The 144,179-nt window shown below is 38.1% G+C and overlaps 8 protein-coding genes, 1 long non-coding RNA gene and 1 other non-coding gene across 14 annotated transcripts; 3 read left to right on the plus strand and 7 right to left on the minus strand.

Moving 5' to 3' along the window:
* Nucleotides 1–11,374: 11,374 nt before the first annotated feature.
* On the minus strand, nt 11,375–18,419 carry LOC131333514 (UDP-glucose 4-epimerase GEPI48-like). The gene is made up of 9 exons (XM_058368077.1): nt 17,937–18,419; nt 16,865–16,914; nt 15,946–16,081; nt 15,394–15,495; nt 14,758–14,985; nt 14,196–14,274; nt 12,899–12,981; nt 12,086–12,177; nt 11,375–11,753 (listed from the first exon to the last, which is right to left on the minus strand). The coding sequence occupies exons 1-9, from the start codon at nt 18,117–18,119 to the stop codon at nt 11,660–11,662; spliced, it is 1,047 nt and encodes a 348-aa protein (XP_058224060.1). The 5' UTR covers nt 18,120–18,419; the 3' UTR covers nt 11,375–11,659.
* Nucleotides 18,420–18,459: 40 nt separating this feature from the next.
* On the minus strand, nt 18,460–18,532 carry TRNAA-CGC (transfer RNA alanine (anticodon CGC)). Its single transcript has one exon. It is a non-coding gene; the product is annotated as a tRNA-Ala (tRNA).
* Nucleotides 18,533–19,427: 895 nt separating this feature from the next.
* On the minus strand, nt 19,428–23,959 carry LOC131333496 (nucleoside diphosphate kinase 3-like). Its single transcript, XM_058368045.1, has 7 exons — nt 23,766–23,959; nt 23,003–23,137; nt 21,502–21,539; nt 21,340–21,390; nt 20,393–20,560; nt 20,208–20,320; nt 19,428–19,890 (listed from the first exon to the last, which is right to left on the minus strand). The coding sequence occupies exons 1-7, from the start codon at nt 23,848–23,850 to the stop codon at nt 19,767–19,769; spliced, it is 714 nt and encodes a 237-aa protein (XP_058224028.1). The 5' UTR covers nt 23,851–23,959; the 3' UTR covers nt 19,428–19,766.
* Nucleotides 23,960–41,069: 17,110 nt separating this feature from the next.
* Nucleotides 41,070–46,368, plus strand: LOC131333633 (putative RING-H2 finger protein ATL21A). Its single transcript, XM_058368256.1, has 2 exons — nt 41,070–41,885; nt 44,882–46,368. The coding sequence occupies exons 1-2, from the start codon at nt 41,162–41,164 to the stop codon at nt 45,349–45,351; spliced, it is 1,194 nt and encodes a 397-aa protein (XP_058224239.1). The 5' UTR covers nt 41,070–41,161; the 3' UTR covers nt 45,352–46,368.
* Nucleotides 46,369–46,753: 385 nt separating this feature from the next.
* LOC131333634 (protein TRIGALACTOSYLDIACYLGLYCEROL 2, chloroplastic) lies at nt 46,754–50,085 on the minus strand. Of its 2 annotated transcripts, XM_058368257.1 has the most exons (6): nt 49,919–50,085; nt 49,043–49,650; nt 48,621–48,950; nt 47,737–47,852; nt 47,417–47,507; nt 46,754–47,299 (listed from the first exon to the last, which is right to left on the minus strand). In XM_058368257.1, exons 2-6 carry the CDS (start codon nt 49,568–49,570, stop codon nt 47,207–47,209), a joined length of 1,158 nt encoding a protein of 385 aa, XP_058224240.1. In that variant the 5' UTR covers nt 49,571–49,650; nt 49,919–50,085; the 3' UTR covers nt 46,754–47,206. The 2 variants fall into 2 exon arrangements, 1 of the variants encoding a protein (XP_058224240.1); XR_009201850.1 differs by lacking the exon at nt 46,754–47,299 and having other exon boundaries at nt 47,472–47,507; nt 47,737–47,863; nt 49,919–50,080.
* Nucleotides 50,086–52,534: 2,449 nt separating this feature from the next.
* LOC131333632 (mitochondrial inner membrane protein OXA1-like) lies at nt 52,535–62,550 on the plus strand. Of its 2 annotated transcripts, XM_058368253.1 has the most exons (11): nt 52,535–52,553; nt 52,596–52,657; nt 52,840–53,332; nt 54,150–54,240; nt 55,756–55,803; nt 56,772–56,830; nt 58,994–59,069; nt 59,184–59,315; nt 60,619–60,726; nt 61,703–61,757; nt 61,937–62,550. In XM_058368253.1, the coding sequence occupies exons 3-11, from the start codon at nt 52,863–52,865 to the stop codon at nt 62,221–62,223; spliced, it is 1,326 nt and encodes a 441-aa protein (XP_058224236.1). In that variant the 5' UTR covers nt 52,535–52,553; nt 52,596–52,657; nt 52,840–52,862; the 3' UTR covers nt 62,224–62,550. The 2 variants fall into 2 exon arrangements, with proteins under 2 accessions (XP_058224236.1, XP_058224237.1); XM_058368254.1 differs by lacking the exons at nt 52,535–52,553; nt 52,596–52,657 and having other exon boundaries at nt 52,664–53,332.
* Nucleotides 62,551–68,430: 5,880 nt separating this feature from the next.
* LOC131333630 (long chain acyl-CoA synthetase 4-like) lies at nt 68,431–82,805 on the plus strand. Its single transcript, XM_058368251.1, has 19 exons — nt 68,431–68,809; nt 70,736–70,799; nt 70,903–70,992; nt 71,380–71,436; nt 72,431–72,479; nt 72,637–72,713; nt 73,220–73,259; nt 73,348–73,442; nt 74,378–74,545; nt 74,719–74,829; nt 74,904–74,991; nt 75,484–75,550; nt 77,152–77,227; nt 77,340–77,457; nt 80,159–80,404; nt 80,503–80,642; nt 81,410–81,592; nt 81,747–81,866; nt 82,520–82,805. Exons 1-19 carry the CDS (start codon nt 68,658–68,660, stop codon nt 82,553–82,555), a joined length of 1,977 nt encoding a protein of 658 aa, XP_058224234.1. The 5' UTR covers nt 68,431–68,657; the 3' UTR covers nt 82,556–82,805.
* A 627-nt stretch (nt 82,806–83,432) lies between these two features.
* Nucleotides 83,433–83,867, minus strand: LOC131333636 (uncharacterized). The gene is made up of 2 exons (XR_009201853.1): nt 83,650–83,867; nt 83,433–83,521 (listed from the first exon to the last, which is right to left on the minus strand). It is a non-coding gene; the product is annotated as an uncharacterized LOC131333636 (long non-coding RNA).
* A 3,173-nt stretch (nt 83,868–87,040) lies between these two features.
* LOC131333635 (uncharacterized) lies at nt 87,041–91,016 on the minus strand. Of its 3 annotated transcripts, none has more exons than XR_009201851.1 (4): nt 90,554–91,016; nt 89,397–89,588; nt 88,184–88,307; nt 87,041–88,043 (listed from the first exon to the last, which is right to left on the minus strand). XR_009201851.1 is itself a non-coding variant. In XM_058368258.1 (4 exons), the coding sequence occupies exons 2-4, from the start codon at nt 89,570–89,572 to the stop codon at nt 88,001–88,003; spliced, it is 351 nt and encodes a 116-aa protein (XP_058224241.1). In that variant the 5' UTR covers nt 89,573–89,588; nt 90,554–91,016; the 3' UTR covers nt 87,041–88,000. The 3 variants fall into 3 exon arrangements, 1 of the variants encoding a protein (XP_058224241.1); XM_058368258.1 differs by having other exon boundaries at nt 89,389–89,588; XR_009201852.1 differs by lacking the exon at nt 89,397–89,588.
* A 707-nt stretch (nt 91,017–91,723) lies between these two features.
* On the minus strand, nt 91,724–99,344 carry LOC131333631 (endoglucanase 6-like). The gene is made up of 9 exons (XM_058368252.1): nt 98,696–99,344; nt 98,329–98,541; nt 97,627–97,827; nt 95,538–95,627; nt 94,816–94,980; nt 94,145–94,429; nt 92,890–93,238; nt 92,616–92,681; nt 91,724–92,514 (listed from the first exon to the last, which is right to left on the minus strand). Exons 1-9 carry the CDS (start codon nt 98,900–98,902, stop codon nt 92,216–92,218), a joined length of 1,875 nt encoding a protein of 624 aa, XP_058224235.1. The 5' UTR covers nt 98,903–99,344; the 3' UTR covers nt 91,724–92,215.
* Nucleotides 99,345–144,179: the final 44,835 nt, after the last annotated feature.

Here is a 144,179-nt window from a genome sequence, read left to right on the forward strand (position 1 = left end):
TTGTCTTGGTCAATGTCGATGATAAGCCCTTCATATATATTCCAAGGGCAAATTATAGTTTACCCCCTCTAACTATGTCTCGCGTACACTTACCCCCCTCTAACTTTTTTTTTGGCACTTAACCCCCTCAAACTAACCAAAATTCAAACGGTCATAACTTTTTCGTCCAAAGTCGAAAATGTGCAAATTATATATCGATTTTGAGATCTTGAAGTCAGCTTTCTAATGACACTAAAATCACATCACGATTCAAAGCACACAGAAAGTTATGATCAAAAGAGTAAGGGTTGGTAGACAGAAAGACCGTTTTGATCATAACTTTCTGTGTGCTTTGAATCGTGATGTGATTTTGATGTCATTAGAAAGCTGACTTCAAGACTTCGAAATCGATATATAATTTGCATATTTTCGATTTTGGATGAAGAAGTTATGACCGTTTGAATTTTCGTTAGTTTGAGGGGGTTAGTGCCAAAAACAAAAGTTAGAGGAAGGTAAGTGTATGCGAGGCATAGTTAGAGGGGGGTAACTATAATTTGCCCATATTCTAATGACTTCAGATTTGGGGCATGCAAGACTTTGATTCTTCCAAAGACTCCAAACTTACTTTATTGAAATTGTCTTTTCTGCCTTTTTTCTTTTCTTTTTTGTCCTCCTAGCCTAATGAAAGTGTACGAGATCACTTTGCCCATCTATTTTTGTCCCCATTTATTTGTTGTTTTTGAAAGTGTACGAGATCACTTTGTCTCTCATCTGCAGTGTCGTTATTATGAAAAGTTTTCCTAATAAGCCTAGTGAGACACAACGATATTTCATCAAATTAAGAATCCTACCCAATTCTCACCTCGGGAAATGTTGAAAAGCCCAGCCTACCGTGGACACTTGTTAAACCCCATTTTGTAGACTGGTCTTGTGGTGAGAGTCGCCGGTGGTGGTGGATGTCGCCGGTTTAGCGGCGAAATTAAATTGGAAAACAGAACTGCAAGTTGTACACGAAGAGGAGAGAGAGAATGCAGAATGAGGGCCTGGCCCAAGAATAAAACAAAAAAAGATTTAATGAGTTTGGTTGGATAGGTGGATCCCACAATGACATCATGTTTTAAGGGTATTTTAAAGGTCTTTTTTCTTTGTATGTAGCATTATTGATTCAAGATTTGTTTGTTTCGGGTTTTGATAGAGATTTTGGGTCCATTTCGTCCACACAACAATTATCGAAATTCTTTTTTTTTTTAACCAAGAAAATTCTTAATCTACACTATCCCTAGGAGTAGCCTATTAGCTGATCTACTTGACTGATATATGAGGCATTTCGATCGAAATGCTATTCTCACCGTCTTAATTTGACAATACCGACTCCAAATTTATTTTTGGCTCATAAATACCAAACTGACCCTTCTTTTCGTCAATACTCTGTTGGAAAATATTAAATGATATAATATTTTATTTTAAGTGTAAATGAAAATTGATTTATTTTGGAGTTACATCTTTTCATTAGTACTTGTTCGCCGTTGACGGACGCGTGCTTTACGAACAGATGTGCCTCTTTCCTTGGTGGCTTTTCGTAGAGTTACGAACTGGCCTATAAATATTATTTCCCTCATTCATTTTTAAAGGTAAAGGTTGATTTTTTCTTCATTCAAGTTCATTCATATGAGAGAGTTACAAACACAAGATGGTTCGCCAGACCCTCAAATTGGAGTGTTGTCTTGGGGGGATTCCGATCAAGTAGTGTTGGGATACAGTCGTCTAATGCAAACCGTGAGCACCGTAGCGGGGGCGAAATTTGTCTTAAGTATAGAGTGTCACTCACGAACACTCGCCTTGATCACCAATTTATTTCCATCAATTTTCAGGTTTTGAATTCCAATTTTATTGCACTCATATAATTGGTTTCATCACAAATAGTAAACACATTTTTTCCAACAATCTTCTCACGGTTATGCCCATTTTGGCCATGGAACACCGACTGGTTTCAGAGAGTGCTTTAGAGAATTCAGCCTTGGAAAATTCTCACAGAAGTAGCCCTTTCACATTCACATAGGTGATCTCTTATTAAGAATATCCTGCTATACCCCACTTGGATTTACCAAGGTATAAAAATCATTAAAAGTTAAACTTATTCTAAATCGGTGCAGGCATCACAGTTTCACCATAGGAATGAGTTGGAGAGATTTGTTCTCAGTGATACTCCTAAGTCTCATACAACTCGGTTGTCCCGTTGAACCTAGATCTTGGGATCTCCAGTCAGTTAGGTTGGATTGCTGTCATAGAGACTTTTAAATAATAGGCTTTAATCTCATTCCCCTCAATGATCATTTGTTCTCTATTCAAAACTCAACTCAACGAATCCGTTATAAATTCTTTTGATGTTTCATTCTTTAGTGAAAATCGAGACTTACCGTTACACGTGGTCTTCTATGCCCTTTTCAATTGTTGATGGCCATCACATTATAACTCCTGACATAGAATTGGACCACATTGGAACATCCTATAAGAGATGGCACAACCATCCACTTATTAGCCTTTTTGTCTAATGCAATGAGTTGATCAGACTTCATTGTAGACCTTGCTATACACGCATTTTCCAAATCACCATTGCACTCCAATTGTAAAATTAAATCCACCTTTGGATTCTAAAATTTTATATTGGATATTCGGATCACAACACTATTGTGTTAGGAATTTAATTGGACATCTCCAATAGTGCAACAAATATTTCAACTTTGTGGAAATTATAAATATTGCTTCCCCCATAATTCTAAAATTAATTCAAAATTCAACCAAAAAAAAATTCTGTAGTTTATGACATGGCACAAACGATGTCTAAACTTTCTCTTCATATCTTGTGTTTCAAGACACATCAGCAAGAAACAACCCCCACATTGGGTAACAAACCCAATATCAAGTAACTCTTATACTCGAATTCAGACGATTTCATGCTAAGTGCAACTGCAACATGCATTTTATGTATCCGTCCATATTCACTGTATAATCTCTATAGCATATAAATCGATTCTACTTCATTTAAAAAGTATCATGTGGGGCATAGTTATTTGATAACTATCAAACACTCAAGATTGTGGAAATTTTAATATTCCAAATATTTTCATGCATGCCAAATCAAACGTAGCGACCCAATTTGTTGGTCTATTGAAACTAAATTTCAAAAAATCCAAAACATAAATTTATACGTTTGGTATTTTCAATAGATTTGGCCCAAGTGACTACTCATAAAGTCAAAAAATATGTGACTTACTCACCAATAGTCACGAGACTTATTCACCAAGGGTCATGTCTCTTGGTGTACGATCATATCTCTTGATTTAAATCTCACACTCATGTCTCTTGACGTAAACCCGAAGGTCACACCTTTTACTTTAAACCCAAGGATCACACACCTTCACATATAAAGTAATGTGACATATTAGAGAGTCACACCCCTTTCAAATTTGATGACAGAAACCCATTGAATAGTCACAACCACTGTCGCCTTTTCCGCTCGCAGCAAAAATATGCGGCTCCATTTTTTTTTCCCTTTTTTTTTTCTTCCCATAATCGAACCACATACGATCATGTGCTGTCAATACCCACAAGGGTTAAAACCGTTTGCCAATAGAACGTATTGTTCTCAACGGTCCATAATAATCAGTCACAACCGTTCACCAAGTCTCATATACAACAAACATGTCGAAACTCCAAAAGTCTAATCTGCACATGTCCAAGCTGAACCAACGTGTCCCTCACCAAAGAACACTTGCCAAATGTCAAATGCGGACACACTATTCCACTTAGAACTTACCAGACATGTAAGTTCAAACTCCAATATCAATTCCAAACTAGAATTTCAATTGCTTCTGAACCGTCACTGTTTCCAACTAGCACGTACGGTTGAGAGTTTTCTGAACTCTCTCACATAGTAAGGGTACCGTGGTGACTAATTGAGATTATGCCAACAGTTAAAACAAAACCATTACTGCAAACAAAAGGACCAATTTTGAATTCTCGTCACAATTCGAGATCCTGGCCATGTGAATTTGGCCATACACGAGTATATCATTCGAAGCCTTAGCCACTTGTCACGTTCATATATATATATATAATCTCACATCAGTAATAGATTATGAATTGAGTGGAAATGACAATACAAATGACAAAGTGATCTCAGTATATAATAGTATCAAGATATTGGGTATGCAATTGTTGCACGATACTCAAAGCAAACACTCCGCAATAGTAGTAATCTTGCCGACTGACCCTATTCATTTATTAATAATATATGGGTGTCTATGTGCATGAAATAATACTCCAGAACTTGAATTGTTATCATTACCCACTGGTAATTTTACAACCGACAAGCTGTATAACTATTTCTTACACTTTTGAAAGGTCGCATCTGTTCAAATGGTTCCATCTAATCCTTAAAAAAACATTATTATTACTTACAATAATAAGAAATCCCGTTTGCAACGAGCAACTCATGGCAGTCGATCGGCAACAAACATATCATAATTAAACCAAACCCAAAGTATTATGCCAAAAACTTCATAATTGCCACAAACGTGAGCAATGCTAAGCCATATCTTTACACCATGCAAACATGGGTAAGAGAACCTTCACCGGGAAAAAGTTCATACAATTAAATGCCGTGAAAAAAGAATTTGACACTAATGGCCGGGAGACAAATCATGTATGAGCGGAATTTTAATACAAACATGCGATTTGCTCTGAATTATATGTTTCTGTTGAAGATGAAACATAATATTTTATTTTAAGTGTGAATGAAAATTGATATATTTTGGAGTTGCATCTTTTAATTCATTGGCACTTGTTCGCCGTGGACGAACGCGTCCTTCACGAACAGATGTGCCTCTTTCCTTGGTGGCTTTTCGTAGAGTTACGAGTTGGTCTATAAATATTATTTCCCTCGTTTATTTTTAAAGGTTGATTTTTCCTTCATTCAAGTTCATTCATATGAGAGAGTTACAAATACAAGATGGTTCACCAAACCCTCAAATTGAAGTGCTGCCTTGGGGGGATTTCGATCAAGTAGTGCTAGGATACAGTCGTCCAATGCAAACTGTGAGCACCGTAGTGGGGGCGAAATCTGTCTTAAGTACAGAGTGTCACTCATGAACACTCGTCTTGATCACCAATTTATTTCCATCAATTTCAGGTTTTGAGTTTCAATTTTATTGCACTCATATAATTGGTTTCGTCACAAATAGTAAACACATTTTTTCCAACATACTCACCCTCTTCCCTCCGTCTTTCAACAACCACCACCACCACTAGTCTCCACCCTAAAAATGAAACCGTCACAACCACCCTTTCCTCGCCGCCATACCACCCACCTTGAAGCACCAACTCCTCCTCCTGCCACTGCACCCCTTGCCTCCCGAGATTCCTTCTCCACCAATTCTCACCGACCCAACTTACCAACAAGAAGTCTTTTCCCTATCTACCACGGTAACAATAATCCTAAGTCCGCACATGATGACGTGAATCAAAATAAAGCAACAATCAAAAAATTCTAAATCTCGATCTTCTAAAACACAAACACAATCCTGAAAATTTGACAATCCCCAAAGCCAAAAATCAGAGCCTAACTAAATCCACAGTCAAACTACAATGATTTCTCCTTCGATTGACTTTGTTTGGCTAACCAGGGATGACGAACCATCAATAACTGAAGCTTAAACTTTTGGGACATATCACTTCCGATAGAATCTTAAATGCAAACATATGTGATACCGCTTTTGTTCGGGAAGGTGGCTGCCGAATTCGATCTCCCACCGCTGTGGGTTTTCGCGGGCAAGAAATAAAACAAGAGAATAATAAGAAGAGTGAGATTGAAAGAGAAAATTCAGTTCCCAAACTAATTGCGTTGTCTGAATTTTTGAGTCACACGATTCAGTCCCAGAGAATTACCAATTTTTTAGTCCTACTTGATCCCAAAAATCATTATCAATTACTCATATAAGGAACTTGCATTATGTATTTTTATCAGATCCGGCTCCTCTCCGGTTCATGTTTTGAACCGGAGGAGATAGTCGTGATCGTAACTGTTCATTGGTGGATTCAATGATTAGGATGCAGTTTTAAACTTTAACCTCTTACTGATCAAAGTTTTAAAATACATCCGAACCATTAATTGCAACAAATGGACGGTCACGATCACGAATGTTTATTCCGGTCCAAAACATTGATCCGTTTTTATCTTTGGAAAACACAAAAGTGCGGAAAGCAATAGTAATAAGTAGTCTTGTACTTCAAATTATTTGCAGGATCCAATGCGGGCTGCCTTAAAAGGTAAATTAAAAAGCAACTAGATCCTCTCCATCCCTGGGACATGATTTGAGGAAAAGCGAAGATTCTCACGTGATCAAATAGCAGAAAACCCATTGAAACACCAGGCATTTCTGGTAGAAAGCATTTGGACTGTTTGTGTTCTGTTTTGAACTGAAGAATGTAAAAACGTTTTCGAGCTGAACCGCAAGTGTAAGGTCGATCACATAAAATCATAGGACGCAAAATGAGTAACAGAAACGACGACAGTTGCACCTACAACTGGAATATCGCTGCATATCAGTCACAATCATTGTGCTCACAAGTAACAGTCAATACTACAAGGCTACAACCAAGTACCTGATAATAAGAATAGTTTAGGATTAACTGCGAAACACCACCCAGAAACTTAAAGCAGCAGTTTAGTTTGGACAGTATAAGTAAAGCTAGCGATCCACTTCACCAAAATACCGTCGACAGATTGACTTTGAAACTACGTAAGCATATTACTGTTGCCCAGATGGCTCCTCGGGACCTGAAATAGGCCACAAGATAATGGCGTTATCAACAAACCGTACAACCTAAGAAAACCATCAAGAATGTGAAACAATTATACAATGTTCTCCGCAATAGGCCGCAATCCACCACATAAAACCTTCTAACCACTCAATTTCCAAGTACAACATTTAACAAGGTTCAATGCACTATTGCAAGTACAACGTTACTGTTCAACTCCCTAACAAACAATTGCCTCTAAACAGCCATAGCTTTACATATGATTGCTTCTAGTCCAGTCAAAGAAATATATTCTCAACCACCTTGGAAAAGGTTGGTAAGGAAGTTCTACACCGCAACAGTCACAAAACAATTATGTAACAAAAGGTAATGTGTCCATGTCCGTGTTTATGTACTCATAGCTGCAAGAACATGGCTACACCATCCAACGCCATTTTCTCCTGAACCGAAAGTAAAAAAATGTGGTTATGTTCATGCCTATGTATAAGCACCCCATGTCTTTTTTCATAAGTCATGTACAAGTACCCCATGTCAATAAACTGACGGAGGCTTTTCCAATCGAAGAGCGACTTTACTAAGTTCTAAATTCTAAATTCAATGGCTTCTTCGAATCACTACCTACGTAGCACGGATATGGACATAGACACGGGAACAACTCGGAATACGGGATACGACAATTCTAAAATAATGGGGACACAGACAAGGAGGGGACAGGAAATTTTTTAATAATCATACTGATAAGTAAGCCTATATTGTGACTGTGCCTTGTTCTTTTTGCTCTTTGAAAAGAATTTTTCAAAAAATTCCCTCTAGATTCCCCCTACTTTCAACATTTCTCTCTCTATCTCTCTCCACTTATTACCCCTACTATTTTTCAAAAAACTTTTCAAAACACAAACCAAACACAGATATGTTAGGATGCCTATCGAATGCATTATCAACTAATTGTGTATACCTATGTACATACACTAAAAGTTTATATTACACTTTGGCTAATTGTTATGAAGTTGTAACAATTAATTTTAAAATTTACAAAAGCCACCTTGTCTCTCAGGCGTGTCCTAGCATAAGATATATGACAATCTAACGGACACGTCATACGCTTTTTGGCATATCCCTCGCATACCATGCGTCCCCGGTGAGTCCGGCATGTATACGGCGACCTATAATGTGTCAATGCTTCATAGATCACTAAAGTTCCTCAGCTTGCACCAGATTCAACAACAACAGAACCACAACCACATCAAAGGTCCAGAATTTTGTTTTAACTGCATTTGATTGACATCAAAGGTCCAGAATTTTGTTTTAACTGCATTTGATTGTGAATTTTATTGAAGTGAACTACGACTCCAGAATTGCAGACTCAAATACGAGGACAAGTCACACATCAAACTTGTATCATGCCAAGAGTGAATAGGCAAATGAATTTCCTATATGTAGAACATCTAATCTTTTTGCCAGAGTTGGCACTTATACATTTTCTTCTTTGTGACCACCGGAATGTAGCACAACATATGTAGCGGTTTTCAGGGAAACAAATGGTATTAAGTCGTCAAACAAAACAGAAGAATTTCGCAGGGAGTATTTGGATGGTTTAGAATATTATATCTAGTCAATTCAGAAGAGAAGCAACACGGTTACGCAAGCATTGTTCTTGTTGTCTAATATCACTGTCTAAATCATCTAGCAAAGGACACCACCAAACAAATTGCCAAGGAAGACTTGGAGAAATTACGACAATCAGGGCATACGAAATGATTTCTTCTTTCATTTTTCCCACGACAAACAAATATTTTTCGCAAAACATATACATAAAAATGGCAACGGAATACAGAACAATCACTAAAAAAGGCAACTGTTGACAATAACATTGAAAGGAAAAGTAAGTTTTCTATTAGCGCAGTAACCTTCTACCCAAAAATCAAATGTCGGTAGTAGACAAGGAGTCGTCTCAGATAGATAAAACCTATGAAACAGAGCAGATAACCACAATCTTCTGTAGCACAATGACGGGAGCTTGTACAATCATAGAGGAGGGACGCAGAACCTTGAAGTTAGGGGCAGAAAGAGCATGCCTTTCCGACAACCACGTAGGAGAATACCTTCAAGCCATTAATTTTTCAAGAACCACTTACTTTTCCAGAATAAAAGAGAAATCTATAAGACGCATACGCCTGAAGTCCTTTTAGGGAAACTACTTCCCTTCACCTATTCCTAAGGCTTACTGTAAAAAGGAATTCTATGGGCAAGCAACAAATCTCATTAGAACTTTTATTGAGCCTCCTCAGTCTTCTTACCTTGCTATGCCAAAACACTGTACTCGAGACTTCTTCAAACGAGTTCATGGCATCTATCCACTTGCAGAAAAATGACGTCCCAAATTTAGAAGTATTGGCCATGTTTTACCATAACTAACTCTGAAGCATATAGTCTCTTGCAACCCTAAAATTCTACTTCATACCAATCAACCGTGGTCAAGCCTAAAGTCATCCACCAAACATAGATTGAGAAAGCACCAATGATTGCCAAAAATCAAAATAGCAAAGCTAAAAATTCTTGAATAAGTAGCCACATTCCCTTGCCGAAACAAGGCACAGAGCATCTTCCATGTTCGCTTCATATCATAAAAATCTTAACCAATCATTTTTATCTTGTTTGAGCAAAAAGCCAAAAGAAATGCCATTAGAAAAGTAAATGGCATGAGATGCTTGCAATGTTATTCAACAGCATTTCTAGGTCATGAAGGTAAACCCGTTACTCCTTTCAGACATCGGAAAATCGTATAACTGATTTATTCATCAAGAAAGGTGCACTCAGTGATCCGAAGCAAATAACAAACCAACAAGACAACATATAAATTACCAATAATATCATTAGGGGAATTCCAAGGGGAAGGGTGCCCAAGAGCTTATATGCACATGGCTAATTCCACACTTAGCCAATGTGAGACATTAGGATTGTAATAGAGAGATAAGATCAGGCAGCAAAAAAAAAAAAACGCGGAATAGGGTTCTGGGCGTGGTACTTGTTCAGTGGTCTTTGTGCAAACGTCCACCACTCTTTTAACACCGCACGCTTTTTAGAGCATGTACGAGAGGAAAAATCATCGGAAATTGGATTTCGAGAAGGCAATGTTTGATCGTCACCGGAAAATGTAGACGGAGAAGTGGGAGAGAAGACCAATATTTGCTCATGACTCACGGTCAGAAGGGATGGTGACTTGTGTATTCTCCGAGCAGGAAATTCGGAATGCAACCGAAGGTTTCTCAGTGCCGGGTGATAGCACGTGGTGCCCGCTCACGCATCCGAGCTGTTCATTGTATTTTTTGGCGGCTCAAATTTGAAGATAAAAAATGAAAAAAAAAGTGTTTGAGTGAAAGAAGAGCCATGGAAGAGGGAAAAGAGAGAACTCTGCTCTTGTCACTAAGTTAAGTGCGTAAAAGTTCTATATTATGTTAGGGTTAAAGTGTTAAAGAATTCTTTCTTTTTTTGTTTTTCAAGCGGTATACATCAACGGGAGCAGGGATAGTAAAATTAATAGGTACAAAATTCATTCATAATCCTGAACCACTAACCCCCTGACGAATTCAAACCCTGGGCTCTCACAAAATAAGGACCGGAAACTAGCCCTTTGGCCTGATTAAAGAATTCACTTTCAACAAAGTGTGAGATTTCTGCTTTTTATACGTGGCATCGATGCTAATTACTAGTATCCCATTTTCCAAAGCAAATCCATTTCGATTTCAATCATTCTACAGCTACAAACACTTACATAAATTTACTCACATTAACATTGCACACTACACCTCCAATGTGAGTGACCCCACCAAAAGATGTGATTGTGTGTGTTTGTGGTTGAATAATAATTGTTTCAATTTACTTCACAATTCTTCGGGTTCTTTGCTTTAATCGGAATCAAAAAAGATTTTTCATGTGGGTCATTGTGCTTTCAAAATCTGATTATGCTAGTGTAATTGCTATTATCACCATTAAAAAATGCAAAAAAAAAAAAAGAAGAAAAAGAAAAGTGATATTTAAGTGATACCTGTAAGTTCTTGCAATGATTATTACTACTTCGAGAATTCGATCTACTTAAGTTTTTTTAAAAATTCTTAGAATAATTTGTGTTATTGTTTTGCTAGTAGAAATACGCAAGGAGTCAAGATTTTGAAGTTCATCTCGGAATCTCGGACTCCCGAAATATCATGGACATCCTTGTGTAACATGCCTTGGTAATAGTACCCAATTGATATTTTGTAACTTTGCCCATTATAGACAAAAACAACAAAAGAAACATAATTGAAAAAGTGGAGAACGAAAATCCACCAAAAAAGAAAGTAAAAGGCTTTTCACACAATAGACCATGGATTATATTCATCCCTAGCCCCTAGTTAGAAGTACTCACGTTGAATATCAGTTCAAGGCATATCATCTGGGAACTAAACTTTTCCTCCATCCCAAAAAAAAAAAAAAAATTTGTCCATTTTCACCATTCACGCCCATCAAAAAAATTATCTATATTTGTGATTTATAATATTTTTTTATAACTTTAAAAATGTTGTGGAACAAAGTTAAATGAATCTATCAAACAAAATTCATATTACATATAAAAAAAATATTATACATTAACAAATACATATAATTTTACGAAATGTGTGAATGGTCAAAATGAAAGTCCCATAAGGGACGAACGGAGGGAATACAAAACTATGCTTCAAGATCTTTTCTCAGGACTAGCTAGAGGATTTGAACAAGGAAAAATCATATTAACCCTCACTAGAATCCTAACAAAATTAATAAACTTGTGAACTTGAAACTTTACTTCTGGTAAGAAGTCTACAGACACAAGCTTGGCTTCCAGTCAAGAAGTGGAGTCTGGAGCTTCAAATCCGTAAGGGTTCTTGCTTGCCCAATTCCACTGATCGCGACACATATCTTCAATTCCGTATTTAGCCCTGCAAAGACATGCCAAACCAAACCGAGTCCTAAGTCCCAATCACCTCAAAAGATGTCCAAATTGTCATTGTCCAAGAATTTAAACCACACCCCCCCCCCCCCGTTTTTCCTTTTTCTTTGGTATGAAAGAGGCACGAAGGCCAAAAGGAAGACAAAAGAACGATCTTGAAGGGCTGTTATTCAAGCATTAAATTCCTTTGAGAAGTATGTTTAACTTAGGCAAGTTTACTCCTTCTGATAGACATCATCAAGCACGAAATGGAAAAATATTCTCAAAGCCATTCTCAGAATGTTTATTTGCAGAGTGATTGGCAAGGGGCTTCACACTTACTTCCAGTTCAACTCATGTTCTGCTTTCTCAGTGGATGCATATACAGTTTCAGCGTCACCAGGCCGCCGCCCGGAGAAAACTAGAGGAATTTCCTGAAGAAAGAAAAAAAAAAAAAAAAAAGAGGAGACAAAAATCATGGCAAAATACGAAAAGTGACAATTAAATCATAAAGCCACTTCTTTGGGGGCAGAAACCCCTCTTAATATGTTAGGAGCAAACTTCTGTTACTATCTTTTCCTCTTTTCCCAATTAAGGGGGGCAGTAACACCATCAACTCAGGTTGACATCCAGGAGGAGTCCAATGTATGTGTTACTACATTTCTTTTCTAAAGAAAAACGAGAGGGGGGCACCCCGGGCTCGAACCCCGGTACATGAGCGGGACAACATTTAAGTGCTCCGCTTGCATCATTGTTCAATTGTCCCAGTGCATTATTTATTAGAAGGGTTTAGACAGCACCAGAATTGGCAATAGGCACTTCTAAAAAGAAGTTATTAAGTTTAAAATGGCATCCACATATACCTCATAGTTTAATTTGTAAAATAGTAACGAGGAACTCTATCTCTTTGTCCCAGCACTTGCTTAATTGTGAACCATAAGAAAATTTTCATTGTTGGAAAAAGAACATATGAAGAAGGATCAAAGAAAATGAACAGAAATTTCCGATTTACCAGAAAAAAAAATGAAAATGAACAGAACTAGAACATAAATCTTGCATGAACAAAACAAGATGTTCCATCGAGGAGAAGTTTGTTCATTTCTATGATTTTTGCAGAAAGGGTATATCTCAATTCTCAAATACAGGGGCAGGTACCTTTCCAGATGCCTTCTCAAATGCTGATACCATTTCCAAAACCGATGTTCCTTTTCCAGTACCCAAGTTGTACACTTCACAACCTGCAGGACAAATAAAACAATTCATACACTCAATCATTCAATAATTTTCCTGCCAAGCTGGCAGTTTTTAAGTTCATGTAATACTTGCAACTTTTTCACTTAAAGCCTTAGACTAACATGACCGAGTTCTTATAAATTGCCAATCTAGAGCTCAAAGCCTTGCACTCACTAATCACTATCCCTATGCTGCCTGGTCACCTCAAGTCCTATGTGAGACAAATCCTGTTTATGAAATGACACCCGTGCAATGTAAGATACCAACATTCCTTCAAGAATTTCTGTGTAAATAGTACTATATGCAATGCCATAGGTCATGCTTTTCACATAAACTTTTACCCTAACTTGCTTTAAAAAAGAAAAAAAGTGCTGCATTGAGGGAAAGCCAAAAAGCCAATTGAGGACATTTGGTCTGTGAAGATTCTTGCCCACCCCCGTGCAAGAGCTAGATCCAGGCCTCAAGCCCGTTAGTCCGATCATTATAATCCTGCCAGTATGCGGGTAACACTCTTGGGCTTGTGATCTGGGCTGGCTCCCACATCGGGAGTTTGGGTTAAGTGTGTGTGTGTGTTTGAAAGGGTCCTCATACCTCTCCCTAGTCGGGGATTGCCTAGTGGAGGTGGTAAGTGGAATTACTCTCTTACCCTTCCGTGTTAAAAAAAAAAAGTGTGAAGATTCTGAAGACATGGATGAACACAATGCAATCAAAAAATACAAACTTCTTGCGCACAATATTGATAGATTGATGCCATTCAAAAGTATATATATTGATAGATTCACCTTTATGAAAGGATACACACCCCAAATATTTGGGTGAAGTATAAATTTCAAGGATTTTCTTTTGAGAATTTATGTGCTCCTTATCCTGTATAACGTACAGGCTTTTTTTTGGTAACCATATAACACATACGCTGCTATAACAGTCCAATAACGTTTAAGATACGTCTCTCATGTGTTCTAAACATCCAAACAACTCCCAGAATTGTTTTAACGATTTGTCAGAAGTTTTTTCTCAGCTTTCCACTACACCAAATGGTTATAAATTTTCTACGCAATTAACCTTTTAACAATCATGTGGCAGCATACCTTAAACTAACACAACTCCTGTTGCATGTACCTACTCCATCTTTCATTTAATCTGAAGAATAGTGGCAACAAAAGAAATTCATAGACTGAAACACACATTTCCCATTACAACCAACGAGAATATGACTGACCTATGGAAGGATCCGATAACTTGTTCAAGGCAGCAATATGGCCATCGGCTAAATCCACAACATGAATGTAATCACGGACCTACACCGTTGTACAAAATAAGCACCATCATAATCCAATCATGATTAGCTGTAGAAAAACAGAAAGAAAAGGAGAATACAATAACAAACTACTTAGATCCGAAAACTTCCATTGATGCCAGGGGATCGATACATACTAGGAACTCAAGTTCACAAAAACACTTCATGCAATTCCATGAAGTTTCATTGCTCAACAAATGTACCAGAAACCACATACGCCCAACCATATGAGAAATTGAGATGCATTTCATCCCAAGCATGATGCAGCTAACTAAACCAGTCTTTGCAGATAATTTCAATCAGGTATTTGGGCAAGCAGTTGGCACTATCAAAGTCCAAATTGTGGGGGCGGCTCAAAAACTAGAGCACAACATGTTTTTTAAGTGTAGCCAACTTATCAAAGCAACTAAAGATTGGGGAAGTCTAACACTAAGCTCACTTTGGAAAAACCCAAAATAAAATGATGTGAATCAAGGATGCATACCCCAGTACCATCTTTTGTAGAGTAGTCAGTTCCAAATACTGTAAGTGCAGGTCGCCTACCAACAGCTACTTGTTGTACAAAAGGCATGAGATTGTTTGGGATTCCACGAGGATCTTCACCAATATAGCCACTAGTATGTGCACCAACCGGATTGAAGTAACGCAACAGGATGATTTTCCACTCTGAGTCCGATCGGTGAATATCTTGGCATATTTCCTCAATGGCTAGCTGAAATAACAAACACATTAGTAGAATTCGTGCAAATTCTATAAAAGAAGGAAAATGCTTAGTGTTGAGAGAGAGAGAGAGAGAGAGAGAGACCAGAAATTCAAGTTAATTCGCTTGTGACCCACCAAGTGAAGCAACAGAAACAAAAATTATGCTAAAGCTTGAACTAATTTATAGGAAATGATTTTGGCACTCCATATTTTCACAACCACACACCAATACTTGTCTTCTAGTGCTCATGCTATGTGTATTTTGAACACTAAAAGACAAATAATGGAGTATTATTATCAATAAGTGGAGTGCCAAAATCAATAAATGCGCTTGAAGTTTGCTATTTTATCGTGTGTTCATCCATCAACCAGCCTTAAGCACCAAAAATGTTGTCACGATATCATTGCCAAAATGTACCTTGGTTCGTCCATACGGGTTTGCAGCAGATAGGGGAAACTCCTCCGTACACGGTACCATCTCCGGCCAACCATAAACAGTAGCTGATGATGAAAACACGAGCTGGATTTTTTCCAAAAGAAAGTTGAACCAGCCAAGAAGATCAAAATATAACACTAAAAATAGAAGAAATGACAAGACTGAAAACTGTTGTGTAAATTCATTAATCAGAAATAACACCTAAAGCATATAGTTTCAACAGATTTATCGGATAATGCCTAGAAAGCTACAAGATTCCTGCCCTAGAACTTAGATGAAATCCTAAGCAACCTGGTAATGAAGGTTCCAGGAATCGGGATTAGAACTTTAGAATGTAAAGCAAAACAAAATGGTCAAGTCCATAAGCCATAAACCGGAGTGGCCCGGACACCTAAGTTATCAAAAAATAAGCCATAAACTGGAGCTGACTTTCTGGCATGATGTTCCTAAAATTTAGTCCAATTTGAGCTTTACTATGGGACTAGAAGCTAAGCAATGCGAACTCCACTGAGAAAATAATAACAAGTGAAATACCTTTTTGCATCCATGGGCAGCCATGACTTCCAATAGAGTGATCGTACCGATAAGGTTATTGTTGTAATACATCAAGGGTTTCTGCACACTTTCACCAACAGCTTTTAATCCAGCAAAATGGATGACAGCATCAAACCTGCAGTGGAAACAGGATTAAGAGGAAGGAAAAAGGGAAAATGTTCATTTAGTTGGGCAATGGGAATAACCCTCATTTACCAAAACCGTGGGTTAGTAAAAAGCCAAAACAATTAGAATCCTGTTGAACACTTCATGTGTTTTCACTTTTCATGCACTTTCACAAATTTCTACATGTTATTCACAAGTTTCTATACACTTTTTACCCACACATAGAGCCTATCCACTGCCCTAGGGACGGTGATTAGTATTTTCCTAAAACCTCTTAATGTGAACAAACATTGTGTCCGTAGAAGACATTTCCTGTCACGACAAACATATTGACAGTGGTGAATGGTTTACAGGGTATAACTATGCCCCTTAATGAATCGAATGATCCTTCGACCTTCGTTTGATTCCAATGGCCGGCATAGATCTCATGACACCTGCCCACTATATTACACATGTCCACGATAAAATATCACACATCTCACAATCCTAACTGATGGTTGAAACAATGCGATGTACTACACAGCATAAGCAAGGCATTTCATACAGGTTGTAAAGCACGCAAAAACAACAAGCTTCTTGATACAGGTTCCTATGTGACTGATGAAGAAAATTCTGCAAATACTCGTATTTATGCCAGACCTATGATGCTTAAGAACAATAAAGGTTAAGGCAACCCAAGTGTGATGTTAGTCTGCACCTGTTAGAAGACTAGACATCTTTGGTTTCTTTCCTTGCACAGCTTGAAAGTGACAAAGTGCTAAATATAAGATTGTACGAAATATGGTGAACTTACATTGTGGAAGCAAAAAACTTCTCTAGTGCAGGCTTATCTCTAAGGTCCATCTGCAGGTGAAAGCAACATAATAGACATCAGGGCCACCGATTACAAAAACGAAGGCTATGAGCAATAGAATTACAACAACCCAGAAAATTTCAGGTGCTTAATATTGGGTTATCAGCTGCAGAAGGTCAGTAACTCAAACTGCACGCATGTCTTTGTTGCAAATTACAATAGTTGCCTGCAATGGCGTAATTTAATAGCTAAATTGAAAACAGCTTTATCCGATCCCTCTAACATAGATTATTAACCGGTTCCACTTTCCTCTCATGTCTTTGTCACACGGATATTCGCCGCCCAGGGCATAGTTTTTCATAGCTTAAGAGAGCAAAAGCTCATAAAATTTATGTCCTTCCCTTTCAGTTGCCGTGAATCAGAACATCTGTAAAAGGGTTTCGCAACTTGCATCTAAACTAGGGATGTTGAATGGTACAGTCTGCGAATGTGCTTACAGCAAACACAATCCTTGATTTGGTACCGTTGCCTCTCTTAATACAATTTTGAACATAGATTGTAATCGGTTTCCTAAACAGTTTGTGAAATGTGTTCTTTAAAAACCTAACCCTAAGCCACATTTCCTCAGTTCAAAAAACTAAACAAAAACCACAAAGACCATATTTCCTTGTTGGTAGGTACACATACCCCTCATACTCTCGTGCAAACAGAAGTTCGCTGAGCATAACATGGCCAAGCAATAAATTAAGGCAATGTAAAGAGAAATTCCCCTAAGATACACACTAACAGTGTATTTTTTAAAGGGGGGGAAAAAAAAAAAGCAATTCCAAAGTGGTAAATTGACAAAAACAATCTGAGATCAAGCACTAAAACTGTGCAAATCAAGACGGACATTTTTAACTGCTAAAAGTAAATAATTCGCCAAACACCTAATCATCAATAACCAAAAAAGGAGGACAGAAACTTTGGGCGCAAAAACCTGGACTCTTAAAGGCAAAAAAGTAACACGGACATAGTGACAAACACCTCAGGTACATTCTCAATTGAGATACAAATAGGATGAGAGACGAACCTTATGGAAGGTAAGGTTGGGGCCATATTCAGCGGCGAGTTCCTGAACGCGGTCGATTGCGACGGCGGAGGAGTTGTCGAGATTGTCGATCACCACCACGTTGTAACCGCCCAAGAGGAGCTGAAGCACCGTGTGGCTTCCTATGTAACCGGCGCCCCCCGTCACCAGTATCTTCTCCCCCATCTACCTATTCGCGTGAATGTATGTACATACACACACGCACGCACGCAGAGAGAGAGAGAGCGAGCTTGGATCTAGGGAGGAAAGAGGAATCAAATCAGGAATGGGATTTGAAGAATTGGGACTTGGAATCGGACTTGTGAAAAAGTAGTAAATGCGTGAGAGTGAGTCCGAAAAGGAAGGGCAGTAAAGTGGGAGTAATCTGAGATTTTAATGGAGCAAATCTGGAAGTCTCTCCTTTTATACTCCTGCCATTTTCAAGGAAAAAGGGAACGAACGAACGATCAAAACTGCAAAAGTCTTTTTATGATCTGCTACTACTAAAAAAGAATTAAAAAGGCCGTGGAGGTGCGGGGAATCGAACCCCGTGCCTCTCGCATGCGAAGCGAGCGCTCTACCATATGAGCTACACCCCCGTTTTCTTGGTTCTTTTCTAAATGTTCCATTTAGTACTGTACATTTATTCCCAATGAAATAGTACTAGTGATTTTTATCAAGGAAACCTTGTCTGTCTATTTTTTTCCTTTCTAATAATTTGCATTGTGCAGTGAGTAACGCTGAACTAGATAATTTATTATTTGAGAAAGTTTACGCACGCACACCTTCAAAAAAAACACAATTGTATTAGGAATCGTCCGATGCGCGTGGACCCATATGCATCGAACGGTTTCGAAAAATTTGTGTTTGTAGCGTTGTTCTTATTATTTTTAAAATTCTATTAAAACCTGACTATGAATTGGACAAAGGGAGTACATTAGTCGAGTTAAGTAGAGATGATGTTTTAGACAACTTACCCCACTAAACTTTCGACGTACAAAAAGTTTGAAAAATATAAAGGGATTCGAATTATGAGCTGCGAGACTCTAGATTCAATTCTTATGGAGAAGAGGTTGATTGGCGTGTTGTGAGCTGGTTTGCGGTGGGAGTAACGTAATTCTTCTACCATCTAAATTTATTTTTACGAATACTACTAGTAAAAATATATAACAAATACTGTAGAAAACAATACTTTGCACGTTTAGAGAATCACCAATGAGTGTTTTGGGAAGTGCTTTAGTGGCATAAAATATTAGTAGCAAATATGTGTATTTTTGGGTGCTCTAATGAGTGTAATAGTACGTCCTTAAACTCGAAAATTATCATTACCAGGGGGGTTTTTGCCGTCTCCCATAAATATTTGTCTTCTTTTCAAACTTTCACTATTTTCTTATTTCTCAAGCCTTTTAATCTGCTAAGCAAACCATAATCCAGGTGGGCTGCTGCGTCCTTACGAATGCCAGACTTCAAACTAAATCATAACCGTAAAAAAACTGGATCAAAAGACTCAAAACATTGCATTTAGACCACTTTAACGAACATCGAAAACAAATTCAAGCTTAGTTTTTCATGTAAAACACTTCCTCTCGCAACATTCAGTCGCTGTGAAAGCTTGATCGGAATGGTACTAAAGATCCATTGTAACAAGAAAAAGACTCTTTCCCCAAAACTTGGTAGAAATACAGCAGGAAAATTGGAACCGTAAACAAAGAGATACAATGGCTCATTGTGGCGATTTATTTCAGTGGGAGTCCGAGAGTCTGCTTTGCCCGAAGTAAAATCGCTTTATTCTGTTAATAGTATCCTACGCCGTGAAGAAAAAGAACCAAAAACTCAGTTGTCTCCATAGATCCACTTCTCCGCATTGCTCATGTAACTAACCAACTCTTCGGGTTTAAACCACAGCTTGATTTCATCCTTGGCTGTCTCAGGGCCATCACTTCCGTGGATGATGTTTCTGCAGAAACAAAACAGCATTCAGATTGCAGTATAAGATCTCCAGTCCATGTTGTGCTATACTGCTATTTAGAACAAACTTACAAACATTATGAATCCAAAAACCAGATTGTCACCTTCATAAATTTAAAGGCCATTTGGCGTGAGATTTACGAAAGGAAAAGGACGACCGAGGGAAAAGGGAAAGAGAACAAAAACTGAGGTGGGGCGGAGTTTATTTCCTTCACAAATCTAGCACCTCTGGAACTGGAAATGGAAGACCACTTGGAAAGAGTAAGAATAAAGATAACGAATGGCTGCACTGGTTCAAAACAATACCTTCCAACAACAACAGCTAGATCCCCTCTGATGGTTCCAGGTTCTGATTTCTGTGGGTCCGTGGCTCCAATGAGCTTCCTCCCATATTTTATCACTCCTTCACCTTCCCAGACCTGTAGAAGTGAAAATTTTGAGTTCACTAGAATTCAAAAGTACAAAGAAATAGGAATCAAAGTTATACCAACCATAGCAATAACTGGGCCAGAGCTAAGGAAGTCGCATAGGCCATTGAAGAAAGGTCTTTCACTGAGATCATGATAATGCTTTTGGGCAAAGTCCTTCGAAGGAACTACTATTTTGATGGCTACAAGCTTAAAACCTTTCCGCTCAAAACGCGATATGATTTCAGCAATCTGAAATACAAAGCAGAAAGGAAAAGATTCAAGGTTGAATTTAAAAACTTCATCAGATAGCAATAGAGAAAATAATTTTAAATCCCCAATTGGATTCAGGTCTAAAGGGTGCACAACTCAAAGTCTTTTATTTTCCGCAAATTTTAATTGAGGGATAGGAACCAGAGAAAAGAGATCTTTATTTTCTACTGGCAACTTCTTTTCCAGGTAATGATTAGATGCTCTGCTGTACACCAGGCCATGTGTCTCACGTAAGGTGAGTGTTCCACAGTGTAACCCCGAGGCGAACCTTCTTAAATGTGCTTTGGTGTTTTTCCAGAAACGTGATTCGCTTGAACCCAAACTATGTATATACATACACACAACCATTCTGTAGTGACAGGGCAACACCAATGTTTTCTTCATTATCTTTAATCACAACGATGATGTTGGAGCACCAGTGCACTTAGCTCCCATATGGTGAACCACATAAATTTGATGTTCATTTTTACTTTTTATGCATTTATATCCTTAGATCTGGTGTTACAGTGTTGGAATCCACCAATTCCTAACATGGGGTCCAAAGGTAATACACATATCTCTCTTGGACTGTGCCCAGTTATAGTTGTCCAGGAAGGATAGGTAGAGATAACCATTGAGCAAAGTAGCAAACACAATAACAACAAAAAAAATCACATCGAAAGCACCTAAATATACTAACGGAGCAAAAATTCAATAACACACTGAATTAAAATTCCCGTGCAAATGGCCTAATATATTGAAATGTCAAGGGTACTTACCAGCCCTCTCTGCACTCCATCAGGCTTGATAGCAATGAAAGTGCGCTCCATCTGAATGGGAAAGAAAAGGGTGTGGAAAATATAATCAACAGGTGAAAATAGTTAACGAAACCTTTCTTGAAAAATCAGAAAGAGTATATAATCAAGTGCTAGATAGCATACCTCTGCAGCATGTGCCTCCTGCTCCTGAAGCATGTATGCTGCGTCGTAAAAAACAAAAAAGACGACCAAATGAGGATTCGTAGATAATCCAACAGAAATCCAGTTTGCCTGGCTATCATACAGTTAATCTCCTAACTGTATGTAGATATCCAAACCTTCTAAACAAGTACAGAAGAAATTGCTCTTCTTCTTAAGTCTTAAGCATGCATAGGTAATTTCGAAAGGAATTTGGTCAGTACTAAAAATGGGTATTCGAAACAAAAAGTATGTGAGCCTGGGGCGGTCCTAAGGGGGCACCCAGGCCTCTGCATGACTTCAAATATTCTAGCCTACTAATTTTAATTTAATTACGAAAAATTCTATGGGATTGGCCCCTGCAAGTCCCTTGAAAACAATTTCTTGAAATTTCGGTGTGTGGAGTAAAAATCCCTCAAGTTTCAAGTTATCAAACATTTTTTAGGTTGCACGTATAAAATTAAATGGTGGCTACGCACATACACGCAATATCTTGTCTCTTCTTCGGACCTTGCATGTAGCAATATATACTTATAAAAAAAATTATGAATATGAAAATACACGTGATTCTGGCTCTTGCGAGACACAAATCCCGCATCCGCCACTGTTTGAGGTACAAATCATGTGTGAACATCATAGCATTGATGATTGATCAACAACTATTGGAGTTTCTTCTTTGTAACAAAATAGGAAATGAAATCAAAGGTCATCAACTTTGATCAAACTACCAAATATAAACTGTTGAAGGATCAGCACAGGAAGCTTGCTCCCAAACAGTTAGTCTTCTAACTGGGGATTTCGGGAGAAACAAGTGAAAGAGTTCAGTTCAAAACTAGAAAGACCCCCATCATATTGTTTCAACCCGTTACCATGCTTAAGCACTTAAGCATTGGGTAATGAATGTAGAAGAGGTCCCGGATGCCACGATGCTAAATCTCCAACAAGGGACATGGCTCCTCTTCCTTCTAATCCAACTTACAAAAAGCACCGTTTTTACCTTCCCAGACAGAAATTTGGTCAACTTAAGAGAGGTACATACAACTAGTTATCACAACAATGGAAAGTCGTAAACATAATGTAGCAAATTATAAAACAGAGGAAGACACTAAAAGGCTGACACCTTTGAAACCATGTTAATCTATAGAAACAGTGCTTCTTATGCTAGAAGCCTAGAACTATTGCCGATTCAATTTCAACAAATGAAGCTGGATCTCCAACAGGCAACAGCCAAGCGCACATATTTATTTCAAGCTCCAAAGCATAGTTAGAATCTCATAATAGGAGGACATTAAGGACTGGACCACACATGGCTCAATATCAAAGATATGGGATTGTGCACAATTCACAAACATGTTCAATAGTAATCCAGTACAGATTTTGGTGAAAAAAAATAAAGTTCCACTTCTTTCTTGGCTACCTAGAAGCATGTTTTCAAGTATGAACACTTGCACAGAGATACATAAGTATAATAAGTCTTTGCACAAACCTGCTGCAGGAAGGGCAAGGGCCCCAGAAATCCATCCTCCGGATGCATTTCCAGAATGTGTCCTCCCATATGAAGCTAGAAATGGCACCTTTCCTCTGAATACAACTGCTGCAGCTGAAGCTACAGCTCGACCTTCTATAGTTGTAGACAATTCCATTAGTATGCAAAATTAAACATTTATCGTGTTATCCAAGCAAATCTCAATTTCATCTACATCCATTGCATGAACTTATGGAACAACATTCAGTGCAACATATTTACCAACCCCCCCCCCCCCCCCCAAAAAAAAAAAAAAACATTCAGTGGAACATATGATAAGTAACTACATCAACAGAATCAACAGATTGACTTTATAGTTCTTGAATTGAGAATTATTGTGGGTGGAAAACCGAGAACACGAGAAGTGAAAAATTCCAGATAAATGCACTATACAAAAGCTAGAGGTGGCACTAGTAACTAGACCAACAACGGTACCATCATCAACAGTTTAGGGAGGTGGGACTATCGTTCCAAAATCACTCCCCTGTAACTTATTGATGGATGATAACACACGAACTCCAACTGTAAGCAGTAAGCATCAGAAAGATTCTCCAAACAACTATGATATGGACATCTTATCGCCAAGATCTAACAGTTAGTGAATCAGCACATAAAGCACGCGAATTAAACATAACATTGAAGGCAACAACATTTACAAAAGGATCAAATCAAAACCAAGTCCAAAAGAAAGGAATTGAAATGTGAGAGAGAGTCGAAAATTTACCAGCCACAACGTGAGAATTCTGCTTTGGAGCGGAGAGGAGAGTCCTCGCAGCTCGATAAGCAGATCTGCGTGCCTGAGAGCTCATCTTCGATGGTTATGGAGAGAGAGAGAGAGAGAGAGAGAGAGAGAGAGGACTGAGAAGAAGATACTGCGTAGTGTATCGAATGGAAATGGTCAACCGCGGAGAGATGGAAACGTGATTTGATTAGTCAAAAGCATCATTGTAGGGGTCTCACACCTGCTTAGCAACGACGCCGTTTCCCCACCGACATGGCTTTTTTTATATTTTTTTGGCGGCCTCGTTCTCTCTCCGTTCCGGAATAAAAAATAAGTCCTTAATTTTTAAGAAGGCAATTTCAAGCTCATGAATTTATTGAAATCTAAAAATATGCAATATGGATCTTGTTTGGAAGATCTCGATGAGATCTTTTATACGATGCAAAAAAATTTGAAAAATTATTTTTCATTTACTATATTTTTTAATTTGAAAATGTGAAATAAGCTGCTTATTTTTTAAGAAGAATTCTGAAACGGGGCCTAAGTATTACTTTTTAAATGATGCCAATTTCGGTCACATTCTCATAATCTGTTTTGCAAAAAATTGAGAACTTTTGAATTATGAAAAAGTTTAGGAAGAAACCTATTTTTTGAAGGCCCGGGAAATAATCTTTCAAATCATCAAAAAAATGGTTGGATTGGGAAGCTCACCACGAGACTTAAGCGGATTTCGATGAGTTTAAAGTGATGTGTGGATACTCCAAAATGGATTGGGCATAAGCACATATACGAAGAGCCTTTGTGGATCAAATCTCGAACAATTGGTATCAAGGCAGATGGCTGACGATTTTTGGGTGTACTCTCCCAAACGCATCAGTGGTCGTGGCTAGCACGGAGACTCTCGAAGGAGCAGGAAAATCCATAGCGCCACTCGATGGAGTAGAAGAATTCATGGTGCACGCAATAGGTGGTCAACAACAAGGTGGCCCTCGTGGAGTATGATAGCTCGATGGAGTATCATAGGAGGCTTCGGACATAGTGAGGGGGAGATTGTTGGAACATGTGTGAAGAATTTTAGTCTCATGTTGGATAAATAGAAAAATTATTAGACCCTATTATACAATTGAGTAGCTTGCCACTACGAGATTTTAAGCTTTTAAATGAATTTGAGTCATTCAATGTATATTGTACCCAAGTGATATAATGTGTATTGCATGGATACTCTTCAACGAATTGGACCTACGCACACGTACGAATAACCTTGTTAGATCAAACCCCGAACACATGGTTATACAAGTATTTTATTGCATACGATCTTCCTGTAAGAACAAATCAAGAGTTTACTTTATCTATTGGAGGTTTACTTGGTACCTAACTTCGCTGTTTTGAGTTAGCCGAGATGTACATAAGTTGGTCCGGACATACGATTATCAAAAGATGACACTAATTATCTTATATATTTTAAATTTGCATAACGAAGGTTGAATTACATAACTCAGTTATGCTGATGGACAGGCAATTGAGGTGAATTGAGCTATGGGCCATTATTCAACAAATTTTGATATTTCAAAGGCCGAAGACACTTTTTTAGTCGTGCAAATCCAGAACCGAATTAGAAAATTACTATAGGACAATCGGCCCACGGACCTAGTACAGAAAGTTAGATATCTTTGTACTCGGCCCAATTAATTCATATAAAGTCGGTCAATACGTAGCTTTAATCCAGCTTTTAAATGGCCTCATGTAAGTAGACGGTAAAATTAGTCCTCTTGAAATTTAGTTAAAGTATGCGTAAAATGGCCTGAACACCCTAAAATATCTAAAACAATAAATGTTGAGAGTCTGATCTACCTTAGGTCTTCCCGTGTGCGCACAGGCCCAATCCGTTGGGGAGTATTCACGGAGTCCACACCATATCACATGGACCCAATATACATTGAATGACCCAATATACACTTAAAAAGTTAAGCCTTGTGGTGAGCCATCCAATTGTATATTAAGGTCCAACCCTTTTTTTATTTATCGATGTGGTTCTCAATCTTTCACACATATTCCTAACAATAAAGTTGATAGTTCTGGCCTAGGCATCCAAGTTGATCAAAAATAAAAACTAGTTACAACTGGATTCTTAGGAAAAAGAATTTACCACGACCAACAAATTAGACACTTCTTTGATTTTGGTTCACGTTCGGTTCATTTATCAAGCAATGAGTTGCTTGCTGGGAGTTCAAATCACCCGTGGCAGACATGTCTCTATATTTTTCGTCTCGTGCAATTTTAACCGTAGATTATCTAGGCTCTAACGGACAGGAGCTTTTTGTGTGATCGCGTGGCTCAAATCGCACGGGGATCAAAAGTACAAAGGCAAAAATGCAGATGACCTGGTGAAACTGCTGCTTGACTATTTAGTTGGGAGATAGCTGACTAGAGAAACGAAGACTTCATTTGCACAGTTGCGAAAAGATGTGTTCATTCTTGATTCAAGTCTAAGATGTGTTCATTCTTGATTCAAGTCTTCGTCACTGCTGGTATTTTAAAGCTTTAATGGTCTATTTGGTTTGGTAAACGTTGCTATTTTTTCAAAGAAAGGAAAAAAAGTAAATTGACTGATCAATTTCTTTATTTTCTTTCTCTGTATTCCTTTTCTTTTCTTTTTATTTGGTATCTCTGAATTTTCTATTGATAGACATTTTAACAATCTGCTGCCTCAATATTCCATTTTCTACCCATATATCTGACATCTAACTTGACAATATATTATAAAGAGAAACTTCGGAAAACAATTTTTTTCCCCAAGTCTAAATTGTAGTAGTTGGCCCCAGGCTGGTGATCGAGGCCGTGTTTGGTCCGTATATGCCTTCGTCATTGCGCGTGCATAAATCAAACTAAACAAAAGCAAAGTGTGAATGATAATCATTCTTTCTAGAGAGAAACTTATTCACGGCTCTGCCGAGAACAAGTTCTTTACAACAGCAACTAGTGCTGTACAACAAATCAACTAAACCGCCGAAACCGATCCGTCTGTGAACCAAACCTAGGTATGTGGCGGATGGATGCGGATATATGGAGAAAACAACAATCCGCCACGAGCGGATCAAATCCGCCCAAAGGAAAAAATAAAAAAAATGTGAGAAAAAGCTAAGCCGTTCACAATAAACTATTAGCCCAGCCAAAATAGTACCGGTAAATTCGACAGTACTTCATATACCATGCTGCTTGCTATTGACATAGAAATTTCAACGTTATGTTAATAAGAAAAATTATTGGCTAGTTTTGGGGCAGTAGGGAGTGATATGATATTTTATTGTGCTACTATACTTTTTAAATTTTTGGTATTTATAAAAAATAAATTACAAGCTTAAATCCGTCCTGTTGAAAAATGTATGCATTATAATTTGTGAAAATTTATATGCATCTCTATTAATTATTTTGATGATTAATTCAATGATATTTTTATTCGGCAAATACAAAATTATCGAAAAGTCGATTCCCGAATTAAATATTTTCGTGACCTTGAAATATAGCATAAAGTCTCTTGGATTCATGATTTATATTTACAAAGACTTTATTGAGCTCAATACATGCTTTAACGGTTTATTTAGATGAAATTGTGAGCCACAGGTTGACGAACCGGCTGACAAGCCGGCTGTCTGAACAGAAAGCTGTGACAACCGGACGACCACCCGGATGACCACTCTATCAAACGGCTAGTTTCCAACGGCTAGTTTCAAACGGCTAGTTTCCAACGGCTAGTTTCAAACGGCTAGTTTCCAACGGCTAGTTTCCAACGGCTAGTTCCAACGGCTAGTTTCCAACGGCTAGGAAGCATATGGATGGCTATATAAGGCATCAAGAACTCATTAATGAGTACATACACAAGCTACAACATTCCATATTATTGCAAGAGCAAATTCTCAAAAGATCAAAGCCAAAAATTCTCATTGTTCTTCCACTTTCATATTATTCTTGAGAGAAAATTTGTACAAGTCGTGAGCGATAATTTTCATACCTTCTTCACATACTTGTATTTCTTAAGTGAGTGTTTGAGTCAAACACTTGAAAGCTTAGAAGACCAAATTCGGGTTGGAATTTGGGTGTTATTGTTTTTGAGAAGTTTTCGGAGAAAATTCTTGCGGTTGTGCTAGCTCCTCGGGAAAGCTAGAGGCATTCGGTTCTTGTAAGCACCCGCAAGACTTACAAGTTGTAATCTTTTAAAGATTAGTCTAACCTTCAAGTAATTGCTTGAGGAGAAGTGGAGTAGGGCCGGACCGTGGACAAATCCGGACCGAACCACTATAAACGGGTTCTATCTCTCTATCTCTCTATTTTGATTGCATACTTATTGTTTGCATATATTGTTAGAGATAAATTTTTATTGGTAATTATTACTAGCAATCCTATTCACCCCCCCTCTAGGTTGCATAATTTGGGTAACAATTGGTATCAGAGCCTCGGCTCTTGTTTGTAGATTTAACCATCTAAGAGTTAAGATCCATGGCAACCACTAGTAATGTTTCTTGTATCGAAGGTCAATCGTCCAATAGACCTCCCTTGTTCACCGGAGAAAATTACTCTCATTGGAAAAATAGAATGATGATCTTTATTCAATCCACGGATTATGATCTATGGAAAATTATCAAAAATGGTCCCATTATTCCTACTAAGAAAGTTGGAGAAGAGACTATGCCTAAACCAGATTATGAGTGGAGTCATTTGGAAAAGGCTTCAATAGAAAAGAACTATAGAGCTATGAACCTTCTTTTTTGTGCTATTACTCCCAATGAATATGATTGTGTTTCCGCATGTGAATCGGCTAAAGAAATATGGGATAAGTTAGAAATGTCACATGAAGGAGATAGTCAAGTTAAGGAGTCCAAAATTGATATTCTTGTGCATAGCTATGAGCTCTTCAAAATGAAACCGGATGAATCTATATCTCAAATGTTTGCTAGATTTGCTAGTATTACTAACGGTTTAAAAGCTCTTGGAAAGATTTACAGTCAATCCGAAATGACAAGGAAGGTGCTCCGTTCCATGCCAACCAATTGGGACACTACCACCTCCATCATCCTACAATCCAAAGATTTCTCAACATACACGATGGACAAGCTCATGGGATCTCTCATGACGGAGGAAATGCATCACAACCTCAAGGGTGAAAAAGAGAAGAAAGTTAAGGATCTTGCCTTCAAAAGTACAACAAGCAAATCAAAAAGCAAAGAGGATTCAAGCAACGAAAGTGAGGATGATGAAATGGCGCTCATCACAAAAACGTTCAAGAAACTCCTCAAAAATAGAGCATCTCACAAAGGCAGAGGATTTTCAAGAAAAGATGGAGGCAAAGAAGAAAATAGTAAAAAGGATCCAATCATTTGCTACGAGTGCAAGAAGCCCGGCCACATCAAAAGTGAATGTCCATATGCAAAAAAATATTCAAAGAAGGACAAAAAGAGAGCTATGATGGCCGCATGGGACAATAGTGACGATAGTAGCTCCGATGAGGACGATGAGCAACAAGAGGTCGCTAACTTGTGTTTCATGGCCATCGAAGAAAACGAGGTAGATCTCGACTCATCCTATTCCTTTGATGAATTATTTATTGCCTATAAAGAGTTGAAAGTAGAATTTGAAAAGGTTGTTTCTAAAAACAAATTTCTTAAAAAGGTTGCTAAAGATCTTTCACTAGAAATAGATGATTTAATTGAAGAGAAAGATATTTTGGAGGAAGAAAATGAAAGTTTAAGAACCTCTTTGGAAAAAGAAAAAGAGTATTTGAAGGATACTTCCAAAAACGAATCTTTAGAAAAACAAATTGATGATTTAACTAATTCTCTTTCAAAACTCACTAATGGAAAAGAAAGTTTAGACATTCTTCTTGGAAAACAAATGGTTTCTTTTCACAAGGCCGGAATTGGTTATAATCCCACTCAACACAAAAATCTTTTTGAAAAAGATGTTCCTCCTTCTAGCCATTCTAAATTGACATGTCATTATTGTGGTAAAATTGGTCATATTTCTCCTACATGTCCTATGAAAGGATACTCATCTTCTAATGCAAAAAAGGTTTGGGTTCCTAAGAACCGTATCAATGCTAACCTTCAAGGACCCAAGATGATTTGGGTACCAAAAGTCAAGAATTGATGTGCTATTGTAGGTATGCTTCAAAAGTTCTCTCAAGGAAGGAAGTTGGTACCTTGATAGTGGATGTTCAAGACACATGACCGGTGACAAGAGGGCTTTCAATTCTCTTTCGTCTAAAGATGGTGGACATGTCACATTTGGAGACAACAACAAAGGTAAAATCATAGGAATCGGCAATATAGGTAATTCTCCTATTATTGAAGATGTTTTACTTGTTAATGGTTTAAAACACAATCTTCTTAGCATAAGTCAATTATGTGATAGAGGAAATCGTGTTATCTTTGAAAAATCCAAATGTATCATTGAAAATGACAAAAGCAACAAGACACTCTTCGTTGGACAAAGATTTGAAAATGTATATGTTTTTAATCTCAATGATTTAAGTAATTGTGATATAAAATGTTTTTCCGCTTTGAGTGAAAATAGTTGGCTTTGGCATAGGCGCCTAGGACATGCAAGTATGGATGCTATTTCAAAACTCTCTAGAAAAAATTTGGTAAAAGGTCTTCCTAAAATCAAATTTGAAAAAGATAGACTTTATGGTCCTTGCCAACAAGGAAAACAAACCAAGGTTTCTTTTAAGTCCAAAAATGTTGTTTCAACTACTAGACCTTTGCAATTACTTCATATGGATTTGTTTGGACCAACTCGCTCTCCAAGTCTTTGTGGAAACTATTATTGTCTTGTTGTTGTTGATGATTTCTCTAGATATACATGGGTGATGTTCCTAGCTCATAAGAATGAGGCTTATCCTAATTTCACTAAACTTTGTAGAAGAGTTCAAAATGAAAAAGGCTTTGTTATTTCTAACATTCGTACGGATCATGGAAAAGAACTTGACAATTCTTTATATGAAAAGTTTTGTGATGAACATGGTATTGGTCATAACTTTTCTGTACCTCGTACTCCTCAACAAAATGGAGTAGTAGAGAGAAAAAATCGTACTCTGGAAGAAATGGCCCGCACTATGCTTTGTGAAAACTCTTTGCCAAAATATTTTTGGGCGGAAGCCGTTAATACCTCATGCTATATTTTGAATCGAGTTTTAATTAGGCCTATCCTCAAGAAAACTCCTTATGAGCTTTGGAATGGTAGAATACCCAACATTAATTACTTTCATGCCTTCGGTTGTAAATGTTATGTATTAAACAATGGAAAAGATAACTTGGGTAAATTTGATTCAAAATCGGATGAAGGCATCTTTATTGGTTACTCTCTTACTAGCAAAGCATATAGAATTTATAATAAGCGCACTAATCTTGTTGAAGAATCTATTCACGTTTCCTTTGATGAATCTAATCCTTGTGCTACTAAGGATGTTGTTGATAATGATGACTTAGAGATTACACATAAGATTCATGACTTGACAATTCAAGAAAAAGTTGATGGTGATACTCAAGTAGAAAGTTCTCAAATCAAAGAAGATGAAGTTATTAATCAACCTCAAGATGCCATGGGAGACAACCAAGATCTTTCCAAGGATTGGAGATTCGTGCAAAACCATCCAAAGGACTTGATTCTTGGAGAAATTTCGAAAGGGGTAACCACTCGCTCGTCTCATAGAAATTTTTGTGAAAATCAAGCTTTTGTTTCTCAAATTGAGCCTAAAAACTTTCCGGAAGCTCAAGATGATGAAAATTGGATTTTGGCCATGCAAGATGAGTTAAATCAATTTGAAAGGAATAAAGTTTGGGCATTAGTACCTAAGCCTCTTGATCACACTATTATAGGTACTAAATGGGTTTTTCGTAACAAGCTAGATGAATCCGGAAATATTGTTAGGAATAAAGCTAGACTTGTTGCTCAAGGTTATAATCAAGAAGAAGGTATTGATTTTGAAGAAACTTTTGCACCGGTAGCTAGATTAGAGGCTATTCGCATATTACTTGCCTTTGCATCTTTCAAAAATTTCAAGCTTTATCAAATGGATGTGAAAAGTGCATTTTTGAATGGGTTCATAAATGAAGAAGTTTATGTCAAACAACCTCCCGGCTTTGAAGATCATGTATACCCCGATCATGTTTTTAAACTCTCAAAAGCTTTATATGGTTTGAAGCAAGCACCACGTGCATGGTATGATAGACTTAGTTCATTCTTGCTTGACAATGGCTTTACTCGTGGAAAAATTGATACTACTCTTTTCATTAAAGCCAAAGGTAAAGATATGCTCATTATTCAAATATATGTTGATGATATTGTCTTTGGTGCCACTAATGATAATATGTGCAAAGAGTTTGCTAAGTGTATGCAAGGTGAATTTGAAATGAGTATGATGGGGGAGCTTAACTTCTTCCTCGGACTTCAAATCAAGCAAACTAATGAGGGGATCCTAATCAACCAAGCCAAGTATGCGAAAGAACTTATTAAGAAGTTTGGCATGGAAGGATCAAAGCCAACGAGCACACCAATGAGCACATCAACTAAGCTAGACAAAGATGAGAATGGTAAGGCCGTCAATGAAAAGATGTATCGAGGTATGATCGGCTCATTACTTTATCTCACTGCAAGTAGACCGGATATAATGTTTAGTGTTTGCATGTGTGCTAGATTTCAATCATGTCCTAAAGAATCGCATTTAAAAGCTATTAAACGTATCTTTAAATATGTTGGCGGTTCTCATGACTTAGGATTGTTTTATCCACGTGGAGTTGCATTTGATTTAATTGGTTATTCGGATGCGGATTTTGGAGGTTTCAAAGTTGATCGTAAAAGTACAAGTGGGACTTGCCAATTTCTAGGGCACTCTCTAGTGTCTTGGCATAGCAAGAAACAAAATTCCGTAGCTCTATCTACCGCCGAGGCGGAATATGTAGCGGCCGGAAGTTGTTGTGCCCAAATATTGTGGATCAAACAACAAATGGAGGATTTCAATTTGCAATATGATCATATTCCTATTAAATGTGATAATACTAGTGCAATTAGCTTAACCAAGAATCCAATTCAACATTCTCGAACAAAACATATTGAGATTAGACATCATTTTATAAGAGATCATGTTCAAAAAGGGGATATTGAACTTAACTTTATTAGTACCGACAAGCAATTGGCGGACATTTTCACAAAACCCCTTGGTGAAGAACAATTTTGTTTCATTCGACGAGAACTCGGCATGTCTAATCATTTATGAAAAAGTTGTGTTCTTGATGTCAAAAGTTTTTTTTGGATTCAATGTTGAGTTGATTGAATTCGTAAATATCATACTTGATGGAGAGTACAAATGATCTTGATAAAGAAATCACCCTCCAAACATTTTATCATATGATTCATTTTCCTGTGTTTGGTATGCAGAAAAACAGTTTTATGGTCTTTAATGCTACTCCTCTTAAACGTTTTCTGGACTTAACCTGCATTTGTCAGTGTAGAGACCCGTATTTTATTTCCATAATTCTTTATGTTTTATTAAGGCATGAGTTGTGATATAAAATGGAGAATGAGTTCGGATGTCGAATGTGCTAGAATTTAGAAGTTCGGGATGCAAGTGTAAAATGCATGGGTGTATAAGTGAAGGTGTGTGTAGGGGATAATTCTCCCCCACATATATTTCTTTTCTTTTCCGGGCAGACACACACACGTTTCTCTCTCTCTACTCCCTCGACCGACTCTCTCTCTTTCTCACCTCTCCTCCAAACTTCTCTCTTAGATTTCATCGCCTTAGAATGAGATTTCGGAAAAATCCCAAGTACTAAAGTTGTTCTACGCAACGAGATCTTCCTATTGATCGAAGAAGAATCATGATCGAAGCACTTTGAGGTTTCCTCCATGTTCGGGCTTGCTTCTAACCCTCGAGGTAGGGATCTCCTACCTTCTTTACATGTTTAAGTGTTGGTTAGATGTACAAGAATCAAGTTTGATCATTTATTTTGAGTCTTGAACAAATCTGTTATATGCTGATAATTTCGTGGGTTTTGGAAATCTGTCTTTTGGGAGCCCTCTGCTAGAAATCACTGGCATTTGTCATGATTAAGACCTCAAGGGGCGGGTCAGGGTCGTGACAGTCAGTCGGATGTCCAAGCGGATGTCCAACCGGACAACCGTGAGGTTGAGACTTATTCAAGCTTTTGCGTTGCTAACTCTGATTTATTAAGTCTGTTACACTTAGTTTGTATGAACTTCATGGCTTAGTGCTTAAATTGTCTCTTATATACTTCGCCGATATGAATTTCTTGTCTCTAAGCTTGCAGGGATAATCATTCTCGGTAATACCCCTCGCATTCTTTAAAAAGCTCTCTTTTAGGGGGAGCATGTATTAAGGGGACACAACAATAAACACCCGAACACAATTTTCTTCCTCTATTCTTGTCCTATTCGGCGCCGCATCCCCTATCCTATCTCTATTCGGTGCCGCATCCCCTATTATCTCTCTTTCGGCGCAGCAATTCAATCAATTCGGCGCACCATTTCAAACAATTCGGCGCACCATTTCAAACAATTCGGCGCACCATTTCAAACAATTCGGCAATCTCATACTCTATAAATTCAACAACACAATCTCTATCTCCTCATCTATCTATCTCTCCTTCTCTCTCGGCCTAAATCTCTCATCAAGCAATGGCAAACATACCGCAAGGGTTACCGTTTGAGTTTTACGAAAGAGATGCCGAACGAGCAGAGTTCAGGTTGTTTATCCAAACCATTTGGATGCAACTCTTTATCTTCATTCTGCTGTGTGCGTTACTTACCATGAGAATACCACCATGGTTCGGATGGAATGTAAATGTGGATACTCTGTGGTATTGGATTGGCATTATAGCTGCCGTTGTAGCAGCCATTATTCGAGAATACGAAAATCAAGGACGCCAAGCTCTCAATGAACGAAGATAGAGTGCTACAGGGCAAGAGCGGCATGGTGCTGGAACCATGGCCCTATTGTTTTTCTCTTTTTAGTTTTTTTTTTATGATGTCACAGGGGGAGAAAAAGCCAAGTTTTAATTGATCTATCTTGCCATTTTGGGCAAATTTAAAAAATTGCTTGCTATGATCTGATGATTATTGCTATTACTCGTTGATCATAGATAACTGCTTTGGTGCATGTATTAAGGGGGAGATTGGCATAACTCCTACTTGAATAAAAACTATCATTTTGTGTCATCATCAAAAAGGGGGAGATTGTTGAAAAATGTATGCATTATAATTTGTGAAAATTTATATGCATCTCTATTAATTATTTTGATGATTAATTCAATGATATTTTTATTCGGCAAATACAAAATTATCGAAAAGTCGATTCCCGAATTAAATATTTTCGTGACCTTGAAATATAGCATAAAGTCTCTTGGATTCATGATTTATATTTACAAAGACTTTATTGAGCTCAATACATGCTTTAACGGTTTATTTAGATGAAATTGTGAGCCACAGGTTGACGAACCGGCTGACAAGCCGGCTGTCTGAACAGAAAGCTGTGACAACCGGACGACCACCCGGATGACCACTCTATCAAACGGCTAGTTTCCAACGGCTAGTTTCAAACGGCTAGTTTCAAACGGCTAGTTTCCAACGGCTAGTTTCCAACGGCTAGTTCCAACGGCTAGTTTCCAACGGCTAGGAAGCATATGGATGGCTATATAAGGCATCAAGAACTCATTAATGAGTACATACACAAGCTACAACATTCCATATTATTGCAAGAGCAAATTCTCAAAAGATCAAAGCCAAAAATTCTCATTGTTCTTCCACTTTCATATTATTCTTGAGAGAAAATTTGTACAAGTCGTGAGCGATAATTTTCATACCTTCTTCACATACTTGTATTTCCTAAGTGAGTGTTTGAGTCAAACACTTGAAAGCTTAGAAGACCAAATTCGGGTTGGAATTTGGGTGTTATTGTTTTTGAGAAGTTTTCGGAGAAAATTCTTGCGGTTGTGCTAGCTCCTCGGGAAAGCTAGAGGCATTCGGTTCTTGTAAGCACCCGCAAGACTTACAAGTTGTAATCTTTTAAAGATTAGTCTAACCTTCAAGTAATTGCTTGAGGAGAAGTGGAGTAGGGCCGGACCGTGGACAAATCCAGACCGAACCACTATAAACGGGTTCTATCTCTCTATCTCTCTATTTTGATTGCATACTTATTGTTTGCATATATTGTTAGAGATAAATTTTTATTGGTAATTATTACTAGCAATCCTATTCACCCCCCCTCTAGGTTGCATAATTTGGGTAACACGTCCAAACCACATCTAAACCGATCCGACCGAATAACGCTCATAGACAGGTGGTCGATGAGGTAAGTATGAATGTATGTGTTTTGCTCTATGATTTTTGGGTTTCAAAGAGTTTTTTAGTGCAAATATGAACGTACTTTATTTAAAAAAATATTACTTGAGTAATATAACATTTTTACAAATGCAAAATTTTTGAAGCTTTTTAGATTTTTTCGAAGTGCTTAGGTGTTTCAAATCTGCCCAAACCAACCAAGCTGAACCGGCTAAACTGCAAACCAAACCAACCGAACCGTGAAACACTCACGGACGGTTGCGGATGGAGAAAACAACAATTTGGCTAATGCAAATCCGCCTAGGAACCGAACCGATCCGCCCAAAACCAAATAGCGAACAGCCCTAACAGCAACCAATCGAGACCGTCCAAAAGTGTTTAGGACGGTCGCGATTGGCTCTGTAAACAACTTTTCACGGCTCCGCCGTTAAAAAAGATTTTCTCTTCTTTCTAAATTGGTTTAAAGAAAGAAAAAACAAAAGAATGGTACAAACAAAAAAATCAAAATTAAAAAAAAAACCCATGAAGAAATAATCTTTTTTTTCAAATCTGTCCCACGCTGGAGGGAGAAAATTAATGGAGCACTATCAAATTTTCTTGTCTTTAATTTGTTTAAAAATCCAAACAGAGTCTACCACCATATAAAATTTGGGAATTTAAGTTTCAACAAAAGGTATCATAAAAACCAGAAAAAAACCTTCAACACGGTTTTGACTAGATATGGATCACCCGTTGGTCACCGTTTGGAATTTTGAATTGTTCTTCTTGCCTTCTACCCACACACAATTGTGCCAAGACGCCAGAAAAAAAAATTTCAAATCACGCCATGAATTTTGATGGCTACCACAGTAGAGAAGGAGAAAGTAGAGTAATAAACGGATTGAACGCGCCCCCTCTCCCATTAATCAATCACTAGCGGTGGAATTATGGTTCTTACCATCGCTTTGAAACCTTCTCAAACTTGGCTTCATACTCCCGCCTCGAGGGGAAGGGGAACCAAGAAAGAAAGCAAGGGCGAAGATTAATTGATTCGTTCCACTCGAACGAATCCTTTTGACAAAGGAATTGCCGGGGGGCCCAAGATGGAGCATGTGGTCCTTTTTTTCGAACAAAATAAGATGGCTAATGGCTTTCTTTATTTCGCCAAATTTAAGGAAAAATTATCTAACTGCAAACAAAGAGAGGAGTGCTAGGTACAAAGAAAATCTATCCGAAAATTACCCCGAATGGGCAAGTCAACGGTACAGATACAATTCAAAGTGAACCTATACCATTGATTTGCTCTTTCATGGTAATTTTCGGGTAAATTTTCTTTGCACTTAGAATTTCTCAGACAAAGATGATGTATTAGTAAGATTTATCCGGAAATCTTTTATGTAGTTCGGCATAACACCTCCAATTGTAAAAAAAAAATACAAGAGAAGGATTCCGTAAAAAAAAATGTTATCTACGATAGTGAGAGAGTAAACTCTCATGCACAAAGACAAAGCTCGCTATTCCCAAATATATATTTTTTGAAGCTATTCCCAAATATAAGGCCATGAAAGTCCACTCTTTTTTTCTTTTCTTTTTTTAGAAAAAAAGTCCACTCTGTTAAGAAAAACCTTTTGTACGAAAACCCTAGTTTTTTAAAAAAAATAATTCGAAAGTTTCAAAGAGAGAATCACAAACCTAGAAGGTCTATGAAGGACCAGAAAGAGTCTCTCACGATCATGTTTATGACCGAAGGAGCCTTCCTAGTACTTATTTCAATTTAGGTTTTCTTGCAATTCAAAGTCCAAGCAGAAAATGGAACACCTCTAAATATGGACTTCGTGTTGGTGTTGTATTGTGCGATTCATTGCACCATGTTGCGTGCTTCCAAGCCGTCGGATCGTGCATCTGACGGCTTGGATCTCATATTGGCAACCAACGATCGAGAGCCGTTTATTGCAGAGATGAGATCCGAGCCGTCGGATGCACGATCTGACGGCTCGGAGGTGCGCAGCACCATCCCCCAATTCTCTAAATATATAGCATGCATACATTCTACGTACATTTATTCTTGTAAGAAAAGTAAGCAGCGTAACCGATCAATTGGGACTAAACTCAAATCAACAAAATTCTTATTCTTTACTAGGAGGTCCAAATTAAATACATTTTCATATTTTTCTTACCATAAGCAAGAATCTCTCCTGAAACTTTAACCTCTTTTCTATCCTCCGTGAAAAAAGAAAGAAAAGCAAGCAGCATGGATAGACAAGGGCTCGCTCTTATCTCCAGTTTGATGCAGTCTAATTTGGTTTGGTTTGGTTTGGTTTGGAATTTTTTGTATATAGGCTTGTTGGGGACTTATTACGATAATGAGCGACACGTGACTCAATTTGACTGGACATCTTTTTTTTCTATGAATTATAAATTGGCCGATTCTGGAGAGCCAAATTTGATTTGAAATTTCAACAATTTATGAAGAAACATGATTTGCGCATTTTTTTTCCCAATCGATCCATCTAATTTCCTCATAAATCTTGTCGACGAGGTCTACGAATTCAACTATATATTTCGATCTGAAATACAACCTAAATTAGACGACTCCGAACCACATAAAAATAGACTTACTCTGAGCTAGGGCGACATTCCTCTCTCTCACAAAAGTATGTGAGGCTCACCGACTTGAAAAATGAGACCCATGCCCTTACGCGAGAGGAGAAACATTGCCCCTAGGGCAGGAAAATACTCCCTAGAAAATAGTCCCACAGACACAGCCGCAAGAGGTGTGGTGCACCATCCTCGCAACTAGCAATCCGGAGATGTGGGATCCAAAACATTTGGAGAGGGAGAGGGAGAGAGAGAGAGAGGAGAGTTGACTTTCAAAGTGCCGACCAACCAATGCCTGCCATTAAACAGGCAACAGCTGTACAAAGTCGACGCCGCAAACAAACCAATAGCCTGGAACCTCAATGATAGAGATTATTCCATGCCCGTGGGACACCGCCACGTGATATCTCAAAGTCACTTTTCACCACACATTTTAGCGTGGACCCCCAAGGGCATTGAAGGTTTGGATTAAAAAATACGGGTGACTTTTTTGTTTTTATTAAAAAAATCGGATTTACTACCTCTATTCCTAAATAAGTGTTTGGCGAGCAAACCTAGACCTCATAAAAGATGCATGTTTTTTGTTAAAAAATTTAATTTTTTTCTACAATCTAATAGAACTCATTGCTACTATTGATTTGTGAAAAAAATTAATTTTTTTAACAAAACAAATGCATTTTTTTAAAAGCTTATATTTGCGCATCGGACATTTATTTAGGGACGGAGGAAGTATTAATTTTGGGTTAAAATTTTGTGATTTATTAATTAGTCTCGACAAGACGAACTAAAAAGTATAAATTTTTTTTTATCGGAACCCATAAGTTTTTTGACGGCTTTTGACTTGTTTTTTGTCTTTTTCAAAAAAGTTATTCCGATAAAAAATTTATACTTTTTCGATTTCTCTCGTCGAATCGAATCAATAAATTATAAAAGTTAGACGAAAAATTAAATAAAAACAAAAAAATAAGTTACTATTTACTTTTTCGATTCTTCACGCCTAATTAAAGATGCTACACTCTTCAAAAAAATTAAAGATGCTACACTTTCCACACCGGCCAGTAAAACCCTGCCACGACAGAACCGTCCAACCTTTTTCCGAGTCTGAAACCCTGACGTCGGTACTTGTTTTTTTTTGGATCCGCTATGTCGGTATTTAAAGTACTTGTCCTATGAAAATTTGCCAGGCGTTGAACGATCAATATCATTGTACCACAACCACAAGCTCCACCAACCCACGTAGTACAACACGCGTTCACATTTTTAAGAATGAAATTTTCTTGGCGTAGAAATCAACTCTTCCATCACCCTCGGCAAATCCGTACCACAACCGAGATCAATCTCGCGTAGTGATCCATCACGTACAATTTTCTAGACTGGCCACAATTTTATTCGGAGTTGTAGACTCGAACTGTTAATTTTTTAAATCTCAATATGCGTACATGTTAAAAATCAAGTCGATCGAATAGTGATCGATGATTTCTTTTCGTGCAAATAGTGATACATGTTTAGCAGAATCGTATTTGTCCGAAAAGAAATGTATAGTACCACACATTCCTCGGACGACAGCTATGATTTGCTCGGATAGGTATCAACTTAAGATTGAGTTAATTCTTTTTATAGACAACTAATACGTTGAAATTTATAAAGTGAAATATCCTGGCGGGTCCGATCAATAGTAAAAAGCATGGTGGGTCTTAGGCCTAATTTTTCAAAGGAAAAAAAAAAATTACCTTTAGCACTTTTGAAAATTCCTGCGTACTGTTTTCAATAAATTTTCTCTATCTATATCTCTCCACTTATTATTCTCAATAACCTCTCTCAAAATCAAAACCGAACAAAATCCTCAAAATCTAAGCTAAACAAGGTCCTCTCATTTTATGTGTGTAGTGTTTTTACCAAACATACAGAATGTGAGGTAACTTGATTCCCCAAACCAACCCATTAAAAACCAAATCCAGACCATTATTCAACTCCATTAAACCCGGAGGCCGAATCGTATTTGTCCGAAAAGAAATAGACTGTATAAAGTACCATCCATTCCTCCGACGACAAAATGCGATTTGCTTAGATAGATCATAGAGTGAAATATCTTGGCGGGTCGATCAAAAGTAAAAACCAGGGTGGGCCTTAGGCCTAATTCCTTAAAAATGAGGTTCTCAAAATTTCTGCACATGATTTTTAATAAGTTTTATTTATCTATCTTTTCACTTATTACGTTTTAAAATTTCTTTCAAAATTCAAACCGAACAAATTTTATCTATCTATCTTTTCACTTATTACACTTTAAAACCTCTTTCGAAATCCAAACTCGAACAAATTTTATCTATCTATCTTTTCACTTATTACACTTTAAAACCTCTCTCGCAATCCAAACTCAACAGTATCCTAGCGTTTTTGGGAGACTATGATTCCTCAGACGTTAAAAACCAAAATCCAGACGCATTTATTCAACTCCAAATTACAAAACCCAAATGGAGACCACAGTACTCCCCTCCTTCCTCTCCATCTCCATCTCCATCTCCTTCCTCTTCTTCACCTACACAGCTTCGTCCGTAATCATCTGCCCTTCTTACTCCTGCGACGAGACCGGACCCGTGATCCAATTCCCCTTCCGGATCAAAGGCTTCCTGCCCGACCGCTGCGGCTACCCGGGCTACGACCTCACCTGCAACAACATCAACCAGACGATCCTCACCCTCCCCTACTCCGGCGACCTCGTCGTCAAGGAGATAGACTACGACAACCAGTGGATTTACATCAACGACCCGGACTCGTGCCTCCCCAGACGGATCCTCCTCGACTTCAACCTCACGGGATCCATTTTCAGACCGAACTACTCCGAAAACTACACTTTCTTCAACTGCTCGGCGTCCAAGTGGCCCGACTACATCATAACCGGATCCGGGCCCGTGTTATGCCTGGGGAGTGCTAACTTTACGGTTATAGCGTTGGACGCCGGGGATATGGAGAACGCGAGCAGCAGTGTGCCTCCGTTTTGTAGGGAGCTTTCGACGGTCGCGTCTCCGGTTCAGCTGACTCCGGTGAATCCGATCCCCGATGCGACGCTGAGGTGGAAGATGCCGAATTGTTTGGGTTGTGAAGCCGCGGGTGGGACCTGCGGGTATGTGGGGGAAACGGGGAGTGAAATTGGATGCTTCTTTTTTGATACCGGCAGTACTGGTGATAGCAACCGTGGTAAGTTTTCGTATTTTTCCCATTTTTCTTAATTTGTCAATGGGAAAATAATCTGTTGAATAGATATACAAAGAAAAAAAAAGAAAATTTCATCAAAGAGAAAAACACCCACACGCATGACGTGAGATTCAAACTCTTGATCTCTTAATGAGATTCAAGAGTCCTCTAGCCCGGGTGGTTCTGTAGAACAGAATTTATTAGTGCAATGTTTTTTTTAATCATTATAGGTTTTCTCTTCTCTATTTGGAAACATTCCCTGGTCCTACTCTTTGGTCCCGTAAAGTAGCTTGGTTCTGTTCCAATTTCAACAAAAGAGAGAGAGAGAGAGTAAAGTTTTTCAGTATTACTATTAGAAGGTTTGCTTTAGCTGCTATGGTCCATTCGATTTGGCAAGAAAGGTATAACAGAATCTTCTTCGAGGGCATTTTACATTATAAGATCCACTAACTCTGTTAATTGGCTAGTATAGGGGCGAACAATTAATATATAACCACACAGAAATACAAAAAACTCCTCTCACACGAGGAGTGAGGCCCACACTTGCTGCGTGTGTGGCACTCCTCATGTGAGAGGAATTTGTGTGTGTAAATGTGTGTATGGTTGTAGAAGAGTTGCGAGGGCAATGAGGCTTTTTGTATAACTTCCATTAGCCCCCAAAGATTATTCTTCTTTCACTTACTGCTTTTAAAAACTTCATTAGAGCATCTCCGACCTTCACCCATATTTTTCTTCAAATTTGAGTCAAATTTTGGGTAAAAACCTATTTTGAGTAGACACATGTCCAACCATCAAACCCAAATTTTACATATCTCCCTCTTTCTCTCTCTCTCTAACTAGCCGCTGGAGAAATGGGTCAAGGCAAAAATTGTCTCAGATTTGGGCAAAAAAATGGGTAAAACCCAAAATGGGAAAGAATTTGGGTCAAAGATTGAAGAGAGATTTTTGTGATTTTTGCCCCATTTTTAAATTTGAGTCTTAAAATGGGTCAAAGCTGGAGATGCTCTTAATGACCTCAAGTATTTCGAAAGTATCAAATTAGTCTTCAATGAGCTCCTAATATTTATAGCAAACCGTTTGTTTAATTTTGGTCTTCAATGGGCTCTCCAAACAAAGGCTCCTAAGTTAGGCTCTCAACGCATTAGATAAGTTCAGGGAGCCTTCTTAAATCTTTTACTAGCCTCTAAGTGGGGGCCGTTGTCTCAAAATAATCAGTTTTTTTTTTTTTTTTCTTTTCAAAATAGCTAATGGTTTAACTAGTCCATTGGAGCGCATACATGCTTCTAAATTAGCATACTCTTAGGATTCAAAATAGGAGAGTGGACAATTTAGGAGAGTGGTCCTAAGTCCAAACAAACCTCTAGTCTGAACTCTGAACAAGGCAAGAATGCTCTCATACAAGTCAATATCTAGCAGGGACATACAATGGTCCCAGATGGCTACAGCTTAGTTTCCAAACCTATATGAACAGAAATCATAAAAACCAACTTAAAGATATTACTTTAAATATACACATGGGTTAGAGGGTACCCATCACGTCGGAAATACTCATTCAAACAAGTTTTCCACATTCAACTCTCATTAATATGTGTGATGGTGACTCCAGGGAAAAACTCATCAGTTTCTTATGGAGACCTATCTTTTTTGCTCTCTTTATTTATAACATGCCTTATTACGTGATTAAGTGTACCTAGCTTTCAAAAGTAACTGTTTGGACCTTTTATTTGTACACATGGGCGTAGTTCCCTGGGGAAGGGGTTTCTGTAGTGAACGCTATATTTGTACCAAAAATGCCACATGATCATGATCATGATAGATTTATATATGATTCAGTTTTGAATTTGAAGACCATTCATTTTTGTATACCAAAAGTTGTCTAATCAAGAGGTTAATCATATCCGATCAATATAATTTTTCTCCTGGATAATCTACTCAATGAACTCTTCAAACTAAACCGGTAAAGCCCATCGAGGCCTACTACACCCTGTATAGCACATCAGCACTCTATGAAAACTCCTTTGTCATTTGGTTTTAGATTTGAGCAGAAAAGCAATATATGATAATAATAGAAGACTAGAAGTGTAAGTCACCAGCTGTAATAGTTTTTTCTATGGACTTCTTCGTTTGTGTTGTGACTTGAAAGAAGGGCGTATTTGCCACAGTACTGCTGGTTTCATGATCAACTTTGCCCGGATTGGAACAAATCAAAACTGCTTTCATGATCAACCTTGCCCGGACTTGGAATAAGTTGAATAAGTCAAAATCTGCTTTCATGATCAACCTTGCCCGGATTTGGAATAAGTCAAAATAACCAGATAGGTACATGGCTTTCAAATTAGTAATTAGTAAGAAATGGACGATTCCGACGACTAACAATACGGTTGACTTTGCAAAAGTTAGTATGGCGGGTCATTTATTAGTAAGAAAATGCTAAGATCCGTTCATATGGCGGTGGATAATCTCAATATATACATGAAGTTATATAGAAATTCATTAGACAATTCTAATTTACACTGCTTTATTATCACATTGACCTTCATTCTATGGATAGTGTCATGGTAGGAAAATTTAAGAGAGAGAGTTGTGATGGTCCCAACTTCTTTCTTTTTCATTTGCAAAGATAAGAGTGGGCTGCATTAATCATCACCCACTCTCACCTGCCCCCTCTGAGCTTTGTTGACAAATTGTAGCCAAAATTTTGAAGCACTATGGAGTTTTGTGAATAATGTCACTAAAAAGTTACAGCTTGGTTGATGTGAAATATTTACAAGTATTGCAACTTCATTTAGCATGATAAATGACAAGACAATACAGATATTGTTGAGTCTTGACGCAGAACGTTCAACCCACAAAATGTGGCAATATTCTCGTAAGCATAAGTCACCTTGATGGTGATAAAACTTGGAAGTATGTCTCATGACTATTTGTACGATTTTTCTGCTAGTCAACTTTTCTAATTCTAAAGCTCACTTCTTTCATGGTTAATTTTGCTCTTGTAGGCCTACCAAGGAGTGCAAAGTACGGGATCATCATAGGAGTTGGAATACCTGGGCTTGTTTGCCTTATTGCGCTTGTATGTTACTGTTGTGGCAAGGTCAGGACGTACGGTCAGCGTCGCCGACTTGATGCTCAACTCTCTAATTTGACAAGCAATCCGCAGCCCATGGTCATCATAACGGGCCTTGATGGGCCCACAATAGAGTCATACCCAAAGACGGTGATTGGAGAAAGCCGGAGATTGCCCAGGCCCAATGATGGCACTTGCCCAATTTGCCTGGCAGAGTACCAGCCCAAAGAGACCTTAAGAACCATACCGGAATGCAACCACTATTTTCATGCTAAATGCGTTGACGAATGGCTCCGGATGAATGCCACGTGTCCCTTGTGTCGGAACACACCATCGGAATCATCCGTCATGACACCCTCCTCATCAGTGTCATCATCGTCGTCGTTGTCAACATCATCCTAGAGTAGCTATATTTTTCCATCATTCAGTCAACAATATTGTATGTATAGAGTGTAGCATAGAAAATTTCCTTTTTGGAGGGAGATTTGAGAGATTGCTTTTTATATTTTTGAGAAGAGGGTGATTTTGGTGATCCATTGCTTGATTATGCAAGTGGCAAATAGATTAAAGTAGGGAGAATCAACAAAAGTGAATTGGACAACTAGGATACTTACAATCTGGTCCATTTTGTTTCACAGCCAGAATATGTTTTGTCACTATGAAGTCCCATAATGGGCCTATCTTGATTGGTGGTGTCTTTGAACTTGGTCACCTGTACAGCCCAGACCTGTTTTTATAAGCATTTGCATATTTCTTCATCGTCTGCTGATCAACATTGAGGTATTAAGGCATATGGTATCAAGACTCGAGAGAGAGCGAGAGTTCTCTAGAGAGAGAAAGAGAGCCCCATGGTGGGTTCCCCTCCTCCCCCCTCTGCCCCACTTCCCTTCCTCACCCCTCCGCCCCATCTCCCCTCTTCCTTCTTCTCGTTCCCTCCGTTCCCCTCCTGTCCAGTTCTCTCTCTCCTCTTTTCTCCCCTCTCTCCTGCAGTCTCTTCCTCCATGGGTGAGGGTTGAGAGCATTCTCCTCACCATGATTTTTGGACTCAGGAACCAGATTTAGTGTGCTGGATCTGGGTCTTTGGAAGCAGCTCTGCGGCAACAGTGGCGTCATCCGGCAGCGGCTTCTCCAGCGGGCATGTGCTCAATTGGTGCAGCGAGTCTATCTCGAGAGCTACTCTCCCCATACCTGGCCTCTCCCTTGACCACTCCACCTACCCTCACAAGTGTGATCAATGGGTCCGGCTCCGGCGTTTTTGGCTCTTGGCGGCTTTTTGTTTTTGTTTTTTGTTTTTATTTTTGTTTGTTGTTTAGGTGTGTTGTTCTTGTAATTTGGACCGGTAGTGTCCTTTATATATATATGATATGATATGTTTCTGCCTTGATCAAAAAAAGAAAAGAAAAGGCATATGGTATCAAATTGGGAGTGAATCGTGATTATTATCACCTCTAATTGGGAATTTGGAATAAGGATGTGTGGAACCTTGACCCTTCGCATAGATAAGGCTTATAACAGCAGGTGTAGATACACTCATCAAAGAAAAATGTTCGAATACCGATGTGTCCGTTGCTGTCTGACGTGACGTTCATCGGACAGTTCCACAAGTCCATAGAACTTGTGAATTTGTTTTCACTTTTTCTACAACACGACGGACCTCAATGGCAACAAGCTTGGGGATGCATGTCTTTCCTTAAACAATATCATTCTTCCAGAATACAGTGGGTTGAAATATGAAGCCATGACAAAAGGCAAGTATGGGAAGTTAACGTGGCTCTCCTGAAGATGCTTTTCTGAGAAAGTTCTATGACAATCACAAGGTAAACATAATTCTGGCAATCAAATGTTTCAATGGCTCCAAGTCAACCCTCATATATTCAAAATACACCTGATACTAATACTACTAGGATTCTCAATGCAGCCACAAAATGATGTTCCTATGACAACTACAAACTAAAGAAAATTTGAGCTAGCACTCATGTCAGCAACTCAAGATTTCAATGAAAATATCCTACAATGAAAAGCCCAGACAATTTCAAAACTAAATTGGGATTCAAGAAAATTCAAGACTTGTACTTTTCCACTGTGTAGAACAATGCAACAGGCTGGCCAGTACAAGAATTTCCGTTCTCTAGAAAAACCAGGATGGTCAGAAGTTACTCTATTTTTTCCGTCCTCTGAAACAACAAACGACCAAAACAGTACCGTTCTGAGCCAAACCACTGTGAACTTTTGCTGTTAACCCAACTTCCCATTATCTTCACAATAGCCTGCTGAGGGACTTGATAAGCAATTTTAAATCCCGTCTTGTAGCTTCATCACCCGTGAATCCCAAAATATCAGAGCTTATGCTCTGCAATTACAGAAACACGATCAAGAAAAAAAAGAACAATGATGATAGAAGAAATCAATAAATATTGTATCGTGTCGTTGGATAATAATGTAAGGATCAAGCCAATTTAAAGCACACCTCAACGTTCTTCAAAGTGAAAATAAGGGTATATATGGACTTCCGGATCAGTTCCGTGTTATCTGGGGTCAAAATGGATGAATGCACCCGTCTGCAGAGAGAGAGAGAGAGAGAGAGAGAGAGAGAGAGAGAGAGAGAGAGAGAGAGAGAGAGAGAGAGAGAGAGAGTTAAGGGACTGTATGCCTAAAGCCACATCTGGGTAGATACAACAGATTACAAACCGGTGATTATCATTTCATCAAATCATTCTCAACTACAATGACACCTAAGCCTAATCACAGAGGAAGACAAGATTAAATTCTGTTATGACATTTATTTACCTCAAGTCCACAGAGGCTTCTGTCAGGCTTTTGGTTAAACCCTCAACTTCCTTCAGCAAACCACTGTTACGAACCTCTGCCAGCAAAGGTTGAATATCTTCGGCCATGGCTTCAATCTGAGACATCACTACATCAGAAATAAATTTTCCGTGCATTAGGATATACAAAATGAGGGTACAAGAAAGGATCTTGATGCTCGCTCAGAAACTATATTCATATATTCCCACCTGTCTCACGACAACAACCGGAGATCAACAACAAAAAGTTCCACACCACCAACCTCAAAAACTGTATCCGTAATTCCGTATGCATGTTGCAAATGAAACACCTCTAAAGCTGTATGCAGGGAGCAAATGAATCTAATCACCACAGTTCATCTAAATTCATCTAATCACCACAGTTCATCTAAATCCTTTGAATCATTTCCACTTACTTGGTAAGTTGGGACCATATACCCAATTACCCGGCAAAAATGTCCAGGGGAATCAGGCCAATACAGTGACATTTCTGCAAAAATGCCCAGTCTCTAAGTTGGATAGCAAATACTTCATAGAACAACTCCCACTTAGTTTTTCAGGTCACTCTACTTGATTACCACTGATACATATCTGTCATTGACAATGCAAATGGTTGTCTACAAAACTCTCTGAGTCCTTAACCTATCTTGGAAAACTATGAGAATGAATATGTCCTCATATGAGAAGTAGTTTCTGGGTTTGTTTAGTTTCAAAAAGTACTGAAGGACTCAGAGGAGTAGAGGACATATATTGACAAACAGCCCAAATCAGTTTCCATGGCAAATATGCATTTCCATGAACTGGAATTTTAATAGGCAGAACAGCAACTAAACGATTAGTACACTAGCTGCAGCAATCACATCACACCTTTGCAAGCAGTGGCCGTGCCTCTTCAATAACAGATGAAACTCGTTGAGCCAACGTATAGGCATTGGCAACACCAATCTCTTCTACCTCACGTCCAATTCGGGTAAATATCCCAACCAATGCATCCAAACTTACCCCTTGATATCCCTTCATCTTCTGTCTGTCACATACAATTAAACCTTCTTTAGCACATTCGGCGTGCAGCGGCCCCACTGAAGGTGCCGGGACAGGATCTCGAGGGGTAATATCAATCAGAGTCTCCATGAGAAGGCCAGACTGGTTCACCTCAACCAATGAATTTCGCGGTATGATTATTTTATCATCTTCGACCTACCAACAGAAAGGAGATGCATATATGAGCAAAAGTCCGCAGCTTAAATCAATCAACAAGGTTTGAAATTCAATAAAGCCATGTGACAAACCTCAACGACGGCTTCAATGTTTTTCAAAGAAGGGTTAACGCGAATGACATTGCCGACAGTGACCCCTCTAATCCTAACCGGAGTTCCTGTCGAAATCCCACAAGCCTGAGCAAACTCAAAAACAGCCAAATACTTCCTGAATTTAGACCGCACTTGAAACCCCCTCAACCAAGCCAAACTAAGCGCGAGGAGGACAGTCCCCGACACGAGAAACAGTCCAACCCCACCTTCCCAAATGCTTCTCTTTCCGAACCCAAAATCGCTCAGCGGACGAAACGTCTGTCTCCAGATGGTACGAGGAACGTCCAAAATAATCGCAAAAGGGTTCTTTTTCTTGTCAGCTTCGGACAAGGGCGGTTTGCTCTGCCCAGTTTCAGCAGACGACGCGGCTCTTATCGTGGACAGCTTCTTTTGTGATTTCGGGGGCAAATGTGGCAAAAAGTTTGTGGAATTACGAGTGCTGGTAATTAGAGACGAAGATACAAGAGTAGGGCATGTAGAAACCTGGACCAATGAATTCCCAACCATCTCTCTCACAAAATTTGGTCTCTTTTTTACTCTAACGAATTCACTTTTTTTCGATTCCAATGAAACAAGGTAAGCGGAGTCTACAAAGTAAACACAACGGTCAAAATTTGAAATATTGTCACAAAATATTATTACAAAAAGACTGTTCAGAAACAGTAAAGTTCAATTGCAGATTAAGTTAAAGGATCAGAATCGAGTGATCAAAGTCGGGGGATAAGCGTGAGAGAGATGGAATGTGGTTGCGAAGATTGAGGAAATGAGTAATCAAGCGTAAAGTACGAGAATCAAGTTAACGGGATTAAGAACCGGAAACCCTAATTCAATTGGAGAATGGAGAAGGATACGTACCAGGGGGCCGAGCGAAGAGAGGTAACGACGGAGGACCGACCACCGCCGCCGCCGACGAAGCTGTGGTGGTGTTGGGCTGCTGCTTTGCGAGTGACGTCCGCGGAGAAGTGAAGAGGAGAGAGAGGAAAGTGGGGGAGCTTATTTTCTTTTGTTTTCTTTGTTCTTTTTTTTTTTTTAATCAATGTAAAAGGGGAGCTTCAAGCATACCATAGGTACATCACTAGAGCGTTGCGCAACCTTTTATTTTCTTCCATAGCTCATTACATTTGGGTAAATGATTGTTGAAAATCAACATAACATTTCGGTAAATAGCTGTTGAAAACAAGATTATATTTTCGGTAACTACATGTCGAAAATATGTTCAACTTTCGGTAAACAACTGCCGAACATACATTTTCGGTAAATAGCTGTTGAAAAAAATATTATATTTCGGTAATTAGGTGCTGAAAATATATTTCAATTTCGGTAACTAACTGTCAAATATAATTGAAAATTTTTAACGGGCTGTGGAAGAAAATAAAGGGCTGCGAATAACAGCGCCCCATAACTATTGTTATCCTGTTCTGCTTAACTTTTAATATTTTTTTGTTTTTATTTGAATTTTATTTTATATTTTTTAGTTTCATCCAAATTTTAGTGCATTATTGAAACATTAATTTTTTTCTTGCTTGCTGAAAAGTGGTTATTTTTCAAAAAAAGTGAGCTGCACAACTAACAAATGCAAAAAAATTCAAATAAGAAAAAAAAAAAAAACCCTAAAAATCTTTAGTGGAACACCACCTTATTTGTTTGTTTTCAATTTTGCCACAATCCAACCAGAAACAATCATTGAGGAGTTGGACATAAACCCAAAATGGAACTCCTCGCCACTGCTACCTAACTCCACATACTTGTGAGTGGGAGGTTTGATGGTCCACTACTGTTTCAGTTTTTGGAATTGTTAACGATGCTAGTATGGAGTCTAGCCTTCTCCAATGTTTCCAAACACGCATGTGGTCGTCGCTAATTCAACTGTTATAATTCATCCCAAAGTTTGAAAGAAATAACGAGTTGATTCATGTTAAATATTTTGCCGTAGGTTAAAAATTAGAAACTGTAAACGTTGTCGTTGTTCATCTAAACAATAAACATTAGTACTATAAAGAAATAGCATATTCAAATAGCGTTAAAAAGGTGGCACTAGTTGTAAGGGTCTTGAGCCTCCCACATAAGGGTCGTGGAAGAGGTATATGGTGGCCGGGGACTGGAGAAGGGACTAGACTATAGAGCCAATCAAAAAAATGCAAACTTGCTTTTTCAATTCACATCTATGAGCGACTATTCCTCTATCTCTTGCTCGCTTCCATCAGACTCTGACAGCTTAGGAAAGGTAAGGTTGGAGGTTGTGGTTTTGGATGGGTGTGGATGCAGAAGGTAGAACTTAGGAGGTGGGATTTCATATTAGGGGCACAATAAAAATTTGATGGGAATAAAAATACTCTCTGTCTCACACTCTCAAATTACTTGTTCACTACGAAAGTGATGCAATTCTTGAAAAAATTGATGGGAAAAAGCCCCAAAACTGATTTTTTGAACTTCATCTTGGACATTTCAAAAAGTATTTGGATAAAAGTTATAAATTTTCACTCTTTCGATTCGTCTTGACGAACGAATCAACAATCCACAAAAACCAGACGCAAAACTAACAAAAAACAAAATTGAATAAGAAAAAACAAAAAAAAAAGTCCAAAAATCTTAGCCAAACTAGCATTCCACTAATTAAAATAAGTGCTTATTTTTCAACTAAGTATTCATTTTTTGAATTAAACATGATATATTATGAGGAAATGACATGTTTCATAAAACAAAAAATATAAATATTTTTTAAGAACCTTAGCGGAACGTGGGAGTGATGCCCCACCCAGCCAAGGTATTTTTTATTTTTTTGGTCAACATTGAAATGCATATTTGCCATGAAAACTGAATGGAGGTATTAGAAATTAGTATTACCACATGAGGTTGATCTTCTATTCATAGGAATCGAACTCGCGACCTCAGGTTCGAGGATCTCACACAATGGAGTGAATTCTTCTATCGTGTTGCATTTTCTTTGGCGGCCTAGCTGCACCCCCTCGATCCATTGTACTAGAGCGATTCGAGAAGAACGATTAGAGTCATATTCTATCCTTTCTACAATGCCCAGTTTTCTCAATGCGTCTTATTCGCTCTTCTATCGCGCTTGTGGAGCACTTTTGGTGAGCTTACTTACGAGCCAACCTTCTTTTTATCCGAGCAAAAACTGTTTCAGTATTTGCTACAATAAAAAAACAAAAGTGCTACACACACAACGGTTGTGTAAAACACAACACACAATCAATCTCTAGCTGTCCAACGGTTGTGTAATAAATGGTCACGATTCACTCAAACTCCTTCCCATAAAAGTTAGACTTTTTCTTGGGAGAGTTTGTTTAAAATCTAGACCATCCAAATATATTTGGACGGTCAGAATTACGCACACAACCAACACAACGGTTATGCAAGTAGCATTTTTGATTAAAAAAAAAAAAAAAAGGGAATTGCACGACCAACTGCGCTAGCCCAAAGGTCGCCCAGCCAAGGTTAACGCACCTGAGTTAGTTAACTCCCAAACGGGCCAAGCCAAGGACCGCACCTGAGTTAGTTACCTCCCGAACGGGCCAAACCCTCAAAACCACGGCGCCGCTCTATCCCTCTCTCTCCGAACGCCTTCAAAAGACGGTGGTAAGTTCTCTTCAGCTCCTCCGCCATGGAGTTTTACTGCATCACTGTTCTACGATCTCCCAACATAATCACGCCAACTGAACTGAAAACAAATCACCCCCAATCCATCTCTGTTTAACGCGCACTGATTGATTCAGTTTCCACGAATCCATTTCTAACCTGTTAATGTTAATTCATCGCAGCCGGCACCACCGCGCAATAAACGATGGCGTACAGGCGCACCCTCTCCACCGCCAGAGCAACTCTCCTCCCCCGCCAACGACTAGCCCCATCCTTCTCCCACGTCCCCCACGACGACGATCAAAAACGCCCCGAAGATCCGAACCCTAACCCCACCTACCATCACCACCGCCACTTCGGCAGCGGCGGCGGCGCTAACTCGTTACTGGGGTTTGGCAACTCGGTTCAGAACCGGAGGTGTTCTCAGTTCTATCTTCCTCCGGCGGCGGGAGCGTTTTTCGGGAGAAACATGTCCACGGCAGTGGACGGAGGGGCGGATAAGATCGAGTACATGAGCGACGTGGCTGAAGTGCTTGCTGACAAGACGGTTGAGGCCGTGGCGGCGGCAGCCCCAGCGGTTAGCGAGGTGGCGGTGGCCGCAGCGGATTCGGCTTTCCCCGTGGCGGCGTTGCAGTACTTCATCGATAATGTTCATTCTTTCACTGGATTCAATTGGTATGGAGCTATTTATGTTTACTTGCGGCGTTGACAAAAAAGGGCAGTTTTTTTGGGGATTGTGTATACTAGTGTGTTTGGAGTTTTGATTTTGTGTTGTTATAGAGTTGGTTTTTGTAGTGGTTTTCGTGAAGATGCAGTGTTTCCCAAGAGTGTGATCCGTGGTGTAGCAAGGAATATGAATCAGTGGGGGGATGGGGGCTCCAATCCATAGTTAATGACCGAGTGACATTAAGAACTTTTTTCCAATCCCAATAATAACAGAACTAGCATATTGATCGATAGAGCAACAAATGTAAAGTTTTTACAATAGCGTTGCACAATAGTTTATTGTTGATGCTTTCAAAAGAATCTACTCTCAAGTATGCAATTGTTATGAATTATACTGTCTCTCATCAATTATTACCCATTCGATTGGGTTACGGATTTTTCACATGATTCATAGTCGCAATGCTCTCTCGATAGTCAATGGTAGTGGGTTTAACATCTAAAGTTCATGCCAAAATTAAGAGCAAGTAAACTGATGGATAAATCTGGCCTCTTCCAATCTTCACCATCAAAATTATTAGAAGTATTATGGTAAAAAGAAGAATAATTTTTAAACTTGATTTTCTTAAGAAGTCCGAAAAACAGTGGGGGCATGTGTCCCCACTGGGCATATCATAGCTCCGCCGCTGAGTGTGATTGCCATGGTGACTATATGAAATCATCAGGCATTAAAACGTTGTGTCATGCAACTTAGTGGGGTTGAATCCTGAAGACTGGAAAGTACCAAATGATATGAGATTTCATGGAAGAAAGTATTTGTTTTGCTTAGGTGGGCATCAATAGCCGTGGCAACTCTTCTGATTCGAGGAGCAACGGTTCCACTTTTGATAAACCAGCTTAAGGCCACTACAAAATTGAGTGTAAGTTCATGTGTTTTTTCCCGCATTTGCACTTCTATTTATTTATTATGTTGAGTTTTAGAGTTCTGGTGTCTGGCAACCCAATAATCACTGATCTGTACTGCAGAGTGAATGAGTTTGTCCACAATACCACAGTTATATGGTTCTACAGTAGGTTTTCTTAACAGTGAAATTATTTGTCTATGTTTCTGCTATACACTTCTAGGGAATGATGCATCATAAAGGGTGATAGAGAACAAAAAGGGTGCAATGGTTTCTCTCCAAGAAAGAAAGGGAAAATGGAGAAGAAATCAGAAGGGTGAAGTTAATTGCCACTTCATACTGCATAAATTGCTCCAACATCTGCATATTTGGTTCCCATCCCCAAACCATGGGCTTGGAATGCAATCTTGACATCCATCTCTTAGGTTTCCATATAGGTGAACTGGAATGGATTTGCAGGATTACAGTTTGAATTGAGCTTGAGAAAGCTGTTAGAAAGAATACATATTGATATGATTAAACAATGTTGAACATCTTAGAAACACAAGCTAAATTCTAATGGTTGTTTAGGAGATGCATATATTACTTTACCTTAGATGGAAGAATAAAATGTGTGTTGCATTTCTCCGTACCTCTTTATCTATGCAACAGTATCCATGGAAATAAGACTCCAAAAAATGATGAAAAGAGGAACTTGCATGTTCTTTTAATACGCTTAGCAAGTCATTTTTTCAAAAGTAAGACATTAAAGTAGCTTTCTTTCATGCATATCTCTTGTTTATTATGCATTAGGGATTTGGTGATAGCTAGTAATAGCATATGTATGTTGTATACGCTTATAACCCATTGAATTTGGGGGAAATGTTGAAATAATATCAATTGCGTCTTAAAGTTTTACTTTGACCTTAACTTTGAGCAAGTCTCTTGCTGATTAGTAATGCACTTTCTTATACAACATTTTGATTAAGTGGTTTTCGTTTATTTGTAGAAGTTTTAACTACATATGACACCCCGTCACCCAAATGAAGGGGAAAAAATCGAATCAGAAGCCATTTTATGGTTTGATTGACTCTTATACTTTTTATATTTGGATTATAATGTTGTATGTATTGGAAACCTTTAAAGTACAAGCTTAGCTAAGGATGCTTCAGTTTGCTTGTTTATTAATTATTATTATTTTGGCCGTTAATGAAGATGTGCCGTTCGTTACATGACTTGACTGGTGGTTAATCAAATTTCAGCATGGTTATTTTGTTGTGTTGGTAGACATGGAAATGTTAGACAAACAATGCTTTTGTTGAGTATCCCCATTTAGAAAGACACGGCAATTCCAATTTCAATCTTACTCGTGGTTGTTTTATATTTTTAAAATTTCTTTCTCCACAACATTCATATGGTTGATATGTTTAGCACTTCATGTTATCGATATTTATTTGGTCCTATTTCTATTTTGATTATCATGTAGCATTATTCTCCAATTGCAAGGAAGATAAACACTGCGTTTTGTGACTTGCTTCTTTTTTATTTTTGCAGCTTTTGAGGCCACACTTGGAAGAGATTAAGCAAGAGATGCAAGACAAGGTATGCGAATCTCTCCTTCGTTGTTAATTTCTTATGGACCGGCCTATGCCTTGGACTTTCATCAATTCAATGCAATGTGGTTTTATTATGTAATATCTAATGCCTCGGTAATGTTGTTGACCACTCACTTATTACGAAGGTTATCATTTCCAAAAGACCTGGTTCATGTACTTCTTCCCTCTTGGTTAAACCTATATATGCAGATTACCTACTTATACCACGTAAACGAGCGATATAAACCGAATGACCTGAACATCAGAAAACGAATGACAAAAAGGTCCTATGCCTGAAGAATCCTAAACCGATGCAGGAAAAATCTCCGTAAACCACTATACCCCACTCTATACTGACAAAATATCTACCATGTCAAAAGTAGTCAAGGGTTGGATTGCATACCCTTGACTCCTAACTAGGATAATTAGATAGCAAAAGACTCTTAAGCCTTGACACAGGCCTCTCTCCACCCATCAAAATATCCACTATTCTGCTCTCTCCAAATAAGACACATCAAGCTAAGGTGGATCAAAATCCAGAGCTTCCATCTTCGTCTACCCTTTCTAGTCGAACCATTCTCGAATCAGCTTTACCCCTGAACATGGAAAAACACACGACATATTCCACCATACAAGCACCTTAAAACAGGTTATGGATTTATTAAACATAGTTGACTGTAGTCACTGTACATAGCCCTTATCAGAGCAGAATGGAGAAAAAGGGTTCATGTAGGCTCTATTGATTGGGCACAAGGCTTATTCTTTTGATTTATCAAACCATCTATGTAGTAGCATAATTTCATGTCTTCTACTTTTTTCCCAGATTGATTGGTATCATAGCGTGTAAGTTTTCTACGTCCGATTACTTTTAGTTTTTTTTTTTTGTTTGCAACACTTGTGTTCGTTTCATTTTCTCATACTATAATAGTTTATTATCCCATATATTCTAACTAGAAATTAATTTATTTTTCACAGGGCATGGATCCTAAAGCAGTGGCTGAAGGTCAGCAACGAATGCAAGCCCTATTTCGGGAGTAAGCAACTATCCATGTACTTTATACAGATAAGCTATTGAAATCAGTTTGTTAGACTTTCCTGTAACTGATAACAAATTTCAAGTTTGATGCATAAATCGGTATGCATTGATCTAACTTTAAGCACTAAAGATACTCTGTATAACTAAGAGTAGTGTACATCAGTAAGATGGTTTACATTTAAATCTCTAAATACAATCTCTTTTGTGTATTCTGACATTGATTGATGAAAGGAACCCTATTATATGCCTTGATAATCTTCCAAATGCCTTTTTTTCTTTTTATGTCGATGGGACAAGGTCGAATAAAGTGCATGTTTATGAACCCTATATCTGAAATTTCACTCTGTCTCAACTTTGGCCCTGTAAAAGGTTTGATTAATCTTATTGTACATAAGGAGTACCGAACGGAACTTTATTGTCCGTTAGCTTGGGAGATTTACACTTTGGTTTTATCTTGGTTTGGGTCTGTCCCAAGGGAGTTTTTGAACTTCTACATAGTTGGAGAGGGACTAAGGCGGGGAAGAGAAGGAGAATTCGGGCGATGATTCCTCTTTGTTTAAGGTGGCAATAATTGGCATCATTGCAATGGTATTGAGGCTACTGACTTAAAAGTTCTTTTGTCAGCAGGTTGCTTAGTTAGGAGTCGAAGGAGTGTAATCCTTCTTTCTTGATTTGATAGATAAGTGTGGAGGGCCCTTTTGTCGTAGGCCTTTATTGCATATGGGTGGCATTCCCTTATGTACTTACTACATAGTGTGTGTGAATATATATATACAGTCCGCTTCCCATAAGGATCACCTCATTTTAATAAAATGCGGACCTCTCTTTTCCAATCGAATTTTGATGATCCGAGCCGCTCAATGTGTTTAGAACGTGATTCTAAGGGTACCCGCGAGAAATCAAAAAAAAAAGAAAGACTAGGAAGGGCTTTATCCAAGCAGTTTTTGTTTGTTTTTTATCGAATGGTTCAAATAAAAACTTCTCAAATCAAGCCCTTCCCGGTTATTTTTTTTGTTGATTTCTCGCGGGTACCCTTAAAATCACGTTTTGAACACATTGAGCGGCTCAGATCATCGAAATTCGATCGGAAAATAGAATAAATGAGGAGGTCCGCATTTTAACTAAATTGAGGACCCCCTCATGGGAGACTGACTGTATATATATATATATATATGTGTGTGTGTGTGTGTGTGTGTGTGTGTGTGTGTCTCATAGTTCCCAATTAATTTTTTTATGATCCGAACCGTTTAATCTATGCAGAATGTGATTTTAAAGGTGCCTGCGAGAAATTAGCAAAAAATACGACCGGGAAATGCTTGTTTTGAGTAGTTTTTAATTGAACCGTTCATCAAATCTAAGCTAAAAACTACTTAGATCGAGCCTTTCCCAGTCGTTTTTTTTCCTGATTTCTCTCTGGTACCCTTAAAATCACGTTCTGATCAAAAATTTGATTGGGAACTATGAGGTGTTTTTTTAGGTGTCTAATTAGTTTTCCCCAGAATTGCCCCGTATATATATATATATATATATAGAGAGAGAGAGAGAGAGAGAGAGAGAGAGAGATTATCCTGCAATTTTAAGGCAAACTTTGTTTGCAACATATTCAGAAATATGCAATTGATTTTAGTAAATCTTTAACATATGGCAAAAAAATAATTTTCTTTACCCAACTTTAGAGCTTCGAATCTGTGGATTGGATCTCACATATAGGTTTAGATGTATATTATTACCACAAACACATCTAAAAGCTTATGTTGTCAGTGAAATGGGTAACTGAGTCAGGTATATCATCAGCACACCCCTTCACCTGTGGCCATACAAATGCGCCAAACATGTGCCTGTCCTATGTTTATAGGGTGGCAGTGAGGTTCGAATTGAATATCTATTGGATGCTTTTGTAATATGGAAAATATTATTCACCAACTTATCTAAATGCTTAAGCCGTTAGAGTTGGGTTAGTAACTTTTGTTCTTTATATCCACAGGTTGTATCCCTATGTAAGTATACGCCATAGTTGCTTTTTAAGGTTGAGTATTTCAACATAGGGTCAAGTATATAAAAAGTTTGTAATCTCCTTTGTGGAATTTGCAGTTCCACACACTCCGATTACTTCTTTTTTTTTTCACAGTTTCAATGAAGGTTATAACTTGGGATTTTGCAGATATGGCGTTTCTCCTTTTACTCCATTGAAGGGTCTCCTTTTCCAAGGTCCTGTCTTTGTCAGTTTCTTCCTTGCTGTAAGACAAATCTCTGTTTATTGTTGTATTAATTGCTAGGAGTTCTGTTCGTTTAATATAGTTAAATGTCTGTTTTTCTCTTGATTTGTACTCACTTTGATATTTTGTTTGTAGATTTCAAACATGGTAGAAAAAGTACCTTCTTTTAAATATGGTGGAGCGTACTGGTTTACTGATTTGACCACTCCAGATAGTTTGTATATCTGTCCAGCATTGGCGGCACTGTCATTTTGGATAACAGTGGAGGTAAGCAGATTCTCCTTATCAAACTATGCTTTCTTGTTTCTATGGTATTGTACACCTTGCCCACATTAGGTGGACCACTGGCGGAAAGGCTTTAGTACTGGGTGATGTTAAGGTTGTATTAGTGGATGAGATAGACGTAACTCCTGAACAGGCTTTGTTCTTTTTCTTCCCTATTAGTGGTGGCCACCGATCATGTTTGGACAAAGGATGTAGACAAGGGTTTAAAACAACCTTTGAGAAACCCCACTGGTTAATGTTAGTGCAAGGAAAAAAAACGACAGACAACAATTTTGGTGGAGAACAATTGGTAATGCTCCATTTAGGAGCTAAGCTTGGAACCCAGTTAAGTTTGGAAGCTAAGCTTGAGATTCAACTCATTTGCTTTTTGTGCTGTATATTCTAAAGTTCCTTAACATGTGAAAACACTTTTGCAGAGTTAAATTAAGCCACTAGACATACATATGAGTTTTGATGGTTCATGTAACATAGCATTTAGGTAAATTCAGTGGGCCCAAATTTTGAGAAACTAAACTTGACAGACTAACTAAATACCTACATCTGGGCATCTTTTGCCTATCAATCGGATTACAAGTCGAAAAGAAATATTGGAATTTGGTGTAGACTGTAGATTATTGTTTGCTTTATGTATATTATCTTATCTGACAAGGAAATATTTTAGAACATCACAAGCCTCTTACGACAGGAAAAAAGGTGAGAACTTGGAGCCTAGCATTTCCAAAGGAGCTGTAGTTTTTGTCTTTTTACTCAAATCAACTAGCCTCTTTGGGAAAGCCAAGGTAGGAGATTCTATGATGAGAAATGGAATAGGAGGTGGATTTAAAAGTCAGCAAACTAAAGAAGATTGGATGCACATAGGCAAAAGCTCCTTTTTCAAACACATATACAAGATGCAAATGCTTGTTTGTCTTGTTTATGTGTTATCTTCATACTTTAGAAGAGAAGGCTGTATTTGCTACAATTCTAACGAAAACAACTGATGCTCAATCAGTTTGACATTTCCTGATCTTGTTATTTGCTTGTAAGATGCTACCAAACGCACTGGTGCTACATTTACTGTGTTGATAGCTACTTAAATCAAAAAAATTCTTTTTCAGTAAAATGGCAAGAAGAATTAAATTTACACGAGCCTGATCATGTCCATGTTGTTTTTGTTCTGGACACTGTTTGGCTGTTCGCTCACCATAATGTGCTGCATACTGTGCGCACGCCATAATGATCACTCATTTTCCTTCTGCTTTGATGTGTTTGAGTTTTCTATTAACTAAATGCAACCTTTTCTCAGTGCAACATGCAAGAAGGCTTGGAGGGTAATCCTGCTGCTAAAACAATGAAAACTGTTTCAAGGGTCTTTGCTGCTCTTACTGTTCCACTTACAATGACTTTCCCGAAGGTATGTGTTGGCAGCATTTTGCACAATGAAGTATTTTTGTAGACCACCATATAATGATGTATTTATATATAGTTGCGCAAGCAGTATTCTTTGGATGCTGGTTAAGTGTTATTGTAAGGATTTGTATAGAATGCCATATTTCCCTTTGCTGGATGGAGGGGTAGTGATAGTGTATGCATCATTCACATAGTTTTTTGATTTTGTGTGTGGCTATATACCTTGCGTCAATTAAGACAGACAAGGTCTCCATTACCAAACACTTTGAAAGTGGAAGTTTCTTCATTGTGCAAGAATCGAGAATGTAATTGTAAGGAGAATTTTGTCCATGGCCTAAACTATTCACTTCTTGGAAGACGGGATGCTGATTTTAGTTGGACTTTTAATACTTTAAATAGTTGAAAATTTGAAATTGCAGCACTAGATGTTTATGGAAGCTCTTTCTACAGCATATATTGTGGTTTTATACTTCAGCTGTCCTGGGAGATAGAGAAGTGTGTGCATAGCATGGTCATGGTTTGAGACCTGCAATGGGCCCCCGCCGTGGTGATAGTACTGTGGAGATTGCTCCGTTGTTGCGATGGTGGTTGAAATTGGAATTTTGTCGCAGTTAGAAATATGTACTTTTTATAAGACTCTATTCAGGTAATGATTACTGAGAAATGAGAATAAAACACTAATTAGGGAATGATCAGCTACTTGTAGTGAACATGGCATTGAATTTCCGGACCCATGTCTCATTTAGCCATTTGGACTCACTTCCTGCCCCTTCCCTTTTGAGGTTGGCAGGGATTTTCCCTCAAGCTAACAACTTCTCTGCAGCAGCTAATGTTTCTCGTCACTTACCATTTCTTCTTTTATTTATCATCAGTTTGCTTCTACTTTGGCAATAGTTATACTGCTTTATATACCATGAGAATTTCACCTTCACATTTCAGAGGAAGGTCTTTAATGTTATATGATATTCTTGTCTCTCCAGGCTATATTTTGTTATTGGGTGACCTCCAACCTCTTCTCGCTTACATACGGATTAGGTGAGTCTATCTAGTTCATATTCATTATGGATGTTCAATACTTCCCTTTTTGCACCATAACGAGCATACAGAACCATTATGGATGTTCAATGGAGTACTTGGTTTTTGCGCCATAACGAGCATAGATTTCAGGAAACTTCTGATGTAGGTATCTAATTATCTTGTGACTTCATCCACAGTGCTTAAAGCTCCTGGGGTGAAGAAGTTTTTGGGTGTTCCTGAAATACCTATAGCACCGTCGTCTGCTACTTCTGCGGACAAACCTGCCCTCTCTTTTTTTGAATCGCTCAAAAAAGTTGCAGCAGCACAAAAATATTTTGCAGAACAGCAGGTGGCTCCACAATCACACATTGAAGCATCAACACCTGCAGCAGATCAAAAATCGTCTTCCTCCTCACTAATTAATCATAGGCTGAAAAGCTTGGAAAAGCAAGTGAAAGGAAGAAAGAAGAACAAGAAGAGGTGATTATGTGTTGAGATATAAATGTTGAACCATATCAGTTACTAAATGTTTTGTCCAATAGTGCGTATCAGAATAAATGTATTCTTTAACTAGCGATCCAGTCATAGTATTAATTTTGAGACGCTGCTTTATAGAATGCCTCTGAGAGACGGTGAGAGAGAGCCGCTTGTAATTCTTAAATTTTGATAGGTTATGTAGTGATGGAAAGGGATGAGTTAAAATGTTGGTAGTTGAAAGCTAGAAGATTGAAAATTCTCACCTTTTGCTCTAGTGGGAATACTGTTATTTGGTACTATTTCATGCTCGATGACCGAGTCTAATTTTTTGCTAGTCCAATTTCTTTTCACAACACCCTGATCTTTCCACTGGTGAATGGTCATCTCTCTCTGTCTCTCTCTCTCTGGAAATTGCTATGTAACCCAAAGGAAGAGCAGAGAGAAAACTCGCCCAAAAGACCTATTCAATCAAGTTGGTAAGGTGAGGTCTCTCTCTCTCTGTAAGCTCTGGACTTGTAAAAAAATCTTTTCTCCAGTCGTGGGGATTTTAGATATATTGGCGATGCGCAAAAACATAAACATAAATAAGGTAAATCCGACACTGGACATTATTATGAATAGATCCATTTTTTTGCTTGCTATAAGGTGAATCATTTGCTTTCTATACGAGGCTCCAGCATATGAATTCCTCTGGTTTACTTGGCAAGATCCACATGGTATGTGGCCGATTATTAAAAAAAAAAAAAGATTTGTGTGGTATCTTATTTTTGATGATCCTAAAGTCAGATACCATGTGAATCGTTTTTCTTCCGATCGGCCAGATACCATGTGAATATTTTGCTAAGTAACTCTAAAACTTACGTCCTAACGCCTAAACTTTCTTTTATTTCAATTAAACACTTGAGCTAATATGCCAATGTTAAATTGGGCACCTGATGCCAATTTGACTAACAGAACTTCCGCGCCTGAACTAATCTGCCGTTATTTGATGTTCTTGAAGTATCAATTCCAACGTTTTTAAAAATCACATGGTCATGACGAATTCAACGCATTTACCCCTAATTGCAAATGTCAAGGACGTTGGGCAAATGACCCAGAAGCACCCTAAGAATTGAATTAATTAAATAAGGATTAGGAGAATTTTATGCTGTCGTGGTCCACGTTAACTTAGGCCTAATCCTTTAAATTTGAAAATGATGTTTTCTTTTGTTCTATCTACATTTGAAAATGATGTTTGAACCCTTCAAATCCACTCCTTACATTTAATATTTTGCGGGGAGAATAGGAGACTTTTTATTTACTTTTAAAGATAATATTGGAGAAAAAAGGGTATATCCGATCGAGCAAAAAGATACCATAAATAAACATTAGTACTATTTAATTGGCATTCATTTACTAAATGTTTTACCTATTCTTTTTTATTTTTTTATTTTAGATTTGAATGTGCACGCTAATGGCCAGTTTGGTTTGCATGTTTTATCTATTCTTTTTTATTTTAGATCTGAATGTGCACGCTATTGCTACTAATTTAAGTCATGTGGACCTTTTTCTTATACATATTATCTGGGATGATTTTGTAGGAAAAAAAAATCATGTGATAGGAGTTTATCATTTACAATGACGAATATGATAGGAGCAACTTCTCATGCAAGTCTATTTCTTTGGCAATATTTTTAAGTTTTAGTCAATGAGTAAAGGGTCCCCAAACTTAGATGACTTTTCTATTAGGTATTGATTTGTTTTAGTTTAACAAGTTATTTATCAATGATTTATGCAATTACGTAGGTGAGAAAGATGGAAGAATAAATTAATAGTCCAAACTTGGTGAAGATATTTTGGTTCGTTACATAATTTTCTATGAAAGCACTCACGCAACATCTAAAGGATACAAACGTTAATCACCTTTATAGCCGTCTGATTATTTGTTTTTAAGGTTGTGGTCATCTGAATTTCTATGAACACTCATAATAGTAGTCCAGTAGAGATGATCAACATCAAAGGGGAACTAGTAATTCTATGGGGTTTTTTTTAATGCGGGAAAGAGGATTTTATGTTGGTTAATTTTAGTAATTCCATGTTGTTTTAGTAGAGGTTTAGGGTTCGATTCCTATGCATAGGAGGTTGACCTTTGTAGTAATCTAACAAATTCTAACATACTACTAACATCTTATCGTCTATAAAATAAAGAAGAAAGAATAACGATCGATCGAATAACAAGCCACCCCTACATTGTAATCTAAGATAAACTTTCACTATCACTCCGTTAAATGTTAATTTCAATGAAATCACACCACATACCCCTCTAATTTTTCAAATCACACCAAAACAACATGACTACGGATTAAATGCCAATTCAAAGTCATGTTCTTCCTGCTGAAACCTGAGTTGATAGGTAGAAACCATAGGATTCGGAAGAAATGTCAATGTCAATATGGAAATTGAATTTTTGGGTCAAGTCTGTTTTTTTAGGCTTTAGCCCCATTCCTACCAAAAGTAAAGCTGCCCATTAAATGACCTTCTAGATGACCATGTGCATAATAATTGCTATGTTTGGATGAGTTTTTGAAAAAAAAAAAATAGAATAATGATTGAAAATATGGGTAATGAGTGGAGAGAGATATAGAGAGAAATGAGAATAATGATTGGAGATAGGGATAATAAGTGGAGAGTAATAATTGGAAGTAAGGTAGTGAGTATTTTTTTGAGTTTGAATTTTTTTTTCAGAAAGGGATACGAACAAGGCGAATAATGTTCTTTGGGCGGGCTTCGATTTGGCAAAATTGGGAAGCTCAGAGCATCCACAGTGGTATAATTAAAACCAAAAGAGGCTGCTAAGGTTAGCAATATTTCCTCAAAAAAAAGCTCACATTGGAACACCACGGATCCAATGAGGGATCCCGCACGGTGCTACCGTGCGGGACTCCGCTTTTCCGAGCAAATTTCGATGATTCGAGCCGCTCAAAGTGTGCAGAACGTGAGTTTAAAGGTACACGCGAGAAATCAGCAAAAAAAAAAATTTGATCGGGAAGGGTTTGATCCGAACAGTTTTTTTATTGAACAATTCAATAAAAAACTGCTCGGATCAAGCCCTTCCTGGTCATTTTTTTAGCTGATTTCTCGCGGGTACCTTTAAAATCACATTCTGATCACTTTGAGCGGTACGGATCATCAAAATTTGCTCGGAAAATGAGAGTTCCGCACGGTAGCACCGTGAGGGATCCCTTATGGGATCCGGACTACACATTGGAATAAACCAAACTTAGCAACCTTTCACCAATTCATCAAATTTTGGCAATTGGATAATAAAATCTAGCAACCTTTTGCCAATAATCAAATTTAGTTGTTTCCATATTTTTTCAATGAAGTACACCATCATTACACAAAAACCTTCTCTCTCTTTCATTTTCAACATGTTTCTAAGAAAATACTTTTAAAAACAGTTTTTTTTGTGTGGCAAAAAACAGTTTATTTCAAAATAGTTTTTTTTAAATTTTTTTTATTCAAAAACTATTTTTTAAAAACTTTTTCCCAAACACCTTTTTTTTAAAAATCAAACTATTTTCTCTTTTTCTAATAACCTGTTTTTATTAGTTTGAAAACTATTTTAAAAAAAATTATTTTCTATGTCACAATTTTTAGATTTTTATTAGTTGAAAATGTGATGTGGTAAGTTTTGGTTATTGAATTTTGATTGTACCATTGTGGACCGCTAAATTGTTAACCTTAGCAACCCCTTAAATGGATAACCAAAAGATGACGTGACAATTTTTGATTATTGACTTTTGGTTATTTCACTACGGATGCTCTCGGAATTTTCATTCGAAGTACTTAAATAACTTATTAATTTTTAGTATTTGATTGCAACCGTAGATGCCAATCACATCTCAAATTTGAGATTGCGATTGTTAGATTATTACAATTACCCATATTCCTTTGAATTACCTTTTTTCGAATCCACATCAAAGATCAACAAGTGACTTCGTGAGAACAACATCTCTACAAGAAATCAATTTGAGGGAAGACCGATAAGGATACGTGAACTTCGCGTAACTTGCTTTAAGAAAAACGGACCAAAAGACTTAAGTCACTTAATTTTTATAGTAAAAATACGAGTCTTCACACTACGGATGCTCTCGGAATTTTCATTCGAAGTACTTAAATAACCTATTAATTTTTAGTATTTGATTGCAACCGTAGATGCCAATCACATCTCAAATTTGAGATTGCGATTGTTGATTATTACAATTACCCATAGTCCTTTGAATTACCTTTTTTCGAATCCACATCAAAGATCGACAAGTGACTTCGTGAGAACAACATCTTTACAAGAAATCAATTTGAGAGAAGACCGATAAGGATACGTGAACTTCGCTTAACTTGCTTTAAGAAAAACGGACAGAAAGACTTAAGTCACTTAATTTTTATAGTAAAAACACGAGTCTTCACATACTTATTGGATTTACTCAAATTAATTTTACAAAGATTCTTCTCCCCATAATGTATGAAATTTACTATTTAAAGAATCAATCAATGTAGATTTGGAATGAAATTTACAAAGACAGACTTGTTGGACTAGGAGCAGTGTAGGGTTACAGAGGAGGAGCGCCAAAATATATGTCTTATATAATAGTTAAAAATAATCAAACTTTTTAAAGATATATAGATTAATTGCAGGTCCTCTTAAAAAGTTGAATTTCCTGGACAAACAATATTGAGATGGATGGAGTAATAGTATTTTTTTTTAATAGTCCGTAAAGAATTATGGTTGCCTATACGGGAATATCATAAATCATCACATTCCTTTTTTAATAAGCCCTTTTCTTTATTTTTTTTCAATAGTTAATCTCATTGCATCTTTGCGCTGACACAATAAACACAAAATTTGTCAATGAACAATTTTGTAACGCACCAACTCTTTTCTTTTTTATTTGCTGTCTACATCTAACATGAGTTTATTATTAATTTTTAAAAAATATTATCTAGCCACTCAACTGGATGAGACAGAACCCAACTAAGATCTAATTATACCTTAATTTATAGTCTACCACATCGGTTCAAATGAAGTAATTCAGAATATAATAACGAGGCCCATGTTTTTTTTTTTTGCAAAAGTGAAAAGATTGTATTGATAAACGCCCAGCAGCGCTTACAAAACGGAGACCATAACAAAGGACTTGGATAAAACCAAATTAATCGTCTAACAAATACAAAACAAGTAAATCACAAGACAATCGATGTCGTTCAACCTAACCCAAGCATGACCTGAAACGAGAAAAAGTGAAATGCACTCCAACCAAGAATGAACGCACCATTGAATTCCCAAAAACTATAGATATGTCAAGACACCACAACGCTGAAGCACAGATATCGAAGCAACCGCGATTGAGAAAACCCGATCTGTAGACAAAATTTGTCTAAAGACGAAACTAACAATTCTCGTAAAACGAGAGACAAAATTCTCAGAGATCACAAATCGTTGATCTGGAGAGACGGGAAAAAAAAGAAGAAGGAATAAGCAAAGAAAGTGAGTCGGAGAAGAAAAGAAACCCACGGGGAGAGGAGAAGGGAGAAGAGGAGTTGTGGTGGCTAGGGTTGAGAACCGGAAGAGAGAGATAGGATCGGCTATTAGAGAAAATGACTGATAACGAGCCCCACGTTACTCTTCTTGTTTTTTGGGCAATCCTTCTAGTTGTGTTATTAAAAGTGGATCTGGACTTTATTATTATCTTCCCTATCAGGAATCTTTATTACGTATCAAGGTTCTATTATTATCTCCTCTATTATTAGTATATATATATATAAAGGTTCTTATTTTTCTATTTCTTTTTGTTTTTCCGAAATTCCTATTTTTTTGCTTTTTATAGTACTATTTTTTAAATTTTTTGATCCGACTTTTTTATAGTACTATTTGTTCTTTCTTTTTCTCAAGAAAAAACAAAAAGAAATAGGAAAAACAATAAATACCATGCCGCGTGAATGGAGAAAACGACAGGACCCTTCAAACCAACCACCAACTCCTTCTAACGGTGGATCCACCCCGACTCCGGCACCGTCCGATCAAATCCAACGACCCGATCCAACAATCACGGTCTAACAAATCAACGGCCAGAAACGGATCCCAAACCCTTCCCGTCTTCTTTGACTAATAAAAAATCCAAAAAAAAAAAAACTAGAAACAGCTCAGCACCCTAAACCCTTCCGTCACTCGAATCCAAACAAAGGCCTCTCTCTCTCTCTCTCTCTACTTGTCAACCAGTCTAAAAAACTCGCGCTAGCCTCATATACTCTCTCTCTCTCTCTCTCTCTCTCTCTCTCTCTCTTTATTTCTGTCCACCAGTTGACACCTAACCTTTATGCTAGTCTAGAGAGAGAGAGGACTCTATACGTACAGATACACATTTATACGTAGAGTGAGAGGGAGGGAGAGAAGAGAGATCGGAGATGGCGCAGAGGAAGTTTCTGATCGAGGTGGAGCCGGCTAAGGAGGCCAAGGACGGGAGGCCGTCGATCGGGCCTGTGTACCGAAGTGTGTTCGCCAAGGACGGTTTTCCGGCGCCGATCATAGGCATGGATAGCTGCTGGGACATTTTCCGGTGAGTTTTTTTTTTTTGGACTTTTTTGATTTCAAGTTCGGTGGAGTCAAATGCGTTTAGATTGTATGCTCTCGGCTCAGTCAAATAATGCGCGTGGGAAAGCGCGAGAGGCGAGAGCGAGGATTAAGAGTGCGAGGGCAGAGCGAGGATGGAGAGGAAGAGATAGTTATCAACTTGATTGATTTCAATATAAATCTCATGATTAATTCGATCATATATTATTCTATATTAATTTCGAATTTTTAATTAGAATTATTACAGGATACCTGTATAACAATTCATAAATTAATTATAATACAAGGATTATGTGACTAAGCTCCTGCATGATAGAATGGAGTTGTGGAATGCAGCGTTGGTACTCTGTTTGTGGTTGATTTTGGGGACATAAACGGTTCAGTTTGATGACGTGGCATGGTTTGATTAGCTTGCTTTGTGTGTGTGTGTGTGTGTGTGTGTGTGTGTTAATCTCTGCATATTTTCAAGAGGAACGTTGATTTGTTTTGGTGTGCTTATGCTGCATGGTAGTATTTGCTAACTGTTTAGTTTGTATGAGCTAAACTGAATATTGACTTCACTGTTTGGAGTTTGCACGGAGATACTGAGTGCTCCAAACATATAGAGTGCTTAGTTCTTACCAAATTATCAGTAAAGCTTCTGGAATCCAAATACAATGAGTACACGACTTGGATTATTGCAATGAACTATCCCCTTCATGAGAAATCGGAGTAGAAATAGACTCACAGCTAAGTCATGTAAGGCGTGTGCATGGGCATGAAAGCGTATTTTAAAACAATTCCAAAATCCAAACCACTGGAATTCGTGAGAACAAATAATTGAGAGCGCGAGTGTAGAGTGAGGATTGAGAGCCCGAGCTTAGGGTTCTATTGAAGAAGTGTCAAGAGTGTGACCAAGACTCACAGGTGTGCACAATCACAAACATGGACATCGACATATGCTCTGTTGTCAGAGTGGTTTAAGAAGCTTCCCCGACCATTCTGTTAGTAAATCAAACTAAATAGTAACTTCACTAGTAGTTTGGGTAAATTGGATGAGGATACTGAATGCTGTATGTATGTGTATATCAACTGCTTATTTTTGTGCTGAATAAGCCTTAAGCTTATGCTTGATTAAATAAAGAACATGAAGCTTATGGAATCAAGATACAATTGAGTTAACTGTGGAGTTGAGTTACCAGTATGGACATTGGACAGAGACCCTCTGAGCACAATCCATGCGTTAGTATAGTCGCTATGCACTCGCATGCGCATGTGACACTCAACATGCTTTGGTAGTTTAACAAGCTGTGTTGCTGGGAAAGGTTACTTCATTCTGAATTATGGTTTGTAACTTCCCAAGCGGGGTAACATTTCATACCAAAACAACTAATTTAGGAATCCAAATCAATTCTCAAGGTTCTTCTAAAAAAATAAACATAATAAGCTGAAACCCTAGAGAGAGTGGAGTTCTAACCAAAACAATTACTAATATTTGCTACCAATTATTATGCTTCTAGTAATGTGTGTTGCATGAATAATTGGAAAACTAAGATTTTGTTTTTTTGGTTGTTAAGTGCTTGAAAGAATTACATTCTAATTTTGTAATCAGAAAACCCTCCCCCATGGTACCACAATTTAGGGCCTGTGGAGTTCTACATTCCCCTTTCAGTTCCTTGTAGTGATACAATCCACATTCCGGGAAACAAGAGCTCAGCTCTGTGCTTCCTGTGACTGTGAGAGACACTTAAGTTTGTGTCTTTTACACGTTATGCCTAGCTGTTGCGTATATTCCAAGACTGCTTAGTTAAGAGCTTGCTTCTTGTTCTGAACTGGAGTTGGTTTACTAGTCAACTGCATGTTATATAGTAGCCCTTAATCATTGCAAAGAGAGATTCTTTTTGGTGATCTCTGTGTTCGTTATCTGTTACAGAATGTCTGTAGAGAAGTATCCTGATAATCGGATGCTTGGTCGCCGGGAGGTTGTGAATGGGAAGGTATATTCACCCGCTAACATTTGGTTTTCTTGTCCATAGCTTCAATCATATTTTTGTTCTTGAGTTTTGCCTGACAATTATATATGATTCTCTCACTTTGCAGCCTGGCAAATACGTGTGGCTTACTTACAAAGAAGTGTATGACTTAGTAATAAAAGTTGGAAATTCAATTCGCAGCCGTGGTGTTGAGGAAGTAAGTGAATATCTACTAGTTAACTATTGACACAAGGGTCTAAAATTTGTCTGTTTGAAATTGAACTATCATGAACTCAGCCTAAATTAAGTCCTGCTCGCGCCACCTTGGGTCTTCAGAGGCAAAGTTTGATCATGAACTCTCTTCTGAAGGCCGTGGTACCCATTGTGCCGATTTACATTTTTATCTTATGTACCTTTTGTGTTGCTTACTATCTATTCAATTCAAACTGTTCTCCTTGCATGGTAATTTTAAGCAACGTATACAACTAATCTGCAAAATTTCCCTTTCTTCCTCTTGCATTCGAGAAATGAGAAGAGGTTGAGAGATTCTATCTCATTTATGATTTGTGAACCTGTCATAAAATATGTTGATTTCTTGTGTTAGGGAGGACGATGCGGTATATTTGGTGCCAATTGCCCCGAGTGGATTATGAGCATGGAGGTACTTCTTCTCTACCTCTTGGAAAAAAAACTGCCACTTATCCTTTCGATATCTCGTATTGTTTTTCCTAAAGGAAATTTACATCCATGAGTTTGCAATTCTGAGGAATTCATATGAATGGTTGTCGATTTGAGATCATTAAATTCCATCTCAAGACGTAAACCTTTTTATCCTATTTTCATTCGTAGAGTGCTTCAAGTTTCTTGGTGTTTGTTACTTGTTTCATCTTGTTTTCCCAGGTAATTATTATATTTGTTCGGCCCATTGAATGCGTGAGGATATTTTCTTAAATTTTATTCCTTGGTCATGCAAAGGGAATTTGCCACTATTGCTTGTATCCTCTAACCTTTGTCAATAACACCTCTAGAGAGCTGCGCTTCCGCCAACGCGTTGATCTCCATTGGACCACTTTTTTTTGGGCTGCTGCTGAGGCCCCTGACTTGTATGATGGTTCCATAGATTTCTTTGAATGTATTAGTCGAATTTGGAAAATTGCCATAGGCAGTTTGGAAGGCTCTCGGCTTTTCTAATTCTTCTACTTGTTATCATCTGTCTGAGGATGTGTAGATCACCCCTAATTCTGTTTTAACATTGTGGATTTATCAGTAAGCATTTAGCTGACAGACAAATGATTGAAAGTGAGTCGTTACTCATTTGACTGGCCATCTATCTTCAACACCAAAAATAGACAAGAAAAAAACTTTACTTTGTACTCTTTAAGTTCTTAACAAGTTACTTTGGGATCTAGTTTTTATTTGAGTTGTGACTTGCTACTGTGCTCGGGGCTTGAATCCCTTATAGTTTTGAGAGATAGATTAACTACTCGTTTTCCGTTCATAAACATCAACAAATTGCCTTTTTCTGTTCTGTTATTCCATCTCATTTCCTATGGTGCCTTTTCATTGACATTTCTTCTCTAATAGATGGCATTTTTTTTATAAACATACTCTGCAGTTCTTTTGAGACTTATCCTTAACATTGAAATCTTATGCAGGCATGCAATGCTCATGGACTTCATTGTGTTCCTTTATATGACACCCTTGGTATATCCTATCTCTACTAGTGCAAAGATGAGCATAAGCATGCCGTTGATATATGCGAATTATGTGTTATGCATGCCTTGCAATAGCTGTGCAGTTTGATGACAAATATAATGTTGAGACTTTAGAGAATCTTGACTACTTCTCGTACATGGTTTAGGTGCTGGTGCCGTGGAATTCATCATATGCCATGCAGAGGTCACAATTGCTTTTGTGGAAGAAAAAAAGATTCCTGAGGTAATAACAGTTCTTTTTGTTTTTGGTTTCCTTAATAAGGCTGTTATGAATATGTTAAATTGATTCCAAAAATTGTTGCATCTTGTGTGAACCATCACATGTAGTTTGGCACTCCGAAAGAAAACATTCCCTAGTCCCTGACATGTTACTCCCTCCGTCCCATAAAGTTTGGCACTTTCACTATTTCAGCCCTATGAAAAAATGAACTATATCTTTTAATCCGTAATATTTTTTATAAGCAATATGGATCTTGTTTGGTAGATTTTAATTTGTTCTATTAAACAAAATTCAAAAAATTGCCTAAAACATTATGGATTGAAAGATATATGCAATTTAAAAATGACACGCATTCCTGAAAATGCCAAACTTTATGGGATGGAGGGAGTAATATTATGGTAGGTTTTGTTGTAACTGGTGCTAAGTTGGTGGCGGCAATAAAACAAACTATAGTATGAGACTATGAGTTATTTGGGTAATATGCCTTCATTTGTCCAATGCCTTTTCAGGTGCTGAAAACATTGCCCAACACAACACAGTACTTGAGGAGTAAGTTGCATTTGATTGAATATTCTGTTTGTATTTGCAAGACGCAGTAAGAAATTATACTATAATCTGCAATTATTTTTCCTTGTAGCAATTGTGAGCTTTGGCAAGGTTACTCCTGAACAAAAGGAGGAAGTTCGAAATTTTGGTTTGGCTATATATTCCTGGGATGAATTTTTGTTATTGGTAAGCTACTTGATTAATCTCCGATTAGTCTTTGTATCTAGCCCTTTTTGTAATGATTGTGTAGTTTTGAGAAATTCCTGCTCACATAGACATAGTACATGATTTTGTTTGTTATTCGTGATCTAGGCATAAGTAGCAATCCATTCTATAATTCTTCTCATTACCACTCGCGTGAAAAGGATCCCACAAAAAAAGAAGAATTGTACCGTACGAAATAACATAAAAACAAATTTATTTCACGAACTTTTTTTACCAGTTCACAAGAAAAATTTGTATCTTTTGTGTCTTTAGCCCCCAAGCCTTGAAGGAAATATCTTTTCTTTGATGAAAACTTTCTTTCTGGTTCGAATTGCTTGGTTGTACCTATCCAATAATCTAATAGGAATGACTTGCTAATCACTTTGGAGATTGGCACTATGGCTACTGCTGTTACATTGCTTCAGGATTCAGATATGAGGTCCACCATCAGAATATGCTTCAACAGGGTTCGATATTTCTTTTTTCACGGCAATGATGTTCTTATTATGACAACTCTGTTTTGATAGAGGATGAGTTAACTATTGACCTTAATCTGATGGTCAAATGAAATGTTAATGGCATCCTAAATGCTTCTGGAGGTCAAATTAATCTGGTCTTGGCAATGTGGGTTTTCAGTGGAATAAGTTTGTAAATTACCAATAGAGACGATAGCGGTTCATCAAGGAGCCAAGTATTGAGCCTAAAAAAAAAGAGGAGCCCAGTATTGATGATATATACTTCTGTTGATCTTTGTCATCACAATTTGGTCTTGGACCTTGGCCCAAGTTAACTTTTTTAATGGGAAAAATGCTCCTAAAGTTCCATTTCATCTGATACATCATACATGTAAACCTCGAGTCAAGAATATCTTGTTGTCTGTCCTTCCTCAAAATTGATTTAGGTCCATCCTCTTGCAGGGAGATAATAATCAGCATGATCTTCCAGTAAAGAAGAAAAGTGACATTTGTACAATAATGTATACTAGTGGCACAACTGGTGACCCGAAGGGTGTTATGATATCGAATAACAGCATTGTTGCTCTTATAGCCGGGGTGAAGCGCCTGCTAGAGACCGCCAATGAAGCAGTAAGAACTCAATTCAATTTAATCTCCTACCTCTTTGATAGTGAGCACTGCTAGAAAGTAAATGAGGAAGCTGAAGTGTTGTGTTCTTCCTGCATAAATATAAAACGCCATATATTCGTCTAAGGATTTATGCTTAATGAGATATCTTACACGACTGTTGGAAATCTGTACAGTTGCATGTTGAGGATGTATATCTTTCTTATCTTCCTCTGGCGCATATCTTTGATCGGGTGATTGAAGAGTGTTTTATCAACCATGGAGCCTCAATAGGATTCTGGCGTGGGGTAATATGACTACCAATTCCTTTCCTCCCACATGAGAGTTCACTTTAACAATTACGCTTTTGTTTCATCTTCAGGATGTTAAATTATTGATTGAAGATATTGGAGAGCTGAAACCTAGTGTTTTCTGTGCTGTTCCCCGAGTATTGGATAGAATTTATACAGGTGAGTTTACTTTCCAATGGTATGCAAATGTGCGTTGGTAGACAATCTGAGCAATATAGAAGGGATACTTTCATCATTGTCGGTGGATGTATGGTGCTTCAATGATGTTATGGCCTTCATCACTCTGGGGTTGTTGATCCAACACGTAATCAATTATAACTATGCAAATAAAAAAGATTAACTTTCGTTGTTCACTTTTTGGGTTTTCAACTCCAAGAATAAATACAAATCAGAAAGAAAAGGGCAAACCGTTTTAGTCTACACTTGGTATTTTTCCATTTATTTTTGAAAGTGCCATGGGAGTAGGGACTGTTGAAATGTGCAAAAAGAAGACACTAAACCTTCTTGTGTATGAGGGAAGAGCTAAATTAATGACTATTGTGCCTGTTCCATGGGCCTATGATGTTCTCTATTTCTGTTTTAAAATGTATTAGATCTTTAAGATGCCCTCTGAGTTTCAATCATTTTTCCGTTTCCCGTTCATATTTTCAGGTTTGCAACAGAAACTTTCATCTGGAGGTTTCTTAAAGAAGTCTATGTTTGGCTTTGCATACTCATAGTAAGTTTTTGTGATACCGGTCAAATTTATGGGAGGAGATAAGTATGGTGTTTCTTTGATTTGAGGTTCATTGTTATTGGTTAACTATATATCATTTGGATAGAAAGGAAAAAGATGTATATGTAGTAGCAAAATGGTATATTTGCATGGAGAACCCTAGTGTTAAGTTGTTGGTTTTGGCCTTTTGGGTGCACATGGGTTTAAGACCATGTGCGAGTTGGGAGCCATATGGTATTGGTATGAATAGATGGGAAAAACAAAATAAAAAATAGAGATGAGTATATAAGAAATACTAATATATTAAGGTGCTAGTATGAATTTTGGAGGTGAATTCTACATGAGTCCACCAATTCTATAAAGGGAAATTCTTAGGCTAATTGGAGGGTGGGGGGGGGGGGGAGGGGGGGGGGGGTTGAAGGGAGAAAAAGAGACGTGAGGAAATTAGAAGGCTTCAAGTGGTTGGAGCTGGGTTATACAAAGGGTAACAAGGAAGGAAGAGAAAGATGAGAGAAGGTGAGTAAGGCAACCAGAAGAAGAAGGGTACGTGTACTGGAAAGTGTATACGAAGAGTTATGTTAAAATATTTAAGGAAGTGGGAGATGACTTTTCATTAATTGTTTGTTGTTTATATTGAGTTGCTGGCGTAAAACATTTGATTTTGTTTTGTCTTGGTCGTGGTGCTTGCGCATCCCAGGTGTTGCAGTTCTCGTTTCTGACCTTCTGCTAGAATGGTTGTATATAAACCAAGCTACACAAGCTTGAATCATGTTTGGCTCATCGAACATTTTGACGCTCAATAATATTCTGAGCACGGGCCTTACTGGCCTTAATAAGCTTGTATGCATTATGGACTGAAGCTCAGCTTGATTGATGACACAGTTAATATCAGCTTGAAGTATGAACAAGCCAAGCTTGAACAACACAGTATTTGGTTTACTAATTTACAGACCTGCGTTCCAGTTATAAAAGCAAGAAAAAGTATAATGGGCATTGTCTCGTGTAACCACTCTTTTGTGCATCAACTTTTTACATTCTTGTTTGTATTAACTTATGAACCTTTAAATTAAGACCTTCTTTTAACTACTTAAAAGGGCATTATTGGGGCCACCTGGATTGGTCAAAATTTGATGGTTTCTTAGGCCCCGTTCCGGAACTCAATATAAGTATTTATTTTTTAAGAAGGCAATTGCAAACTTAAAAATAATGTGTTTACGCAAATAATTTTCCTATTAATATGGATCTTGTTTGATAGATGTCATCGAGATCTTTTATACGGTGCAAAAAAAATTAAAAAATTATTTTTTATTTACATTATTTTTAAATTTGAAAATGTGAAATAAGTACTTATTTTTTAAGAAGGTATTCTGGAACGGAGCCTTAGTGTTCCACATTTCTCCTTTTTCCTTGTGGGGGAACACATTTCACCTTGCATTCAGCAGCTTGTACTATATCCTTCATATTTTTAGTGTCATCTCATTCTTCAGGTGTAGTTCTCCAGGAACTTGGATTTTCTTCCACATTTTGTGTTTTTATTGTAAGATAATCTAATACATTGGGGTTTTGTGCTGTCTAATTTTATGCAAGTCTAAAAATTGTTGCAGCAAGCTACATAACATGAAGAAGGGGAATAAACATGAAGATGCTTCTCCACTGTGTGACAAAATTGTATTCAGTAAGGTGGTGGACATATATTGTAGCAGCTTCCATATCTTCCTTTTCTCTTTTACTTTCTGATGGTGCAATGCACAAAACTTATTCTTCAATGCTCATTTGTTTGTTCTATCCTCAGGTAAAGGAAGGGCTAGGGGGAAATGTACGAATAATTTTATCAGGAGCAGCACCTCTTGCTACCCATGTAGAAGCTTTTCTACGAGTAGTGGCATGCTGTCATGTTCTTCAAGGATATGGTATGCCATCCTTGAACGTACCAACTGATGTTTAGATTGCTTTCTCTGTTTTATTAGCATCCGAATTTCGCTTGAATTCAGCAAATGACTTTTTGTTACTTGCTGGCTCTTGTAGTCTTGTGAGTCGGCTTGCTGATATATGTCTACTTCTTGCTTAACCACCATTTGTATCTCATTTTGAGAAAGTTTAATGCAACTGTCTTTAGATCCATGTCCCTCTGGGGCAATGTCCCCAGTTAAGTTACTAATTGTCCCCAAAGCTTAAGTTGTTAGAAAATTGACCCAATAATATGTATCAAGCTATCTAACGTGGATGTCTCTCACATGAAACTTCGTGTTGCACGTGGATGCAAATATTCATACATCCTGCAAAAGAATGCAAAGGGGAGAAACATAATGCAAATGGGGAACAAATGCAAATAGAGAGACTTCACCATGACATCTTGCAACCTGAGCTTTGATAGCATGTTAAGATATCAATTGTCCCAAAAGCTTAAGCTGTTTGGAAATGGACCCAAAAATATATATCAAGCTATCTAACATCCCCATGTTTTCTGCCTATGAATAATATGCAGTTAACTTCATTCTGGATATTATAATGTTGTTAGATTTTTCAAGTCTATAGGACTTTGGTGAAAGACCTTACCTGCATTTGGTCCTCTACCCATATCCAAGTGTTGCATACATTGACATGGGTATTTCGTCTATTTTTAGTAGAGTCCATGTGACATAGATTCTCTCCTTGAGAACCAATAATTTGTCATGTTTACTTTAGGCTCTTGATGGCCTACCACATTTACATTGGGTAGTCATCGCCGTGCATACCTTACACGTGTATGTGATCTTCTGTGGGTCAGCTTTAACAAACACGTACTTGGTCACATTGAATGAATACCTTGGTGCTGATGTTAGCCTAGAGCATAACAAGAATACACCACTGGCACACAGCGTGTCCCTTGATCCCATGCTTTAGGCGAGCTGTGCTCAATCCCACCAGAGGAATAGTAATGAGTCTAATGACACCTCGAGATTCTGTGAGTAGGGTGGGGGTAACAACCAGATAATCCGTAGGACGAGGTCTTATGGTTTGGTGGCTAGAGATGAAGGCTTGCCTTGTTGTGTAGCCCATGTGAAGTGTCTTATCACGCCCTCCCTATAGGGGGAGTCTTACCTAGTCCCATATCTGTATCTCCCAGAACCTTCTAAAAGCTTGGCTCCTTGGTTTCATAACAAAGGAAGCACATGGGGCATCTAATTGTTTCCTTGCATGTACTGGTGCAGCTACATGCATGTGCTTTATTGCTTTAAATGGAGTGGTGTTCTTCAAAAATGGAGACTATCATCATCTTTCCACTCATAAGTTCACAATACTCAATGGGACTTTGACATTCTCCCTCTCTCGGTGTTTCTTTTGTGTATAACGCACTCGGCTACTCCACTTCAAAGTCTTCTTGTCTCTTATGCGCTCTGCCACATCTGTGGAAAATTATCCATCTACCATTGTTTTTCCCACCGAATTCTTCGGAACCATAGGAATGTGTAAAACGGATGTAGAGTCAATTGATTATCTCCTCATTCATTGCTAGGTGGGGTGGGTGCTTTGGGCTTTGGTGTTTTTTTGGTTTGGGTTGAAATTGGCTTTCTCAAGGAATGTCATGGATCTTTTAATTGTGCAAAGAGGTGCTAGGGTGGGAAAAAGAAGGAAGCGTGTTTGGGGCCTTTGGGCCATGATTCCTCTTTGTTTGATGTGGATAATATGGCGGGAGAAGAACATGAGATGTTTTGAAGGGGTGGATAATACTTTGTTTAGAATCAAAAGATTTTTGGTTGGTAGCTTGTGTAGTTGGGACAAGAGGGAACGTAATCCATCACTTGACCAATTCTTCCGTTGGTTAGATATTTTCCATTCTCTTGGTAGTGTATAGGGCCTTTTTGTATGTGGCCATTTTTTGTATATGGGCGGCATTCCCTTAAGGCCTTGTGCAAGTGTACAACTGACCTCATAAGGTCATTGGAATTCATGCATGGTCCGGAAAGACAGTTCTTTACTTGTTCTACTTCTGAGTTACTTGTGCAACATAAAATTAGATGACAAGTAGATCTACTGTTCCACTTGCACTTCTAGCAACACTATGAAACAATGGAAACTAGTTGTCTAACTTGCTGTAGTGCACCCAAGAGATGTTACGTTTACTCCTGCAACAAAAGCATGACTACGTTGAAGATTTTACGTGGATCATCATTTCACTATATACTTAACTTACCACACAATTTAGTGCATAGTTTGCGTAGATACTGATTACTGAGGTATTGTATTGGGCGTAAGAAATGAAGAATTACCAAGTACATTCTACAGGTGGAGGAAAATGTGTATGCACCATGCAGTTATTTTGGACATGGAGAACTACTAGACATTATTCATATTTACAGGATTAACTAGATACACTGGATGAGATTTACTGACAACATACCAGAAGGCACACTTGCCTTTGTTTTGGCTGCATTGTGGCTAGCTGTTTGATGTTAATTTTAAGTTCGGCATTGAGCTCATGGGAATATGTGGAAGCCAGGTCTACAAAATACGAGTAGAGACTTATACTGATTCATCATTGGCAATTGGCTTGCACTCTATTTATGTCATAACCTCTTTTACTTCGTTTTACTTCTACTAACTTTTTTTTTTTTTTTTTCTGTGGTTTAGGTCTCACTGAATCCTGTGCGGGAACATTTGTCTCACTACCAAACGAGCTGGATATGCTTGGTACAGTGGGTCCCCCAGTACCCAATGTGGATGTGTGTCTAGAATCTGTTCCTGAAATGCAATATGATGCCTGTTCAAGCACACCTCGTGGTGAAATATGTATAAGGGGTGAGACCTTGTTCGCAGGGTACTATAAACGTGAAGACCTAACCAAGGAGGTCCTGGTGGATGGATGGTTCCATACAGGTCCGCCAACACACTTCTCTTCTGGAATGAATTCGGTTTCTACTTTCGCATAGATTGATGATTAGTGGCGACCTTTCCCCTAACAATGCTTGCATCAGGTGATGTTGGCGAGTGGCAACCAGATGGGAGCATGAAAATTATTGACCGGAAGAAGAACATTTTCAAGCTCTCACAAGGAGAATATGTCGCAGTTGAAAACTTGGAGAATATTTATGGCCTCGTTCCTGATATTGATTCAGTATGCCTCTCAACTAATGCATATATTATATAAGGCTTGAGTCGGTCAAATACCAATTGAATATAAGAAAACAACATTGTGACTATTGATATTTCAAGTAGCAAATTAGGGATGGAATGGCCATTACTGCACTCAATTTTGTTGGAATTAGCATTCCATTTCAGGAGGGAGGAAACGCCATTCCATTCCCATGTGGCATGATTGATGCCGCAGATGATATCTTACAAATAACTTGTTTAGTATCATGCATAATAAATATCTATAGAAAAGAATCAGTGCTATCATATATCTTGGTATCGGCTAAGTTCATGAGTTGGAAGGCCTTGAGACAGTATTGAGTTCATGAGTTGGAAGATCAAGGGTAAGACATTCTTTGTTTTAAGTTCAATAGCAGTATGATATTATGAAATCTATGGAGACGGCATGGTTATATTCAAACATAACAGTATAAACATTTCGTTCAGAATCTTTATGTTCTATATACTACATAAGCTTGGTTTAAAAATTTCATTCCATTCTAGCTGCTTAATAATTGGAAGTAATTTGGAATCAAACATGAAATGGGAAAAGATCACCTGCTTGTGTACGCGTATGGATCTGCTTAGATTGTTCATCTTGTCATTTTTGTGCACTTATCCCATAGGAAACTATCCTTAGGAGTGACTTGCCAGTCCTTACGGTGATAATGCGCTCTTTAATTTGGCATCTTTTGTTGTTTGCCTACTAACATCGGCTTGTTGTTCATCCTACCTGTCTTTCCACCTCAGATATGGGTTTATGGGAACAGCTTTGAGTCTTTCCTTGTTGCTGTTGTTAACCCAAATAAGTATGCACTCGAACGTTGGGCTGAAGAAAAAGGTGTAACCGGGGATTTCAATTCTCTTTGTGAAAATCCCAAGGCAAAAGAATACATAATTGGAGAGCTCTCAAGAGTTGGAAAAGAAAAGAAGGTTTATACGTGTTACCTTTGATCTTTTTTTTTTGGATCGGCTGTTTTCCTTTTGATCATTGAGCAATGTTTGACTGTTTTGGAGGTGGGTGAGAAGGGAAAAACGTTCTTTACCTTTGGAAGATTCCTAATAACTTTTATGATGTGCTTGGCAGTTGAAAGGCTTTGAGTTTATAAAAGCTGTTCATTTGGACCCTGAGCCATTCGACATGGATCGCGACCTTCTCACACCAACATTCAAGAAAAAGAGGCCCCAGTTACAGAAATACTATCAGGTAGCTCTACGTGATTCTCTCTAGGAATCTTATGGCATGCTAAAATTCAACTATGGTACTAACTAGGTTTTTTACCCATGCTCCTTTTTTGGAGTGATTCTTGGACTTGAGCATGATTCTATATCAGATGATTGTTTAGTCTTTTTGTTTCAACGGGGAGAGGATTATTTAGTCATCATCAACAGAATCTGCATCCCCTACACTGTTAGGTGGGGATTGCTTTTCTCCCAGTGAATACCTACAGTAATACTTTCACCTACAAAAAACACGAGGATGATTTGGTCACATGGGGATGTTCCTTTCAATGGGTCCCAAGAGGCTAAATTGATGTGGTTTTATTTGTAAATAATATTTTGAGGTTTGGTTAAATAACTTAAAAGGAGATATCTTTATATTAGAAAAAAGTCGAATCTGGCATTGATACGTGTGATTCATGCTGGTTTTCGTTACAATTGCTTCTTATCGAGGAAGAGAATTTCTGAACACTGGACGTTGTTTGCTCACACCTTGTTGCCATTTGGTTGCAACTAGTCATGCATGAACCATTCCTGAGACTGATATTTCCGATCAAATTATTCAGAATCTGTCAAGGGTTTTTTGTGGGGGTTCTTTTTAGTACGTAATTGTTGTACTAAAGAGGTCTTGTATTGCAGCGCATCATTGACAACATGTACAAGAGTTTGAAGTAAGCCAAATGCATGAAGATGGTATCTTCCGAGTTAACAGCGCTAAAAGTTCTTTCATTTCCGTGGTACCATTGCCAACTTTTATCTGTCTTTTGGAGCCCTCTTTGTACTTGTGACTGTACATAAGGTTAATTATATACCTGATGATTAGCATAATTTGTGGAATGTTGAGCCTTGGAAACAACCAAAGTGATCGTATTTAAATGATAAAAGAGGGAGGCAAGATGAGAGGTCCTCCTATGGTTTTTGTTTTTTTTTCCTTGTCGTTTATGTTTTGTTCATGGAGCCAGTTCAAGCATGTTTGGTAAGGCTAGTTTTTTTGGTCTAGGATACTTTGGAAATTGGGAACGATAGCTGTTTGGAAATGTCTATGATTTCTCTTTTTGTTTAAATTTTGGAAACTGGTAGCTCACGCACATTTACAATCGTTTTTTTTTTATCTTCAGAGAGTAGGTTTCATCGAAATTTTGGGAAACAAAAAAAAAAAAAAAAAAAATTGGTATTTTCCCTTGTGTTCAGAACGAGCTTGTATTTACCTCCTCCCTCCATGTCCACCTCATGCAATCCTGTCTCACCGGCAACCCCTTTTGTCTTCCTTGTGCTTCAAATCGAAAGGCTTAAACCTTTCTTCACAGCTAGAAATAGTATTCATGTGAAGGCTAAATTTTTTGGTGCAACTCTTTTGCCCTTCAATTTTGAGTTTTAGACCAAATAGTTTGAGCTTTCGAAGGGTATGAGAAAAGTAAAGTCCTCCGAAGTGTAATCACAGAGATCATAATATTTGAATAGAAGACTTGCCTTCTGACATCGAGAAAGCTCAAAAACAGCATTATACAAATTTACAATTGAATTTTAAGACATTGTCTGTGTATAAATGACATTCGCGTTAAGAATTGGTGCCTTGTGTTTACTTGGATGCAACTTGGATACGTACAGATGTCGAGAGAGGGAAGGGAGTCAAGGTATTACCTATTTATTTACCAAAATAGGAGTTTTCCCAGTAAGTCGCAAAAGGAGATAGAGATATTGGAGAAAACCAAACAGATTTGAGCATGAAATTTACAAAATCAATCTGTTTGGTATCCTCCAATTCTCACCTTCGATTTGAACGTTTGCAGCCGTTATCTGAGTTTGAAAAGGGGGCAGGTAAGATGTTGGAGGAAACAGAGCCTTTTATAAGAAAAATAGAGGGTATAAAGAGGACGGCAGGTAGTTTCCCATAAGAAAAGCACACACTATTCTCATTCAGGCTTCGGTTGGGGGTCACGAGTTGCATGCTGCTAAGCGGTTCAAGAACACGAATTCCTCTCTCTCTCTCTCTAGGAAGCTTCTTGTAAGGACCTTAAATAATGACCTTAGGTAAGGACTCATAGATTCTGATCAAATTTCAATAATCTGAACCGTTCAATGTTTGCAGAACGTGATTTTAAGAGGTCTTGCGATAAATCAGTAAGAAATATGACCGGGAAGTGTTTGTTTTAAGCAGTTTTTGATTAAACCGCTCAATGAAAACTGCTTAGATCAAGCACTTCCCGGTCATATTTTTTTGTTAATTTCCCACGAGAACTCTTAAAATCACGTTTTGATCACATTGAATGGTTCGGATCATTAAAATTCAATCGGGATCTATGAGGTCCTTACTTAAGCTATGTAAGGTAGTCCTTACAGGAAGCTAACGGTCTCTATGAAGCTTCTTGTAAGGACCTTATCTATTTCTATATACTAGTGTAATGCTCGTGCTCCGCACGATTTCACGTGCTCATTGGATTAATTGGTAGTATGGAAGTATTTTTGGTTTTGCAGTGATGATAATAGAAAAATAGCAAGAGCTTATTGAAATATAATGAATCGTAATGTAATCTATTTATATGACTACACATGAACTATTCCATTATAGAAATATAATTCGAAAAATAATCAAATGGACCGAATGGAGCCAGACTTAACGAAGACCAGAACACAGAAACAAAATCCAATGACTTAATACTCTCTAAGAAACTCTTGAAATTGAAGTATCGATTTCATGACGACGATTAGAAAGGAATGAAAACCAGTATTATCAAAAAGATGAACTGCACAAAATAATCCTTCAGATCTCTTGATTTGGATGCCAAAAGGATTTCAAGCAATCTACAACTCATCTTTCCGGTATCCATTGTCCTCTATGGGACTGGCATTATCCACTGTCTGTGTCATTTTGGTGCTTCTCGAGAAGTAGTTCAAAAGGAGGATCTCCTCGTCGTCGAAAAACTTGATCTCCTATCTTAATCTCGTATGCTTCAGGTTGGTTGAATACAAGCTCTTTAAGCTGAGGAAAGAGTAGATAGAAATTAGCAATGTGATATGTTTGAGGATGCAAATGGGGAATGTAGGATCATGACCAAACTTACTGAATCTAGACATCTTCAATCCTAAGCATAAAATTCAGTGCAATAAAAATCAATAAAGATGCATAAATGAGAGACCATCACAACGAAAGCTTGGGATGTAAAATCCACAACACATGGATCTACCAAACTTGAAGGAGGCTAGCAATCTTACTCCAACCAAAACACAACCTAGCAAACAATACATAGATACACAAATACAAACCTATAATTAAGCAAACAAATCGACTGCTAAACCATGGAATTGGTTACTATATTTGTAGTTATATGCCCAATGATTTCTGCCTAGGAATTAAAACACGGTCTTTTGAGCTTATGAAAATTCAGGAGAAACATTTGTTCTTGACATTTCTGAAAAGTGTTTCTAGCTTCAATAGAAGACTGACAAATGGATGAAAAGCATGTATGGCCGATGATAATTGGTAATATCTAAAACGAACAGTCGCTTAATTAAAAAAACATTGGAATTGGCTTAAGAACCATACTGCAACCAGCTGATATCCAATTTTGCACGCCAATTCATCACCCTCTAAAGTTGAAAAATAGGTGCAACTTCTCAGTGGGACATTCATATATCTTCAAGTCCAGGATAAGAACTCAGATTTGCTTATTAGCTTATAAAAGAGAGAATAATTCAGATATGGATAGTACAATACAATTAAGAAAGTGAGAACACCACAGTTTGGTCAATTAAAGTTCCAGCAGCAAATTAAGTTTAAAATAGGACTACACGAGAGCTCTAAAGGGCAGTCAACGTCTTCAAATGGTGCACACATACAAGATGACTAAGTAATTCAAAAAAGGGCAAAATTGTATCCCTATATACATAAGATAAATTTGGTCAATTGCACAGATCCGATGGCCATATTCTATTGAACATCTAATCTGTTCCACTTCCCCAATTTATCCTTTATTAGCAGTCTAAACATACAGTATGAACAAAGGATAGTGTATCTTTTGAATTATGCTCCATTGTCAAAGATAGTGTATCCATAGTTTAAGGAACTTATCACCTCATGAAACCTCCATTGTCCCACCAATTAGTGTATTTTGTCTCATCTTCCCTTTTTTTTTTTCCTTTCTTTTTCTGTTTTTTTCCTCTACCTTTCTCCTTTTCCTTCCTTCAAACCTAAGTGACTATTCATATGGCTTCTATTACTTCGATTACTAATGCTCAGAAACTCTTCTACTCAAATAAATACAGATTTTCTAAACCTATGTAACTGCCTTCTAAGCCTTATGATTCAGTGACATGTTGTAAACTCCAGTGAGTTGTCCAGTATCTTTTTCTTTCCTATCTTTTTTGTGCTTTTTTCCTCTGCCTTTCTCCTTTTCCTTCCTTCTCAACTCAGTCAGTGACTCAGTATTCTTATGGATTCTATTACTTCTATTACTGATTCTTAGAAACTCTTTTACTCAAAGAAATACAGTTTTTTCGAGCCTACGTAGCTGCCTTTAGTGGCATGTGAAATCCAGTGAGTTGAGTCATTTAACGATTATAGCGACATCATAAATGGAATACATGCACCATTTAAAGCGGCAATAGGAAAAATATAGTGCTCAAAATTTCCAACAGAAAAATGAACACTGTTCCCAGTCCTTTGGCTTTTAACTCTTACTATATGATTTTCAGATCAAGTTGCATACCTACAATACTGGGTTACTTCCAGGTTTAAACAATTAGAATCTATGCACGGAGCCACAATAGGCTTTTCTGTCAAACTAAAACATGTGACCAAACATAAGTTTCAGCATCCATCGCTAGCTATCTCGAAGTGATTTAAAATGCACGCAACCATGCACTAAAGCACTTGGCGGCCAAGAGAGCAGAGTACCAGCTGGGTCTTTAGACTACTAACCCCGTACCAATTATAGGAACACACAATAAAAACCACATGTGTGGTAACATACCAGTGAGTGTGACACATGAATTAGTGCTTCATCGAGTGGAGCTGAGAACTCACCAATCTGGTTAATTCCTTTTCTATCACCAAGTCCGTGTTGCAAAGTCTGGATGAACCAAAAAGTTAAGTTGTAAGACTCGAACTCGTATACATGTATTTATTAGTGCGCTGCTTTCCAGTTTCCAAGTACCTAGCATAAGCACATACAGTTCAACGCTTAAAAAATGAGGTATCACCGGAATGAATGACGTGAAATAGAAACAAAGTCAATAACTGAAACTCAAAGAAATCCTCAAAATTACACCCAAAAATATCTTAACAGAAATTCTAGTACTTGTCTTCAACCTACCAATTAGAAAGGAATTCAGTAGAAATGGAAACTGCAATGTTTCCCACCACAACTTTTATGTTACATCTTGTTACTTTCATGGAGAATAGAGAAGTCAATTGAACAGAAACCCAGAAGTAGATTACCGTTCCAATGTCAATGGCAACATCTTCATTTGTGTGATGGTCATCAATATGAATGTCACCAGTAGCCTTTACATGAACGTCAAATAACCCATGCTAAGCAAGTTGCTGATATACCCAAAGAAAACACAGAAATCATCACATAAAACTCACAGTAGACAACTATTACACCAAGTAAATCCTCAGCAGTTTTAAAATTTTCACATTCTAAATCCTTGGCAACGAGGACATGACTGGGTCGGAGACATTTTAGACCAAATCTTTGAATAAGGCTACATTGAATGGAAATGTATCTTCTCTTAGCTCCCTCCTAAACTTTCTAAACAACCAAATATAGCATTATCCTTCACTTATCCTGTGGAAATTAATATCTGCAACTATAGTTGTCAAGGACAAAAGGCGCACCAGGAGCAAAGTTTTATTGGGCCTAGGGCAAGAGGAGCAAGGTGAGGCGCATGCCTATTTGAAGAGAGGCGCACCTATGCGGAAAAATAAATTATTTCTGAAAATAATTGTGTAATGTGCACTTTTTTGGAAAGAAAAAAAAACCTCATTTTTCATGCATTTTTTTTGAAAAAAGTGCGCTTTTTTGATCTATTTGAAAGAAGCTTGCTTTTCTCGCCTTGTCACTTTTCGCTTGCTTTTTTCAGGTCGCCTCACCTTGTGCCTAGGCGCACCTTTGACAATTATGTTTGCAACTTACTTAAATTGCCTAAAGAATGCATCCTGCTGCTGAAAATAGAGTTAAAACTTCAAAACTCTCAGGAAAAAAATATATCATCAAAACAGACATCACCATAGAAATTGAAAATAGTCATTCATGAGAGCGGATCAAAAAGAAAAAAGTCATTCATGAGAGAGATATTGACGTCCAACGACATGTGGTCAAGAAAAAGGATCCCAATGTATCAGCTATGCCCGAACCATCTAAGTTTATTCTCATTGACACATTGGTCTCTTTTGTAACCCTCTTCACCTCTCCAATCCGAGCACCTACATAAAAAAACTATAAACTGGGAATCGAGAAACAAAACTCAAAGGCTCCGTGTGGATAGATGTAGATTTCAAGCATATGGACCCGATGTTCAACTCCAACAAAAAAATAGAAGTCTAGTTATCAATTGTGTATAACTACAATCCTTTCATCAGTTCATGAAGTCACTCCAACTGAATCGATATTTCAAGTTCATCGTGACTAAGCTCTCAAAGTATATTCTCATGCATACAACCAAATCTTGACTGGAACTATTGTTGTCGAATACTAAAATCAAGACCATTTGGAACCCATGGTTATAGAACAGAGACCAAAATGTAATAGTATCATTGTATAAGAGCCTCTCTAGCCCTTACCAATTTCTTAACTCAAAACTCAAAATTTGAGTAAAACCCCCTTAAAACCCACTCCACTCTTTAACTCAAGCCTACACCAAATTAAGTTTTACTCAAACTGTTATACAAATCAAAGGAGACTTGTATTTTTATTCTAATTTTGCAACGCTATTTCTCCTCTCAAATTTACAACCATGTCATTAATGTAGCTTTTGGCTTTTACTCATGTTTGTGCCAAAATTTGAGTTTGTCCATCGGATAACAAATAAAGTTTGTACTCAAGTTGGAGTAAAAGTATAAGGACTGGAAATGCTCTAACCACAATCATTGACACGAAGTCACTTGTGACAAAGCTCTCAAAGAAAGTTCTTAAGCACACTACCAAATCTACATTGGGGTTGCTTTTGTTTTTTGTTTTTGAAACGGAAAAATATTACTAAGAAACTTGATAGGGGTACATCAAGTGAGGAATATTTGAGGCTGTTTTTGTTGAATGCTACTATTAAACCCCTCCTTTTGAAACCCATAGCTGCTCAAACAGAGCCTACAATGTAATAGTATCACCGTATTCGACACTTCCGTTATAAATCAGGTGTTCAGGTAAGCTTACGTGCACCTAAACTAAACACGTGACCAATCCAACCGTCCATAAGCGGGGGCCAATTAAATATCAAGATCGATCGCAGCCAATCGTCGAAGTTCCTAGAGTTGTTCCACTCAAATACTTGTCTAAGTTCAAACAGACCTGAGTACCTCTTGATGAAAGTCCAATCAGCGGAATACTGTATGCTATGATCCTCACGCATTGCTTGTCCCACTTTTGTACCTTTGTTCCTTTCATTGATAAGAAAGTATTTATCTCGAACGCGTAGAATATACACAAAATTGTGGCAAGTAGAAGCCAACTGATCTTCAATCCTCATAGCCATAGCAAATTTAAACCACCTGTAAATGTTTTTAAGAACATAAGGTGCGATTACCATTCGAAGTTATCAATATGGTAAACAATTAAAAAGGAATAAAATCATCCAATCTGATTACAAATAAGCAAGTCTTACAATATGAGGCCACAAATTAAATCTTATTTGGACTTCATGAAGATGGTGGACAATATGCGGAAAGTTTAGTATATGTGATCACAATACATTCATTCTGTATCCTTTGGTTCATCTGCTAAGCAACATGCAAAACAATTATGCTAATGACATCATGTAGAAGCACTCCCATTTTCTCCAAATTCGGTTTCGTCAATGTTGCGGGGAAATTCTTTCAAATTGTGCTACATTGCGCCCTCTTGCTTCATCAATTTCACTTTGGACCATTTGATCACATTGGCGCAAAAGACTCAATGTTTTGTTTTGTTCTAATGCATTGGTAAGTAGTTTATTGCCAGTAGCTGTAGATTTTAGAATCCAAACCAATTCAATGATTTCATCTCTAAGCCACTCGTAACTCTGCTTATTTTCATTGTTAACAGAAGATTCTGAGGCTGTTGTTTGGTTGTCTAGTGTGACAGGAACGGGGGATCATGTGATTCCTCTGGCTGTTGAAGATTATTTTGGAGATGGCCACGAATGTGCCTTCATTTTTTAAACTTTGCAGGTTAAAGGGCTAAAAAGAGGGCATTAGATATTAATAAAGGGTGCAATCTAATTTTTTGGAAAATAAACACAGGGACAATCGTAAAGGAGGGTTTCTACTTTTGTAAGCCTGATGATTTAATTAAATGTTGTAAAATCGAGTGAGTTGTTGGATTCAACCACGATAGCGAGATGATTAATCCACTAAATCGATCATTTGAAGTAGTAATAGTGAGCTAAACATACAATTCTGTTACCATACCACACAAATCATAGATATTACAAACTAAGGTAAATATTCCTCCGCAAAATGGAAAACCTAAAACATACCGAATCACGAAGCTGCTTTGTTGTAGCCCTAACCAACACAGTAATTAAGCCATGACAAATCCTGCGTTTGGTTTGAAGCTTGAAATACTGATTACAATAGTGGTTTCAGATTGAAAAGCTGAACAAATCCGCCCAACTTCGGATTGGCATCTTGAGGTCTGGCTAGCGTAGTGCGTTGAGGAAAGCAAATGTGGCAAGCAAGAGGAAGATAGTGATTGTGTGAAAGAAATAGAGGGGAATGGAAATTTTATTCGGCGCCGTTCAAGGACCTGGATTTCTGGTATTGATGTGGGCAACTATTTGCACAGTGCCGTAACAACAGTGCCGTGATGATGAGATTGGACAGATTAATCGGCTCAAAAAGTACAAAAATACAGTGAAATCCGGAAACGAAGTACCAATTTAGAGAACAAAAGCAGGAGGACCTAGCCCTAACCAGAACATGAATGAGTGAAAGCCTGAGGACCGATGAACCAAACACAAACACACAAGAACAAAACACAAAGGAAAAGATCAGAGAGCAATAATGTAAATTCAGACCATGTCTTGGCTTACCATGCTAGGTTCTTTTATATACAAGTGTATTGATACACATATGTGTGTGTGTACGTGCGCACGCGCCCAATTTGTTTCGTTAAAATCCTAGACTCATATTTGCTCTGTGTGATACTAGCTCGTACCTCCTCTTGTGAATTGTGATATCCTCTTCTCGTTCTCTTTTTCTCAACTATAGAGTGACAATTGGAAACTCAGGTGTCCAGGCCAGTTTTCGCGAATCTCGACTAATCCTTGAGGACCAATCCGACCGCCCAATTTGTATATTCAAAGTTAGGTTTGAGTTAAGATTTGGGTAAAGATATAGAGATGCCTGTATTGATTTCTCGTAAAGTTAAATGGTCAAGAAGAATAAAGCTTATCTAACCCATATTAAATGCTCCAAACACAATTCTTCATACCACGGAGGTAGGAGTTAAACCCAGGTCAAAGGCTTCCCGAGGTTCGTAACTTGTAGGTGACTACCAATGCGCCAACCCGTGAAGTTAAAAGAAACAGCGCAATGTGGCATGCATGATTCTCGCATAGTGAAGGAAAGATAAGATGGAGAAGTACTCAACCATAATTACATGAACTTGAAATAGAGATGCACAATAGGTGATAAAAGAAAGGACCTTAACACTTGAATCAGAATTCATCATTAAGAGCAACTATTGTTCTTGCACAAGCTATATTCATATTGCTTACAATATCATAAGCACACAACCAAAAAGAGGTTTTAAAAAAAACAAAAGGGAACATTTTCAATTACAAGGAAACAAAAGACTCCTTGCATTTGGTTGAGTATTGATTTCCTTCTCAACACTCTTGACTCTTTCAATTTCTGGGCTCTCTCTCAAACCTATCTTCTATGCAACTAATGAAGTGGAGGAGAAAGAGGATGAGCACACCTGTTTTAGTCCTCTCTTCACTCCTTTCTTCCTCCTACCTTCAACCTTATTTATAACCTAAACCCATTCTAAAACCTACTCACCCCAAATCAACAAGTAATTGAAAATTACTAGTAACACAAAAGAAACACCTTTTCTGGACTGCACCTTGTACAGCTGCACAATTCTTATACACGACAATCCCGGGAAAAAAGTGCGAACCGCCTCTCTTCTTTACTTATTCCAAATTGTAGCTTGAGACAGAAACATCCGCTTGAGAGGCAGAATGGATATAAACAAACTCGAGGCTCTTTCCAGCAGGTAAAGAATTGATCCAAGCTGGGAAACCATATGAGTCGCCGGACTTTGTGAGTCCCCACAGAGGACCATAGAGCTTGGATATTGAGAGGTTGATACCCTTGAGTGTTTTAGGAGATTTGTTGGTCACTGTTGTTGAATATCTGTAGTAGGTCTTCCCTTTATCATTCCATGAAGTTGTCATCTTCTGTTCAATGGAAATGGGAGCAGAAGATGGAACTGCAAAAACAAGCACTTGCTTTAGATTTAGTTATCGATAAATCACATTCTAGGAGCTGATTATGTAAACGGAGTCATTAGAAATAGGTGCAGAAAAATACCTTGAGCTGGTGCGGTTTTGGTTTCTGGAGCTGGCTTTGGTTGGGCTTTAGGCATTGGAAGGACGACTGTCAAACAAATTTATTGCACATTGTCAGTAACAATGAAAATGCTTTTGTTGATCTATGCGGCAAACAAGCAAGCAAAAAACTTTCATTGTACTGAAAATAGTGGAAACGAAAGAGAAATGACATGCGAATTTTTATGTCCATTCCATTTCTCCTTCTTTATGCAAGTTCAAAACACACCCGTTCAGGATTTTCAACCCATGTATACCTGGAAGGAGCTGGTTATAGCCACTATGACCACCATGGAGTCTTGCCAATAAGCCTAGAAGAGGAGCATTGTTGTAAGTTGCTGGTTCTGTTTGCTCATAATTGTCCCTTTCGTCGGCAAAGTTGTCATAAGCATCAGGTCCACCAACAACGGCACCGGTAAGAAGATTTGGATCGCTTGCTTTCCTGCTATACCAAGTGGCATAACCTCCCCGGCAAGTAACAAACGAAGGATTAACCTTTACAGAGACAATTGAGGAAGCTCTGTGATGAACCTGTTGCGGGTAGTTGCTTCCGTATCCTACCATGTAACTTGTGGCTCTTGGGTTGTCCCCCAGAATATAGTCCACCTGAAGGTTCAATTATTGCAAGAATTAGAGACCTCTAAGAGCATCCACAATGTAATAATCAAAACTAAAAGGTTGCTAAAGTTAGCAATGTTTACTCAAAAAAGTGCTCACATTGTAATAACCAAATTTAGCAACTTCTTAGCAACTCATCAAATTTTGACCTTTGAATAACCAAACTTAACAACTTTTACCAATAACCAAAACTCAATAACCAAACCCAAAAACCAAATTCAAAACTAAAAAATTAAAAAACACCTCACATTAGAATCGTCTCATCGAGACGAATAATTTGGTGTGGTCGGGTGCGTGATTGGAACTCGTTTGCAATTGGATATAGATGCATTGCGTATTGTGGGGGAATTTTTTATAAAGATACAAAAATAACCAATGTGGAGATCAAGTTTGTTAGGTTTGATTATAAACTAAATGGATAATCAAATGCTGATGTGGCACATTTTGATTATCGATTTTGATTATTCCCATTGCGGATGCTCTAATGGCCTAGGTACAAGGTATGTGTAATGCGAGTCAATATGACCATCGTTTTCAATTTTCGTATCAAAACTAGGGGCATTAGAGGTGATGACTTTGGGATATTTGTTTGAGAACTAGTTTTTGCTGAACATGCTTTAGAAACTGTTTTTGATAAAGTATTTCCGTAAATTATTAATTTTTTGCTGAGATAGTTCCCGAGAACAAAGAAACATCTCTTTCATGATGTTCCAAAAATGTTCTTTTAAATCTCAGAAAACAAATTTCCAAAACTTTCAACCAACCACTTATTTTGTGTTTTCTGCTAATAGACAAGGAGAGAACAGATTCTAAAATTTGCAACCGAAGATGGCTACAATATGGACTTCAAACAACTACATTCCTACTATAAAAAAAAACAAAAAAACTACATACCTGAGATTTCGCGAAAGAAAGAAGCTCAGACGGTGCAACCCTGCCGGATTGACAATTCAGGGTCTTCCCAGCTGAGGTCAGATAATCGGAGTAGACACTGAGGAGGAAAGAAGCGCTGGTTACAAACTGCAAGTTGTTCCATCTCTGTCTGAAAATAAGGCCTCCCGGAGTCTTCTGAACGTTGCCGCCGCCCTTTCCAAGACACGAACACATGAAAAACTCTGCCTTCTGCTGGTACTCCCCAAAGACTGATGCATAGTTACCAGCCTTGCCTCCCATTAGAAACTGAAAAAATATACAAACCCACCAAGTAGTATTAGTTACCTCACAAAAGTAAATAGTTATTCAGCAATTACTATAACACCCGATTTTCAAGTAAATGATTAAAACCTGTATCTACTAGTATTTGATTGAAGTTTTTACGGCCAGTTTAAATGTCCGTCGAATATATAATCTCATAAAATGTAGACGTACAATACTATGAGTATTGTGGTATTGATCTCATTGCTATAGATTTTATGGCAGTATACACCTTATGCAATTATAATTTCCTTACACTTATTAGTTCTGTGGAGAGAACAATTCTTTGTACTCAAGTTGATATAAAACATGATAAATAAATCAAAACACACAGCCAAGGAATTGAAATGACAAGTTCCCAAAATTTTTACCTTGGCAACGAGAGTCTGAACACCGGCATACTTGACGTCCCACCCAAACTCAGTCATGGCCCAACCGGTACCACCGAGAGAACCACCATTGTTGCCTAGGTAGCTCAAGTAGTACTGGTTGTTGGTTGCCTTGTACAACCACGCAGCAGCCCACAACAACTCATCCTGTATTTTGGCATGAGCGCACACAAAAAAAATAACTAAAAATATTGCGCAAGTAGGATATGCACATATTTTTTTGATCAACAATATGCACATTTATTAAGTGTTAAAGGCCATAGAAGTTACAACCCACACACAAGATCGACTTATTCATGAAGCTGAGCGATCTCAGCCGTCCATTTCAGAAAAGAGATTCATTTATTTAAATCTGGAACGTCCAAAATCGAAACAGACGCGTGATTCACCTCTTTAAACAACTATAGTAATTCCATACATTCACAACACACATTGTTTAGTGCCCGCTGGTTACTCTCACGTGGTGCCCTCACGTTCTTTCTACCACACAATCATGTTGGGTTTGCAACTTGATTATGGACCCCACATGATTGGGTTGGCGAATGAGTCGGGTACCACATGACGGTGAACCTGAATAATTTTCATCTTGAACATGTGAGTATGGCCCCAATGCATGAGGGTGTGGGAGTTTGTGTGTGTGCACGATACTCCATTACCCCAAAGGCAGTTTAAGAAGGTAGTTAGAAAGAGATGGGATCACGTACGGCGTATCCACTAACAGATCTGTAGTACTTCTGAGCCACAGTAATGCTGCTGTCGTATTTGCCCCTGTATTTGTCGGCGAACTCGAACAGCTGGAAACGCAAACGCAGTAGTAAAACAGCCGTGAATCAGTAGGGTAGATATAGAAATAAAGCTCAACATTGGAGGGTAAAATGGGAAACAAAAATATTATTACTACTACGAACGGACGAGTGGGTAGGTAGTATGTGGTGGTAAGAGACCAGACCACCGACGGTTTCATCACGTGACAGACCATATTTGTGAAGCGATTTGTTTGTTTAGATCGTCCACGTGGAGGGCTGAGATATGAGGACACACGGATCTGTACGGTATGGAGGATACGACGCGTGATATGTACTGGAAAAACACGGGTCCACCCAACGTGAACCTGGTGATCCGTCGTAGATACGGATAATTTTACCAGCATTTGTGGCGTTTTGGCTAAATATAAAGCCACTTGGCATTTTTTTTTTGTCTAATTTTTTTTTTCGCATTTTGTTGTTTACTGTCAATTTTTTTTTAGGATTAGTGGTTCATTCCGACGATAGAAATAGAAAAACTAAATAGAATAATCCAAACTCAATTTTTTTTTGAATAAAGTAGAAATTCGGTCTTTTTAACTGTTTTTTGTCTTAATAAAGATAATTTTAAGTTTGGACTGTAATTTTAGGAGAGGGAGTGATTTTTTCACTCTCTAAATTGTTAACTTTTGAAGAGTGGCCAAATTAATATGAGTTGATTTTGGCAACTCTCCAACGGAGTGCAATTAACAATTTGCAGAGTGACAAAAAATCACTTTCCTAATTTTATAATTTTCTAAAAAAAATATAAATAATTTAAATCATTTTGTAGAATTTCGATATGGACCCACACCAACAAGATATGTGCAAAAACTTTCTCAAGGTTATCAAGGCTCCATCACAAGTTAAAGTCAAAACCATGGGACACAGTCATTTACCCCGATGGGACATGTCCGCCTTTATTTATAATGTCTCTTTTTTCTTTCAACGACAACCGAGGAAATGCTAAGGGCAATCCAGTGAGGTAACGTAAAGAATAAAAAGTGAATTGAAATATGTGAAAAATCGCATTCACAAAAGTAAAAAATATACTGGAGTTTGTGTTTTTTATTTTTGTCTTTTTCTTTACTAATAGAAGGACCCTATTCTCAACGATAAAAAAAATAAAATAAAATTGTGATCAGGAACGTATGCCTTCAGGCTACAAACAAGATAATTGAAATTGTGCTTTTAGAGCTAGAAAATGAAAAAAAAAAATTCCTAAATCAATTAAGGACCAATATCATTTTTGACACGTATAATTTTTTAATAAAAATCATCAGCCAAGATTAGCCCCCTTCCTTTTCACAGTGACAGCATATTATTTATAAAAAAACAAAGCCTACGAGTACAACTTTAAAAAACAACTATGCAAAAACCATTCCATATATGTGGAGCCATGTGCATTCAATGACTTAAAACACAGTTGTTTTCACAAAATTGTGTTTAAAATATCGGAATTGTCCATGCCGAAATAGAAGGCCAGAACGGCCAGTGACCTAAAATACCTCCAAATTGTTGTACTCCCTCCGTCCTTTTTTTAATATCCAATATTTCATTTTGGGTTGTCCCTTAATAAGTGTCCATTTTGTAAAGTTAGTGAGTATATTTTCCATTTTGTCTCTAAAAGTAGATTCATTTTTGAAAAGTTAGTGAGTAAAAATGTAATGATAATGTCTCTATAGAGGGTAAGAAGGGAAAGTGAAGGTAAAAATTGATGTGAAAAATATAATGATAATGTTTTCTTAATAAGTTGGAGTTACGAAGCGGAACACTTAAAAAAGTGACGGAGGAGTGTTATTAAACCGTGAAACTAGTGTCATAAATGTGGGGGGCCACGCTAATGTACTCCGGCGACCACACAGCCTTGACATAAAGGCGTCGAATCGCAATGCCCTCTATTAGCTGCGACACTTTTACTCATCAACACAAAGCGGGCCAGCCCTGACAGTCAGGCCCAACCAAGTTGGCCCGCCGAAAACAGAAAGAAGAGCAGAAAGGGCGTAAAAACCTGATGGGCATGGGCGAGGAGCTCATTGGAATAGGAAGGGTTGGAGCGGCGGAAGACGATAGAGGCGGCCGCCATGGCGGCGGCGGTTTCCCCGGCAAGGTCCGAACCGGGGTTGCTGGGGTCGATCTTGTAGGCCTGCCGCGAGGTGGTCATGTCCTCCGGCCTCTGCCAGCAGTAGTGGTCCGTGTTCCCGTCTCCCACCTGGAAAAATCGCCATCAATTCAGTTACCCACCAACCCCCGACAAGAAAATTCAAATGAATGAATAGACATTTCAGATTTGTTTATTAACAATTTTTTAATCGTAAAGTAGTATTTAATTTGGGTTTAGTCACGTTGAAAACGACAAGCAGATGGAACCCGCGAATATGAATATGCTTTAGTTAAACTTGTGCTAAGTAAGAAGTGTGGGTTGAAGTTGAGAATTCATTTTTTGAGTTTATTCGACAGGATTTAGAATAAAGAATCAAATGGAGTACTGATAACACATCACTCGAGGAATATGGAATCCTAACAGTTAAAATTCTTATTGAAAATCGAATGAATGCGGGCATAGACCGATCTGATTATACCTGTCCAAATAAAATCAAAGAGAAAGAACAAATTCATGCTCTCTTAGGAGCACTCACTCTGTTAACTGACTCTGAATCAGCAAAAAACACAACGAGAGAGATAGAGAGAGAGAGAGAGAGAGAGTGGTTACCTCTCCATAGAGGACAAAGGGCTGAGGATGAGCCTTGATAAAGTAGTCAGTGCCCCACTTGACAGCATCCATGGCATGGCTGAGCTCTCCACTAGCAGCCATTTGCTTCCCATACTCCACTATGCTCCACGACATCATTGTCACTGTGAATGCCATTGGCAATCCGAATTTCACATTGTCCCCTGCATCATAGTACCCTCCCACCAGATCCACCTGCACCACCACCAACCCAATTCACAGCATAAACATTTAGCCAATTCATTCCCATTTTTTACCCCTAAATACTTTTACCCAAATCAGAAACACAAATTGGGATTGTAAAACAGGAAAAAAAAACAAAAACAAAGAGAGAAACAGAGGAGCATACCCCATTGGCCTTGCCATCGTTGAGACCAGAATGTCCCCTCCATTTGACTCTCTGAGTGCTGGGAAGGTACCCAGATCTCTGAGCTTCAAAGAAGAGAATGCTTTTGCTCAGAGCCTGGCCGTAGTCATGGCCGGCCAAAGCAAAGGGAAGTAGCCCCAGAAGCAAAAACAGAGGAGCCATGCAACAGAGTAGCGCAAACTTCTGCATTGTAAATTAGCCCTCAAGTAGACAATAACAGAAACAAAAAGAAGATGGTAGAAATACAGATCTACTGCTCTGTAGCAGATGGAGTATGTATTTAAGAATGTATATATATGAACAAAGAGGGAATGCTGGTATGATTTATCAGCCAAAAATTCTGATAAATCTACCCAAACAGAGAGAGAGAGAGAGAGAGAGAGAGAGAGGACTGCGGGAAGAGGAAGAGCTAAAGCCCCTATATATGGAAGTTGGGAAGGTGCCAAATGCGCAGAAAAATGGCAGATATTAATGAATGCTGGTGGAGTATTTTACTGCATCGATAATTAAATTCCTTTTTGTTTTGTTATGCTATCTTTGGGGGATATGCAGTTGAGATAGAGTGAAGTCATGTGGGCTTGTTGGGGCCTTGGGGGCTCTTCAACTCAGGAAAGGGTCGGTGTTGGAAGTTACTGCGGAATCAGGTGAAGAAATTTTTAGTCTTTGTCAAAGAATGAAAAAAAGTGAAGAGATTAGTCAAATTAAGTGAATCAAAGCTTAATTACTTAGCCGTTTAGAGAGTATAAATATAAGAGTTTAATCACTTACCAATACTGGGAGGTGGGTTGCGTGCCGTGAAGAGGGTCAAAACGTTTCAAAGAACAGTTTTATGAGCTTTTTGTACACCCTTTATGGAGTGGTTCTAGAGCATCTCGAAAGTAAATCTCTAAGATAGATACTCAAAGATTTTATTTTTCAAAAAGTGATTATCATGGAGTATGGTGTTCTTTTTTGTTTTGATAATCAAATGTCCGACTGGCTTGCACGCATCTCAATTAATTTCAATACCATAAGGATAACGACCGGGCATAATCTCCAGTGGCCTTAAAGGTTAGAGTATGGTATTATTCATTTCATCTTCTATCAAAAATCTCCATACCAATGAACTTAAGAATTTCATTTGTTTTCCTTCACAATCTAGATTATTGTTTTTTTTTTTATAACTTCTATCAGATATATGGGATATTAACCTAGTCTTGAAGGTATCATTACCTTTTTTGGTATAAATTTTAAACAAATTACAATTTTATATTCAAAGCTGTGTGTATTTGAAAGGCATAAGAAGTCAAATGAAACATAAGGGTCACTAAAATGTAGACTCAATATAGAGCTTGATTCAACGTCTTTGAATTTCTATTTAAGAGAAATAAAGTGTTGGAGATTCTCTTAATAACCAAATCAAACACGTAGTTTTTACTTTTATTATGTATCTCATTCTCTCTCCCTACTCGCCATACTTGTTCCATTCTTTCTCCCACTATAACTTCTTTACCTTCCACAGACCCTACGCTCTATCAACCCTAGTAACAGTCACCTCCCTCATCCTCATCGGCCACTCCCACCCCTCAAAACCCTTTTCCAATTCTTTCGTGCTTTGGCAGACTCGTTCATTCCAATTTGAAATCCATGGTCCTCTCTACCTTCGTTCGAATGTCTCCTCCATGCGTCCTATTTTGTTCAATTTTATGGCAAAAAAGTATAAGAACACCGACCACTAAAGCTAATCATGGAGACTAACGACTTGAGTGTACGCGGAGCTTTTATGTTTTACCATAAAAGAGTTCAATTAATCTCAAAAAATCTCATGAGAAGGTGATATTGGAAAAGAGATAATGAGCAATATTGCAAGATCAAAGCGAATAGGTCCAAACCTGTGGAGATGAGGGTACGTGTCTATTGAGCCGGTTCAGAATAAGGCCTGGCGAGTCAGCGATCTTCATGCATGATATCTTTGGGAGAGGCAATTATAAATGACAATACATGGACACAAACCAGGCATGGGATTAATATTTGGAGTTGCAGATCAAAAAATATATATATATATATACATATATATATATATATATATATATATACAGAAATTTTCAAGTAAGGACCTTAAAATAAGGACTTCATATGCGGACTTCTCATTTCTCGCCTCTCCCGATCTGATATCGATGATCCGAGCCGCTCAATGTGATCAGAACGTGATTTTAAGGGTACCCGCGAAAAATTAGCAAAAAAAATGACTGGAAAGGGCTTGATTTGAGCAGTTTTTATTTGAACCGTTAGATAAAAAACAAACAAAAACTGCTCGGATGAAGCCCTTCCCGGTCTTTTTTTTTGCTGATTTCTCGCGGGTACCCTCAAAATCACGTTCTGAATATATTGAGCGGCTCGAATCATCAAAATTTGATTGGAAAATAGAGATCCGTATTTTATTAAAATAAGATAGTTTTTATAAGAAGGGAACTCACACACACACACACACATATATATATATATATATATATATATATACCATGAGGGGGGCGGAAGCACGGACAAGGGGGAAGAACATGTGGGTCAGAGTGGGAGAGTGGGAATTGGACTAATGTTTACTGGGGAATCAAACTATCAAACAAAGGCAAGCAAAAGAATCAAAGTACTACTTACTAGGTACTAGGTACTACCGAGGAATCTAACAAAGTATAAAGGAAAGTTACCAAACAAAGCATAAAGGAAAGCCTATGATGAATAGTGACGTGAATAGTAAATCGGATGAATAGTGACGGGTGAATAGTGTCGGTGAATAGTGAATAGTGAATAAAAGAAATGAAAGAACAATGAATAAATCAACTATATAATAGCTTTACTAGTAATTTGAACAATAATAATCAATTATATAATAGCTCTATAATTTTATAGAATAGCTTTACTAGTAATTTGAACAACAGAATTACTGAAATAAATTACTTACTAAAACAATCTGAATTCAATTGCTGAATCAGAAACAGTACATGGCAGTTTACTGGTTTACAAGGGTTGCTGGAGTATATTGATACTCAGCAATGAAAAGCAATGACTGGGTTTACTACAGAGGATGAGAAACAAGGGGAAGTGGTAGGAGAATTTCTCTCTCTAAAACCTCTCTCGTATTCTCTCCTCTCTTTTTACTTGTGGTCTCTAGTCCTAACTCTCTTCCAACTAGTTCTAACTGGTCTTACTGGTCCTGCTTCTAACTGACTTCTCCAATCCTTTTATAGAATAAGGATCAGAGAAATTACAAACATTGAATAGTAAAATCACGTGACTACAGTAAATAAAGTAAGTTACTGTTTCTACTTTCGGTGCAGGTGGGACCAAAAGTAGAAATGATTACTTCTTTTGACTGTGACTGTTCCTACTTTTGGTGCTGGTGGGGCCAAAAGTAGAAATAATGACTTCAGGCAAATGGGTCCTGGGCATCTTGGAAAGCTGACCCACATGGATTCCTATGAGATGTTGCTGTAGCTGACTCTTCGGATGATGTATCATCTTCTTCTTGACTTGCTTGAGCAATTAACTGTTGTGCTAACATTAATAACTGGGAGCACTTGGTTTTTGACTTGGATTTCGAAGGCTTGGAAGAGCTTGGTGTTGGACTTCCAAGTCTAATAGTGGAAAATGTAGGTGAACTTGGTTGAATCTGAGGAACTTGAACCTGTATAGCTGAAATTTTGACTGGTGTTGGAACTTTGACTGGGAATTCTTCTTTGACTTGATCAATGACGCGTTGATGCTTGTATGCATCCCACTATTTTACCAAATACTGGCGATTGACTATCGTGTTATTGATACCATATTTCCATTTGAAGATCCATGGAACTTTGTATTTTGCCATAAATAACAGTAGCATTGGAAATTGACTTGTGTGACTATTGACTGGATACAGAGTGGAAAAGTAATTGACTTGGTCCATGAGTTCACTGGGTAAGATGTCTGGAATGGCTCCATTTTGGTGCCACCACCGGGAGAACCAAGATGGAATGACTGATTTGAATTTATGATCAAACGAAAAGAACCAAGAGTGAGTAAAAGACTCATTCTCATGGAGGATGACTTTGAACCATGCATCAATATAATCGTAATAATTATATTGAATGGGATGATTCGGAAGATCTCTGAGTAGTGATGGGTGGCCCCATTCTTCTAGGCTGACTATGTTGTGAATATAGAGGGAATGGTAAATGACTTTAGTTGGATTGACTCTGTCATTAATGGGTTTTATCTGGATTGACTTGTGGTGAAGAAGGATGTCTTTGTAAAAAGAAAGGGTTTTAGCTGGGTGAGCAGGGATGAAATGCCATCCTGGGGGGAAAAAGGCTTTGACTAATTCAACTGGATTTTGAATATTTTTGTGGGCTGGTTCAATGGAGAAGAGGTTAGTGGTGACTGGTTTGAGAATATATTCTGTAGTTCTTGCTGGGTACGGGAATCTTTGTTGACTAGGTTGAATAGTTTGAGTCGAGGAAAAGGGATCAACATGAAGGTTTGAATTGGGTGGTGTAATATTGTGACTCGGTGAGGGAGCATGTATTAGTGCAGAACTGTAACTAGTTTTGGGTACTTGTCCAAGAACTTGGTACCTGTTTCTGCAATCAGTTGGAGGAAGTGCAAGTTGGTTTTTTGTAGTGGAGGTAGGTTTCTTGCTTTTTTCTGCCATGACTGAACTGCAAATGATTTCAATGTTAAATACAATGAATGCTGCTGAGAAAACAATTTTTAATAGCTGGAAAGTAATTTTATGTTTGTAGGGAGGTATTCCCGAGCAGGTACATTTAGTTATCGAACACGTGATGTCTAGGAACACGTGGTAAATACGACTAGACTTACCGCCGAGTAGTTCGGTGAACAGCGATATGGACCAGTGATATGAGAAGTCATGGCTATAAATAGACTGTTCGGTTATGATACAGCCGAACAGATGATGTAAAGAACCTAGCACGTGATACGAGTGATCACGGGTTGAAAGCAATGCAATCGATATCCGAATAAATGGTACGTGGGACCATAGTTTGAATATAGACAGGACAGTCATCATGCTAAACAAGTGTTCGGCAATATGGACCAGTGACATGAGAAGTCAATGGTCCAGGAAGGTTGTACGGGCTCAAGGACCAGTTACATGTGAGTTAACTGGTCCAAGACGTCTGTTCGGCTATGAGACGGCCGAACAAAGATGGAACTCCAATCGAGAGTAGGAGCAGAGAGAATACTCTGGAAGATTCCAGAATAGTCATGTCTCATATAGGGATAAAGATCCCAAGAATATAGGATCTGAGAAAGATACCCAACGAGTATGGGATGTTCGGCTCTTAAAGGAAAAGAATCCTAAAAGGACTCTTTTCCATAAACTGATAAAGGAAACGAGACTCCTTGATATCCTGGGTTTCCTATACGAGTTAGGAATCCTATGGCAATAAGGATGCTTGGACAGCAAGCATCCATAAATCTATAAATATGAGGAAAACCTAGAGGTGAGAGGTACGCAATACTGCATTATTATTGCTTTCCTACTGATAATTAGGGCTGAGTTTTCTAGTACGTGATACTAACAAAAGCATCGGAGGGCCTTTGCCACGAGAGGCAAAGGTGCACTCACCCCCTGTCTATTTTGCAGATTAGGGTTCAGACGTCGAGCTAGGGTTCCGGTGAAGAGGCACGAATAAACCGTTGCAATCCAGTTGATCCGAAGCGTCAATTGTTTTCATCCCCCTACAATTGGCGCCGTCTGTGGGAAACGAAAGAATTCCCTTTTGAAATACGACCATGGTGGAAGTAACTCCAGCAACGCCGCATGAACCAAAAGATGTGTTAGATGAGGGAAGGGACAAATCACCACCTGGGGCTCCGAGAAAGCCCCAGGGTGGGCACAGAAGGAACACGAGTAAGGACCGCCCCCTTACCGTGCATCATAACTCCAAAAATAGAGGAGATGGAGAGACGGCTTCGAGATCCACGAGAAGGAGTAAATCCCATCAAAGGGATGAATCGATCGCGCACTCCAGGAGTGTGCACCATAGTGACGACGTTCTTGATAGGAAGAGGCAAGAAGTCGAGGAGTATGCTCGTCTGATTAAAAAACGAGAGCATGAGATCAGAGAATTGGAAAGAATTAGGGATCATCCGGAGGATTCTGGCCTGTCTCGAAGAAATTCTAGAGGCAATAGGTATGCTGTGGTACCATACAGAAAAGCTCCTTCACGAGGAAGAAGGAGCAGAAGCGGGAGCAGAAGTCCTGTTAGAGGGCGTCATGAAGTTTCTCCACGAAAAATGGGAAGAAAAAGTAGAAGCCGAACACCGGAGAGAAGGACTTCTTCACGAAAAAGGAAGAGCAGAGACCGGAGTTCTACCCCCGAGGAAGAGGACACGAGAAAGCATCATCGAGACAGGTACGAGAGACCTGATGCTGATTGGGTCAAGACCTCGGCCCATAAGTCAAAGGAGCAAGAGGATGGGACAGTAACTGCACGAGAAGCAGCACGCAAGGCCCTGAGTAATATTGCAGCCTCCCCCTTTACAAGGAGGCTACAAGAAGCAAGGTTGCCGAGCAGAGTGAAGCACGGTGCATTCGTACTTTACGAGACAAATACGGATCCCGTAGCTCACATACAACATTACCAACAGGCCATGTTTATGCATGAGGGGGATGATTCCATCTTGTGCAAGATGTTTCCCTCCAGTCTTGGCAAGGTGGCTTTATCCTGGTTTCATAAGTTGGCCCCACGATCCATACGAGGATGGAGGCAGTTGGCGGAGGAATTCACTGCTCGGTTTTTAACAAGCAGAAAGGCCCCAAAGACTTTTGAGAGTCTTTCTACCATGAAGAAGGAGGAGAACGAGCAGATCAGGGATTATGCAAAGAAGTACTGGGAAACTTTCAACGAGATTGAAAGTTGCAGTGAAGAGTATGCAATTGCTACGTTCAAAACTGGTTTGCCTGTTCGGGGAGAGCTGCGCCGTTCATTGAATAAACATCCAGTAGCCACCTTGGCTAAATTGATGGAACGGATAGAGCAACACGCCAGAATGGAGGATGACATACTCCGTGAGGATGGCAGGACGGTTGCCGAACAGCAGCAGACACCTGCCAAAAAGGTGGATAAGCCTGAACCCAAGTCTTACAAAGACAGAAGGGAGTACGGACAGGCTAAGAAAGAGCCATACAAAGACAAGCAAGCTCCTGACCCCAAGTCCTTCTTCTCTATCACTACGGTTTGGAAGGAGCCAATATACAGGATTCTTTATCGAATAAAGAATCAGCCATATTTTAAATGGCCCCCAAGTCTAGGTGGAGATAAAGATGCAAAACGTGCTACGAATCAGCACTGCAGTTATCACAAGGATTGGGGCCATATGACCGAGGATTGTGAGGTATACAAGAGGCACCTTGATGATTTGGTCTCTCGAGGCTATCTCAAGGAGTTTATCCAGGAGGACCCTAAAGAGAAAGGGAAGGTCATGGAACTGGGTTACGAGCAACACCCTAAAGGCGTGATCCATATGATACATGGGTTGGCTGCACCTTATACGAGGAGTGAGGTGAGGCTGTTGCAAAGACAGGTCAAGCATGATCAGCACGTGATGCGGTTGGGAAACAAGAGAGGGCGAGAGACTAATGCATGCAACGAGAGCATGGCATTCAGTGACGATGACTTGGCGGAGGTCCAAATACCCCACAATGATGCATTGGTCGTAACCCTACGAGTTGGGGAATACGACATCGAAAGAATTCTAGTGGACTCGGGGAGCTGTACAGAGGTGTTGTACTATGATGCATTCAAGAAGCTGGGCCTGGCCCAATCGGACTTGGAACAATCAACAACACCTCTAATTGGGTTCGGTGCAGGAGCAGTTTGGCCCCTGGGAAGGGTGACTCTACCTGTTCGGGCTGGATCAGTAGTGTTAAGAACAGACTTTTTGGTAGTCGATGTCCCATCTTCCTATAACGCGATTATAGGGAGGACGTGGTTGCACAAAATGAGAGCAGTCTCCTCGACTTATCACCAGATGGTGAAATTTCCAGGATCAAATGGGATTGAAGTCCTTAAAGGAAACCAGAAGGTGGCACAGCAATGCTTGATTTCCATCATCAAAACAGCCCCGAAGGTCCACCATGTTCACACACTAGAAGTACCAGATCAACCAATCATCGAGGATGTTGGGAGAAGCCCGGCTGAAAAAGTGGTTGAGTGCCTAGAGAAGATTCAGATCAACGAGATTGATCCTGAAAGATATTTTTTGATTGGGAAATCATTATCAGCAAACGAAAAGGCTGAGTCAATAAGATTTCTAAAGGAATATATTGATGTTTTTGCATGGGTGCCAGAGGAAATGCCAGGGGTGGATGCAGACGTGATCTGTCATCATTTAAACATTGACCCTCAACACAAGCCGATCATTCAGAAAAAACGAAGGGCTGCCGCGCAGCATGTAGATGCAGTGATTGAAGAGGTCGATCGTTTATTAGAGGCCAAGGCAATACGTGAAGTCTATTACCCAGAATGGTTATCCAACACTGTTGTGGTAAAGAAGAAGAACGGAAAGTGGCGTGTCTGCGTGGACTTCACAGACTTGAACAAAGCATGTCCTAAGGACAGTTTTCCTTTGCCTAGGATTGACCAATTGGTTGATGCAACATCTGGCTACGAGCGAATGAGTTTTCTCGATGCATATCGAGGATATCATCAGATTGCTATGTTCGAACCTGATCAAGAGAAGACTTCGTTCATCACACCACGAGGGTTATACTGTTACAGTGTCATGCCGTTTGGGCTGAGGAATGCTGGGGCTACATACCAAAGACTTGCAACCATTATGTTCAAGAAGCTCATCGGGAAGACTTTGGAAGTTTACATAGATGATATGGTGGTAAAGAGTCGAGAAAAGGGAGGGCATATTTCTGATCTAAAGGAAGTGTTCGAAATCCTGAGGAAGTATAAATTAAAGCTCAACGCCTCGAAGTGTGCGTTTGGAGTTGGCTCAGGAAAATTCCTGGGTCATTTGGTAACTTTGAGAGGGATAGAGGCAAATCCCGATCAGATTGATGCCTTACAAAGATTGCAGAGTCCCAAAACTACCAAGGAAGTCCAAAGGCTGACTGGGATGGCAGCAGCACTTAACAGATTCATCAGCAGGTCAAGCGACAAATGCAGACCCTTTTTTCAGTTATTGAAAAAAAGGGAGGGATTTGAATGGGGAGCAGAATGTGAACAAGCTTTCCAGGACCTGAAGAAGTACCTGGCCGAGCCCCCACTGTTGTCAACTCCACAGCCTGGTGAGTCTTTAATTCTGTACTTAGCTGTTTCCGAGCATGCAGTAAGTGCAGTCTTGTTGAAGGACTTGGGGATCGAACAAATCCCCATCTATTATGTTAGCAAGACGTTGTTGAATGCAGAGACGAGATATCTGCCTTTAGAAAAACTTGTCCTGGCACTTAGGACAGCAACCAGGAAATTGCCACACTACTTCCAAAGCCATAAGGTTGTGGTTTATACTGAGTATCCATTAAAATCACTGCTTCGAAAGGCAGATTTCTCGGGACGGATCTCAACATGGTCCGTAGAGTTAAGTCAGTATGATCTCGAGTATCAGCCACGTACAGCAATTAAAGGCCAGGTATTGGCTGATTTTGTGGCAGAGTTTTCCCCCACTGTTGCTCCTTTGCCTCCTACGAGAAAGGAACAGGCAGCTAAGACATCATCCTTGAAGGATCAACCCGTAGCCGAACAGGATCCCAAAGAATGGAAGTTATTCGTTGATGGATCAGCGTGCAATACTGGTTCTGGAATTGGAGTTGTCCTCTTTCCTCCTCAAGGAGTTCTCATTGAACTCTCTGTTCGGCTTGGATTCAGTGCATCGAATAATGTGGCTGAATATGAAGCACTCTTGGCTGGGTTAAGAAGTGCGAAGACCCTTAAAGCAGAACGGGTCAGGGTGTATTGTGATTCCCAGCTTGTTGTGAATCAACTGTCCGGAGAGTACGAGACTCGGAATGAAAAGATGGTAGCCTACGTGCAGGCAGCAAAAGACTTGCTTGATACCTTCGAGAGGGTATATATTGAGCAAATAAGTTCTGGACAGAATGCTCATGCAGACTCTTTAGCTTGGTTGGCTGCAGCAGTACCAACAGAGTTTAAAAGAAGGGTGGCAGTAGAATACCTCAATGAGCCGAGCATTGGGAGGAGTGTAGACTTGGTCTTGGACGTGAACCAAGGACCAAGTTGGATGGACCCAATAATGGAGTTCTTACGAGACGAGATACTCCCTTCTGATAAAAAGGAGGCCCACAAGATAAGAGTCAAATCTGCTAGGTTTTGGCTGTCCCCAGAGGGTAAGTTGTATAGGAAATCCTTTACGGGTCCCTATTTGCTATGCGTACATCCTGAGATGGTACAGAAGTTCCTTCATGAAATCCACGAGGGAACATGTGGGAGCCATGCTGGAGGCAGATCTATTGCCCACCGAGCAATTACTCAAGGCTACTGGTGGCCACACATGCAAGAAGATGCAAAGGTGTATGTAAAGATTTGTGAGAAATGTCAAAAGTTCTCACCAATGATTCGAACACCCGCCGAAGATCTGGTGCCATTAACAAGTCCCTGGCCTTTTGCTCAATGGGGGATGGATATCGTGGGTCCATTGCACAAAGCAACTGGGAATCGAAAATTCCTGCTTGTTGCAACTGACTATTTTACAAAGTGGATTGAGGCAGAACCACTGGCCAAAATCACTGAGCCTATGATAGAAAGGTTCGTGTGGAAAAGCATCATCACTCGTTTTGGGGTTCCTTATTCATTGATTACAGACAATGGATCCCAATTTCAGAAGAAATTCAAGACTTTTTGTGCCCAATATGGAATAAGAAATTTTTATTCCACCCCAGCCTACCCTCAGAGTAATGGGCAAGCAGAGGCATCCAATAAAACTATCCTAGATGGGATAAAGAAGAGGTTGGACAAAGCAAAGGGAAAATGGCCTGATGAGTTACCGTTAGTTTTGTGGGCTCACCGAACAACGCCTAGGAGGTCTACGGGAGAGACCCCCTATTCGTTGGCATTTGGAACAGAGGCTGTTATACCTCTGGAAGTGGGTCTGCCGACCAACAGGACAGCTTTGGTTGAGAGTGGAGGCAATGACAGGGCCCTTCAAATCGAGCTTGACCTTGCCGAGGAGAGGAGAGAAAAAGCCTTGGTACATCTTGCTTCTTACCAAGAACAGCTGATGAAAAGCTACAACAAGCATGTTCACCCTCGAGAATTTGGTGTTGGGGACCTTGTGCTACGAAAAGTGCTCGGCAACACCAAGGTGGCTAACGAAGGCAAGCTGGGGGCCAACTGGGAGGGCCCATATAGAGTAACTGAGATTATAGGCATAGGAGCCTATCGATTGGCAGATTTGGATGGTGATCCAATTCCAAGGCCTTGGAATGTTCATAATTTACGAAAGTTCTTTGTTTAGAAGTATTAAATCCTGTTTTGGATTTACACTACGTGATTGTGTGGGAATTACGAATATAATTCCTTTGTTCTAGTTTTGATTATTTTTTAAAACAAGGGTACGAGTAACGCCCTCTTGCGTTTTACAGATTATGAATAAAATCACTTCTTTCGAATAACTGTTGTGGTATTTAAATACGAACTACGAGTTTGGTTCTCCTTATTCGTATTGGGGAGCAGGGTATACCTTTTGAGTATGTGAAACTTAAAAGTTTTATAAATTTTTAAGTACGTGGCACTTAACAAATACAAGTACGAAACACTTGTATAGAATCCCAAGTATGTGAAACCTGGGTATACATTTGAATGCAAGTATGAACACACTTGTATGTATTTTCTTAAAGTACGTGATACTTAGCAAGTATGAAAATACTTGTGTGTTTTCTTTTAACAAATACAAGTACGAAATACTTGTATGGACGTTCAAAGTACGAGATACTTATATGGTGTTTTAAGTACGTGATACTTGAGAACCTATATTGGCTTGACTTAAATGTAAGCCACATTTAGTTCGGTACGTGAAACTGAGACACAAGTATACTTGTAAAATTTTCAAGTATGAAACACTTGTAAGATTTTCAAAACATTAAGTACGTGAAACTTAAACACAAGTACGAAATACTTGTGTGATGTTCTAAATACGTGATACTTAAGGGATTTTGTGAAAGTACGTGATACTTAACAAGTATGAATACACTTGTAAAGTACTAAACTTAAAACAGTACGAGACACTGGGAAACAAATGTTTTTAAGTACGTGAAACTTAGACTCAATACAAAATAAGCATGTTTGTAGGATTTGCTTAAAGTACGAATACTTATGCACATAAACGATGCTTAAACAGTACGAAATACTTAGATTGAAATTGCATACGAACAGATGCAGCAAACATGGAAGCCGAGCAAAAAAAGTTATGCCACGAAGGGCCGAATACCTGTTTTAAAATAAAGTATTGATAGTACTGCTACCACGCAGGGTAAAGAAGGCTATGGTCATGCAAGACCAGCCGGATGATTTATCTTAATCTAGGTTCTGAACCTCAGGAGGGACGGCAGCCTCAGCAACAGCAGCAGCAGTTTGTACCTCTGGGATAACTATCTCAGTGGTCATTTCCTGAACAGATGGTTGCACGTCATTTTGTGATTCAACTTGTATATCTTCATCAACATCTGCAAAATTGTCAATCTGTTGATCAACATCATCTGCTTGAGCTGCAACTTGGCGACTTGGTAGATCATTCTCAACCCATAGGGGAGAGTCCTCAGCAACTCCTGCCTTTGTAAGGCATGCCTCCCAGCAGGCAACCCAGATTTGATCTTGAATATCAGGCATCTGCTCGACGTAACTTGATGTTGTGGCGTCGAAACCCTTCTGATAACCATCTTCAAATGATGCCTTTTTGGTGCTGTCCATCTCGGCCAAAACATGATGAAGGCTCTCCTCTGTGGTCTCAAGCTTGCCCTTTGTTTCAGACAAATCAGCTTTAGCTTTATCTCTCTCCCTCTCTAATCTCGTAACTGTTCGGATTAGCCTGGTGTTGTCATTTAAAAGCCTGATCCTCTCGGCTTCAGCTTCCTGGAATTTTTGGCCCAGTACGACCATTTTTTGGATGAACTAAAGCAAATAACAAAACGTAAGTAACTTTTCTCTTAAATATTACAACATTGGAGCTTTTAAAAAGAGAAGTTTATGTTACCTTGATTCCACTGACGAGACCAGTGGACACAAGCCGATCAGGGGGAGACGAAGACTCTTTCTGTAAGTCAACAGGGAGTAACAATCCTTGGGCCAGAGCAAGTGCTGTTTCCGACGAACTAGCACTGTCCCCGACGTGAACGGGACGGTCTCCTCTAGTGAATAGAGGAGTCCATGTTTGAGGAAGTACTTGGGTAGTTGGTGAAACGGGGTGATGTGTTTCGGTATCTGCTTGGGACGCAGTACCAGTTGGGTCTTCTGATCTAGGCCGTTTGTCTCTGTGAGCATCACTGGCCTCTATGGTAGTCTCCACTTCACGAGATGAAGTGGAGCGGTTCGAACCTCCTCTGTTGCGACGGGGTGCAGGGGGGGCGTTCCCTGTGGAAGCTACCCGACCAGATCCCCGTCCCCGAGAAGAGACGGTGAGGAGGGAGCTGAGGTTTAAAGGCTGACGTGTCATGGTGCTTGAGTTAGGAGAAAATTGAGAATAACCTGAAGAGGATGATTGACTGGTGTCAAGATTCAATACTGGCTGTTCGGGTTGAAGAGGAATGACCTGTCTGGATCTTCGAACTCTAACTCGAGGTAATGGAACACCTTCGGAAATAGGGATTTCACCCAATTGACCAGCTACAGTTACTCCTGCGTTAGCTCTTGTGCTCCTAGGCTGAGGAGCAGTCGATGTAGAGGCAGCGCTGGTGCTAGGATGAGCGAGCCTCCTGTCGATGACACCTCTGTACGCAGGATCGTATCCCAGAAGCACGTCAGCGTCACGACCCCGACCAGCTGTTCGGGTACCAGGCACGCCTTTATATTTCAGAACTTTGTTAATGTCCTCTGTTCGGATGTTGCTTGGTGTACGTCTGGGACGATGATTAACGTTTTCAGCTGCAAAATTCAAATTGAAAAACCAAATTTAGTCCATGAGAAAAGCTACGAGAAAGCAGCAAATGAAGAATTGTAAAAGAGGAAAATCAAGAGCATACGTGGATAGCCCCATATGTGGGGGCAATGGAGCCCCAGCACTTGGCCATCTTCCCCTAAAGGCTCGAATGCTCCAGTTACATAGAGGAAGTCGATCTCATGGTCACGAGCAGAATCTGGCAGATTGAGCACGAAGCGCTTCTCTGCCCTCCTAACTTTGAAGTAGTAAGTATTGTACTCAGGGTTTAGTACTATACTATACCACCACTGGATGTCCCAGATTCCTAAATTGGTTTCTAGAATCCCATTTAGGGCTATAGTCCCCATTATCAGTCTAAAAACGTTCGTAGAAACTTGCATGGGTGTAAGACGGTACCAGCTTAAAATCTGGCGGAGGAGTGGATGAAGGGGGAAACGGACCCCGCCTTCGACAATGGACACGATTGGGATACACATTCTATCCCACGATCCAGCATCCCTATCCGCTCCTAATGGAGCGAGTTCAAGCCCTACGTTTTCAGGGATATTGTATTTTTCTCTAAATGCCGCCATGGCAGCAGGGGTATCACAAAGCTTCCTAAACTTACTGGGTCTAGGAGGGTTGTCATCCGCCATGAGTATATTCAGAAAAGAAGAAAAGATGGAAATGGGTACGAATTGAAACCCTAGAAACGACCCACCAAATCTGAGAATGAGATCTCAGATAGAAACCTAAGAAGAAGAAGGGGAATGAGAGCAAGAATCTTACGAGAATATTGTGACGATTCCCTGGAATCCAATCGAGTTTGCAGGCGGCGGCAATGGCGGAAAGCTTTACGGAGAAAAACTGAAAGTTTGAATGTTTTGGATGAAAAACCAAAGAGAGCCCTTTCAGGGGTTTAAGGGTAAGAGACGGAGACGAAACGTCTCCTCTCACGCCGTTACAGGAAAAAGTAACGGAAAGCAGAAACCGTTCTGACGCCGTTTCATAGAACGTCAGTTCGAAGTTAATGCTAGGCATATGAAACGTGCCACGTGGAGTCGTTTACCCCGAAATGGTATAATGACATAGGCGCCAAAAGGCATCAATAAGATATCGAAATTATTACTGCACGGGATCAAAAGAGTTTGGTCTAGATAGAATTCTGTTTCTAAGCATCATATATTGCCCCCGAACAGTGGTAAATATATGAAGCTGGGGAGCAATTGTAGGGAGGTATTCCCGAGCAGGTACATTTAGTTATCGAACACGTGATGTCTAGGAACACGTGGTAAATACGACTAGACTTACCGCCGAGTAGTTCGGTGAACAGCGATATGGACCAGTGATATGAGAAGTCATGGCTATAAATAGACTGTTCGGTTATGATACAGCCGAACAGATGATGTAAAGAACCTAGCACGTGATACGAGTGATCACGGGTTGAAAGCAATGCAATCGATATCCGAATAAATGGTACGTGGGACCATAGTTTGAATATAGACAGGACAGTCATCATGCTAAACAAGTGTTCGGCAATATGGACCAGTGACATGAGAAGTCAATGGTCCAGGAAGGTTGTACGGGCTCAAGGACCAGTTACATGTGAGTTAACTGGTCCAAGACGTCTGTTCGGCTATGAGACGGCCGAACAAAGATGGAACTCCAATCGAGAGTAGGAGCAGAGAGAATACTCTGGAAGATTCCAGAATAGTCATGTCTCATATAGGGATAAAGATCCCAAGAATATAGGATCTGAGAAAGATACCCAACGAGTATGGGATGTTCGGCTCTTAAAGGAAAAGAATCCTAAAAGGACTCTTTTCCATAAACTGATAAAGGAAACGAGACTCCTTGATATCCTGGGTTTCCTATACGAGTTAGGAATCCTATGGCAATAAGGATGCTTGGACAGCAAGCATCCATAAATCTATAAATATGAGGAAAACCTAGAGGTGAGAGGTACGCAATACTGCATTATTATTGCTTTCCTACTGATAATTAGGGCTGAGTTTTCTAGTACGTGATACTAACAAAAGCATCGGAGGGCCTTTGCCACGAGAGGCAAAGGTGCACTCACCCCCTGTCTATTTTGCAGATTAGGGTTCAGACGTCGAGCTAGGGTTCCGGTGAAGAGGCACGAATAAGCCGTTGCAATCCAGTTGATCCGAAGCGTCAATTGTTTTCATCCCCCTACAATGTTGTGCTAAATAAAAATTCTCTAGTAAGAAAATCTGGAATGGAATTTTGATCTCCTTTAATATATTCAATATCAAAATCAAAAATACTTAAAATTGACTGCCATCTAGCAAAGATTTGTTTACTAGCAATATTTTTAACATCTTTTTCTAAAACATACTTTGCACTTTTGCAATCAATTTTGACTAGGAATTTTTGGTTTAATATATCATCTTGAAATTTTGAAATACATAAAACTAATGATAAAATTTCTTTTTTAATAATACTGTAATTGCTCTGTGTTTTATTCCATAGACCAGAATGGAATCGGACAATTTGCTCAGGGGAAGTAGGATTGACTTTCTGCAAGAGGATACCACCATATCCTATATCAGAGGCATCAGTTTGAATAATCTTAAAAGAATTGACAGTAGGAATACCTAGACATGGTAATGTTTTTACATATGTTTTGACTTGCTTGACTATGGAGGTGTGTACTGGTGACCAAGGAGGGGGATTGTCCCTTAGACGTTCAAATAAAGGCTGACAAGTTTTCCTAAGATCCTTATAAAATTCAGCTATGTAATTTAGGGATCCTAAAAATCTTTGTAATTGATTTTTGTCAATAATTTTATCTGAAAATTTATCAGCAAATTGAATGGCTCTACTGATTGGTACTATAGTTGATTGGTGAATGTCATAACCTAGAAATCTTACTTTTGTTTGGAATAATTTGATCTTGGGAGCAGAAATGACTAATCCATTATGTTTAATAGTTTTAATAAATGATTCTAAATGTTTCCAATGCTCTTCAATTGAGTTAGAAAAGATGAGAACATCATCTATATATACTATAATAAAATGACTGAATTGGTTAAATATTTCATTCATTATATTTTGAAATTCACTGGGAGCATTTTTTAATCCAAAAGGCATTACATTCCATTCATAATGACCAAAGGGGGTAGTAAAAGCTGTCTTATATCTATCATCGGGGTGTAACTGGATTTGCCAAAATCCGCTTTTTAAATCAAATTTTGAAAAGATTACTGCTTTACTTAATCTATTAATTAAATCCTTTTTATTTGGAATTGGATACCTGATCCATTCTAACACATTGTTTAATGGTTTATAATTTATGACTAACCTAGGTACTCCTCTTTCTTTTTCAGCATTTTTGTTAACATAGAAAGCAGGACATGACCATGGTGATTTACTTTTCCTAATAATATTGTTATTAAGTAAATCATTTATTTCTTTTTTGCAGGTTTCCATAACTTCAGGGTTCATTTGAATAGGCCTTGACTTTATTGGGATTTGGGCTTCATTAAAGTCCTTTATGTATGGCAGTGTTACTATATGTTTCTTTCTATGCCAAAAAGCACTGGGAAGATTAGAACAAACTTCCTCTTTTAATCTTTTATTAAAATCTTCAATTTGTTGACTAAGTAGTGTATTGGTGAGTTGTTCTTCAATTTTTTTGTATCTAATTTCTTCCTGTAAAAATTTTAATTGGTTCATTTTTTGACTTACTTTATAAGTAGATGGTAATGTTAATTGTTTCAATTTTCTTTGTTCTGGTGGTGTTAAGAATTTGAACATTACTTGTTGACCAAAAGGTTTAGTAGAAATTCCTTCTTCAGTAGTACATGGTAGGTATTATACCTTCTTGAATACAATTTAAGTCTGCTCCTGAATCAATGAGGGCAGGGATTTCAATTTGATAATCATGGATTACTAATTTTACTTTGGCATACCATTGTTGGTAGTATTCTTGTTGATCAGATGTTTGGTAATTTTTAGGAATTGTATCAATTTCTTTACCAAATTGAGATTTATTTAGTTTGGTAATATCTTTTTTAATAAGATTAGCTTCCTGCTTTAGATCTTGCAAAGTGACTTCAGTGTGGACTTTGTTTAATCTTTTACCAGAATTTTCTAATGATGTAATTGAATGAGATTTTTGAAGTAAAATTTGCTTAAGGCGAATAATATAATTTTGCTTTAACTCTGAATCATCTATTTTACTGATTAGGTCAATTAATAATTCTTCTTCCGGTAAGGTTTTGGTGATTACGTTTAATTTTTTAAATTCCTCAATTTCCAATTTACTATTGTTAGATGGTGGGGAAGAACATGTGGGTCAGAGTGGGAGAGTGGGAATTGGACTAATGTTTACTGGGGAATCAAACTATCAAACAAAGGCAAGCAAAAGAATCAAAGTACTACTTACTAGGTACTAGGTACTACCGATGAATCTAACAAAGTATAAAGGAAAGTTACCAAACAAAGCATAAAGGAAAGCCTATGATGAATAGTGACGTGAATAGTAAATCGGATGAATAGTGACGGGTGAATAGTGTCGGTGAATAGTGAATAGTGAATAAAAGAAATGAAAGAACAATGAATAAATCAACTATATAATAGCTTTACTAGTAATTTGAACCTCTTCCCCTTGTTTCTCCTACCACTTCCCCTTGTTTCTCATCCTCTGTAGTAAACCCAGTCATTGCTTTACAAGGGTTGCTGGAGTATATTGATACTCAGCAATGAAAAGCAATGACTGGGTTTACTACAGAGGATGAGGAACAAGGGGAAGTGGTAGGAGAATTTCTCTCTCTAAAACCTCTCTCGTATTCTCTCCTCTCTTTTTACTTGTGGTCTCTAGTCCTAACTCTCTTCCAACTAGTTCTAACTGGTCTTACTGGTCCTGCTTCTAACTGACTTCTCCAATCCTTTTATAGAATAAGGATCAGAGAAATTACAAACATTGAATAGTAGAATCACGTGACTACAGTAAATAAAGTAAGTTACTGTTTCTACTTTCGGTGCAGGTGGGGCCAAAAGTAGAAATGATTACTTCTTTTGACTGTGACTGTTTCTCCTTTTGGTGCTGGTGGGGCCAAAAGGTAGAAATGACTACCACTCCATCATGTTGTCCATATTCTGCAATTCTTCACATGTGAGATTCTCCCAATAATCCCGTCCATTGTCATCACTGTTGACTTGTGAGGTAGATTCATCTGCTTGACTGTCTTCAAGTAGGTGACTTTGCTGACTCTGATATTCCTTGACTAGGTTTTGAAATTTGGTGTAGAAAATGAATGGGACTTCTTGAATAGGTTCTGTGGCTCTGATTTTTTGAATAGGGTCTTCACACACTAAATGATGCAGGTGATCAATGAATTGATTATCAATTTCAAGGAGTTGAGCAATTGACTTGGCTCTGTGATGCCTGATTTGCGCTCTGGGTGGTTTGGAACACGGCCAGGGGCATTCATCTTCAATTAGTAGAATTGGTGCATGCAGTCTGCTGAATGGCCAATTTGCAGAGAGATACATGACATGCTGGGCCAGTATCACATTCCCTGTGTTTGTCCATTCCGGCATTTTACTAGTAATGAGGACTTGGCATATTAATGCGCCATACTTAGCAAAGAGGTTTTGGACACAAACAGCTAATTTACGGGTAACTCGGTCAGTTTGGTTTGAACTAGTGAAAATTAATTGTCTAAGAAATCCATAATCTAGTAGGGTCATTGGGCTAATTTGGATGACTTGATCTTTATAGGGAATAATAATGTCCTGAAAGTACTGCATATTGATACAGGCTTTCGGGACACTGAACACTAAATCACAAGGGCAACTGTATCGTTCTAATGGTATTTCTTGGCACAATGGGTTAGTTTTGGGGCAGGTGACTGGATTTTCAGTATAGTGAGTTTCCCAAGTGATTGATAAACCTGGGGTTGGTTGACTGGCTAGTTTAGTAAGGGTTTCAAATAGGAATTCTTGAAAATGATGGGCATCTTGTCTGGCTAGGTGTTGAATGTGGTTTACTATTTCAGTAGGCAGAGATGTGGGTATGAGAGATAATGACTGTGGTAAAGCTAGGGCTTTGGATGCCATTTTTTGGAATGGTTCCAACACACACACGCTTTCACCATCATCCAGTGGGGATGATTGACTTTTCTCTACCTTTACCAGTGGGGTAAAGGAGGCCTTCTTGTCTCGGAGTTGAGCAAGTTCAATCATTGACTGGTGGTACCTGTAATTTAAATTCAGAAATTGGAAATTCATGGCTTCACATCGTTCACAATGTGAAGGGTTAGTATAATTATTACTGACTAAAGATGGGTTTATCAAAACTCCACCTGAAGAACTAGGGAAAACAACTCCACTAGTCTGTTGATTTTGCTGACTAAAATAAATACTCAAGGAATTTAAGCTGTCTAGGAATTTACGATGATCCCCACGCGTATTCCAGAGATTATCCAGAAGACATTGTTGGGTCTCATTTATGCTGCCTACGTTTTTAAGCTTCCTAAATTTTGTGCTGGCTCCTTCAGGAAATACTGGTAGTAGGATTTTCCCAAAAGGAATGGTTTTCGGGTGACTTTGATCCATCTGTAAAACAATCGAATAAATCATTAGTAGGATAAATAGAGCAATTTTGAAGTTGACATAAGTCATCTTTGTTTGGTATTGATGAAAATTCAAAATTGACTTGTTGATCAAGAGAAGTGGTAATAATGTTGTTACTAGTGACTGTGAATGGATAAAGTAAGTAAATAAAGGGTATTCCTAAAATTACTTTATCAGTTAAATTTTTCACTAAAACAAATGATGTTTTGAAACAAATGTTATTTTGGCAAATATTTACTTCAGGTAATTTATACTTGATCTGCATTTTACTACCATTTGCAGAACTCAACCGTTCAGTTGTTTCTTGATAATACCTTTTTGGTATTATTCCTTCTTGAATGCAGTTTAAATCAGCTCCTGTGTCTATAAGAGCAGTAATCTCAATTCTATAATCTCCTACAATTAATTTGATACGTGCATGCCATTTTTGTAATTTTATTTTATTTAGTAAATTTAATCTGTAATTTACTGGATCATCAATTGGGTGATTGGGATCAAAAGATTGTTCTTGACTAGGATGTTGAGTTTTATTAATGGGCTCTTCTTCATTGGAAGAAGATTCAGAAGATAATTGGTCATCCTTAAACCGGACAAATCTTTTTCTTGGAAGTTGATTTTTAATTGTTTCAATTTCTTTTTTAATCAAATTTATTTCTTCTTGGAGACTTTGCAGGGTTATATCTTTCTGAATTTTACTGAATCGTTCAATAGTGGTGTTGAGGTTAATAATTGGCTTATTGTATTGAGGTTTTTTACTTTGTTGGATTAAGAGTTGTTTCAATTTCTGATTCAGCAATTGAATTCAGATTGTTTTTTACTTTGTTGGATTAAGAGTTGTAAACCAGTAAACTGCCATGTACTGTTTCTGATTCAGCAATTGAATTCAGATTGTTTTAGTAAGTAATTTATTTCAGTAATTCTGTTGTTCAAATTACTAGTAAAGCTCTTCTATAAAATTATAGAGCTATTATATAATTGATTATTGTTGTTCAAATTACTAGTAAAGCTATTATATAGTTGATTTATTCATTGTTCTTTCATTTCTTTTATTCACTATTCACTATTCACCGACACTATTCACCCGTCACTATTCATCCGATTTACTATTCACGTCACTATTCATCATAGGCTTTCCTTTATGCTTTGTTTGGTAACTTTCCTTTATACTTTGTTAGATTCCTCGGTAGTACCTAGTACCTAGTAAGTAGTACTTTGATTCTTTTGCTTGCCTTTGTTTGATAGTTTGATTCCCCAGTAAACATTAGTCCAATTCCCACTCTCCCACTCTGACCCACATGTTCTTCCCCCTTGTCCGTGCTTCCGCCCCCCTCATGGTATCAGAGCCAAGTAGGATATAGTTGAAGAATTAAACTCAAGTAATCTGTAAGTTGTATTTACTCCTACTTAATTTTCATTTAGTCTTTTAATCCTGCTGAAATTTTAGTTAGTATTTTAGTCCGGTTGTCATCGGTCGACCACCTTGCAAAAGACCACCTTAGGTAATCCGTAAAAGTCCTCGTGAGTAAGTCCCGCGGTAGGGCAGTGAAGGGGTTGGGAAAAAACCTGGGGTATGTGTCAATTGGGGTATGTGTTTATCATGACAATTCAGGATTAAAATATTAATTAAGAAATCTTTAGGGTTAAAATACTAAAAGAAGAGTCTGTAGGATTAAAAACAATGAATAGATTATTTAGGTGTACTTCTTCAGCCAGTTCTTCAATGGCTTCTCTATCTGAGTTAGCGGATATAGTCAACCAAGAAGAACATGAGTATCAAGATTTAGATACAGGATTAGGAAATTGGAATATACCTAAAATCCCAGTAAAAGAAATTTATAAGTCAAGTTTTTTAGATGATGCTTTTCGTACTGATCAAGTTGCTAAAACTGCTGAACATGTTTATGCCATTACTAAACAAGAAGAGAGATGTTCTCTCCTTAGTCAACAATCAGTCAAACGTCACCTTGAACGAGGGTATAATTATATTCATGTAGGATTAATACAAGTTGCAATTAAACCATTAACAAGAAGAGGATTAAATTCCTCAGTTTTATTATCTTTAAGAGATAGTAGATTCACAGTCTATAGTGATAGTCTCCTAGGATTAATGGAGTCAAGTCTACATAATGGTCCAGTTTATTTTAACTGTTACCCCGATTTACCCCTTAGTTTAAAAGATAAAAATATTTTGAAAGCATTAACTTTAAATATTCAAACTGCCGGAGCAATCACTCAAATGCTTGAAGGTAGTCAGTCAATTGCATTAATTTACCGTATTTACTATAAATGTATGAAAACTAATTTAAATATTCATGCATTAGTCAAAAGTCCCAAGGATAAAACTGTACTTATACAGAGTAGCACAAATGCTAATGTACAAGTACCCAAAACCATTTCTTGGAGTGATATCCAGTTACCAACCAGTTGGCTTAGTGAAAATGAGAGTTTCCCACAGAAACTCCAAAATGACACAATTGATCTAGATTATATTCAACAATACTTAGATGGTACAGTTAGGATAAGTTTTGATCAACAAAGAGTAAACCCTCCTCTGAGAATCAGAGAATTAAGTCGATCCAATAGCTCAATAGCTATGGATAGGTCAAATAGTTCAACTACTTTGCCTAGGAAGGACAAAAATTTAATTGATCCCAGTATTAGATTAAAAGGTGTTGAATCAAGTTCACAAATTAGTAAACCTTGTTATTCTACACAGTCAAAATTTGAGGATGAAGACACCTTTCAAGGGTCTCCAACTCAAACAGATTTTGAAGAACCCATTGATTCAACTTTATTAGTTTTAAATAAACCTTTTGAAATAAATTTTGACAAATTATATTTTGAATTTAAGTCAAAAGAAAATAAACAAAAAAGAAAAAATTATTTTGCTAAATATACATCTAGTAAACAGGATAAAATTTTAGCTCATTGGGAAGCATTTATGGAAGAATCCAGAACTGAAATTTATTTTTTCGACTACTTAGAAAATTATTACAAAAAAGTCAATACTCTTACAAAAGTAAAATGGACAAAATCAGACAATACTGTTACAACTGCTAGTCACCCTCCTTTAGATTCAATCATTATTAATTACAAAGGATCTGCTATATCAGCATCTCCATTCAAATTACCAACTGATAGAACTGAATGTAAGCAAATAGCTGAACAAATTAATTACACTAATCAATGTCTCACAACAATTAGTAAACAATTGGATAAAATAGAAACTAAAATAGATGAAGGATCCTCTTGTAGCATCCCCTCATCCAGTAAAAATATTGAAAAACCTCTCATCCACCTCCCTGAGAAGAGAGAAAAAATCAGTCTAAACCAGAATCAAAATATTCAAAAAATTGAAAATTTGCTCACAAACATAGCAATTAAGTTAGAACCACAGTCACCTCAGCTTGCTACAATTACACAAAACCACGACTCCCATACCTCTAGTCAAACCTCTTCTGATGAAGAAATCACAAACCTACAAAAACAATTCTCTGGTCAAGAAATAAATCGCCTTTATAACCCCCCAGCAAACCCTACTAGCCTTACCAAAAATTGGTACTCTAGGCCAACCCCTCCTGACTTACAGTATGAAGAAAATAATTTAATTAACCAGTTTTCTGTCTCGTCTAATAAATTATATGAATGGAATATAGATGGTCTAAGTGAACACCAAATATTAGAAAAATTAAATCACATGTCAATGGCTGCCAATAGTTACCTAAGTAATACTGAACTTAGTCAACCACAAATTGTTGATTTATTAACCTCCGGTTTTACTGGAATGCTAAAATCTTGGTGGGATAAATACCTCACCAGTGAGTCAAGAGAAGAAGTAAAACATGCTGTTCAACTTGATGAAAATGGTCTCCCAATTTTTGATAATGAAATTGGAATGGGAATACCCGACGGAGTTAATACCCTAATTTACACCATAATTAAACATTTCATTGGTCAACCTAGTAACATTACCTCTAGGATACATGATCAACTGACTAACTTGCGTTGCCCAACATTAAGTGATTTTAGATGGTACAAAGATGTTTTTACATCTAGAGTCATGCTCCGAGATGATTGTACAAAATCATTTTGGAAAGAAAAATTCATTAATGGACTCCCTAATTTATTTGCTCATAAAATTAGAGATGTTCTTAGTCAACCAACAGGAGTAATTGAATATGATAAGTTAACATACGGTGACATTATTAGTACCATTCAAAAAGAAGGTCTAAAAATGTGCATTGATATGAAAATTAGTAAACAAGCCCAAAAAGACAAGAATAAAGCCAAATATGAATTGGGTAACTTCTGTGAACAATATGGTCTACCCCCTGTAGCACCATCACGAAGGAAAACCAAATCTCATACTAAACCAACTACCAGTCATAAAAATCACAAATACTATAGGCGTAATAAATCCTCCACACCATCCAAGGATAAATATTATGAAAAATCCAAAACACAAAAGAATAAAAACAGAAAACCAAATGACAAGTCAAATGATAAGAATAATGTTACATGCTACAATTGTGGCAAAAAAGGTCATTATAAAACTGAATGTAAAGTCAAAACAAAAATTAATCAACTCAACATATTCGACACTGATAAACAGCAGATTTTAGAAATTTTTAGAGCACAAAATCTGAGTAACACTAGTGATGAAGATGACAATATTAAATCTTCTGAGTACCATTCTCTAAGTAATAGTCCCAGTGACGACCAAATTGAGATAGGATGTACTGCTAACTGCTGTAAAACAATAAATGTACTTATTAAAGAATTACCTGAAGAAGAATTACTTATTGACTTAATAAGTAAATTAGATGATTCTGAGTTAAAACAACAATATATTAAAAAACTCAAACAACTCTTAATCCAACAAAGTAAAAAACCTCAATACAGTAAGCCAATTATTAACCTCAACACCACTATTGAACGATTCAGTAAAATTCAGAAAGATATAACCCTGCAAAGTCTCCAAGAAGAAATAAATTTGATTAAAAAAGAAATTGAAACAATTAAAAATCAACTTCCAAGAAAAAGATTTGTCCGGTTTAAGGATGACCAATTATCTTCTGAATCTTCTTCCAATGAAGAAGAGCCCATTAATAAAACTCAACATCCTAGTCAAGAACAATCTTTTGATCCCAATCACCCAATTGATGATCCAGTAAATTACAGATTAAATTTACTAAATAAAATAAAATTACAAAAATGGCATGCACGTATCAAATTAATCGTAGGAGATTATAGAATTGAGATTACTGCTCTTATAGACACAGGAGCAGATTTAAACTGCATTCAAGAAGGAATAATACCAAAAAGGTATTATCAAGAAACAACTGAACGGTTGAGTTCTGCAAATGGTAGTAAAATGCAGATCAAGTAAGAATTACCTGAAGTAAATATTTGCCAAAATAACATTTGTTTCAAAACATCATTTGTTTTAGTGAAAAATTTAACTGATAAAGTAATTTTAGGAATACCCTTTATTTACTTACTTTATCCATTCACAGTCACTAGTAACAACATTATTACCACTTCTCTTGATCAACAAGTCAATTTTGAATTTTCATCAATACCAAACAAAGATGACTTATGTCAACTTCAAAATTGCTCTATTTATCCTACTAATGATTTATTCGATTGTTTTACAGATGGATCAAAGTCACCCGAAAACCATTCCTTTTGGGAAAATCCTACTACCAGTATTTCCTGAAGGAGCCAGCACAAAATTTAGGAAGCTTAAAAACGTAGGCAGCATAAATGAGACCCAACAATGTCTTCTGGATAATCTCTGGAATACGCGTGGGGATCATCGTAAATTCCTAGACAGCTTAAATTCCTTGAGTATTTATTTTAGTCAGCAAAATCAACAGACTAGTGGAGTTGTTTTCCCTAGTTCTTCAGGTGGAGTTTTGATAAACCCATCTTTAGTCAGTAATAATTATACTAACCCTTCACATTGTGAACGATGTGAAGCCATGAATTTCCAATTTCTGAATTTAAATTACAGGTACCACCAGTCAATGATTGAACTTGCTCAACTCCGAGACAAGAAGGCCTCCTTTACCCCACTGGTAAAGGTAGAGAAAAGTCAATCATCCCCACTGGATGATGGTGAAAGCGTGTGTGTGTTGGAACCATTCCAAAAAATGGCATCCAAAGCCCTAGCTTTACCACAGTCATTATCTCTCATACCCACATCTCTGCCTACTGAAATAGTAAACCACATTCAACACCTAGCCAGACAAGATGCCCATCATTTTCAAGAATTCCTATTTGAAACCCTTACTAAACTAGCCAGTCAACCAACCCCAGGTTTATCAATCACTTGGGAAACTCACTATACTGAAAATCCAGTCACCTGCCCCAAAACTAACCCATTGTGCCAAGAAATACCATTAGAACGATACAGTTGCCCTTGTGATTTAGTGTTCAGTGTCCCGAAAGCCTGTATCAATATGCAGTACTTTCAGGACATTATTATTCCCTATAAAGATCAAGTCATCCAAATTAGCCCAATGACCCTACTAGATTATGGATTTCTTAGACAATTAATTTTCACTAGTTCAAACCAAACTGACCGAGTTACCCGTAAATTAGCTGTTTGTGTCCAAAACCTCTTTGCTAAGTATGGCGCATTAATATGCCAAGTCCTCATTACTAGTAAAATGCCGGAATGGACAAACACAGGGAATGTGATACTGGCCCAGCATGTCATGTATCTCTCTGCAAATTGGCCATTCAGCAGACTGCATGCACCAATTCTACTAATTGAAGATGAATGCCCCTGGCCGTGTTCCAAACCACCCAGAGCGCAAATCAGGCATCACAGAGCCAAGTCAATTGCTCAACTCCTTGAAATTGATAATCAATTCATTGATCACCTGCATCATTTAGTGTGTGAAGACCCTATTCAAAAAATCAGAGCCACAGAACCTATTCAAGAAGTCCCATTCATTTTCTACACCAAATTTCAAAACCTAGTCAAGGAATATCAGAGTCAGCAAAGTCACCTACTTGAAGACAGTCAAGCAGATGAATCTACCTCACAAGTCAACAGTGATGACAATGGACGGGATTATTGGGAGAATCTCACATGTGAAGAATTGCAGAATATGGACAACATGATGGAGTGGTAGTCATTTCTACCTTTTGGCCCCACCAGCACCAAAAGGAGAAACAGTCACAGTCAAAAGAAGTAATCATTTCTACTTTTGGCCCCACCTGCACCGAAAGTAGAAACAGTAACTTACTTTATTTACTGTAGTCACGTGATTCTACTATTCAATGTTTGTAATTTCTCTGATCCTTATTCTATAAAAGGATTGGAGAAGTCAGTTAGAAGCAGGACCAGTAAGACCAGTTAGAACTAGTTGGAAGAGAGTTAGGACTAGAGACCACAAGTAAAAAGAGAGGAGAGAATACGAGAGAGGTTTTAGAGAGAGAAATTCTCCTACCACTTCCCCTTGTTCCTCATCCTCTGTAGTAAACCCAGTCATTGCTTTTCATTGCTGAGTATCAATATACTCCAGCAACCCTTGTAAACCAGTAAACTGCCATGTACTGTTTCTGATTCAGCAATTGAATTCAGATTGTTTTAGTAAAGTACGACTACACAATAAAACCCTAAAGAGTGTACGCCATTATTCTGATTCTAAACCCCAACGCTTTGTAGATAGAGGCACTGATTTAGGCATCAAAGAACCCCACCGAATTGTACTCCCACCGATTGATATAATAATTGCAGGTTGCTCTTCTTGCACCGAGCTATATAGCCAGGGAGCTAGGGAGAAGACGAGTAAATAAATAAATAAAATCAATGCCTGGCTAGTTGGAGCATCCCAATTCAATGCCTTGTACTGAGAGAGTTCTCCGAATAGAAATCAAATTTATATTTATTTAATACTGTACTTCTATCGTGAAAGCGAGCACCGACAAAGCATGGGTAAGTTAAAAGCGGGCGCAACAGGATGTAGGGGCAACCCTCGTAATATCTCCGGAAAACAATGCCCACTCTGATAACTAACATTTAGTAGTACTTCCGAGGAAAAGGAAAAAAGATAAAGAAAAAAGCAATAATCCCCAAAGGAAGGCAGAAGATGTCGAAAAGGTGGGTCCGACCCGAAGACCCCAGCTTTATTCCTAACCGCAATCAACGGTCTCTGCCAGAAAAGAGAGATAAATCTCCATTTTCTTTGCACTTTCCTTTCAGCTTCGAGAAAAATTCGATTTTGAAGAGAGGGAAAACATGTTGGACTTTTTTTTAAAAAAAACTGGAAGTTAACAGGTTGGAGTTACCGGCTGGGACCAGTTGTGGTACGGTCGCGACGACTGTTGGCCGTCGGGCGTTGATCATCTCTTTCTACTAGTACGAAACTACGAATTAAGAACTCACTCCCGGTAGGAGAATTGGTTTGCTTATCGCTCCAAGAGAAGAATACTTTTTTTTGAAAAAGTTTGTTTTAAATCTAAACCATTAAAAATATTTCGAAACACTGAAAACATTTTTGAATGGTTGGCGTGCTGCACTACACGACGCACTACATGGAATGCACTACAACACCCCTAATTCTTAGTCGCCCTGTAGTAGAGTTTTAACCAGTTAAGCACTGAGTTTGAACATGAATAATTTGGTTCTTTTATGAGCCTGGAGATAAAGCTCAACATTGACGTGATGGTTAATATATAATAAGTGCAATAATAGCCAAAAGGGGTTGGTCTTCAATATTTGTGTGGCCTATGGCAGTTGGGTAGCTGCCCTTCAATTTAGGGCTATTAAGGGAGCCCTAAAATTGCAATGCCACAGAGGACTTAGGTGTGTTGGCATTGCTTTATAATTGGGGGCGTTTCACGTTTGGTAGTTGAAAGTGGTAGCTGTGTAGTTGGAAGACTTGAATGAGAACCCAAAAAACCCAATCTCTTGAATTAATAACGGACGCTTTGTTGATGTATGACACCCAAACGGTGTCCCCAAAAATCAGAAAATAATCATATACACTTCCACTTTGCCCTAATTCATGTGAGGCCTGGAACAATCCAGGCCACTCGGTCCACGAAAATGTCCTAAAAAAAAATGAACGGCATTCACACTACTGTGAATCTGAATCATCCATTTTCTTTTCCAGACATTGTCATAAGCCGAGTATCTTGAATCCTAACATTTTCGTATTCATGTTGAGAGTCACCCTTTGAATTTGTGTATTCACTATTCACATTAGACATTGTATGATACAAAGTCCAAAACAAGTTCACATTGCTATCGAAGTTAATTTCAACTTTAAAGTGGGTTTTGACCCCTAAGTGTTTCAAATTTCAAATGCACAAATCCCTAAGAAGTTTGGTCCAGCGGGCACGAGACAGGTCGCAAGGTTGAATCTCATGAAGGTCAAACATTTTAAATCTTGGGGCCATCGGAGTTTTGCCCGAACGTTAACTTCATGCCCCGTAATTTAATCGAGATGCTCTCAAAGCTGAAGTTGCTTAAATTACAGGATCTTGAAGTTAATGATCGGACAAAACTACTTTTTATCACCATGAGAGGGACAGAGTGAGAGCCGCGTAGTTCAAATGGCATCGAGATTGTGTTAATTAGTACCAAACTATCAATCAAATCAAGAAATCAAATTTGCATAAATTATTAGTAGTAATGGATTTGAAACCAAACATTGACAAGGGATAGTGACATTGAAGAACGTAATCTATGACCATTCAATTAACCATATAGTAATTCAACGAATCGATGGGACTTTTTTGTGCTTTTTAAAAAATTTAATTATAACGCCACTAAACAAGCATAGAATTTGGCAAACACCGTACACATATAAGGGGAGGCATGTCTTCCGGGATGGGATTTAAAGCCCACTAGTTCATTAATTTGTGGTTAAAGTTGATTAAAACTGATATGGCTAGTTTTTCTTTGTATTCAAATATAAATGTACAGGATTTTCTATTTTTTTAGGGCAAAATTTGAAACAAATCTTATAACATGACCATGAAGCGAGGCACCATTGCTCAACGCCGTCAACGAAGAAGAAAATCTTGCCCGTCAGGACGGGGAAATATAGTGTATTGGGGTGAAAAAAAGGATGAATGGTTGTTTCGCCCCTCACGACTGGAAAATATCCGCATGTGGGAAGTTTTCCGTCCAAATTTGAGGGGTATGTTAAGTATTAGACCAAATAGAAACAAATGAGGAAGTTTAAGGACGAAATACATGATCAAGTTGATAATTTCGGGACTAAGTAGACAATCGGTGCATAGTTTGAGGAATGTTTACATAAAAAAAAACTCAACATATATAGGACGTCGGCCATTGGATAAGTTTTACAAACCACCCACCCTCTGCAATCCAACTTATCGTGCCAAATTAACCCCAGAACAAAATACATGCATACTCCATCTGTCCCATTTTGTTTGTCCATTATTCATTTTGTATCTTTGTGTCTATATTTTTTTTTTTGGTCAAACACAAATTTATCTTTTGTGTCTATTGCCTGTATCTTCGTTCATACAAAACAGTCATCGTCCGCCCCAACAAAGCTGGCTTGAGACGCAACGGCACGATTTAATGCGACGACAGTGATAACAATGGGGAAAGTACGCAAGAGCTGAGCTGCAGAGAATTGCATGTGATTACCAGATCACTCTGTCTGCTCCATGTATTTTCAAGCCAGTCTCTTTCTTGTACCAATTTTTAGGGTCGACTATCACATGCATCTCCCAAACATCTCCAATGTACGACCCTGAATTGCACAAGGAACAACTTTCCTTTTAACATTGTTGCAAATGCCAAATTATTTTACTTAGCTCTCTTCTGTTCTTTAAAACTCTTGAGCAGTGTTCCGATTTGCCAAATAAAAAGCTACCCGCCACTCTTGTTTATGGTAACTCAGGTTATTCAGATCAACTAGCACTTCAAGTAATTTATGGGCTCAATTCTATCGTTCCTTAGCAGAACTCATTTAAAGCTGGGACAAATCTCCGACTAGAACTACAAGAGTTGATAATACTTACAATGGTTTCAAACTTGAGAACTAAGAAATTCTCCTATGACATATATCCACTGCCGGCTCTAAGCTAAGCCGAGTAAGGTGGCGGCCTTAAGCCCCCGAAATTTGGCGAAAAATTGGGGCCCCTATACCTAGGTACGTAATATATATATACGGGGCGGTTCCGAGGACACCTAAAAATACACCTTATAGTTTCCGATCAAATTTTAATGATCCGAGCCGCTCAATATGATCAGAACGTGATTTTAAGGGTACCCACGAGAAATCAACAAAAAAAATGACCAGGAAGGGCTTGATCCGAACAGTTTCGAACAGGTTTTTATTGAACGGTTTAAATAAAAACTGCTCAAATCAAGTCTTTTCCGGCCTTTTTTTTTTTTGTTAATTTCTCGCGGGATCCCTTAAAATCACATTTTGCACACATTGAACGGTTCGGATCATAAAAATTTGATCGAAAATTATGAGATTGAAATTTGGGGTGTTTTTTTAGGTGTCCCTCGAACCGCCCTGATATATATATATATATATACACACACACGCACTTAATGAGTGGCTTCCAGATACCAAATGAGATAGCCAGCCAAGTGGTAAGTTTAAGTCTTGATATCCAACAAATTCAAGGTTCAATTCTCAGCCCAAGCAACTCTCAGCCTTTTTTCCCCTTCTTTTGTTTTCCTTGAGGTTTTTTTTTTTTTTTTTTAAAGAAAAATAGGCCCCTGTTTTACAAGTTTGACTTAGGCCCCAAAAATCTTAGGGCCGGCCCTGCATACATCTTAACAAATCAACTGAACCAACACACTCTAGCACAAACGATAGCACGACTATTGAAGGACCTAAAGCAAAGCATTAATTTGGCCTTTGAACACCATGCCAACCTTTGATGGATGTGAACACGGGCCACACTTTTAGGAGACGATCGATTATTTTGTAAAAAAAAAAAAAATTCTTTTTCCTTCTCAATTTTAAACTACGTACCCCACCACTGATAAGTTTTGTGTCCATGACTTATTTCTATAGTTGTTCCAATTCATGAAAAGTATCCATCATATGATAGGGAAGCGTGAAAATAGGCATCAAAGCATTGAAGTGTGTAGCTATAAGCATGGTCCAAACCCTATTTTAATATCACCCTTCTGCTATACCATAAAAAGAATAACAAAACAGGCAAATATTTCCTTAAAAAATTTCATGTTCCGTGTAACAAAATTAATAAACAAACAAACCCCAGAAGAAATTAAAAGTTCTCTTTTTCAACGATCAACAATTCGTATTACTACTTTCAAGGCTCTGAAATGAGGTCCAATATCAGTTTCGTAAGCAATTAATGGTCCTAAGGCTTAAAGGCATCGAAATTCTATGGCCACATGCTATGGGAAAGCGAACCCTCCAATTTTAACTACCCCAACAGAAGCAGAGGGGCATAAGCACAAGTTGGCAGGTGGTGAAAAACGTGGGACTTATAGGTTTGTTCCCTCATGTTTCACGTTCGAAACTTCCCTGGTGCAATCAATATCTTTGGGGGCCAGTCTATACGTAGTTTTTCTCTGGATTTAATTGAGACTCCTGCAAGTAAGTTTAGCCCGAACACGTGAGTTATCAAAAATTAAATGGAGGGATTCAACAGTAACATATAATAATAATAATAATAAGAAGAAGAAGAAGAAGAAGAAGAAGAAGAACCAAGGTGGTAGTTCAAGTGGTTTGAGCGGCTAACATAAATGTTGCTTCTCTCCCACCAATCCGGAGTTCGATACTTGGGACCAAATGGTCGGGAGAAGAGGCTCCAATTTAACTTGAACTTTGGTGGGATCTGGTGACAGAGCATGCAATGTGGTGTGAAATCTAATATTTCCTCCCCGGCTAGATCAATTATGGCTTTCCAAACCTCCCAAGTCGGATGAGTTCCCCAAGTTAAATTTTTTCAATCCAGCCCACTCTTTTTACTTAGCTTTAAAAAAAAAACAGGAGAGAAGAACAGTTTTGTTTTCGAGTTATAAAAGCACAATAACGAACATGACTTAATTGGGACCCAGTATCTCACGTGCATATCATACTCAGACAAACAGAGTATAGAGACACAGGACCCCATATAGATCTCAATATGATATTTGCTGAGAGAGGCCTCTAAATTTCAATGGCCCGGGAGGGGGACTATCCTCCCCTTATCTTCTAGAGCAGTTGTAACATGGTTATTTTTGTTTGTTTAGAGAAAGTAACATGGGATTGGAGACTGGAGAGGCATGGAAGCCTCTATACAAATGGGATTTGTCTTCGCTGTTTCATCAATATTAGGGCGGGATTGGTCAGGTCTCTCAGTATTTGTTGACATGCACGTAAGCTGGTCCGGTGTACACCTGAGATGTTAAAAAAGACTATTGTTAAAGAAAATTCTAGAGGCGTGAGAAGACGAATTAGTTGTGTGATATTACATGAAAGCAAGGACGAATTTATAAGCTAATTTAATTACAACGTTTATAATCATGCTTATATATGTAGAATCTCGATCTCCTGTCGAATCACAAAGGAAGATACCCATATATATTTGCTCTTGAAGAAAGGGTATTGTGTATATTCAGATGTTTCCTTTTCTATATTTTTGTGATAGCATATCACGGTTAATTTTGTCTACAAGTTGGCTCGGGCCAGACTTGATTTTAAATTTTAAGGAATATTTTCAAGTTCACCCCATTCACTAAATGAGTTTAAAAACTCGACCTAACCCTACCTTGTGGACCTAAACACATATGCCAAAACCCTAGCGAGCCGGTGTGGACTCCTAGAATTTTAAGCATGCCCAGTCAAGTATGAGTACCATTCTATGGAGATATGGGTCTGCTTCTTTCAGGGCTAGCGCAAATCAAGGAAGATCCATGCCCTATATTGTCCAGGGTGGTCCCACGCCTAGTTAGCCAATCACGGTGGCATGTGGTGGCGCCGGCTACACCTTTTGCCCTTCTGTATGCATTCATTTTCGATTTCCACATGCATGTCTAAACCTTTGGACCACCGTGTTGGTGACCGATATCATAATTTGTTATTTTTTGCTTTGATCATTTAGTTAGTGCTTTTATTTCGTGGAGTGTTCAAAGTCCGGCCCCACTCTCCTTTGAATTTTTGGTCCGGTAGTTTTTCGGCATTTTTCACTTTTCGTAATTGTCCGTGTAGCTTTTCACTGTTTTTTTTGGATTAATTATTCATCTCGACGAAAAAAATTAAAATAGTATTTATGGAGGTTGGGGAGAAATCAAAGACCTAACCTTTAGGGATCGGTTTGAGTCCAAATAAGTTAGGACTCAAGGCCGACCTTACTTCCGAGTTTAGTTTGCCCTTTGACAACTAAGTATATTTATCAAGAAAAATAGAGGAAAGTCCTAACTAACTATCGACTAATTTATTCTACATTCGCAACCCTCCAATGAAAACTTAGGGTTTGTTAATTAGTAGATCCCAAAAGGCGGTGAGGTCTGTTTTTTGATAACATGTGTTCAGACCAGTCTTACGTGTAACCCAAACAAAAATAGTAGGATTCATGTCAATAGAGACCTAACGGGGTTTTTACTTCCTCACACATAACCCCCATCCTTTATCCAAGCTCGAGACCAGTTGTAAAAATGATACAAGACTCTAAGCACGCGTACCTCAATAATCTGTAGAACCAATTTTGCCATCCTGCCCAGGATGCATTTAAAATCGGGGTAAAACCCGTATAAAGTATTGTCACACGTTATACATCAACGGTGTTTAGAGGGGAGTTGTAACTTAGTCCAATGAAGTTTAGAGGCTGTCCATAGTCCTGAACCCACAAACGTCCATGACAGAACTTGAACCCAGGAAATATCATTGAACTAGAAGCCTTTTAGCATCTGAGACCTTTATGGCTTAATATGTTGTGATCGATATTGTAGGTCTGTTGACCTATGGTACCCAATTAGTACATGTTTAACTTATACAGTGAGAATGTTCCCACAGATTAGTCAGTTAGTACAGTAGAAATTAAACAGACAAATGGGAAAAGAAGATTGGCGCTCAAAGGGGAAAGAAAAAAGAAATTTAATTGGACAACCCCCAACCCCACCATGAAGATCTTCTTGTATCAAACCACGACCTCATGAGATGATCTTTACTTTTGATTTAACATATACATAAGTCAAAGCTCTTAAAACATGGAGAAACTTTAGCCACCAAAGACCAAAAGGAATCCGGTTTCTTTGCAGTTGGACTGGTCTCTGTCGTTACGTCGTAGCCATTCATCTTTGTATTCAATGGTTTCTCTGCAACTGAACAGTTAGAAATACTTTTGGACGGCTAGAATCACGTGAACGACACTATGTAGTCCAATAACAGACTATAGAGAAATCAGATTCAAGACCAAACTCTCTGTTTAGTAATAAAAAGTTGCATAGCAGAGATGGAAATTGTTCTCAGTCAAAAACAGACAACCTGCATCTTAACTGGCCCTTCTTAATCTTCTTGGATTAGGTATTTTTCTGCTGAAATCTTATACAGTGATTAATTAATTGTGAGTTTTTTTTATTTTAATTACTTTTAAACCTCGATCATTCGGTCATGATTTTTCATGAAGAAGAGTCGCGGATGAGCCTTGTGCGATGGTATGGTTGTTAAGAGTGTTAGGTATCATGTGATTGCGTCTCATGACTGCTACATAGTTACTTCTAACTTTACAATCTACATAATAAGGGAGAAGAGTTTTTGAATCTTATCTTTCTATAAATCATAATTATTGATTTGCTCCATAAATCCTACGGCTCTCCCTCTCTATCTCAAACAATATTAATTGCACAATTGCCACTAATTAGATCTCAGGTTGTGTAGGCACGGGCAAACCCTAGTCTACATAATAAGGGAGGAGGGTTTTTGAATCTTATCTCTCTATAAATTCTAACCATTGATTTACTCCATAAATTCTACGGCTCTCCCTCTCTATCTCAAATAATATTAATTGCATAATTACCACTAATTAGATTTCACATGGCAAACCCTAGTATATGAATAAGAGATGACTCCCAAATGCATAGAGCCGCATAATATGGAGGCCTAGGCAGGATGGTCCCAACCCTCATGATGGCAGGGGAATGTAAATAAAAATATGAGAGATATTTACCATTTTCGAAATTTAAAATACACCAAACAGATGAAGAATAATTTAATTTGTTCATCCTTGGGGAGGGCATGCTCATTGAGTGTCCCGTTTCGGTCACCAAAAATCGTTCATTTTGTCAAGATTCATTTGTTAGGAGACCACGTAAAAATTCAGCTCAAATCAAACACAGGAATGTGCTTTTCTAGGAGTTTTATCTTTGATCTTTAAATTTCTCGACTAAAAAATTCAACGTTAGATCAAGCGACAAGTGCTTACAGATTTTCAATCGAACTCAATTTTTGAATGATCTCCCAACAAGTGAATTAAAATAAACTATTTTGACCATCAAAATAAAGTCGAAAATGAGTATACCCTCACTAGTGTCAACGAAAAAATACTCTGAAAAGGATGATAAGAAAACTGGGGGTTCAATCAAAAATCAAATTAGAAAAGCCGACACCCGAATCCCAACGATCGACCTAACTGTTCCCCACTAACGTACTAATGGATTTTTGGCCCATACTGCTTTGTAATTACACACGAATTAACTTTTTATTATTTCGCATGGAATTTTAAAAAAAAACACCACAAATGTGTTCGTGATTTTTAAAATAGGTGGCATGGGGCTTGAATAATGACCGCTATCTGGTGATCTTATTTTATTATTACAGTTCGCGCCTATTTTATTTTATATTATTTACAGTTCGTGCCTATTTTATTTTGTTTTGTTTCTGCTATTGATAAAACGTCCCAACTTACCTGCTAACGGATTTTTTGGCCCTAGCGTTTTGTAATTATGCGAGAACATGCCGCATGCAATTATTTGGAAGTTTTCTAAATGTGATCATTTGAAAATCAGAAAAACTGTTTTAACGGGGCCTTCCATAAATAAAATTAATTTACAATGTTCTATCTCGCGCGTTCAAAAATGGTTTGGACGGTTCAAATTAAAAACAAATTATTACCGGTAATAGTTTAAAAACGTATCTCAACTATTAATTATCAAAACGGATGGCTGAGATTACGCAGGACCATGAATATGCCGCTGTGAATAAATTTTCTCTCTTTGAAAATATGGCACCCGAATGATTTTTTAACACAACCACAAGTGGTGATTGGTGAGACTTTAATTTCGGTACTGACATACTAAATGCGTTGGGGTTCTTTACACACAATAACGTGATGTCTTCTTAACAAAAGTGTTGGAATACCGTACGTGCACTCCCATTTTAAGCACTTCAAAAATGAGAATACGATGAGATATCGATTTCGAAGATTTGAGCCGTCGAAGCTCCCCGTAAATTAGCGTCGAGCACCGTGGGTCCCGTATTCCGAATCAACGGTAATTAAGCGGACGGCGCGTCCGGGGAAATCGCTGAGACGTGTGCATTAAATCTACGGTGGACCCACCCACGTGCCACCGACGGAGCGAGAATAGGCCACAGTTGCACGTGCCCCGTCCTGGATTATCTATCTAATCAGTAAAGAACACGTGGTGTCATGACATGCTCCGCCTCACATGCCGCAACAACCAATTACGTCGGCCGTGAGAATGTACAACAAGAACAAGTAGTTTCGACCCATCTCCGGTTTTACAAGAATGATTGAAGTCGTCGATTTTTTATGGAAAATAATAATGCCAAAATCGTTTTTGTTGGTACCAAAATTTTTGTGCACAAAAGACTTGTACCATTTGCAATATACTATACTTTTATGCATTGAAATTTTGGCATCAATAAAAATAGTTTTGACATTATCATTTCCCTTTTTGATCTAGAGTCTTTGTAAAAACTCAACCCAATTAGGTATTTCACGTCCAACTTTGTTTCAGAATTTAAATTTGAATTTTGAAACACAATCGGATGTTACGTAACCGCACCTACCGACATTCAATTGAGCTGGTTTTCTCAACGGAACCTGAAACAAGATGTTTTATAAGAAACGAACGACTTTGATTACCTTTGTGAGATCTGAAATGTGTCCCAAGGAGATCTATAAAAATTTGGGATTTGTACCCATGGCATCGCTAAATTAGCTAGTAAAAAATCAATGATATCAACATGAAATGTTTGCCTTTAAGGCGTGTTTGCGGATTTAAAAAAAATAGTAATACATGTTTTGTTTTGCCTAGCCAATTACCCTTCAACACTCTAACAGTACTCTCTAATTTACCTAAAATTCATTAGTTTTTTTTTCCCCTTTATTTCTCTCTCCTTTCTTTTCTTCAACTTGAAATTAAGGCTTCAACAAAATATGCTATATTGGAATTCAACATATCCCATGGATTTATAATCTGATTGTTGCTCTGCTGACAGACAAACAAACTTATGATTTTGCTTGCTTTGGGTCTCTAGAATTCTGTCTACGCACAGTACCTTCTCTCCAACCATAACTCTCACTTTATCTATCTCTCCACTTATTATCCAAAACCATCCCTCAAAATCCAAACTAATCAAAGTTTATATAATTATATGCATTCAGAAACTATATATGTTCAAAAATTGGGTTTCAATCGAGTGTTTAATTTTTAGTTTTTTAAGATAGATGTGATACCATATTTCATCAATCAATATCTGATGAACATGATTTATAATATGTTTGATATTTTTTGGCAAATTTTTAAAAATGAACGAATCGTCGAATCCCTATCTACCCAATAGATCTGAATAAAGGGCTCCAAAATGGACAAAAGTAAACAGTCTGAAATGATTTAGATTGCATCAAATTATGGGCCGCTCAAAGTCGTCAATGTAATATATAAGCCCATTTATGAACCCCCTTTGGTTGACTAACGCAGAACATATGTGTAACGTTTTGGGCCGATTTTCTTGGGATTATTGGGCCGATTTCAGTATTGGGCTTTCGACCTCAAACATGTTCTTGCAACGAACTGCTGAAAAGGAGGAAATACTTCACAACATGGATTTAAAAAAACTTGAAATTCTACAACGAAATAATTGTAGTTGTAATAAGGTGGGTGTTTAATAGCGTTCCGGGCGAGCCAGCTTACGTGTATCATAGCTAATCTCAAGACTCTTAAAGTCAACGGCCCGACAAATCTCCAATAGTTCGAAGAATTTTCATTAATTTTTTTTCTTTTTCCTAGCGGCGAGAGCAAAACCTAGAAACTTCTGGTAATAAATTCTTTACGGTGCCTTTTGGGCATTTTTGCGGATAAAAAAAAAAAAACTCTTTACGGTTATGCTGTCACTCGACCAACCCTTCAGGTTAACTTAGACGCGCACACGTTTTGGTGCGGGGCCCACACGCACCCCACATGTCCGTCGTATGTACTAGGTAAGAGAACTCCTCAATTAATTAGAGCATTTAGGTATTGGTAGACAAGGACCAAAAGTCAAGTTACCCCAGACTGAGGGTATATTGACAACGGATCACATAGACGGATATAACTCATAATGAAGAAAGAAAATTCTAATCGCACAAGCAAATTATTAAAACCACTCCAAATAGGTGGCCAACCATCTCTCAAATCTCCATTATTAAAGTGCTTAGTAAGTGTTTGATTTGAAATGACTTCTGGAGTATTATGAAAAGTTGATTTTAGCCCCAAGATAGAAGAAATAAATTGTCGAAGAGGCCTTGGTCCAAAATGAAATCTTAGAAATATTGTTAAGAGGAACCCTACAGCACATTGAACCAAAATCTGGTGATACTAATAAGACTTTAGGTAGGGAATTATTCTCCTGTTTTAATTCAATGATCACCCAATGTTGTGATGACCGCATTTTAATGTGTCATCATTCCCTTGGTAGAATGTGTTCCATTACAAGACAAATTAATGTGGCACATTCTACACAAATACATTGGCGAGACATCACATAATACTCCAAATATGGTCATCGAAGTATCAGCGTCTTCGAGGTGTACAATCCCAACATCTGCAAAACAAGGAGATTTAGATTCCCTTAGAGTTAGAGTACCCTCAATGCACTCTCTAGAAATGGATCCTAAATTGTATCCTAGAGTGTAAACATAAGCATAGGAGGGTCCAAAATTCACTCCTAAGAGCTTGTTAATTTAGGGAGTGTATGTGCACTCAATGGATTAGCAAGAGCATCCCCGATTTTGTGCAAAAGTCTTTTTGTAAATTTCATGGTAAGAAAATATTTAAAGAGCTTGGGTCCTACTTAAAGCTAGCTACAATGCTATCTAAATTGAACAAATGTCTTAGAAGCCATCCTTGAGAGCTTGTTTGGAGAACCCATTGAAAGCTATACACCGTACGATGCAGACTGTGGATCCAACAAAAGGTGTCTACGCATGTGCAAGTAGCAAATTGCTGCAAAAACCTCTCTCGAATCAATCTTTTTTCGCACCACAACCTTACTAATAGGAGTCCGATTTTGTTCACTGTCATTCTATACAAAATAAGATTTATCACGGTCTCATATAACTCAAGTCGTTACATTTTATAGGTCTCATATATATAATTCAAGTTAATCGGACAGTGGTAAAAACAATTGGTCATCAAACATGCGTTATTGGGAAATGCCACAATGTTTGAGGATAGCCAGTCCCGCAACTACAAAAAAAAATTTGTGCTTGGTGATCTGGTTTTGATCATTCGCTGTTGCTGCTTCTGCTTTTGGGAAATGCTAGCTGATGCTGCTTATGCTACTTCTGTTGCTGCTGTTTGTACTGCCTTGGTTTTGGTGCTATTGCTGATTGCTCCTACCGAATGGCTTCAAGATTATTATGGAGTAACGAATGGGGCAAGTTTTTGGGATTGAATTGGGGAGTTTCGTATTGTCGCTTATTATCGAGTTTGGGGTGGATTTGTTCTACTCCTCGGTATGCTTTCAGTCCGACTATCTTTTTTCGCCGTTCAAAGAACAAAATCATACATGCTCTGTGTCTCTGTTTAGTTTTGACATTTCATTGCTTTTAAAACAAATATGATTCACTCCATTACATATCGATATCTAATCAATCTAATTTTTATTAGACCAATTACATATCGAGACCTACATAGTGATCAACGGCGTGAATTATCAAATGCGACTCTCCCATGATAAGTCAGATTTTACACAACTTGATAATCACATAATATATACTAAGTGATTAACCAGATGCCTTTGTAAAAAAATCTATCTACATTTGTATGAATTCAAATTTATGTTACAGGGTTCATAATTAACTGCTTGTCTCAATCATGTGGGAAATCAATAGGAACCAAGTATCTTTGGTGGCAGAAGGATCAAAAAAAAAAAAGTATCTCTGGTGTCCTTGTTTTGTTTTTCTTGTGTTAAAGGCGGGTAGATCCTTGAAGGAGATCATGCATAGAAAGTTGATATTGACCAATCACATACCACCACAGTGACCACACTCACTTTTTTACGTGGTGATGATGAGAGAGAGTATGCCACATAAGTAATTTTCCATTTCAGATTCTCTCCATCTAGCCCTCCCAGTAAATTTTTTTTTTTTTTTTTTTGGGTGAAATGAACTGCATCTAACACAGTATTTCAGTACTCATGAATATGAAATATACGGATCCATAAACTGATAAACACATCAGCCCTAGAGGAGTAAATACTACTTCAGCCAACACATGAGTTTCGCATTCAATATTGGATGGATGTCTTTCGAAACAAAAATGATGCCGACACAAATATCCTTTGTTCATTGCATTGCTCCTTCCAAAAGGACATTATCATTATTTTTTTGAAATTTTTAGTTTTTAATCGGTTGTAATTTCGCCTTCAAAAGTTCAGTTTTTAGGCGTTGAAGCATGACAAATGATTTTGACATTCTAATTTTTGATAATGACACTCTAAAATTTGTCTTTTAGTGTAAAAAAATTATACTTCTATATAGCAAACTTAGTAACGGCCCGTTTGAATGCGGGGAAAGAATTGAGGGTATTAGTTAATAAGGGGATAAGATAGTAGGGGGTATTAGTTAATAAGGGATGACCGATATTGATGTGATGTTTATGGAGTGGTGATTAAATAGTAGGTTGTTTGAATGAGGTATTAGAGAAGGGGGATTAAATAATACTTGGTTTGGATGAATGATTAATAGGGGGTACAAGGAAGGGTGGATAATGTACAAAGCTATCAAATGACCATTTTGCCGTTATGCAGTGTTAAATTAGATTATTCATTGAATTAAATATATAATTATGAAATTCAACTTTTATTATTTTTTTCACACATGATTAATCAAAAATTATTTAACTAATATAATAATTATATAAAATAAATAAAATATTAACATTTCGTTTTTAAGTGCTTTATTATATTTATGTTATATTTTTAAAAATTATGAAATTTTAAAATGTTAAATTACGTACCTATTATTTGGATAAAATAAATTCAGTTTATCTTTAAAATGTTTAAACTGGATATTTGTTTGAAAATGTTTAGTAAAAATACTTAATAATGTTTAAAGTAGGAAATTTTATCATTTTTTAAAAAATATTTAATAAAACCGAAATTAAATGTTCCTGTGTTTTTAAGTGTGGATGATGTAAAAATTAAGTGTTGCAAATTTCAATCCGTTTGAATTGGTGGGAAAATTTTATTTTTCTGATCATTTTATTCTAAATGGTCATAATTAAATTTTGACTATAGGTAGCCCTAAGAAAATCGTAGAATCAAATATCTTTTAGAGCTAACTAACGAGAGCCCTAGAGTCAAAATTTAATTATGACCATTTACGATAAAATTATCAGAAAACTAAAATCTTCCCATCGATTCAAACGGATTGAAATTTGAAACACTTAAATTTTTTTCTCGGCTTTCACCCACACCAAGCCTTACAGTGTTCATTTTATTTTATTTTTCTGGTCAAAGTGTTCTTTTTTGAGATGTTCTTTTCTTTTTTTGAGATGGGTCAAAGTGGTCATTTAATTGATTAGTGCTGGGTTGTAAGAAACAGGTACTATTCGTTGTTCTTATCGCCGAGAGAGAGAGAGAGAGAGAGAGAGAGAGAGAGAGAAAAAGAAAGAGAATGGCGGCAACAGTAACAGTGGCAGCAGCAAAAAGAGGAGGAGAAAAAGAAGAAGAAGAAGAAGAGAGAATGGCTACGACACACTCCCTCTCTCCAATTCCTAGTGAACATCACGACCTGATTAGTCCTCCACTCTCCGATCGACTGTTCTTATTTTTCTTCTTGTTCTTGTTTCGTTCATCTCAAAAACTCAGGCGGGTTGGGGGTTGGGGATAAGGAGGGGTAAAATCGTCCAATTTGCAGGGGTATTAGGGGGATAACTTAATAACACCTTAAACTCTATCCAAAAATAAGACCGGCGGATCCCCTGTTCTCCAATCTTGCCGAAGGTGCCGAATTATGGAATACCCCTGCAAGTTGCCTTCCCAAACGAGGGCAAAAGATGGGCCCCAGGTCTAAAATGATGGGTATTACTTATCCCCATCTTTTACTGCATCCAAACGACCCCTAAAAGACAAAAATTGGAGCGCCAAAATCGTTTTCCTTGAATTTATCTCAATTAAATGAACTAAAATAAAGTAAAAAAGAACAGAAATATACTACTCCCCCCGTCTCATTTTCATTGTCCATTATTCTGTCTGTTTTTTTTTTTTTGCGTCTATTGCGTATATCTTTCAATTTATAGGAGTAATATTTTTCATGATTTCGACAATTTTGTATTATAGAATAAATTAAAATCTATAAAAAAAATATTCATATTGCATATTTTTTGATATTCACATTGAAATATACTTCATCCGTCCCAAATTAAATGTCAATTTTTGGTATCTATACCAATTTCAATTCCTTATATATTTCAATATGAATCTTAAAAAATATGTAATATGAATCTTGTTTGATAGTTCTCAATTAGTTCTATTATATAAAGTTTTCAAACTCATGAAAAATATTATAGATTGAAAGATATAAACGATGAAAAATGACACGAGTTTTAAAAATTATTATTCTTTTTGAGACGGAAGGAGTATACTCCTGCGTAATAGACACAAAAGAAACATGCAGAACAATAATAGAGAAGGGAAAATCAGAAAACATGACGGAGGGAGTATCACTTATCCCTATGAAGTCATCATGACGTCACTGTGACCAAGGGGTGACGGCACCGTCTTTCGAAATCCAAACCTGAGATTCTTTTTGAGACGGAAGGAGTATACTCCTGCGTAATAGACACAAAAGAAACATGCAGAACAATAGAGAAGGGAAAATCAGAAAACATGACGGAGGGAGTATCACTTATCCCTATGAAGTCATCATGACGTCACTGTGACCAAGGGGTGACGGCACCGTCTTCCGAAATCCAAACCTGAGATTCTTTTTGAGACGGAAGGAGTATACTCCTGCGTAATAGACACAAAAGAAACATGCAGAACAATAGAGAAGGGAAAATCAAAAAACATGACGGAGGGAGTATCACTTATCCCTATGAAGTCATCATGACGTCACTGTGACCAAGGGGTGACGGCACCGTCTTCCGAAATCCAAACCTGAGACAACGAAGCGCCACCGTATGCTGTAACAAAGCCTCGACACGACGACGTGCGAATCTGCATTCCGAAATCCGGAAAGGAAATCACGAGATACCGGTCAATTAAAACTTTTTTGACGGAGTTTTAATAAAACACGCTCTGTCTGCAGAATGCAGATAACGTCAACACGTGTCGCCCGCAGGGGTGGAGTGGACCACAATAAGTCAACG

This window comes from Rhododendron vialii, chromosome 7a, assembly GCF_030253575.1.
Source record: "Rhododendron vialii isolate Sample 1 chromosome 7a, ASM3025357v1".
NCBI lineage: Eukaryota > Viridiplantae > Streptophyta > Magnoliopsida > Ericales > Ericaceae > Rhododendron > Rhododendron vialii.

Bases quoted from the DNA above. Each gene is read 5' to 3' on its own strand.
- LOC131333634 (XM_058368257.1), bottom strand. From the start codon at position 49,570: ATGGTTGGGAATTCATTGGTCCAGGTTTCTACATGCCCTACTCTTGTA. The intron at 47,853-48,620 runs GTGTGATGTGAT...GTGATGTCTCAG, and splicing joins CACGGCCACTGCTTGCAAAG to ATTGAAGCCATGGCCGAAGA. The intron at 47,300-47,416 runs GTGTGCTTTAAA...CTGTAATTGCAG, and splicing joins TCACTTTGAAGAACGTTGAG to AGCATAAGCTCTGATATTTT.
- LOC131333514 (XM_058368077.1), bottom strand. From the start codon at position 18,119: ATGGGGGAGAAGATACTGGTGACGGGGGGCGCCGGTTACATAGGAAGC. The intron at 16,915-17,936 runs GTTCGTCTCTCA...TTTCACCTGCAG, and splicing joins CCAACCTTACCTTCCATAAG to ATGGACCTTAGAGATAAGCC. The intron at 15,496-15,945 runs GTATTTCACTTG...GAAAAAATCCAG, and splicing joins CTGCCCATGGATGCAAAAAG to CTCGTGTTTTCATCATCAGC.
- LOC131333630 (XM_058368251.1), top strand. From the start codon at position 68,658: ATGGCGCAGAGGAAGTTTCTGATCGAGGTGGAGCCGGCTAAGGAGGCC. The intron at 72,480-72,636 runs GTATATCCTATC...TACATGGTTTAG, and splicing joins TCCTTTATATGACACCCTTG to GTGCTGGTGCCGTGGAATTC. The intron at 74,992-75,483 runs GTGAGTTTACTT...TCATATTTTCAG, and splicing joins ATTGGATAGAATTTATACAG to GTTTGCAACAGAAACTTTCA.
- LOC131333631 (XM_058368252.1), bottom strand. From the start codon at position 98,902: ATGCAGAAGTTTGCGCTACTCTGTTGCATGGCTCCTCTGTTTTTGCTT. The intron at 97,828-98,328 runs GTAACCACTCTC...CGATTTTTCCAG, and splicing joins CCTTTGTCCTCTATGGAGAG to GTGGGAGACGGGAACACGGA. The intron at 93,239-94,144 runs GTATGTAGTTTT...TTGAACCTTCAG, and splicing joins TTTCTTTCGCGAAATCTCAG to GTGGACTATATTCTGGGGGA.
- LOC131333635 (XM_058368258.1), bottom strand. From the start codon at position 89,572: ATGGCTATGAGGATTGAAGATCAGTTGGCTTCTACTTGCCACAATTTT. The intron at 88,308-89,388 runs GTCTGTTTGAAC...TTTTTTATGTAG, and splicing joins TTTCATCAAGAGGTACTCAG to GTGCTCGGATTGGAGAGGTG. The intron at 88,044-88,183 runs GTCAATATCTCT...TATTTTCAGCAG, and splicing joins TTGACCACATGTCGTTGGAC to CAGGATGCATTCTTTAGGCA.
- LOC131333496 (XM_058368045.1), bottom strand. From the start codon at position 23,850: ATGAGCTCTCAGGCACGCAGATCTGCTTATCGAGCTGCGAGGACTCTC. The intron at 23,138-23,765 runs GTAAATTTTCGA...CTACAACTATAG, and splicing joins GAATTCTCACGTTGTGGCTG to AAGGTCGAGCTGTAGCTTCA. The intron at 20,561-21,339 runs GTAAGTACCCTT...TTTGTATTTCAG, and splicing joins ATGGAGTGCAGAGAGGGCTG to ATTGCTGAAATCATATCGCG.
- LOC131333632 (XM_058368253.1), top strand. From the start codon at position 52,863: ATGGCGTACAGGCGCACCCTCTCCACCGCCAGAGCAACTCTCCTCCCC. The intron at 55,804-56,771 runs GTATGCGAATCT...TATTTTTCACAG, and splicing joins AGCAAGAGATGCAAGACAAG to GGCATGGATCCTAAAGCAGT. The intron at 59,316-60,618 runs GTAAGCAGATTC...ACCTTTTCTCAG, and splicing joins CATTTTGGATAACAGTGGAG to TGCAACATGCAAGAAGGCTT.
- LOC131333633 (XM_058368256.1), top strand. From the start codon at position 41,162: ATGGAGACCACAGTACTCCCCTCCTTCCTCTCCATCTCCATCTCCATC. The intron at 41,886-44,881 runs GTAAGTTTTCGT...TTGCTCTTGTAG, and splicing joins TACTGGTGATAGCAACCGTG to GCCTACCAAGGAGTGCAAAG.